We start from the raw sequence: 111704 nt of genomic DNA on the forward strand, positions 1-111704 counted from the left end.
TCAGTATCACGTGGTTCTCAACCGCTTGGGAGACAGGAGGATGCCAGGTTTTTACCTGACCAAATATGATTACTTGCTCAATAAAGGGCCAACAAACGAATATTAGCAAACTTGCCTTCAAAAGTGCAGAAGTGCGATAGGATGTGCAACTTGAAATAAATATCAATTCACGGTGACAGGACGCATGAGAGCAACTCTAAGAGCATTCCAAAGGGCGCGCAAATTTCCCATGCTAATGCTAATGATTGATATTGTAATGCATTGTGGATTCGCCTTTCGTTCCCAAGAGTGTCCCTCCTCTCTTACCGTACAGAGTGTGCAGGTCTACCGAAGCATACTAGTTATTAGCGCTAGTTATTTACAAACACGTCCATATTTTACAGATACATGTATGACAAGCCATTACACATAGCATTTTTTGTTCTGTGCTAGGGACAGGGGCAATGCGGGGAAAGGGACAGAAATGAGGCTACATTCAAATATTGCGAGCAGTTTGAACACTTGTACCTTTAAGATAGTGAACTTCAAAGCAATGTCGTGTGGTTGTTTAAAATACACGACGTGTTATTCTTTTGTGTGTGTTTGTTTGTTTGTTTATTTTGACAGTAAGCTTTAACCGGGAGTGGCATTAAACAGCTTGAAGTCTCTTTTTTGGAAGATGAGGTGAGCAGAGTTGAGTTCGCAGTCACCCTTCTGCACGCAAATCTCAAAACTTTCGCTTGCAAGTCAACGCGAAAACAAATCAGAGGAATGACGCAAAAAAAAACCTCGCAAGTTGGGAGTAGTGAATTCGCATTGATTTATTTTCCAATCTCTCCACTGTGTAAGTCAGCACTGACAACATCAGCATGTGTGCGCGCGCGCGCGCATTTTGTCTCGGCGGGAAAGAGGGCAGCACAAGTCGGGTAAACACATTGCCCTTTATTCAAGCAACAGACTTGACGATATTGTCTTCACCTTCTCATTTTGCGCAACAGTCTGTCGAGACCAGTTTAAGGCTTTTTGATTCTGGCGTTGCATTTGAGGTACACGTCCTTCTGAGCTTTTTTTTGCCGAGTCATAATCGCCCTCGGACGTCTTGCTTGGGCTGTTCCAGGTGCCGAATGAGCTCTCGATTGATGACTGCCTCACCCAAGTAACATAACTTGAAATGAACTTCAATGTAAAGTCGACTTCCTCCGCACAAAAAGAGGAAAGAACCTCTGGTGAAATGAAAAGACATGCCTCAACCCCCACGTAACAAAATGACCTGCGGACATGGCAGGTCTGCAGGCAAAAGTCGTCTTGACGTTATTATTCAACAAAATATGGATACAGAACAAGCACTGACAGCTATAAAGTCCTCACTGTTTCATTTACATGGGAAATCTAACCTGTTGGCTTTTCTCCGTCATGTGGACATTGCCCTTTAATAATGTGCTTCTTTTTACGCAGTTTAACACTTTATTCTAGAAATGTTCGAGCTCACCCCAACAAACAATGACACGGGAATGTTTCGTATGAAACGCTCGAGTCTTGTCACAAACACGTTTTCGACTACTTGTTGACATTTGACAGAGACGATTTCTTTCACGTGAATGACAGCTTTGGAAAATCGAACGATCGCTACTCGTGCGGTATTTCAAAAGTGTCTCGCCATTGCGTTCGGTGATGTTTCCCCATCTCGCTGCCAGCGGACACCCGGGCCGTGTGCTTTGCTTTCACGCCGTCCTCACCTGAGAAATGCACAAACCGGAAGATGCACCACCGCCGAGCACAATCGTAGCACTTTGCATTAGCAAATGCACTTCTTACGGTCGTCGTGTCCTGAAACGCACTATAACCTTTAGAGATGACCGTCTCTCAACTGTTCAATGTTTCCGTATTTTTTTTTATACATCTCGCTCTCATTGAAACAGGAAAAGCGCTGGTCCCGGATCCAACCCCTGTTGTGACTTTTGCCGTTTTTCCAAAAGTACCGATCAAGAAATGGGCAGCCTCAATCTAACAAAGAGTTTGCCGCGAGGATATGCCGAGTGAGAAAAATGAACGGATGGATGGATATGTTAAACGAAGCAAGCCGGCGTGGGCGAGCTGACCGTGAACAATGGAACTGCTTTACGTCCCATACAGCTAGACCCCGAAATGGATGGGGACGGGAGACCGAAGGGAGACTCGATGAGTGAAATGCAAAGGCAAAGGGGAGTTTGGAGTCTTGCTTCCGATACAATTCAATAACTTAGTCGGGTGTGTGATTGAATCAAGAAGGGGAGGGTGAGGGCTCTGGCTAGAAAGAGCGAAGGGCACTTCCTATCGACACGACATATAACAAAAGGGGATTCAACCGGGCTCAGTTGTTCCTCCTCGGTACTGAAACATTGAACAGTTGGACAAGTGCATTCAAAAGTTGAAAGAGGGTCGAACGGCCTTTTCAAATCCACCTTAATCAGGGATAGGCCGATTTTTGGCGTCGATATTCGGCATTTTGACGCTTAATAAATCCATTTAAAACTGAGTATACTTCAGGGATATATTTCTTTTTATTTGACTTTAAAACACTTACTGCTAAGCCTGGGAGCTCCCTGTGCTTTTTGTTCGGATTTTGAAACCAAGATGTCTATTGTCTTATACACACACAAAAAGTAACATGTTGGAGTTGGTAGTATTCAAAATTGGGACACCGACATTTTCCCCTTGACTGCGAGTGAATATCGGCTCCAAATATCGCTCACTGGCCTCCTTGACGACTAATAATTGACATCGGTCTAGCTCTAACCTTAATATATGCGCCAAACAGCGACCACCGTAGAGCACTCGGCATGAGCAAATGCACTTCAAGTTGGAGATGAACAGACTCTGCCCGTGTCATCCCATCACACCGTGGTCTCATACTCCATCACTTCTTTGGGCGTGCCCAGGCAGCGGTACTGAATCCGTGGCGCAACCGGAGCGGCGCTTTCCAGCACCAGGATGGTTTTACGCAGCCTCCGATCGATGTAGTGAGCGTCCCAGGCGGGGTAACTCTTCCTGGGCAGGTCTATTCGGACGACAAGCCCCTCTGTCCCGGGCGGAGGGCGGGGAACCGCTGCCCGAGCTCCCCGAGCCGGTCGCACCTGGAACACATCTCCGTCCGTCCCGGACCCCCGCTCTCCGTCTTTAGTTCTCTGCAAGGTCCTGGGCGGGCCGCTCGCCACGTCAGGGGGCGGGCCGGGGGTCGGGGACGCCGGCACCTCCGCGGCCGCCCGCTTCTCCGTCACGTAGCCCCAGCCCGGTGCGGGACCGTCGGGGTGCAGGAGGCAGTAATAAACAAACATGAAGAAGGTGCCCAGCGCGTAGCTGCTGGCCACCACGCACACCATGACAACGGCGTAAAAGTCGGAGTCACGAGGGCCGCGGTACGTGTACCAGGCGGCGGTGAGGGCCACGTTCTCAACGAACACCGTCAGGCTGTAGGTGAGCATCCTGTAGCGAGTGCGGCCCTCCTTCACGTTGAACCAGCAGAACACGTACACGATGCCCACCATCATGTTGTAGATGATCTCCTCCCACTTGGACATGCAGAAGTCCGTCTCGCCTTGAATGATCCAAAAGGTCATGATGCACCAGTGGGCCACGATGAAGATGCTGAAGTACAGCTGGAACACCGAGGCGAAGAGGGCGAAGGCCAGCGCGCGCGCCCCGATGGTGAAGAGATGCCACAGGATCTGAACCGTGACTGCCTTGTAGCTCATGGGGAGCTTGTCATCTCTGGAGTCCCTCAACACCTTCTGGTAGGAGGCCACCATCCAGGCGAGGGACATCAGCGAGGCGGACGCCGAAAGCCCTGAGGGAGACACGGCACGGCACGGGACGTAAGAATGGACTCGCGAGGACCACACTCTCGAGGAGGAGGAAAAAAGCGCGCAAAATGGGAAGCGCACGCTCTTAGGTCCGGCGGGAGCATCCATGCTGAAGTGAACACACAAACACGTGTCCGGCTATAGATACGGTGGTACCTCGAAGCTCAAACCCACCAAAACTTGTCCAATTTGGAGTCGGCCGAAAACTTGGCTCCGATGTTCCGATAGCCCTCGCATCAAGTGGAAGAAACTGATGACAGGGGACCCCCGTTCGCCACTTATTAGAGATTGTATCCCCACCTATTCAATCATTTTGGGTCTTAAACCAACTTTTAAAGTCCCTGTAAAGTGTAGGTCAGAGGCGTCAAACACATTTTTGTCAGGGGGCCGCATCGTAGTTATGACTTCCCTCAATGAAAGATTAGCGCATATGTTCGAATTACATACAGTATACGCAACACATAGATGAATAACCAGTTTGGAAATCAGAAGCCGATAAAAACATGTTTCTCAACTATTACATTTCTTTTCAAAGGGGGATTGGTCACAAAAAAATGCTTGCAAATATTTCAGTGCTATTACACCAGAACACAATGAGCAATTGTGATTTGCTTTCGCGGGTCACATAAAACGATGTGGCGGGCCGGATCTGGCCCCCGGGACGCCAGTTTGACACCTGCGGTGTAAGCACTCTTGTCATTTGGAGTATTGTTAACAAGCTGCCAGTTTATAATGGTGAAAAATCAAACGGTTGTTTCGGCTCTCAAACAGCAGCCTGCTGCTATCACGTATACATCCGCTGTTGTGTGCGTGCCGGGTTGGAACATTCTGGAAACCTCCTTTGGATCATTTCAGCTGTAACGCAACAAACGGGTGGGGCTAAAAGTCTGATATCGGCTGTAGAAGGTTCAAAGGGAACCGTCAATTTCGATTGACGATTAAAAGGAGGAAAAATGTTAGCCGCGGCCAGCAAAGACAATACACAAATAAGAAGAAGAAGAAGAAGAAGAATCGCATCATTACCAATTGACCACGACTACATCATTTGAATTCACATGAATTAGATTTGAATCTACGTGAGCTTTTGCCTTTTTGGATCTTTTTTGCGCCCTTAGCATGAGCCGAAATTGCCTAACGGCTGGACTGACACTTGCAGGGCAAATGTGACTTCGAACATCATTTGTACAATAAAGAAATGTCTCCAAATGAATGATTGCAAGGACATTTTGCTTTGACATTCAAAGAAACTTTGAGGTACCACTCCACCACCAAACACAGAGCACAGGCGCGAGAGGTTATGTTAATGATGAACCTTGGTTAGGTTAGTCGGTTAGAGGGTTAGTTCGTCAGGATCACGCAAAGACTACTTCACTGATTTCCGTGACACTTTGAGGCGGGCGGCCACACAGAAGCCATTTAATCTCAGCGCAGATCTGGATAAAGGTGCAGATCGAGGGATTTCTTTTCACTTTTTGTCCCGTGTGCACAACTATTGTCCAGTTTATGTTGCGAAGGGATTTGGTGAAAATACATTCTTGTTGTGATGGGGGAAAAAAAAAATGCTATTTGGAACAGTTTTTCTCCCAAAAGGAAAAGAACAAACAAAGTAGACATACTGTATGTGTACAGAAAATGATGTGGCGGGCCAGACCTGGTCCCCAGGCCTCGAGTTTAACACCGTGGCCTATTCTCTTCATTTTGTAGCGTTTTGCTCGACGACACTGCTTCCAGTACATGTACAGCGGATATTAAAAAGTCTACACACCCCTATTCAAATGCCACGTTTTTGTGATATAAAAACAAAATGAGGCCAGGATAAATCATTTTGAAACTTTTCAGGCTTCTGCTGAAAAGCAAAGAAAAAAAAACGTCACGCAGAAACTGGTAGAACAGCTGAACTCTTTTAAATTTGGGGTTAATCAGAGGAACTTTAATTGGTGGCAATGAGGATTGGTTCATTTTGAACAGAGCCACATCTTCTGTTATAAGAGGGTGTGCACACTTGTGCAACCACATTATTACTTGCCCTAAATCGACTTTCTTTCAAATGAGTTGTAGCGGTAATAGGTCACATTCATGGTGGGAAAAGTTTCCAAAGAATCTACCTTGGTTTCTTTCATTTTCTATATCACACACGCACAAAAAGCATTCGAACAAGGGTGTGTGGACTTTCACTGTACGTCCAATCAGATTTCAGCCGCCAATCTAATATGCCCGTGCAGGGCCTTGAAAATCAGTAGTGCGACTTGATGTAACTTCGATGAATTCAGCAATGGAAGAGTTTCTTGAACCGATCTGATTTCAAGTCAATAATGACATCGGCATCTTCTCCTCCTCTGATTAGTTTGTCCGGGGCAAAAAGGGTAACAGTTTGACGAGCAAAACCTTCATTTCAGAATCAGCATCTTGGGCGATTGTGATGCCATGTGTTCCTGTTTTTGTCGTGTTCTTAGATAGATGGCAGTTGCCTTTGTGTTTCGGATGGATTGTTTCTAAAAAAGACTCGATGGAAACGAACCCTAACGGGCGAGTAGCGAACGCACGGCCAGCCACCGCAATCCCATCCGCGGTTCGGTCCTACTGACGGCGTTCGGCGCACTCGCGAACGCAGATAGTCGCGCGGAGGCCCTCACCCTGAAGAGGAAGCACGTGACCGGCGACGGCCATGATGGAGAGCTGCAGCACCAGCTGGGGAGCGCTCTTCAGGAAGGACTCGAGCAGGCGCAGGATGCTGATGTCGGCGCTCTCGAACATCACGCGCCAGTAGTAGCGCCGCCGCTCCGGCTCCCCGCGCCAGCGGCTCTGCACGCCTAAATACAACGCTCGGACGTACCTGGGGACATATCGTTCACGTGACGTCATTTGTTAGGATTGCCGAAAGTGAGGTTGAAACCATTTCCGGCGTTTTGATGGCGGACTCCGCCGGGATTTGGAACGGAGCAGCTGCGGGCTTTTCATTTTAGCACACACACACACACACACACACACACACACACACACACACGCGCGCGCGCGAGAGGGGGGGAGCGCGTTGAGCTTTCGTGCGCTTCAGTCAAACGGCTGCAAACACAGCAAGGGGAAAACACTGCCGTTGTGCCTCGGGAGACGGCTTTAATTCGTTCGACGGCCACGCTCGTAAGTCAAAAACTCTCATATCTCAAATCATCTTTCCCCACTGAAATGAATGGAAATGCTATTCATCCATTTTTGCAATGTATTCTGCATAAGAAAATGACCATTGTCATATTGTGGTCATCATCCTGATTTGATGCTTCAATTGAGTGGACATTGTGCTACGTGGGGGCTCCGTTCTCCAGTCGTACAGACAAATGACGAGGAGTCACCACTTCTCTCAGTGACTGCAATAAAACTAGTTCTTTATCGCCGAGGATAAAGAATACGCTGTATGTCTGCCAGCATTGTGATGTTGTTGCTTCACACACTGTTGCGAGGCTAACAACAACCACAACGATCGATGCTAATCGTTAGCATGTTTATGGCGTTTTCGATTGTGTGTTACCATTAAGCTAGAGGGGGCATTTCAAATGCAGAGTTGTTTAGTTGCTTGAAATACAGTATTCAAGTTGTAATTCTCTTTTGTTTGATGTTTAGTTTGACGGTAAACTTCAGGAAAGATTTTGAAGCCAATTTTTTTTTTCTCCAAAGAATTGTTCATGATATAACATACTGCTGCTTGTTCTGAAGTGAGTTGTGTTGAGTTTGCTGCCAGCGTCAAAGCCCCCCAAAAACACGAAAATGGCCGAACGACGGCTCGGCCGTGGAAAAGCTCACGAGTCGGGTCGCTCGTATCTCAAGTTATCCCTGTAGAGAGCGAACGCTAGGCGAGCGTACGGCTCAGCGCAAATCCCTTGTCGACCCGGAGCCCCGCCCCCCCCTCGCTTTGATGCCGACCTTCTGGAACAAAAGCGCCATGCGGGAGACGCACATGCCTTACGCAAACGGGCTTTCTCTTCTTTCTCGAGTGGAGGTCACATGTGACGTCTATTCGAGCAGGTCAAGCAAAGAAAGCGTCACCTTCGCGCCGTGAGTGTCTGCGTGCGAAGCAAGATAAGCGACTTCTCGCCTCGGGAGGGCCCGATATCAGCAAAGTCTGTGAACCGCAAGGGAGTTAGCGTGACCCTCTGCCGTTGTGCTTCCTGCACCTCGGCAGGATGAAATGTGTAAACGATACAGAAACACCAGCACAAAGTGGCGAGCGCCGGCAATGACGCACGTACTCGTTCTCGAGCCCACTTGACACCTCGAGTCTGGCACGGTTGGCAAGTGTCAAGATCGCTACACGACACCCTACTTTGACACGGTTGTTGTGTCAAGCAATGACTGGAATGTTCCTTGACACTTTTTCATGATAAACGCCAATACGGCGGTGCCTTGAGACACGGCTATAATTCAACCCTTGAGCATGCTCCTAACTCAAATCGCTTGCATCTTAAATCGTTCCCCCCCCCCCCCCCATTGAAATGCATGGCAATGTTCATCCATTCGAGCCACCCCAAAAAATGGCCGTTTTTTTAAATGGAAAACAAAAATGGCGCTTTGTAAAACATACAGTTATGGCAATTCAATAGAATTAAAAGGCACATTCTCTCCTTGAATGCACATTGCGTTGCTCATTCTGGTGTGCACGCCTTGGCCACCTGGGGGCACTACAGGACAGACACTCAGCTCAGTACTACTGGTCGTTCTTCGAAGAGGATCAAGAACACATACCTGCGAGTATTGTGTTGTAAATCTACGTGTTTGTGTTCGGTTATATCTTTTGCTTCACGGGTAACAACAATGCCACATAGATGCTATAGCCGAGGGTCTTTCCCATTATACTGTATGTTAGCATTAAGCTAGCGGAGGCTCTGTGGTTGTATTAAACAAAATGTATTTCTCTTTGTCTTATGTTTAGTTTGAATGAGCTTCTGCTGAGAGTTCGGAGTTCTACTAATTCTATCTGCCGAACTGCCGCTCGTTGTGAAATGAGTTCAGTCAGCTGCCGTCATAAATCACTGTAAATACGATGCGGTAAATAACCCACAAGCACTGGTAATGTGATGGTCTGCCTTCGATTCCCAGCAATTATTGCCAGTTCCAAGTCTGTATAAAAAAAAAAAAAAAAAAGGTAAGGTAAGTAGCATGAGTAAAAACAAATCAACAAATACAGAACACGTGCCAGTGACTTGCTGCGGTGACCCCCGGTGGGACAAGTCCAAAGTCGCAACTGCAAATAATCTGCCAAATCAGAAAATGTGCAGTTACCCACCGTTGGATAACAGGCGCAATGCACACGTTGTGACCAGTGCATTCAGGATAAGCGCAACCTTGCGAGTTCTCAGTCCAAAATGAGGCTTGGAAAGGTGCAAAGTGGAGCCGTTGTTTTCTGCTCTCAACCGCTGCGGACGTGTCCGCCAAATGCGTTGAAACCGCTCCTCGCTTAACTGCTAACTAGCCGTCAATTAAACACCACTTCTACCAGCCGAAAAATCCACGCCGCTTCGTCTAGCATCCTTCTTTTTCCGACGCAATTCTACACGTTTGAGCCGCGACAGTATACGGTATATCCGCTTCAAACCTCCGGCGGCCGTGACGAGGCGCTCGACAGCGGCCGCCCCTGGTCCACACGCGAGGTCTGTTTTTTTTTCTTTTCCGTCTTTATCTGCACAGGGTGCACGCACTCATGGCTGACAACAAGGCGCTCTAAAGCGGCCGCACCAGCGGACTATCTGAAGGGAAGATGCGTTTTCGTGGTGTCGGCATAGCTAGCTATCCCGAGTTCTCGAGCGCCTTATTGTCGAGCGTCACGAAGCGAGCGAGGGAGTCTAAAGTGACATCACAGTCATAGCGTGGCGAGGACAGGGGCTTTGCGCCAGCATTTGCCACCGTGTGAAAAAGCCGTGCGATCACCCGGTGCCATCCGGTATATTCCACCCACCAGCTAGCTTTTTTAGCAGCTCAAACATGTAGTTATATGTATTCTATGTGTTATACAACCTAGCATCCATTTTGACAGGTTCTAAAAGCCTTTGTACTTGTATTTGAGTGACAATGGAAAGGGGCGTGGTTTCAATGCATTCAGCGGGGACTCCCACGGCATTTGAGAGAGGAGACAACGGCTTGATTGTGCGCCATTTTCGAGCCTCCATTTCTATAGCGGATACCTTGTTTTGATGATTCAAATTGGGCAATGCTGTTAACGACGCGTGTCAAATGTATTTCCATTTTACAGGGAAATTTAGGGTGCTGTTTTTCTCCAACTTTTGAATTTTTTTTTAACGTGATTGTCGTTTGCTTTTTCTTTCTATTGTGGGGGGGAAATATCCATTAAAATACAAAAATCGGACTTTTTGGAGAAAAACGAAAATCCCGGGTTGTCATTCCTGAGTGAACGGCTCAGGGAGAAACAGGAAGGAAATCCTCTTAATGGGCACGCACACATGCCGGACAATAAACGGAGCCCACGCGACCGCTTTCACGGCATTAGCGCTAATTCAGCTTTTTGTGTTGCTGGACACACACACACACACACGCGCGCGCGCAAGAGGAAGTCGGGGATCAATATCGGGCCGTCTACGCATGCAGACGAAGACGCAAGAGCGTGAGGAAGAGAATCACGTGAAGCGCTTCTGGTCAGCCCGAGCAATTGATTTGCACCCTTTTTCACCATCCTAAGAAGGTGCAGCCGGGCCGGGTTGTCTGACAGCCCGCCGACCGCCGACCGCCGCCTTCCGTAGCCCGGCGGCATCTCGTTCGGGCCTGTCAGAAGTGATCGGGGCGCCCGCGGTCGGAGTACTCCCTCTGCTATCTGACCCGCAGACCTACGAGCATCTTTTGTTCTGGTTTCGCAGCGTGCCGGGAGACTCGGCGAGTTGCACTGAGCGACGCGACCCGTCGCGGCCGGCCACTAACCCTCACACGCGTTGCCAACTCACTGCAATGGAAAAGTCACTGCCTTATTGGGAAACAAAGTTTCAGTTGCTCATTTTCCCTTCAGTTTTGTCTTCAGCAAGTGAAACGCATGCTCATTCGGGTTCGGGTCAGGCCATTGACTTGGACTTGGCCACGGCATCAAATTCCATTTCTTTGTTTGCTTTGACGGTACGCTTGGGGTCATATATGCCAAATTTGACCGACGAGTGTGCAGACATTTTGTGCAGGAACAGAAAGTGTAAAAAGCCGTTTGAGCGCTTCCTTTCTTGATAGCCGCCTTAAGCGACACTTTTATCGTCACGAGGAGAACGCATTGGTGTCAAGTGCCCCTTTTGGCCAACCCCAGTATTTCTTTTCATAAAGACGTTTGAGCATTTATCCGATATCCCTGATCTCCGTCTTAATAAGGACAGTTATAAGTACTACTAAGGAAAGAAAATTGTACACTTCAGTAGTGGACCTCGTACTAGTAGCATGCAGAAAATAACCAGTGAAGAATTTGGCCTCATTTCTGGTGAACGAGCATTTATTTCACAGCCTCGCTATGCATGTAGGCCGACTAGTACGCCTCTACTCCTATTAGTGCCAGTTCTTGGATATCCCCGATATCCGGCTCCGGGCCCATGTACTAATACACTCTTTGTATTCAACAGTAACACAATTCGGTAGAATAACCGAGTCGTCGTGTTTTTGATCGAATTAATCCTCAAGCGGCGCTACGAGCGGAACGACGACATACAACCAGTAAAACATGCACGTAACATGTATGAGATTTCTCCACACGAGTAGGATAACTTGGGCATACTAGTAGGACAACTCCATGTTACAAACTATCGCAATAGGCAATAGGTAGGATTCTACTAATCTAACCCTTCATCACCGCTAACGCGCAGAGGTCAACTCGTGCACTTTTGCCGTCCCGGTAACGTGGTTGTCCTTCTACTAGTGCGCTGAACTGTCTTACTCGAGAGTACTAGTACACGATGGACCTTGAAGCTAGATGAGGACTAAACGGGTTAGGGGTTAGGGTCGGGGCGTGCAGTTCTTACCTCCACACTTGCGCCAGCTGGAGGGTGTGGACAGCGGCCTGCAAGAGCCACACGACCGCTCTGCAGCATCCCCGGGCTCGACCCCCGGTGGGCGGCGCCGGCAGCATCCCGGCCCCGGCGGTACGGCCGGCGCCCCGCTCCAAGCCGTCCTTGGCGTCCGAATCGAATCGCTCCCCGCCGCCGCCGCCGCCGCCACAGCTCTCCGGGGCGTCGGAGAAATCGTAGGCGAACCATCGGAAGCTCAACACCTGCACCACCGCCGAGGGGGCCACCACAAAGACCAGAGTCAGTGCGAAGCACCAATACTCCCTCCGGAGGTAGTAGTCGGCGGCCAGCCACAGGTCCGAGGCCCCGTCCGAGAAGAAGACCAGAAGGGCGCCCAGCGTCCAGCAGCAGTCCGCCGGGGAGTATCGCTGCGCGGGCCGCTGCTCCGGCTCGGACGGGATTCGGCTTCGCGGCGAGGCGGCTGCACCGTCGGATTTCGCAGCCATGTTTGTCGAGGGGGGTTAGGGATGGAGGAAAGGACGGGGAGGGGGGAGGAGGAGAGGAGGACCAGGAAGGGAAGAAAGATGAGCAGCCGTCGCTCATCGATCAGCTGCGAATGATGGGAGACATTTCGTGGCTACTCGCTCGCTTGGGGCGCTTAGGGGTTAGAATAGCGCGAAAGACGCCCGCACGGCGAATTGGAGCACGTGGAACCATTTACGCTGCTGCCTTGAGATACGATCGTCATCCGTTCCGTGACCACGCTTGTAACGCCAAACGTCTGTCTGCATGTCAAATCACCTTTCCCCGTTGAAATGATCGGAAAAGCCATCGATAAGTTCCAGTCTCACACACACACACACACAAAAAAACGTTTTCATGAGAAGAAAAAGAGCGCCTCCAACTCCCGGAGACCAATTCCTCGTGTGGTTTTTTTTGGGGGGGGGGGGGACATACTTGGCAAATAAAGAGGATTCTGATTCTGATTCTACAATATTATAGTCCATCAAATCCTAACCCCGAAATCGACTTTAATAAAAGCACGAAACAATGCGTATTGTGCCGCTCATTCTGGTGTGCGCACGGAAAAGATTCCGCGCTCCATCCATCCATCGCAGGTGACAAACTCCGAGAACCGGCCCATCGCACAAAACGAGTCCAACGTCTCGACTTCATGTTCAATAGGTTCGTTCTTGTCATGCACATTTTCGTCACTTTTAACGGATATTGCAAACATCTCCCCGTGAATGAATCTCATAAAAATGAAATCAATCCTACTTTGCGGGTTTTCACCTTTCCCCATTAACTGCGAAAAACGAGAAGTATTCGTTGACTTGCATATCAATGTAAGTGGTATCCCATTCTAAATCCATAGGGTTTAATCTGATGTTGGTCAACATTTTGCAGCTGTAACGGCTTCAACTCTTGTGGGAAGGCCTTCGACAAGGTTTAGGAGTGAGCTTTTTTTTTGTCTGATTGGGACTAGAAGGCTTGCCTCACTGTCCACTCAAAATCAACCCAAAGGTGTTCTATCGGGTTGAGGGGAGGACTCTGTCCAGGCCAGTCAAGTTCATCCGTGTCTTTAGGGACCTTGCTTTGTGCACCGCTGCACAGACATGTTGGAACAGGAAGGGATAATCCCCAAACGGTTGGACTGTCCAAAATCTCCTTTCCTTTCTCTGGCACTCAGGAGATCATATTTTGTGGGAACAGTTTCTCCTGTTACAACATGACTGTGCACCAGTGCACAAATCAAGGTTCATAAAGACACGGAGAGTTTGATGTGGATGAACTTGACTGGCCTCCACAAGCCTGACCTCAACCCTTTAGAACAATTTTGGATGAATTAGCGTGTAGAATGAGAGCCAGGCCTTCTCATCCAACAGCACTGTGTCACCTCACAAGTGTGCTTCTGGAAAAGTGGTCATTAATCCCCATCAACACACTTCTAAACCTCGTGGTAAGCCTTTCCAGAAGACTTAAGATGTTACAATTGCAGAGGGTTTAAACCCGAAGGATTAAGAATGTGACGTCACTAAAATTCATCATCTGAGTCACGGTAGGTGTTTTTGGGCCACGAGTTTGCGCCCGCAAGTCAAAACAATGAAAACAAACGCAAGTGGGAGTCACTCGTATCTCAAGGCACCACCGCGCTGTATTATTACAGGAGTTTGAGAGAACAGAGTGGGCCACTTCTAACCCACGGGCCGTACTTTGCCCACTTGCTGCTTTCAAACCATTCATCATCAATGATTCATTCCGTCTGTGGCATTCGGCACGATTAGATCTTGAATTTATACACCTAATTGACACGAGTGTCAAATGTAAATACTTGGCGACAATGACGACGTGTTCTCCCGCATGTAGCGTTCATGTCCCGTGGGTGGAATTGAGCACTTTTCAAGTTACGATGAGCCACCTTTTAAAGCAAAGAATATTCGGACAAACCTTTGCTGACATCGTTCTTTGTTTTGCTCTATTTGAAATGTCCACCCGGCCATCCATCCATTTTCTGTCGCGCTTCTCCTCACGCGGGTCGCGGGCGTGTTGGAGCCGGCGGGGTACACCCCGAATGCACTCACATTCACACCTACGGGCAATTTAGAGTCTTCAATGAACCTCGCACGCATGTTTTTGGGATGTGGGAGGAAAGCGGAGTGCCCGGAGAAGAGCCACGCAGGCGCGGGGAGAACATGCAAAGTCCACACAGGCGGGGGGCCGGGATTTGAACCCCGGTCCCCCCGGAACCGTGAGGCAGGTGGGCCAACCGGTCCCCGACCGTGCCACCTGAAATGTGCCACCGTGCTATGTTAAATACATTGACCACGCAGTAACAAACAAGTCATTTTTAATCATCAGGACAGAAAATAGTTCAAACATACTCAATTTGTATCATTTCATAAAAGCTGGAAAAGCCATCTGACAAGAGACACAAGAAGCAATATTGGAGGTGGTCTAGTAAAATCACAAAGGCACCCTCTATAAAACAGTTACGTCCTCAACTTTATGCCAAAACATGACTTGAATATATTAGAAGGCTTTCGGCTCATTATAAAACCAAGTCACTTAGGAAATAGGTTAGCAAAGTAGGAGAGTAAGTCGAGAGCAAGGACGCGTCGTCGTCGTCACTGTTAGTGCACAAATGTAAGGCCAACGTTTAACTACATTGAGTTTTGACAGTACACTTTAAATCCCAAACATGGTTCTCTTTCGATCACTAAAAGTAACTATGATGATGCGGTGAAACAACTTTTTTTTTTGTTTTGTTTTTTGGAGAGCAGGATTTCCAAACATGGCGACTCCCGCCATGTTTCAGCTTTCAGAGAGGACTCGGAATGTTGGCAGGGTCCACGAACAGACAGGTCTTCATGCCATGAAAGAAAACAATAAACAAAGAAGGATTCATTTAGCCATTTGGGAGTCACACGAGAAAGCTTCAAATGCAAAAACAGATTATGTTCTGTGGGATGGCTGCTCCAAAAAGTTGGGCTCAGAAGTTGAAAAATGTGTATCCCGTGTCCCATTCTTGAAAAAAACGAGTGATCAGGCAAAAAATATATATTTTGCTCTTAATGGGATTCAAATTAAACGGAGCACTTGAGATAAGCGTTAAATGTGTTCTGTGACCACACTCGTAACTCAAAACATCTTTCCTATTGAAATGAAAACATTCCAGCCTCCTCTCCAAACATTTTTTTTTTACTATTCTATTGTGCTGTAGAAAAATACAAATACATCGTGATCAAAGCAAATGTAAACATTTGTAAAGTTACTGGCAACTTTTGGGGGGACATTGCGCATGTGCGCATAACACTTAGATTTTTGCATAGTTTCCCAATTTTAACGTTTAAGATCATCAAACAAATGTAAACATCAGAAAAATAACCCAAGTGAACTTAAAATGCTGTTTTTTTTTGTTTTTTTTTTAACGCTTTTTATTGATGAAGGGAAAACAACTTCTCAAAGTTACCTGGGCTCGCGTGAAAAAGTAATTACCCCACTTGTGAAATCATGAATTAGTGGTGGTTAATCCCAATTGTTGCTGGATGACCTGCAGACCCGTTCAATAAAGAAATCACTTCAACAGAATCGGTTTATCTATAAAAGCTGCAACAAAATGACACCATCCCTAGAAATTCCAAAACAGTCGAGAAGTCAAGTAATTGAAAAGGGTTCCAAAAGCCATTTCCCAAGCTTGAGGATTCCAGCGAGCCATTTTACTCACGTGGAGAAAAAAACATGGAACAGTGGTGAACATTCCCTGGAGTGGCCAGTCTCCAAAGAGAACAGCAATGATGCATCCAGGAGGACTTGGAAAGAACTGCTGGCCTCCCTTGCTTCAGTTAAAGTCCGTGTGCAGGACACAACAATAAGGAAGAGAGACGGGGCAAAAATGGCAAGAACCACGGCCGAGAAAAAAAGAACAAAGGCTCTTCCTCATTTTGGGGAAGAAGAAAAAAAACAAAACAAAAAACACATCTGAATGATTCCCAAAACTTTCGGGAGAATATCATACAGACCGACGAGATGAAAGTTTCGTTTTTGGGGAAGGTGTGTCTCGTTACAGCTAGCGTAAATGTAGCATAGCATTTCAGAAAAAGAACGTGATTGACGGAACCACGCTCTTGAACAAAAACAATGTTCGGCCGTCAGTTTGTGACCTCAGGCTGAGGCGCGCTTCAGGAGTGGGCCGAAATATCTCCACGGAGATGTCAAAGACTTCTGTTGTTGCTGCTGAGGAGGAGGATGGCCCAACCAGTTCTTCGCTTTATTTTTGCCCCACACGGGGCCAGATAACTTTGAATAGTAACTTTCATAACTTTGAATATTTCCATTGATTTGATGACCATCTTAAACATTGAAACTATGCAAAAATAAGAATTTGAGGAGAAGGGGACCAATACTTTTTCATGGCACTGACCAGTGACCACTGTGCACGAGAGACTTCTAGTGCTCACTGCTGCTCAGCGCTTGCTTGGAATAGGGGTTCTATCAAAAGGCCACTCACCTGGCCCGGAGCCCGGAGCCCGGAGCCCGGATTTGTGTGCGTGTGTGCGTGTGTCTGTGTGGCGGTTCTTAGAGAAGTGTGCAGCCCTTCTTCTTTTTTGGCTTCCTTTCCATCGGTGCTTTTCTGTTGATTTGTCGCACCAGGTCATAGAAAATCTGCAAGCATACAAAGTTCATCTCTTGGGCCACTAGCACAACGCTTCTGCACGGCAGGCAAACTTACTTCATTCACATTGATCTTTGACTTCGCCGACGTCTCTAAAAAGGCGACATTACTCCACTGACGGGCCAAGTTCCGACCCTGCTCCTTGCCCACCACACGCTCGTCCTCCAGGTCACACTTATTTCCCACCAGGATCATGGGGACCTGCTTAACCAATGGCAAAGTTGCCTTTAGTGTCATTCGGGATTTCAAAAGTCAAACCGATATAATTAGCGATCCACAGACACACACGACCATTCATTCGTCAAACACTGCCAGCACGCGCTCAATCCTCTCACTGTATCCACGCACAGTGAGAGGCAGCGGACATTTGCAAGCCAGCGCAAATGCGCCTATCCGCGCTCCCAAAATACAGCGTCAACTCACGCGGGGCTTATCGGCCTTACGAGTCATGTACATATTTTCTGATGTGAAAACAAAAACGCAGAAAACATGGTTTTGAGTCAAGACGCGCTACTTGCGGAGGCGGGCCTTACGTGCAATTAGGGCCGAGCGCAAAATCCATTTCCATTGAGCGGCTTCCGTCTTTGCCGATGCGCGCCGCCTGCACTAAAGACATGGCCGCGGACAGCATTGCCAGGTTAGAGGCTTTCACCCGGACATGAATAGTCCATCCATTTTGTGCAACGTTACAGAAATATGCAAGATTGGTAAATTGTTGAACATTTCAAATGTTCATCTGTAAAGGCTGAGCTTTACATATTCTGTAGGTTTTTTTTTGAAGAAGGAAGCACAGTTGATCAAAGTAATCATTTGAAAGCGTGTTTGGTATCAGGAGAAATCAAGCAAATCCCGCAAGGGGAAATACCGGCTTTGATTAGGAAGGTCATTGTTATTTGCTTTTCATCGAAGCATGGGGGGGGGGGATAACTCTTCCAATTGGTAATCCACAAAGATTGTATTTTAAGGCCACATTTACAATATGCTGAACATTTTTTACACTGAGCAGTCATATCTTTGTGACGAATATGAAGAAAGAGCGCTGAAGTGCTTTTACAAACACCAAACTTGAATGGAAAACAACTGGAACTGTGGCGGTGGACGGACTGCTTTGAATCCATCGGAAAAGGGGTCACGATGTGAACGTACAGCGGTACCTTGACTTGCCACGGAGTTTTGTGACCTACAATTGCGCGTCAGCGAACCTCACAAAATCAGCTGGAGCGGTTACCCCGTGGTGCAAGTTACAGAATGTGTTGGCTTTCGTGCCGACATTGCGGGCTTTTTTGTCCAACCACGGGTCCGAAGAAAGCGAGTGCTGACGAGATGAAGAGAATTATGTTCATTCAATTAAATCTTGAAATCACAGAAAAACCGGAGCGAGGGGGTGCGGCACGAGTATACGATAACGAAAGAGGAGGAGTCAATAGAGGCCAGAAGCTGTCGACTGTGAATGAAAAGATGGACAAGATGTTGAAAGTGAAGCCTGGAGAAAAAGGCAAAAAACTATTTCTTAATATTCTATTTTACAATGTTATTACTATGAATGCACGAGATCCATTTTTTTTTTTTCAGACCGAGGACAAGAACTTACACGAGTACTCGGCAATACCAAGTACTGATACCTGATAAATGCCATTAGGTCTTGCAATTGTGATCAAAATGGCTTTGATTTGTATCAAATATCAAAACAAACTTTTCTTGAAGATGGCCAAAGGTTCACTCAAATATAACCCTTTATAGTGAATTGCACCTTAACATCCAACTGCATGTGATTCTAACAGTCTTTCTGTACATTTACAGTTAACTTAAATACAGCCTGTAACAAGGCCTTTTAGTGCTGGGAGGACAACTGAAGTGATAGAACACCATCACTTACTCCGCCTTGTAATCTGGACCGTAATTCCAAAAAAGAAGAAGAAAAAGAAGAAAAAGGGTGTCTTTTCTGAAGTGTGTTCTGTAATTGCTATCGGTATCCAACTTATGGCAGTGCGAGATTGAATGCGCCATTTGCAGCAGAAGCCGACACGTGAGTGGATTTTGATTCCCGCAAACAAATGATCCCATTCCCTCCTAATCAGTGTTTAAAAAAAAAAAAAAAAAAAAAAAAAGCCCCCTCCCATTTCCACAGAGATCACTCCCATTCCCAAACTAAAATTGTACAGAATTGTTATTTATATAGCACTTTTCATACATAAAAAAACCCCCAAAACAGCAGCAGGAAACATACAAAATCCCACCCCTCCCATCACCACACAGAAATGCAAAACACACCCATACAAGTCTGGGTTTATTTTACACTAGCGCTGCACGGCTGCCATGGCTGCCAGTATCGCTGTCGTAGTATTGGACCAATTTTATGAGTCTGAGAATGCACACAGACGTACAGTTATCTGACAGTGACTGACACTGGTATCTGTACATCTCGAGTTATTACTCTTTGTTTTTATACAGTCCAATACTATCCAGTGCAAATTTTCTGCAATGGACTCGTTCAAAACTGAATTGTTGACATATTTGCAGATTCACAGAGCCATAAGTATTCCGAGCCTTTGCTCAGTATTTAGTAGAAGCAGCCTTTTGAGCTCATACAGCCATGAGTCAAAGAGTGAAACATTTCAGGGGCTTTGAAAACTTTCCGTACCTACTGTAGGTCAGTGGCCAATCATTGAAGAGGTCATCGTTGTTTTAACTTTTGTCTAAAATGCTCGAGAATCCTTTTGAAGCCACTCAGTATACAGGACAAAAGTATATACAATAAATGACAAGTCACATCAATTGTAAAGCATTGTATGTTGTGGACGAGCTAGTTTAGCCTGCTAACCTTTTATATAGTCGTACTGCGCCACTGGAGGCAGCATTGATACATATTAAGTACAAACGGAGGCATCAAACTCACATCCTCCGTGTCCTTCACTCGCAGGATTTGCTCCCGGAGGTCCTGCAGATCATTAAACGTCGACTGTGCCGTGATGGAGTAGACCAGAGCGAAACCCTGGCCGTTCTTCATGTAAAGGTCCCTCATGGCCGTGAACTGCTCCTGCAGAGCACGACGACCACAAACGCACATCAGCCCGCTTGCTTGATTTGACCTGGTGAGCGTGCACCTTCTGGCTGCACTTACTGTTCCAGCCGTGTCCAAGATCTCGAGCATGCATTGCTGCCCGTCCACTTCCACTTGCTGCGGGACAAAAAAAAGCAAAGTCTTCGGTAAACGGAGACGAAATTTTGTTTCGGCAATCCTTTTAGAAGTCGACACGTGCATGGACGTTTTAAAAGCCGTATAGCGGAGAGCTGACAAAACATCTAACTTGATCACATTCTGAAGCATTCTTTTCTCAGTATAAGGACATACTGTTTCTGTCAGGTGGAATCTTTACATCTCCAAAATCACTACTTTTCAGGGGGGATAAAAACAAAACGCGGCGGCCGACTGGTTAGAGCTTCAGCCTCACAGTTGTGAGGACCCGGGTTCGATCCCCGGCCCCGTCCGTGTGGAGTTTGCACGTTCTCCCCGTCGTGCCTGCGTGGGTTTTCTCCGGGCACTCCGGTTTCCCCCCACATCCCAAAAACACGCATTCATTGGGGACTCTAAATTGCCCGTAAGCGTGAATGTGAGTGCGAATGCTTGTTGGTTTGTTTGTTTATGTGCACCCTGCGATCGGCTGGCAACCCGTTCAGGGTGTACCCCGCCCCCTGCCCGATGATAGCTGGGGTAGGCTATCATCCCGCGTGAGGAGAAGCGCGACAGAAAACGGATGGATAAAAACAAAACGCCATCTTGCTTGAGATTCAAAAGTCTAAACCAAAAAAAAAAGATGAGCTGAATAGAGTGTAGTAGTGAAAGGCTTCCTTCTGCAACAGCTATAACGGCTATCAATTTGTAACAAAACAGAACTACTAAAATGCATATAACCTACCTATTTTTACTTCAAAATAATAAAATAAATAAATCAAAACAGATCTTCATTCTTGAGGCGACAATGCCACCAGGCTCTCGCAAAGACTGCTTAAGTTTAGCTCAAGCTATTTTCAACACTTCAATTGGTTAATAATTCAACAAGTAAATAAATACAAGACCAGGACTGACCCATAGTTTTGTAAAAAATATACAAAATGGACTACGTTTGGACATATACAAGGTTTCCGCCCGACAACAACGATATAAGACAAAGTTAAAAAAAAAAAAGTTTGACTCAAAGAGACAAAAGACATTTTGAATGACAAGCCCCAAAAGCTGATATTGGCCTTGACTTGGACAGCAATCTTACAAATGATATATAACAAGTAATACTTGTTTAAGACATTACAGTACATCCTGAGCTTACCTTTCTGTAGGAGTCCTCTATTGTCGGGTCGTACTTTTCCACAAAAATTCCTTGCACAAACTGGACTGTCTAAAGTGGATGAATAAAGGTAGGTCATGATTGCATGATTACGAAAACATGTCAAACTCCGCATCACAGTCCAAGAAGTACTCGGTCCTGCCTTATCGATGTGGTGTCCCTTTTGACTCAAGGTTATAGAAATAGCACCACACTGGCCACTTCCGACTAACTAGGAATGAGGAATGGGAGCAAATGTGGTGGCTTTTTCTTAAATGTTGTTGTCGTGACAGGGAAGTGAAGACTAATGACGTTTAACATTTGGTTTTTGTTTTTGTTAAACAAAAGGAGAACCACCACAGAACTCAGCAAAGTGCAAAAAACAAAACAATCGGCTCTTCTCCTCGCCATCTTTCATAGGCCGCCACTTTTACCTCAACTGCCAGTACTCCATGTTAACATGGATATTTGAATACAACAGCTGTCAATGGCAGTGATTAAAAGTGACATTTAATGTTCATTTATTCATTTTGTTAGTCATTTACATTTATGTCTCATTGTTTCATGCATGGCGGCACGGTGGCCGACGGACGGGTTAGAGCGTCAGCCTCACATGTTGTCCCCGTGCCTGCGTGGCTTTTCTCCGGGCACTCCGCTTCCATCCCAAAAACATATATGAGTTGGAGACTCTAAATTGCCCGTAGGCATGACTGTGAGTGCCAATGTTTGTTTGTTTGTTTGTTTATGTGCACCCTGCGATTGGCTGGCAACCCGTTCCGGTATTTCTTCATGCAGAAATACATTTATTCATGGAAGTCTTTGCAATTGTCAAAATAAAAATATGGTTATTTCAAACTCAAACTCAAACTCAGGTGAGGGACGACTGCACCTCAGCGAACCCGACTGTCAAACTCCTGAAGTTTGCAGATGACACCACTGTCATCGGCCTCATCGAGGACGGTGACGAGTCTGCATATCGACAGGAAGCGGAGCGGCCGGAGCTGCGGTGCGGCCGACGCAACCTGGAGCTGAACACGCTCGAGACTGTAGAGATGATCGTGGACTTCAGGAGGCATCCTTCGCCACAGCTGCCCCTCACGCTGTCCAGCTGCCTTGTGTCAACCGTCGAGACCTTCAAGTTCCTGGGAATTACAATCTCCCAGGACCTGAAGTGGGCGACCGACATCAACTCCGTCCTCAAAAAGGCCCAGCAGAGGATGTACTTCCTGCGGCTTCTGAGAAAGCATGGCCTGCCACCGGAGCTGCTGAGACAGTTCTACGCAGCGGTCATCGAATCGGTCCTGTGTTCTTCCATCACAGTCTGGTTCGGTGCTGCTACAAAAAAGGACAAACTCCGACTGCAACGGACAATCAAAACTGCTGAAAGGATTGTCGGTACCCCCCTACCCACCCTTGAGGACTTGCACGCTGCCAGAACTAAGACAAGGGCGTGGAAAATCCTCTCTGACCCTCCACAACCCGGTCACCAGCTCTTCCAGCTCCTTCCCTCAGGTAGGCGCTACCGATCAATGCAAACTAGAACTAGTAGACATTCCAACAGCTTCTTCCCTCTTGCAATCAACTTCTTGAACAGCTAACTTACAATTCCATTACAACAAGCTGGCAATTTTTGGACTTGAGTTCGTTGTCACATTTCTGTATTATGTATTACTCGTGCACTCAGTGTCGTTGTCTCGCCGTGCTGCACTATTTGCATATAGTGGCCACTCATGCCAGAGTAGCATCTGCTCCATTTGCACAACCATTGTCCCAGATTATCGCAGTACTCGTCACTTTAAACCGCATCCACTCCTTGAAGTCTCAGTGCCCTTTGCACAATGGTCATTGCACCGGACTATTGCGATATTAGCCATTCGAACTGAGGACTCTGCATCTTTTTGCACAATTGTTGTTTGTTGTTGTTTTTTGTCAATGTCTTTATGTCTCCAAAGTGTTCTGTAAATGGACTGTCTGTTGTACTGGAGCGGCTCCAACTACCGGAGACAAATTCCTTGTGTGTTTTGGACATACTTGGCAAATAAAGATGATTCTGATTCTGGGGAAAACCCATACATATTTTATTTGTGCACAAAATGCATCACGTACCACAAAATAACCGTTCAAAGAAGGAAACCAACAAAACATGAATTTCACACCAAAAACAAAATTCAACGAAAATGAATGTGAATTTTGTTGTTGCCTTTCACCTTGGCATACCATTTTCCCAACAAAGTCCTTTTCTTTGTTTTTATGTCTCCAATCCTCTAAAAGCAGGGGTGCCCAAACTTTTTGGCTCAGGGGCCACATCGACGTAAAGAAATTGTCATACGGGCCGGCGCTCATTTTACATGCTACCGACGAGGGGAATGCTTTTTTACATTTATTTGTATTTTACTTTGTTTTACTATGCTGTCTGCTGCTCGGTAGATCTGATAACCGCCTGACGTGGACAAATGAAGGTTAGCATAAAAATGAATGAAATGCAAAATCAAGTATTTGTATGGAATTTGACTCTAACTCAAACTTTATTCATCAGAATCAACAAACAACATGTTTGCATTAATGTGAAGGGTGATCTCGACTGCAGTAAAAGGGGGCAGGTCTGGCTCAAACGCGGTGGTTTGAAGATGTCCCGCAGGTGGGAGTCGGGTCTTATTCATGTTCATGACTGAGAATGTCGAGCCAAACAAGCTCAACATTTTAGGGAGTTGTTGGTACCGGCGGCGACACTGCGTGTCACACTGCAGCTCAATGAGCTCCAACTGCAGGTGGGCTGGAACGTCACGGAGATCCACGGAAACGGGAGAAGAAAAAAGCGTGATCTCCTTTGGAAACTCCTCAGTCAGAGATGAGATGTTTGCGGCATACCTCCTCATTTGCGCACTAATATTGTGCGCTGGAAAACGCGTCATTCTTTCTTGCAGAGATTGGAAATGTGTGGTATCGGGCAGCTTGGCCCGAAAGGCTTTCATATGGGAATACAGTTGGCTTATCAGTGCATTTTGGCCCCTGAAGGCTCGTGTTCAGGGCGTTCAGATGTCTGGTTATGTCAACTCAAAATCCAAAATCGGACAGCCGAACAGGATCGCCTAGTTCTGGCATCGGTTGTCCCTTTTTTGCCAAGAATTGTCTGTCCAATTTCCTCTTTGAGTGAGTAGAAACGCTGCAGTGCAGACCCCCGACTGAGCCACCTTACATCGGTGTGATACACAACATCTCCGTATTCAGCGTAGAAATGGTGGCACAGGGCTTTGGAGCGAATGTCATTAATAGCCTTCATCACCGGTTTCATAACGTGATCATATTTCAGATGTTTGCCACATCGAATACAATGGAGTTTTATAGCTTTACCTCCTTCTTCGCTTACTTTGTTACACACTAGGTTTCGCCAACCATGGCAGGTGCGCCATCCGTAATAATCCCCGTGATTTGATTCCACTGTAATTTGATGTCATCGGCGGCGGATCAAACAGAAACAAATCAATCTTTGCCCTCTTGCTTGGTCCTCAAGGCTCTGGAGGTCAAGTAGCTCTTCACGCACGTTCATTTCACTGTCCACTCCTCTCAAAGAAAATCAGTAACTGATTTTAAAAAATACAAATACAAAATCAATTCAAACTCCACTCCTTTTGCGTCCAACTGTCTCTTAATATCCGAAGAAACTTCTTGGATCCTTGGTGACACCGTGCTACGAGCCAGGCAAACATTTTTCTCAGGACAAATGTTCTCCACCATTTTCATCACACAGTCTTTAATAAATTCACCTTCAGTAAAAGGTTTGCAGTGCTTGGCAATCAGCGTTGCCACCTCATAGCTCGCCTTTGGTGCATTTTCATTCGACTCATTGGCTCTTGTGAAAAAGTGTTGCTGTGCCGTTAAACCAGCTTCCAGTTGCTTCAATTTTTCACTGCGTTCGTTCCCAGGTAGCTTGTTATAATTAGCATGTTTCGTCCGGTAGTGCCTTTTTATATTGAACTCCTTGAACACGGCCACAGTCTCTTGGCAAATTAGGCAGATGCAGTTGTTTCTAAATTCAGTGAAAAAATATTCAGATTTCCATTTGTCCTGGAAACGGCGGCCCTCGCTATCAACTTTCCTTTTCTTACTTCCGGTTGCCATTTTAGAAATGGGCAAAAAAAAAACAGATCATGCGCAAAACGGCCCCGCAACAGTTCGGCCACAAGTTTACTGCCACCCTGTGGTGAAATATAAAATTGCGCGTGTATTTTGTACTGCCAGGCCACATATTATTGATTTCATGACAGAGGCTTCGGGCCAGTGGAAATATGAACACGGGCCGGATTTGGCCCGGGAGCCGGACTTTGGGCATTGGTCTGCTCTAAAAGCATTGCTCGCTAAGATACATCCGGTGCTAGCTTGTGCTTACTGCAACACTAAGCTAGTAGGGGCAGTATGTCCATGCTTGTTGTTAACTTGTTAGTAGACATTTTTGATTGATCACCTTTTGTCATGTTTGACATACAATACTGTATAGCTTTATATTGTGTTCAAAGTATTCAAACCTTTTGCTGGAATAGAGACTTTAGTCAAAGCTGGAAACAATTATTTATGTTTCCATTTTTTTTAATATAGGAAAGTTAGGTTCTATTGACAAATTTTGCAATTTACAAACCCCCTTCAAGAACCAATTGAGTTTGTAAATCAAAATTCACTATATAATAGAAATAGAGGAAATAATATCATGATTAGGATGGGAATCCTAATCATTATATATATATATATATATATATATATATATATATATTATTATAACAAGAATCTGTGGGAACCAGTCCCAAAGTGAATGATACCTTGGAATCGTGAGCTGGATTTTCTAGCGATTCAATTCTACTTGAATTGATGACATCATTAAGCGTTTTCGTTAGCGTTCGTATCACATGGATTGGCTGGCATTCGCACAACTACTCGTCTCAAGTGGTATTAATACCGATGCTACATCACACTAACTACTCTGAAAAAGGGTGCCTGATTGCTACCAAGAACAGCTGTACACACACGACTAAAAAAACAACACTAATTTAACTATAAATGACACCACTTTAACTATTAAAGCCTGTCTGTACAAAGTAACAAAAAGATCAATTTTAACGCAGTCAAAAAACTGATACAGTAATTTTAACTACAGGAATGCATTCTGGGAAAGAGCGCAAGCAAATTTTCCGGGTGTTACGTTAAAATACACAGTGCCAGAAACTGCGAGCGGAAGTTTCCCTTGGTCTCTTAGGGCAGGCAGTATGGTGCGATGCATGCATGGAGCTACACATTTATATTTCCATTTTCCATACGGCTTATCCTCACTGGGGTCACGGGCGTGCTGGCGCCTATCTCAGCTAACTGTGGGCGAGAGGCGGGGTGCACCCTGAAGTGGTCGCCACCCAATTGCAGGACACACAAAACACATTGACACCTACGGGCAATTTAGAGTCTTCAATTACCTTTTTAAAAAAGAGTGGAAGAAGAAGGTCTAGATAGAACTTTTACAGATTAGGAAGAATATATGCCTGTGAGTATTGTTACAGTACCTGTCTTTGTATGTTACTACGGCATTTGTGTGTGAATATTTGTTATTTGAAGGTAAATCCTACCCATAAATGCTCATTTCTGCTAGCCCGTCCATAGGGTTTTCCATTGAGTGTTAGCATTAAGATAGTGATCTAAACAAAGATGCGTCTTGTATTTAAATATACAATGCGTTTTCGTTTTGTTGTCCATTTAGTTTTACAGGAAACTATTATTGTATTCATTTATTTTTCAAACTACAAATTTGAGAATCAATAAGGAATCAAATCGTTAAGCATTATCCAAAATGGAATCAGAATCGTAAAAATCTATTAGATGATAATAGGAAGAATATATAACTAGAAAAGGATTATTTCACATTGACTCTAGTTTGAAAATGCAACTAAAATGCCACGATGCTTTGATGATTGGTTTCTCTTTTGACTGATTAATTACATTGGAGAGCTTTCAGTAAGATTATTCCAAAAGATTCCTAGGGCTCTCCAATTCCTTGTTCTTGTATAAACATTTGTTCAAAAACAAGTCACAGTTTAGTTAAGTAGTCAAATAAGATAAATGTGGCACCATAAGTCCCTCACCAGTGCAGATTTTCCCACGCCTCCTGAACCCAGCACCACTAGCTTGTACTCGCGCATGGTGGGTAACTTCAGGAGACACCACGAGGGTCTGTGAAAGGACAGAGAGTCGGTCAGAGGGTGCATGCATCATGTTCAGATGCAGGAAACAAACTTCAGGTTCACACAAAGCAAATCAATCCCAATCAAACTAAAACTGTTTTAATGGCAGTTCCCCAGAAAGGGGCCGTTCTTTTGCAGCTGCAAAAGACATTTCCCCAAAAGCAGCATCTGGCCAAAGCAAACGGTCCCGTCCGTCAGTGGAGCATGTGCGGCGATGAACATGACCGCTTGCATCTGCTGCTTTTAATCTCCTTCTTGGACAACAAAATGAATTCTTTCACACCCATTGCCATGGGACTTGCGTCATCATGGTCAATAGGGTGTTGCCTCTTAAAAAGAAAACGTTGGAAAGAAGTCAATGGAAACTTCAGAATAGCTTCTCCAAATGAACAAGGTCTGGTTGAAAAGTGTGACACTGTGGGGTAAACGGCAACATAGCAGTACGAAAGCAAGAGTCATTACAAGAACGTTACAAAATGGACGGCACAGTCAACTTGACAATGGAAAGACAACAACCTTTTTTTTTTTTTTTTTTTCCTAACAGTGACAACAATAATCATCTGCTACAAAACTCAAGAGTATGAGGGGAAAGCTGTTGCCGCGACTTTTGGCTGTCCCATCAGAGGTCACCAGAGAGAGTCACCCGCATGACGTGTTTTGGGCACAGTTTTTTTGCCGCATGCCCTTCCCAACCCATGTTTTTATCTGGGCTTGGGACCAATGGCCGGCCGTTGGGGCACTGACCTTAAATTGACCACGAGCTGTCTACGTGAAAGGCAGCAGCATGGGAATTTTTGGCTCCCAAGTTGCTCCTCATTTTAATTGTATCAATTGATTTTTGAGCAAATCATGTGTAAAACCAAGAACTAATTTAAAGGCTACATTATATCGAATATGCATAGGCCTGTAGCGATACATTTTTCAAAAGGCGGCACGGTGCACGACTGGTTAGCACATCTGCGTGGGTTTTCTCCGGGCACTCACCGCGGTTTCCTCCCACATCCCAAAAGCATGCACGGTAGGTTGATTGAAGACGAATTGGCTTGAATTGACCACGAGCTGTCTACATGAAAGGCAGCAGCACGGGAATTGTTGCTCTTTTTAGGCTCCCAAGTTGCTCCTCATTAAAAAAAAAAAAAAAAATGTTTTGCATCAATTGATTTTTTCCCCCCCAAATAATGTGTATAACGAATAGCTAATTTAAACTCTACATTATATCGAATATGAATAGGTCTGTAGTGACAATTCTTTAAAGACGACTGGTTAGCACACCTGCCTCACAGTTCTGAGGACCAGGGTTCAAATCCAGCCCCCCGCTTTGTGTCCGCGTGGGTTTTCTCTGGGTACTCCGGTTTCCTTCCACATCCCAAAAACATGCACGGTAGGTTGATTGAAGACTCTAATTGCCCGTAGGTGTGAATGTGACCAGTTCAGGGTGTATCCTGCCTCTCACCCGAAGATAGCTGGGATAGGCTCCAGCACACCCGCGACCCTAAGCGGTCGGTGCACAAAGTGGATGGATGGATATTTTCCAAAAACTATCACAATCGACGATAACATCTTTTTTTTGTATGCCTCTGAAATCATGAAAAATCAGGCAGGCCCGCCCTTATTATTTTTAGACCGTATGCCGATCTGATCGGTATCGGCTTTCATGTCATTATTCGCCGATCCGATCGATCTACACAAGACATTTAACTCCGCGTCTTCGTGGCGTATGAATCCAAAAGCTGGTTTATTTTTAGCCTTGTGGCGCAGTACTGTCACTATCTGCCGGCCAAGCAAGTTTTTTCACGTCATCGGTGTGGGACTATTTTGCAGTGTCTCAGACGAACAACACGCAAGTTATTTGCAGTCTGTGCACAACTGAAGTACATCGCGGGGAACGTCATCTAAATACAAATTTGATCGGGCAAAACGACCCAAACTCTGGACAACACCAGTCCATATAGCCGGGACAGTGAGAAAGTTAAAGTTAGCATGTCAATAACAGTATTTGTTAAAGTCATTTGATTACAGTAAGTTAGCACCCATTATTTCTGTCATGTTGTAATCTTGATTTGAACTAAACTTATGTCAGTGGCCAATCCTTGAATGCCCCCTAGAGGTCATTGTTTTAACTTTTGTCTAAAATGCTAGAGAATAAATCTGAAGATGACAGTATACAGTACACAAATATATACTCAAAATGAACAAGTCATACAGTACACAAGTAGATCCATGTCGATATGCCTCGAGTTGGCGACCGATTACCGTAATGCCTAGTATGAGCAAAATGAGGGGCGGCTGGTTTGACTGCTACTTTCCGAGCGGAGGCTGGCTAGACCGCAGTCGAAAATGGCACCGACGAAGAGACACGCTTACGAAACACAGTTTCAACTGCAAGCTATCAGTCACGTGGAGGAGCATGGGAATCGAGCAGCCGCGAGAGAACTCAAGATCAACGAATCCACGGTTCGCAAGTGGAGGAAGCAGGAAAACGAGCTTCGCCGAGTCAAGAAGACAAAGGCGAGGTGGCCCGAGTTGGAAGACCAACTCGAGCAATGGATTAATGAGCAAAGAACAGCCGGGAGAAGAGTCTCTCCAGTCACCATTCGACTGAGTGCAATAACTCGCAGCTTGACGAACGATCTCCAACCGCTGGACATCGGTGTTAACAGGGCGTTCAAAGTGAAGTTGCGAGCGGCGTGGGAGCCATGGAGTATAGTTATATTACCTGTCTACATGTTGCTCCACCATTTGTCTTCAAATAGCCATTGCCTAAAGTGTTGTAACACCACCGCATAATTGCCATTTCAGTGTTGCCCACATATACATTTTGTGGCGGGCAGCCACAAATACATTTCGAATCGAGATCTGACTATGTGAAAAAAAAAGGAGCGTGATTTTTTTTTTTGCCATATTGCACAGCCCTCCTTGCACTCCTTGTTCGAGCTTTCGCATCATTTCTGAGGAGCGGCACGCAACGAGACCGACTCGGACAATGACGAGAGGGAACCTAGCGTGTTTGATGGAGAACATGAGGACTTTGATGGATTTGTGGATGAGAATTGATCAAAAAATAACGTGAGTACATTGTTCAATACTTCAATAAAAGTACAACCGAACTCAGTTTTGCTCCCGCTGCCTTTAAAAAAAAAAATGTTTCAGCGTGCATGCATGCTACCGTATGTTTTAAGCTAGCGTATGTTTTACCATGCATGCGCCCAATAATACAGTGTGCCTTATGTATGTGTTAAATACAGAAATAGACTCCGTAACCGAGACTGCGCCTTTTAATACGGTGCACCTTATGGTCGTGAAAATACGGTAGTTAACTTTACCGTGTTTGTGTTCATTGGGGACTAACACCTACAACAACTCGGAGCGGTGCTGACGTTTTAAACAACTTCGCGGCGGTGTAGTTAGCCGTTTAGCTCCTTAGCTCGAAGGCTAGCTTGTTAACTCACAAGCTACCTCAGAGGCTCGCAGGCTAGCGAACACAATAAACAGTTCACTTTCCCTCAGTGTGTCTGTCGTGAATCCACGAGCTGCACATGGAGCAATGCTGTCCAACGCTATTGGACGGAGCTACCAGTGGCAAGAGCGTACCGCTCCAAAAGTGTTCCGCCCACTAGCAGCTAATGACACAGCCGTCCAACTCTGTCGGCTCACTGTGTGATCGGCACGCAGACTCACCGCAACAATGACAATTTATCGAGTGCGGAAAAACTATCACGTCCATTTTATTCATCGACCAATAAGTTGATATCAAAATTATTGTGACAGGCCTATCGTGTACCTAACAAGACAATTGTCCCAATAATTTGAAACTTCCTGTGACAACATGCTAGAAAGTTTTGTTTCCAAGTCCAAGTCATGGTATCTGCAAAGGTTGAATCAAGGCAACTGGAATGTTCTTATTTGTTGTGTTTTTTCTTGGCTTCCGAAAACGTTCAAATGAGTATAAGGCAACTCCGCAATTAAGCTAACAATAGTACATGGGTTTCTCGAGGGACAGCGATTGTTGGTTGGTGTATAAGATTACATTGATTTATTTCTGCCTCATAGTTTGACTTTATTCTAGTAAGATTACAAATGTATCCTTTATATCCCCCCCCTCTCACAATTTGAATATTAATTCATTTCAGTGTGTCTCGAATCCTCTATTCTACGGGAAATAACCAGGCGGTAGGATATTAAAGACTGGAGGGTCACAAACTAATGTCACACCTTTAAATCAAGGAGCAATATTATATAATTATTCTTTACAGTACAAATGTCAGTGAGAGAGAGAGAGAGAGAGAGAGATGCACACTTTAAACTCATTTCAGAGCCTCTTTGAACATATAATTCTGGGTCTTTGGGACCTTTGTCAAAAGTGGAGACAAACAACACAAAAAGGACTCTGTCACGCACTCAGGCAGCATTTGCAATTGTAAGAGTGACGTTCGATGCGCCACCAGAGGCCCACACGGACAACTACACGTGCAGCGAGCGCCACAATAGGCCATTGTAATGACTCTACTCGGGGAGGGGGGGGGGGGTGCACCATTACATGAGCTGAGAGTCCAAAAGAATGCTTTGGATTTAAAACGCAAACTAAACATGTTCATGCTGACTGCTCAGATAATCAGCCATGAGATTGCATACATGTTTTTTCAAGTACAATATCAAGTGCTTCCTGAACACTCCCTTGTGCTTTCTATCAAACAGCGTAAATGTCATTCGCTCCGCGCATCGTGTATTTCAGGTACTGTATATTTGTTTTTGCTTTGTCTGTAAATTAGCCCTCAGCATGATTCCCAAGAAAGTGAAAAATGCAAGTTTGATTGTCCACTGAGCTTTGTCCTCAGCCCGGGCCCGCTGCCACTATTACGCTGTTTTAAGTTAGACAACTGGACGGTTATCGCTTCATGTTTTCGTGTTTTCGTTCAGCTTCGGGTCACTGTGATGATGGACACATTTGTCTGCTTTACTGTGACACCTCACCCTCTCTCACTTTCACCCCCCTTGTAGCAGGTGCTCTTGCTTCCTGTGCTGCAGACATACAACACTGCTACTACCTTTGTTGTTCCCTATCCTGGTAGTAAGTGCCTGTACTTTCAGTTACAATTCATTTTGTAGTATAGCTTTAATTCATTCCATGACCACTCATATCTCAAATTTCATTTCCCCATTGAAATGAATGGATGGATGTGCCATGAATCTGTTCCAGCTCTGAATGGTGTATGCGTCTTGGCCACCTGGGGGCAGTATAACACATGCATCCATTTTCCAAGCCGCTTCTCCTCACGCGGGTCGCGGGCGTGCTGGAGCCTATCCCAGCTATCTTCGGGCAGGAGGCGGGGTACACCCTCAACTGGTTGCCAGCCAATCGCAGGGCACACATAAACAAACAACCATTCGCACTCACATTCACACCGAGGGGCCATTTCGAGTCTCAGTCACCTCGTGCTTGCTCATGTAGGACTCCTTCCGTTTCCCTCTTACGGTGGTCCTCCATATGTAAAGTGCCTTCAGATAAGCTGTACTGTAAAGTGGTGTGCTACGAATACATGCGAAATGAATTGAAAGCCCGTGCGGCGTGAACAAAGTAACATACTGTGTAGACAGCAGCTGCAGATGTCAAGTCCCTCTACATCTGGGAGATCCTTTTGCGCACAGCACAGAGGTCAGTGGCAGGTGCTGAGGGTCAGCAGGGGCCACAAAGCTTGAGATCAGCAGCGCCTCTTCATCAGAAAAGGGAACATTTGTTAAAACTCAGCAATAATGAAAGGAGGGTTGTACAAGCCGCTGCTTTAAATAGTGTAAGAATCAACACACAGTTGAGAACCACCAGTCAAAATCATTTCTAACAGAGTCAAGTCTATTGGCCAACATCATGAAAGTAGAGAAACTCATGTACAACTAAAGGAGCGCAGTAGTAACAAACAAAATAGAAATGGGGTGTGGTGCTGGAATGAAGACGGCAAACTGTTCCTGCCTCGCTGTTCTCGAAAAGGGTGTGGCTATTAGTTTCCCCAAATTGGACCGCCACACGAAAGGCAAGCATGACAAAAACAAAAAAGAGACGTTCAAACACCATCGCGGGTGAACTCGAGAAGTTATTAGCGACGAATGAAGAGCAGCGACACGGGACATTGCTACTCGCTACTGTGCACAAGGAAATGGAGAAATAAGCGCGGCGCGTTGCCTAAAGTGGGATTCGCCGACAAGTAACACAATTGATCTCATTTTTCACTCCAAATCGACAGGACCGGAGATCACTGTGCGGTAAGCTTCCAGTAAGTAAGCAACAAGCTGTACTTTCTATGACATTCGTGTGGCGTCAATGTGAATGCGACAGCAAACACAACACGGAAGCACTTGCCGAACACTATTTGCATCGTCGTTAATCATTAGCTTGGCGTTAGCAATCCCTCGAGGCTGAATGCTAAGACACTTCACCCACGAGAAGAAGCTCCCCTGCGACGGACGAGCCACGGCCCGTTTGTTTCTGTCCTACAGGAGACTTCAACTCCGTCGAACACCAGATGCGTGTCAAGCGAACCGCCGATTGTACACGGAAGCTTCGCATAAACACTCACCGTGTTCCGCTGCTAGGGTTTGTGTGCCCGAAATCACACTCCGCGAGTGTGCGGAAGGGTCGGGAAGGCGGCCGTTGATTGGCCCAAGATCAGCCAATGACAACGCTCCATGCTCAGGCATTTGTTGAAAGCACTGTTTTTGTACAGTAAACGTCCGCTATATCGCGGTGCAGTTCTCGCGGTCCTGGTATTTCGCGGTTCTTTTTTAAACTGTTATGTAACTGTTACTCTATTCTTTATACTGTTTGTACAATATGTTTTGGTCCATCCATTAAATATATTATGCGACATTTAAGGCATGTAATACAAATATGCCTAGGGTGTATTTAAATAGTCCGCAGGGGTGTCAAACTCATTTTTGTCACGGGCCACATTGCAGTCCGCCTTCGGGTGGGGGGCCGCGTCCTGACTGTTATTTGTGCCTATGCACCAAACAGCAGTTCAGAGTACACGCCCTTTTTGGGGTGCTGGAGAGCGCTCCCGCTGGGAACTCCGTCGTTTTGCTGGGGGACTTCCATGCTGGGCAATGACAGTGAGACCCGGAAGGGCGTGATTGGGAGGAACGGCCCCACCGATCAGAACCGGAGTGGCGTTCTGTTATTAGACTTCTGTGCTCACCATGGATTGTCCATCACGAACACCATGTTCAAGCAAGCATAAGGGTGCCCACAGGCGCACTTGGCACCAGGACACCCTAGGTCGCAGTTCGATGATCGACTTTGTGGTCGCGTCATCGGACTCGCGGCCGCACGTCTTGGACAGAGAGGGGCGGAGCTGTCAACCGATCACCGCCCGGTGGTGAGTTGGCTCCGATGGTGGGGGAAGATGCCGGTCCGACGTGGCAGGCCCAAACGTATTGTGAGGGTCTGCTGGGAACGTCTGGCGGAATCCCCTGTCAGAAGGCGTTTCAACTCCCACCTCCGGCAGAAGTTCACCCACGTCTCGGGGGACATTGAGTCCGAGTGGACCATGTTCCGCGCCTCTATTGCCCAGGCGGCCAACCGGAGCTGTGGCCGTAAGGTAGTCGGTGCCCGTTGTGGCGGCAATCCCCGAACCCGTTGGCGGACACCAGCGGTGAGGGATGCCGTCAAGCCGCAGAAGTAGTCCTATCGGGCCTTTTTGGACTGCGGGACTCCTGAGGCAGCTGATGGGTACCGGCTGGCCAAGCGGAATGCGGCTTTGGTGGTCGCTGAGGCAAAAACCCGGGCATGGGATGAGTTCGGTGAGGCCATGGAGAACGACTTCAAGGAAATTCTGGTCGACCATCCGGCGTCTCAGGAGGGGGAAGCGGTGCACCATCAACACTTAGAGTGGGGATGGGGCGCTGCTGACCTCGACTCGGGACGTCGTGAATCGGTGGGGAGAATACTTCGAAGACCACCTCAATTCCACCGCCTTCCCATGAGGAAGCAGAGTCTGTGGTATCTGAGGCGGGCTCGTCTCTGGGGTTGAGGTCACCGAGGTGGTTAAAAAGCCTAAAGCCCGGAGTTCCTAAAGGCTCTGGATGTTGTAGGGCTGATGGTCCCCGTTTTTCAGAAGGGGGACCGGAGGGGGTGTGTTCCAACCACAGGGGGCTCACACTCCTCAGCCTCCCTGTTAAGCTCTATTCAGGGGTGCCGGAGAGGAGGAGGGTCCGTCGGGAAGTCGAATCTCAGATTCAGGAGGAGCAGTGTGGTTTTCGTGGAACAGTGGACCAGCTCTTCACCCTCGGCAGGGTCCTCGAGGGTGCATGGGAGTTCGCCCAACGAGTCTAAATGTGTTTTGTGGCCTTGGAGAAGGCGTTCGACCGTGTCCCTCGGGGAGTCCTGTGGGGGGTGCTTCGGGAACCACCTGATGCGGGTTGTGAACGCTTACAAACGGTTGGTGTTATGCAATGTATAACTTTTCTGGATATGCAAAGATTCAAATAAACGATTTCCAACTGAAATAGTAACATTTCGTTTTTAAAAGCAAAAATGATGCGCTCCTCTACCTTCTGCTCGGTGTCGAGGTCCAATTTGTGAACATGAATTGATTCTGAAGCATCTTCTTCTTCTTCTTCTCCTTCTTAAAAAGTATCTTCATCATCTTATTCCAAATGACTCTTGTTTTGCTTCTGGAATTCGGCTGCTGTTCAGTGCAGGGTCGGATCAATTCTCATGTGATACAGGGCTGCCCCAAAAATCTTGGAAGATCCAAAACTATTTGCCTTATCAGCTTCATCAGAAAGCTGTGACCAAGCGGTGATTCAAAATGACTCGACTATATTTACAAACTATAATAGCTTGATTGATTGATTTTAGTGTGCTTAATAAATGAAAGTCAAAGAATTTTCAAAGTGTCATTCTTGCATTCTTGGATTTTTCTCAAAAGAAAATGTTTCGACACGCCTGGTGTAGATTTTCGGTCATTTAGGTCATGGTAATCCCCAAAGGTTGAATCAAGGCAACTGGACTGTTCTGCGGGTATCCAAACTTGACCTTTGTCAAGTTTGTCAATCGGCCAAGAGAAGAGGAGCCACTACACTCGAGGCTGAAGACAGAAACAGGAGGCAGGAGGCAGGAGGCAGGATGCACCCACGTGGCTGGCTTGTCAGGAAAACTCCTTTTCTCCAAACATAGCGTACCAATGCATTTCAAAGCCTCAGACAAAAGCTGCTCAACCCCAAGGACGCAATCCGGAGAAGCAAACTCAGCAACATTGTCTATCTACGCAGCGTCGTGCAGTGAGGAGGGCAACGACCTCGACATCGGAGAGACTTAAGGAGCCGCTGCACAGGTGCATGGCCCGGCATTGGTCCAGAATCGGTGGCTCATTTGTATGGTGACAAGAACCGACATTCCTTTGAGGACCACAATGTTCAAATTCATGATAGGGAGGACCGCTGGTTTGAAAGAGCTGTCAAGGAAACTATCGACGCATCTCAACCTAAAAAAAAAAGGAGCCGGTTTGAGCTATCACATATTGTTTGCCCCTTAACGATGTTGTGACATCGCACTCCAACGATTGCCTCATTCAACGGGAAGAGTGGCCATAACAAGCTGTTTTGCCTCAAGACAAGTGAATGACTGATGTGTATGCAGGACAGTCGTTTCACTAACCACATCGGGCAACAACAAAAACACCCGATTGAGGCGTATTAGGGAGGCTCCCCGCCCCAAAATGTAGAATTGAAGAAGCCTTTTGGACGAACAAGAACAGTACAGTTGCCTTGACTTAACCGTAGCGGACACATCTAAGTTCACACTTTTCATTATTTTGGCTTCTTTGATATTTTTTTTATGTCTGGAGGAATGATATTGTGCGCTATTGGGGGCGAGGTATGGTTCAAAAAAGTGGAGAGAAAAAAAAAACAAATCATCATAGATTTTATATTAAAGTCGTCACATGCCACCCACTTATGAGAGACAAAGAAACAGTTGCTCATTTATTTCACATTGTTCAGTGTTTTATCGCTTGTATTTATTTATTTTCATATTTGCAAATAAATGAACTATATGATTCTATTTGTATTTGGAAAATGAGAGTTATTTCGACACCAGTTTCTAGAATAAAACAAAAATGGTCATTCTACTAAAACATAAACCGATAAATACGCAGTTTTCCTTTTTCTAAAGAAATCATGATTTTGTCTCACTCTCACGAATGTCCTTACTCAGTGTGCAATATTTAATAGAGAAAACGGCAACAGGTGGATAACAGTTCAACTGGACCCTTTGCTATGTGCGTGAGAATGGATGGACCTTCTGCTTGCTAGGGGAAGACCAGGAAAATGTTACTACTATGCGTCACCGGCATGGATAAATTAGGGAAATAATAACGTTCGGAGCAATGAAGTTGGATATTTTCCTGCAGTCCACCGGATGATCTCTCTCAACACACTGGTTGGCAATCACTGATCAAGTGTATACTCCACGTTCCGATTGTCCGTTTTTATTTCGGCCCTCACGCCCAAATTACTTGATGAAAGGTTTCTACCACTGTGAGTTTATGCCCCTCAAGCAGTCTAGAAATAGAGATATACTGCCTACTGGTGGTTGAGTGTGATATTTGCATTCATCTGTCATGTCCAGGTTCCTAATTCCAAACAAAATTTGCCGTTCTGTAAACTTTGGTTCATTGTTCTGCTCAAGGCTGAGTGAGTATCGCCCTCTACTGCGTTCTTAAAAGATCTTGTGGCATAATCACTCTTCAGCACGGACAGCATTTTGATGCAAGTACAGTGTTGTTGCCCTGCAAAAAAAATCACATCTTGATTTTGCCGCACCATCGACACATCATTTAGCAATGTTATAAGAAAAACAGACTTATCCATAGAACAAAATGAATTTATTCCACAATATAAACTATGCCAAGTCCACACTGAGTATCCTATACCAAGTTACAGGCTGCCATTTGTCTTTTCTTTCAACCTGCTACTGCAGCTCCCACCCATCCACCTCTGTACATCATCAACAACTCACCGGATATCCATTTGTCAATTTGGACAGAAATTATTGCTCAGATAAATAAAACTATTCTACAAAAATGGCAATAATTATATTAAAATACATGTACCAAACACTGGATTAAAAAGGGATGGGTGGGGGATAAAACCTGGACTCCAATGTCATTCAATGTTGCTATGCATGCAATGAATATTATTAACCCCTGATCAACCATTTAACCTTCACTGGTTGTGTTTGAAGTAAGACTCCTTTTGTGCCCAAGTAATGGCACCCCATGCAGTACACGTCACATCCTGCTGGTTTTTTTTGCTTTTCATTTTGACTGCCACAAACAATTCATAAGAAGAAGAAGAAGAAAATATATATAATAAGCATGTAAAAATGCACAACACCCTCTCCCCCCCCCCCCCCCCCCAAAAAAAAAAAACAAAAAAAAAAACCCCAAACAAAACTAAACAGTTCTGGACAACAGGCGAAAGAGAAGATAGCACCATTATTACAAAAGGGTTGGACAAATTGGGGTGAGGGCGAGATTGGTGGCACCCCAACAAGTGTCATTCAAGAGGGCGTGGGGTGGGGCGGGACGTCCCGGGACATCTCTTCATTTCATCAGTGCACATCGGACACAAATGTAGTCCTCCTCCTCCGCCATTTCAGCTGTGACACCGACGCACACTTGATGGAACCACTGGTTGCAGCTGCCATCGCACTGGACCCAGTCCACCTTCAAGAACGCAAAGGGACAGCAACATATGATTTCGTACAAGCTCAATACCTGATGAACATGTATGAGAGAGCCAGTTAATCATCACTAGTAACTGGGTCAAATACTGTTCCCAGATTTCGTCTACCTTTGTTTACGTAGGTGAGTACTTTGTATATTGCTTGCCTTTTTTCACAAGCGTCATAGTAACTGTCGAAATTAACAATAAAAAAAAATTTAATACAGTGGTGCCTCGACATAGGAGTTGAATTCACTCCATGACCACGTTTGTAACTCAAAACCCTTGTAAGTCAAATCCTCTTTCTCCACTGAAAGGAATGTGAATGTAAACGCCATTAATCTGTCCCATCTTCCCCAACAACAACAAAAACACAATTTGTTTTTGAAGAAAGAAAAAGAGCACTCTATAATCTACTGTACTTTAGAAAAACAGAGTAATAACATCATTAAATTGAATGTAAAGAATTCAACGATTTGTGTCTCATCATTTAACGCTGCAATCTAAATGATTGTGCTGCTCCTCCCGGCAGCATAATACTGTACAGTCATGCAGATACAAAAGAAGAATAGACTTACTACTGTAAGTGACGCTGTCATACGATTCCTTTTTCATACAAAATAAATATATGCTTGTGAGTATCGTTCCATTACTTGTCTCCACCATTTGCGTTCAAATATCCGTCGCTTCTAACTGCGACTATCGATGCTAACTGTCGGCATGTCAAACTGTCGCTCGGGCGTTTTGCAGACTTGTTTTTCTTCTTCTTACAAGACAGAATGATTTGGCCCTTTTCAATAAAGCGCGAATGCGTGATTCTCCTCGGTGTGGCTGCGAGTGACAAACTGCTGCCCGCTTGCCGTGACGTGACGTGACGTGACGTGACGTCACCGCCACTTGTATCTCAAGTTTGAGCTTGCAAATTCAAAGACCAAAAAAATCTCAAAATACTCGTCGGTCGGGTCACTTGCATCTCAAAGCACCACCGTATTTGTATTGCGATGATTATGATGAGGATTTTTGGATGCATTGCTTGATTCGGAGTCATTATTCTCACCTCCTCTCCCTCGGGGAGCTGACACCCGTCTGCGGGACACACGGCCATGTCCTCATCAGACGCGTCCGACTGCGAGCTATCAGAACGTGGCGAGGACAAGTTTGAGGCCGGTCTGTGCTGCAATTCCTTTTGATTCGTCTTCTGTCTTTTGTGAGAGTGCTTTGTGTCCCTTTCCGTGCGCTCCCCGCTTTGGAAAGGTTCCCTCTCCAAAGGCCTTTTGGCTTTCTTCTCTGGCGCCATCAGAGCTTCCCTCATTGGAGTATTCTGAAAAAGAACACAAGCATTTCATTATTTTGTCCCTTGCTTTTTTTTTTAATTGAACACGAAAAGGCTTTTTAGCCGTCACGTCGCCCCTCCGAGACACGTTACAGTACACACACACAACGGTTCCCCATATATTGCGCCACGGTTGAAAGACGAATGAACATGAGGTTGTTGAAGTGACTTGCGGTGTTCCTCTAAACAATCTTATAATATGGTCGGTAGGTCGTGGTCTTGAATATTGTGGCGCCTAACAAGCCAAAATATTTGTACTAATGCTCATGAGCAAATGAATGGATAAATGTCAAAGCCATTTTTCACTTGTGTATTTTTGGACTTTTGAAAAATCCGTTTAGTTTGAATATTTTTTCCTTTTTCCTTCCCCCCCCCCCCCCCCCCCCCCCCGTGTCAGATTAAACATAAAACAACCAATCGCTTTTTTGTGGTTTTCCGATTTTTGACTGCCGGAAAAGGAACGACACGCGGATTCGGATTTGATACTGACCTGGTTGACTTTTTTTCCCCGAGCGTGAAACCGTACACGCTCATCGTAGTCTGCGGAATCGTCCCGTGCCGGAGACGTGCACGCGTTTCCATGCTGGCTCGTGACTCTGTCCAATAAAACGTGGTACAGGGTCTGGACTTCTGGCAGCGTCACCTGCAGGAGGAGACCTTCCACCATCAGTTCCTCCAGGTCCCGATTCAACCCTGTCAGACAAATACACACGGCGTCAAGCGACAAGAAGGTTTCCTTTCCTTTCGGTAGAGCCGATCTGCCCTCGACGGAAGGACCGACCCTGCAGCGGAATGCATCTCTGCTCTGTATAGAAGACGGTCTGAGCATGATTGGTCTTGTTCCACTCTGGAGTCAAACAAGGTGCCTGCCAGAAAACATCCAAATCACTAACCCCGATCGCCAAAAAGGAGACCAACGGCAATGAAAAAGTCACACAAGGATACAACGAGTGACCTGAGCGTTGCTGCAAGGCTCCGAGGAGTCGGACGCACACGGAGTCAGAGTGGGGGGTGTTTCTGTGGCGCTTTCCCCTTCTGTCAAATGACAAGACTGGAGAATCTGCTGTGCGCGACGCTGCCAATTGAGGGTTCTCTCGACCAGGTGGTGCAGCGCGTCCCCCTCCGGAAGTCGCACTCTGATGCGCCTCAGGGACGCTAGCAGAGGTTGCACTTTGTTCAGCGGAGGTCTTCTGGAGCGTCGACACCGGGGACACAGCCACGGCGGCCTATCGCCGACGTCCGATCGGTCCCTGACGCACACGCTGTGGAAGGCGTCCCTGCAGAGTTCGCACTGCAGCATCGCTCCCATGAGTGCCTTCTGGCAGACGCATACCTTCAGATCTGTGCAGTCGGCAGCGGGGAGGAGCTTCGACTCATTTGCGACTCTCAGACGACAGAAGGCCTCCATCTCGCTGACCCGCAGAGCCTCCAGCGTTGCATTCTGTAAAAGCGAGACCAATCAGACTTTTGGTTTGACCGGTCAATTTAGCGCTACACAATTGTGCTTTATGAAGAAATAGAGTATTGACTACTGCAAAGGGCTACCTACCGGTTTGACCTTAAGTTCTCCGTTGTTAAGAATTAACAAGAGGGTCAGGACCAAGTCATTGATTTGTCTCGAGCGCCCAAATTGAGACGGGTCAAGTTGCGAGTCCCAAACTCCGACACTCCCGAGTCCTTTTACCAACAAAATTCGCTCTCTCGAATTCAAATGTCTATATTATATCCTGATTTGATATATTTCATAGATTTTCAAATGCAAATATATTGATCAAAACAAATTTGAGAAATGCATGAAAGCCGATTAAGAAAACGTGGGGCCTCATCAAACTATTTGAATCCTCAGAGCCGATGGAGCCGTACGTTTTCAGTTATTCTGTGGAAATGCGAGGCTATGACTTACTTTTTCCTCACTTTCCTTCTGTAAGCGACATGAAACCGACCGCTCACAAATAACAATTGCACCCAGTCGTGCTGCAATTAGTAATCCAGTCTTCCACTGACAATTCTGCAATGATGAATACACCAGAAAATCAGATCACTAGGGTCGCGGGCGTGCCGGAGCCTATCCCGGCTGACTCTGGGCGTGCGGCGGGCTACACCCTGAACTGGTCGCCAGCCAATGGCAGGGCACAAAAAAAAACAACCAACCATTGGCACTCGCATTCACAACTCAATTAACCAAAGCAGTGAATTGCACATTTGGCTCCGGAAAGAGAAAGCTACAAAGTTTTGCTCTTTTGAAGCCAATGGGTTCGAGTCCGAGAGAGGAAAGTCCCGAGTCGTCGCTGGTCTCGTCCGAGTCTTTGAACGTATTGTCACAAGTTCAGTCGAAATGACTCGAGTCCACAGCTATGTGAAGACACTCATCATGTTCAGGATTTCTCCCCCCCCCCCCAAAAAAAAAAAAAAAAAAAAAAAAAAACAATACTCAAATAAATGATTTAAAAAGTAGGACACTTTCAAGTGTTGACATTCCTCGCATGTCCCATCACTTTTTAGAACAGGTCATGTGATACTTGGGGGCATGTCGGTGACCCCGTCGGACCTCGCCGACTTGACGTGAGGCTTTTTTTTTTTTGTTTTTTTCAATCATCTGTTAGAGCAGAGGCCACACCTTTTCTGATTGTGGGCCTATTCCAAAGGATTTTACTTGATCCATTTGTGAATACGGGTGTGTGTAAAAGGAGCCAAATCCGCCACCGATGGCGTCGCTCAGTTGGCAAGCACTTACAATCGAGGCCGAATCCTTGGCCTCGGAAAGTGCTTTCTCCACATCGCTGACAGTGTTGAGCCTCAGAGTTTGCTTCTTGTTATTTTTGAGCGATTCCTTTCCTTTCTTGGCCATCCGCTTGGGAGAACCTTCATTTCCCACCTCGCATCTCGGACACAAGGTCTGCGATGAACAACACGACAGTGAGCCCCCCCCCCGTGCTTTTCAGAGCCATACATGCTTGGGGACAAGGGGGGGTGTGGGCTTTACCTTAAGTAGGGTATAGGCGGTGTCCTTCTGAAGGAAAATAGAAGCAGCAGACCGTTTCCAGTCTTGTACTTCCGCCATTAAATACTCCAGTCTGTCTAAGGGCTCCAGGTGGACTTGAATGGATTGCCCTCGTAGCACCATATCCGATAAGTCGTCCGCCATTAAAACGCAGTCGGTAGCCTGCAAAACACCAAGGTCGTGGGTTACACGGCCGCACGGCAATTCGCACGCGGCAAACGTGCCGACCGCGTCCTGACCTGAAGCTCCTCGGCTTCTCGAAGCCACTCGAGAGCTTTTCTGATGGTGTCTTTGAGGAGGAGGCAGTTCGGGAGGTGAGAAGAGATGCCAGACGCTTCCTCGGCAGCTGCGCTCAGGGTCTCAATGGAGAGAGGTGGTCTGATGGGTAAAATCGTACACAATGACACACCGTTAAGTCATACAACCGGGACGATCGCGGGAATTATGAGCAATTATGACAGTCGCTGCGTTGTCTTCAATTGACACAGGAAATGAATTGCTTTTTTTTTTTGGACAGGTTGAAAATTGCTGTCGTTTCCAAAAAAAATAGGACTAGTTCCATGAAATCGGTTTTTCCTCATGAATGCTTAGAAATCCTAACAGGATGAAAGTCAAAATTCTCAGCTAAGCACGGCAACTACGCATGTAGAAAGGAACACCAATTTGGAAAAATGTTTCAGCTCTAAGTTAAGATGGAGAGATGCACATTCCTAACAGCCATGCTATTAAAAGCAACTGGAGACATTAAATGCTGAACAGCACCAGTGGAATGAGGGGGGAACTAAACGTGATGCTCACTTTTTGTTGATCTGGTTGAATATTCTAGCCACAGCTTTTTGCACTTAGCTGGAATTAAAATGAAGCAAAATCAGGAGCACTGAGACGTAATACGAAATCACTTCACTTAATGCAATCAGTGCAAAGACCCAGGCAGAAAGTGACAACAAAATATCGCAAGTACATTCTTGGACTGAAGCTCCCGGACGGTTTTGCACCCTTTTGAAAAGACGTCAACACCGTAATGCATCACTTGATCGGCCGCCTTCACCTCGTTTTGAGAAGACCGCTCGCCTTGTCCTCCCAGTGCTCGGACACGGTCAGAAGCTCCTGAAGGTGTGCCATCGCTTTCTCCACGGACGGGTGCGGCGCCAGGCCTACGCCCTGGTCGATGAGCCTGCGCATGGTTTCCAAAGTCAGGGTCGCAGGGCGGATGCCGGCTTGCTCCACCCCCTCCAGCCAGCGGGCCTGTTCTAGCCGCTCCCTTAAGCGCGGCAGCTCGGGCAGGTCCACATCAAACTCGAAGCTGACATCTAAAAGGCTCTGGATCTCAGCCACGCCGGGAGCCTCGTCGGCTAGGACCTTCTCGCTGTGCTGCTGGAAGTCTTCGACGCGGTTCAAGAGTTCCTTCAAAGAGACGTCAAAATGTACCGAGCGACGCCCTGAGCGCAAACTGCTGCCGTAGGAGTCGGAAGCCTGAGCCTACCTTCAACAAGGGGGCTTGAGTGAGGCTGCAAGAGAGGTTATACAGCTGCCTCACAAAGGAACTCAGCTCCTCCACGGTCAAATGGCTTCGAGATTTCCCGACGCCGCATCGATACCTTCGGAACAGGTCCGATCAATCGTTACTACGCGTGATAGGATTAGTCCTAACGTTTGATATACGGTCTGAGCAGGATACCTCGTCTGCCTTTTCCCGTTCAACAGCTGCTGCGCCACTGAGGAGCACTTCTCCGCATCTCGGGTGACGAGACGCAGCCGACGCAGCAGGTCGTTTTCAGGGAAGTGTTCAGACTCTGATTCGGCAAGAAGAGAGCGAAAAACCGGCAAGCCTACGGAGAGAAGACCGACCTACTATTCAATAACCTTCACACGTACAATGATCCATGTCGTCGTCGTCGTCGTCGTCGTCGCCGCTGCTGCTCATCGTCATTGGTACCCGTGACTTGGACTGGCTGAAGGCCTTTTGTTGTTGGCTTACCTTTCTTCTTTTCCAGTTTAGCCTCCAGAGTCTCTGACGCGCGAGAGGCCCACGCATCATACTGTTCGGCACGCTGCTTCGAAGCATTCATCATGGGTAACAGCTCCTCCAGTGTGTACCTGTAACTATCATTGAATTGGACATTGAATTGGACATTTGAATCCTTTACTTCCAAGCTGAGTTGTGAGAGTACAGTAGTCCCTCATTTCGGCGCTTCTGGAACATATCTATCCCCCACGATAGACGCAAAGTAGCAACTGTAGATGTTTGAAATCTTTATGCATCGTACCAAGACAAAATAAGAACGTGAGGTGCAGGTATTACTTTTGACCTCTTGGGGTCGCCACCGTAGACTCTGTGGCTTTAAGGGCGGGGCCCGGCCTATTGAGTGACGTGGACGTCAGCGAACGAGAGTGTGGCCGCCTCAGGCTGTTCGGTGGCTAAAAGTTAGTCAGTCCGGTTGTTGAGCGAGGAGTGCCTCCGGGCGTCTGTTCAGCCGTGCCTTCGATAAAGCGTCAAACCATGACCTCCTGTGGAGGAATTCTAATTCATCCTAACTCGTGACGGTGGGCGCCATTGAATTTGCTAACTGTTGACGTTAACATAGCTATGCAGTGGTGGAAGCCAGTCTGCTTTGCACTCTTACTTCTTTTTGAACAAATAAATCCCCAATTTAGGACATTGTCTGTCTTTTACACACTATTTTCCCTCGCATTTATTGCTGTGTGAGTCTGCGGTAAAAAAAAAATGATCCCAACCAAATCCCGCGATATAAAGTTAGATATGCAAGACTTAAATATCCGCTACAGAGCGAGACCGTAAAAAGTGCATCGCAATACGGCGAGCGACAACTGAAATAACGCTTCTCTGAAACAGCCTGACCAGTGGGACTCACTTCAGTGTGTAGTTGGTGACTGGGCAGGAGCACAGGTCGCTAATGTGATGCAGACAGACCAACACTGCTGGGCTACAGGGACAGGTGATGGCAGACAGGTAACAGGTGGTCCGGCACTTGGCACACTGTCGCTCGTCGTCTTGGAGATGGTCGTATTTTGCCCGGTGCCACTGGACTAACCCCTTTAAAGGTGAGGGCCAAACCAGCGGTGAGTGGTTCTGCGCGAAGGACATCACTGACAGCGCTAACTTATTACTACTTCACCATTTTGGAAACTTTTTCCCTTAGCTCCTGCTCTTCCAGGATCATGATGGCCATGTCTTTGTGGACTGCAGAAGCCAAGACCACATCAAGGGTCTCTGCTTTTGCCGCCATGTTGCAGACCATCTCGTCGTGAGAGAAGACATTGTAGCGGTGTAGCATGCGATAGTGATTGACACATTGCCTCCCCAGAGACATCTGGAGGAACAGAAAGAGAAGCGGGAGGTTGTCATTGTTGGTCAGTGGCACGCCTTCCACGTAAAATCAATTGCCAAATGAATGTGGAGACATTGTATTTACAAAAGCATCTCATTGGACTTAAACCATCGATGGGCAACTGGTGGCCCACACCCACAATCAGAGTGGCCCCTAGATGAATTTTGGGGAAAAAACTAAACGCTTCCTCTACAATACATGTTTTAAGTTGTAATGATAGCCTTCACCGCTATATGGCGGACATCGTTTTGTCGCTCTTCCACCAGTTCTTCTCCGCTAGAGAATAAGTCAGCCACGATTGATTTTGTGGGAGAATTTATCACGTCATTATCAGGAAGAGCACGCAATTGCGTGTATCAGTTCATGCTTAGCAGTCGACGGAACTGACCGAGATGTTTCAGTACGCAGCACGCAGAAAAATGACAGTGGGTGGTTATTTTTTGTTTGCTTCAAACCCGTTTTCGTTGAAGAGTGGATGTTTTATACATGCATTTGAGCAAGAAATAGATTAAGATACTATGATGTACATTAGTTCAAGTAAAACAAAATAGCTTTTTTTTTTTTTTTTTTTTGCAGTCTGTGGCCCCCTGGAAGCGCTGACAAAAAATGGCGGCCCCCACCATCATTTAAGTTGCCCATCCTTTACTTAGATGCTGCCACAGAGGCTCTCGCTAACATTTACAAGTCAATGCAGGGTATGCCAAGTCACTAGACACTCGTTTTGTTCTTTTTTTGTTTGAGAGAATACGCCGACAGACGTGAGGCCATTCAAATATGACATCTTAGGTTTTGCAGTTTTTGTAAGTACAGTACAATAGATGCTTCCTTCCTTTATATTCCCATTTGACATTGTACCAGTGTTGCAAAATTGCCACCTGGCAAGACACTTTGCTGTCCGTGACTGCAGTTCAGTGCCAGTTTGAGACACTTTCTGGCTGCCCTGCTCCAACACGTTTCTTGAAGACAGAATGTGTTCTTGACAACCCTAACGCAGTGGAAGGCCAGTCACTACCACCACTGATGAAAACACCAAACTCCTAAAGCAGCAGACGTTCACGCAAAGCCAGTGACCGTCGACACGGAGGGCTGCACTGGAACTCGGCATCAACAAAAGCTGGAATTTGCTGTAGAGAGTGATTCAGCTTTACCCGTACTAACTTAAGGTTGTTCAAAGGCGTCAAGCGCAAGATTAAGATGCTGAACAACCTGAAGTCAGTAGCGGTAATGCTTTAGCATCACTTTGCGAAGAATCTGCTGAATCTCAACTCAACTCAACTTTGAGCTTTTGTTGATGGTGATTTCCAGTGCAACTCTCCCGATATGCTCCCTGGCTTTGCCCGAAAGTCCTTCTTTTGGGAGTTTGATGTTTCCATCGGCGGTGGCGGTAGTAGCAGGCCTTCTGCCGCATAGTTTGTCCAGAACGGATCCATCTTTCAGAAACCGTTCATGGATAGGCAGAGTAGATTGGACGTGGCAATTTTTGCACCGCTGTTCCAATGTCAATTAACAAGCCATGCTTCCAAAAAAACTGCAAAGCCTCAGCTGTCAAATGCTTATGCCCTCATGTCTGTCCCAATGCTACCTGAAATGAAATAGAAAAAGGAAGTGTATAGTGACTTCTAGTGAAAACCACAGCTGCATAAGGATGAATAAACCAAAGTCCTGCTTACCCAGTCAACAGTGCAAAAGTTGACTGCCTCTGCAAAGTTGAAGCCTTGATTGAAGCCACTGTGGTAGGCTCTGGGAAACGTGACGACAAACTCACCAGCACACTGGTTTGTTCTGTAAATCTGAAGAAAAACCCCAAAATGAGGTTGAATTTGATTTGACTTTTATTTGGGTTGCGTTGCGTTGCGCCCGGATAAAACATACCGGAACACCGTGGGACATTAGGGTATTGGGGTTCATGATGGTGACCAGCTGGTGCAAGAGGTCAGGCTGAGATTCAAACAGCTCTGGGGCCAATTTCTTCATCACCTCCTCGAGCTGCTCCGCAGCAAATCCGGGAGCGCCGTACCATGTTTTGGGTTCCCCCCTTGGAGTGGGGGAAAAAATGAACATCAACAATATCATCGAGTTCTCTTTATTCTTGTCACCGAAAGATCCAAAGGGTCAGTGAGCATCACTCCTTTTATATACCAGTGCAGGTAGTTGATGGAGTAGCTCCAGTGGTCCTCGATGTGCCAACAGAAAGAGGAGAAGCACATGCCAACATAAAGCCACGGCAACGTCATTCCGCAGATGTCCGCCGTCACGTGTGTGAGGACGGATGGATTCATCATAGCCATGTTGTTTAGGTTCCACCCGCACTTGAGGTATTTCTGCATAGGCGGTAACAGATGCAGACCGGTCGGCATGGAATTCGGCATACCTTGTTTTCACACGTCTCACGGAGAGGCGACACAGTTAACCGACAACTCATTCTGATCATCGATTCATTCTATAGAGACCTCGTTTCACTTCAAATTGGCCACATTTCAGTCCCTCAACGGTAAACATTCTCACATTTCTGTAGTCCTCCATGAAAGCAGACCGATTATCCTTGTGTTCCATCAAAATAAGACATTTGGAGAACAATGATCACATTTGTTGTTACGGACTGAATCATAATCAATTTGTGTGTGTGTGCGGGCATTTTCTGTCACGTCAATTTGAAATGTCCTGTTTTTTTTTAATACAAGGGATGTAAACTATATATATATTTTTTTTTCTCCCCCAATTGGAATCATCGATTCATTGAAAAAACAATCGACAGATGAATTGGTCGTTAAAAGAATCACTTGTTCCAAGCCCATCTTAGCGTGTTTTGGATGATGCGCACGACACAACCAGTTTACCTCATCAGCAGGAGTGACCTTCAGTTTCCCATTAGGAATGGGGAATCCGCTCCCAAACTCCTTTGATGCAATATCTGCTCCATACTCAACAGTAACATCCTCCTCGATGGCTCCCACCAAGCGCCAAAACTCTTTTTCCACGAGCTCTGTAGGTACCATCTGGAAGATGCATGAACAGGAGCAATCAGAATGCTGGTAGAAAACCATGTTGATTTTTGTAAAACCCATGTTCTACTTACATGAACTGGCATGTTAAAATAATCGGATTTGAACGCATCTGCCATTTGCCCAAAACCACGCAGGGAGTAGTCTCGGTAAGCCTGCTCAAACCCAAAGGCTTCATGAGGCTTGCTACATTCCTAAAAGAAGGAGAATGGGTTCAGTTGATATATTGGCTATTATTGTTTATAGTGTTGTTCATGAACTACTTCATATTTTGGGTGAACGCGAACTGAAAGTTCATTTCTGCCTGATGAACGTTATTGACAACGCGCTCATTCTGCCGACCGAGAACGGTTTTCCAACGAGCGTTCATCTCCGTTCGGGAGTGCCAAAACACACACGGCTGAACACACGACACACACACACACACACGAGCCTTCCTACGTCAGGGTCAAATTTGGTCAGTCAGTGCAGCCGCCATTCATGTTTACATGCAGCCGCGAGAGCGTGCGGCGTGTGTTCAGGGACACTGCGTAACTGTGAGCGAATGTCTTCTTTGGTACATAATTCCAAAAATGCATCACTAGGAAAATTATTGTTTGCACGAGAATGCTTGCGTACAGTGTTTCAACTATTACTAGAGCTGCCACTTTCCGTACCGCGCTGGAGCCTATGCCGGTTATCTTCGGACAAAAGGCGGGGCACACCCGGAACTGGTCGCCAGCCAATCGCGGGGCACATATGAGCAAACAACCATTCGCACTCACATTCACACCTATGGGGAATTTAGAGTCTTCAATTAACGTAGCATGAATGTTTTTGAGATGTAGGAGGAAACTGGAGTAACTGGAGAAAACCCACGCAGGCACGGGGAGAACGTGCAAACTCCACACAGGTGAGGCCGGATTTGAACCCGGGACCTCAGAACCGCGAGCCGGATGTGCTCAACAGTCGCCCGCCGTGCCGCCCCCGTCAGCAACAAATTGGGAATCAAAATGTGCAATTATGAACTAGGAAGTGAACTGAACTTTGAAGTACTGTAGTTCGCGTAGAAAATGAACTTTCCCAACACTGATTGTTTACATCGGCGATCTTCACCTGCGCCAGACACTTGGGGCACCTCCAGTCTCCCCTGGGGACGTCAGTAAGAGGGGGGATGAGGCAGAAGGTATGGTAGCTGTCGTCACAACCGTCACATAGCAACAGGCGGTCTTCATCTCCCCCGCTGCCACAAACCAGACACACGACCAGGTCCACCTAGAGAATCAAGCAAAGGTTCCAATGCAATCCCCATCCGCAGCAGTCGTAAGTTTTGCCCCTGACCATTTATTAGGGTTTCTATCGGTTCATAAAAAAAATGATCTTTCAGATGTCTCAATGTAACATTCCTAAACGGCGCAATGGACATTGAGTGATTGGATATATACGTCTCGTATGGACGTGGGATGCTGAACATAACCTACAGTACGTTGTACTGTATCACTATTATTAAACCATAAAAAAGATAGATTCATAGTCAAGGAAGCACCAGGTTGCTACAGACATAGGACGTGGGCGAGCACGGTACATACCACGCAAATACCATACCATTTTTGCCACAAACTTCGCCATTTCATCCACAGCTACATTATAAATTCTAAATATAGTGAAGTATTGTTGTAAAGCACAACATTTGATACTTTACATAATGCACTTGTATGGCTCGGGGAGGCGCAGCGGCCTTTCCGTTTCTCGCTACTTAAAACCCAGAAATGTGTTTTGGGCACGAACGAAAGCTTTGCACTTCGATTGGCTAGTTGCCGCACCGTGCAGCTACGATGAAAGCCAGTGGCTCACCAAAACAGTTGACAAACCCAGCACACCGCACGAGAGTTCAGTCGCTCGGTGTGCAGCGGCCTTTAAATGCAGTCCACGTTGATCTAGATCGATGATCAAAAAAGGGATTGCTTCACGTTCTTACATTCTTCTGAACGTTTCCAATGAATCACATTCAAAGTCCTTTTCTTGTTGGATAAAAAGAACGTTTGTGCATTCAACTGAAAGAACACTCCTCCACTGGATTTGCATTGAGTGAGTGTTTGTACTTACTGGATTTGGAGGAACATGTGGGATGTATTTCTTGTAGCGTTGCTTGAATTTGTCCTCCTCAATTACTGGTTCCTTGATTTCCACTGGCTCCTGTTTTACTTGAATGGGAATCTCTTTCTCTGTAACACGGCCAAGAGTGACACATCATTTTATCATGATCCAAAATGAACCACTGAAGCAGATGCACTAGCGTGGAGGCATACCTGCTTCTGGCTTGGCGACGAACGAGCCCATCCTCCTTCTCAAGTTCGGACGATTCTCGCCTGGCTCGCCCGGTTCAGTCTTCACGCAGACCGACTACAAGAAAAAGGTAAATAGTCTCTTTTCAAACAAATGTCAGTGATACAGTGGATATAAAACCTCTCCCCCCCCCCCCCGGTCAATTGCCAGGTTTTTGATATATATATATATGTATGTATGTAGTCGGCTTTACACGATCAGGATTTTTGGGGCCGATCGGCGAGTTTAAAAAACCAATTACCGATTCGATCACAAGATGGAACAATGTGTCTATTTCAATGACTTGTTCATTTACTGTATATACCCGTGTACTGTATACTGAGTATCTTCAAAAGTATTCTCTAGTCCAGTGATTCCCAACCAGTGTGCCATGAGCAATCTTCACGTGTGCCATGGGAAATGACCAAATTTTACTTCATTGCTCAAAACATTCTACTTACAATAAATAATGTATCTTTGTTCATCTGTTTATGCCAGTGAGGCATAGTGACAGACAAAACAAATGAATGCTCTTCTACTAGCTGGCAGGAAGTACATACAGTCATTCATGTATCCATTTTTGTCTGTTGGTGAGTCGTGAGATTTTTCAATTGTAAAATATGTGCCTCGGCTCCATAAAGGTTGGAAATCAGTGCTCTCGTCACGTCGTGTATTCGAATCAGTCAGGTCAAACCAACAACACAACATGACAGAAATAATGGGTGCTAACTTACTGTCATTAAATGACTTGATTGTAATTACATTAGCGGAACGCTGGACGACTGGTTAGCACATCTGCCTCACAGTTCTGAGGACCCGGGTTCAATCCCCGGCCCCGCCTGTGTGGAGTTTGCATGTTCTCCCCGTGCCCGCGTGGCTTTTCTCCGGGCACTCCGCTTTCCTCCCACATCCCAGAAACATGCTTGAAGACCCTAAATTGCCCTTAGGTGCGAATGTGTGCGCGAATGGTTGTTTGTTTATATGTGCCCTGCGATTGGCTGGCGACCAGTTCAGGGTGTACCCCGCCTCTCGCCCGAAGATCTCCAGCGCGCCCTTGTGAGGATAAAGCGGTACGGAAAATGGATGGATGGAAATTCAATTACGCCACACGCCGAAACTTTATAGAGCATGATTCGACAGAACGCCGGTACAACCGTTGATAATGCAATCCATTGTTGTTGTTGTAGTCGCCATAGTAACGAGTGTATCCGGTCGCATTTGAGTTGACAAGATAAAGCCCAGTGATCGTAAAAGACGGGATGATCGGATTACAAGATTTTACTGCAGTAGTCTGACATAGTGCAATTGTGAAAGATCAAATTTGGCTTGTAGTCTGATCCAGGCATTGCGTGTTGTCCGTCCGTCCCACACCGCCGACATGTTTTTTTTTTTTTTTTTTTTAAATAGCTAACTATTGGAGGTCAAATATTGACAGTACTACGTCAAAAGACACGCGACAAGGCTAAAAATAAACTAGCTTTTGGATTCAAATATACTGTGCACGATGCTGACGCGGAGTAAATGTCTTTTGCGGAACCAATCAATGACGTCATTGATCGGATCGGCGAATTAGGACATTAAATGCTAATTATCGGCCGATACCAACCAAGCCTACCAGATCGGTGTGAAGTCTATGAGACCAAGATAAATCGTGCTAACACTAACTGCTATTTTGAACTGTTTATAATTCCCTCCATGTTGTCTAAAGGGTTAGCTGAAGAAAAAAAGCCCCAAAGCATGAGGCTGCTGCCATCAACATACAGTTGAAACCAGAAGTTTACAGACACGACATAAAAAGATGCATCGTAATGTTGAGTGAACAGCCCCTACCTCATACTTCATGCGTTTTCCTCTGCGAGCGCTGGGGCAAGCATCAGTCGTCTGGCGGGGTGTCCTCTGAAGTGGCTCCTCCGGTTTGGGCTCCTTGTCGTCGACCTGAGCCACACTTTCTGCACTCTCCTCTGGGTGGACTGCCTTTTGAACACACTGAAGCAAACAACGTGTAGGTTAAAACTATCGTTCAGTGCTTCATGAACTGATGAACTTGAAATAACTTGGCGGGGGGTTTCATAGAATGCAGTTTTTATTGAGGCTAAGGTGCAGTAAATGCAAGAGTTGTAGTCAGAAGTTTACATGATACTACTTATTATGGCATTGATTTCCGTCTTCGAATGATTTACTTTAACAGTTCTTTTTCGAGCGTAAATTCTTTTACACTGCACTGTATATCTTCAATCATATTTTTAAAGGCAAAAAAATAAATAAATGAACCATTCAAATAAATCATTACGAGCCCGATATTAATAGAAAATCCATGGCCATGATAAATCTATGCAAACCGCAACTCTAGAATTTGTATTATTGTTCGTCATTTTTGCAAATAGTAAGTTATTGACAAACTGTGGGATACACAGCAACAGCGCAAATAAAGTGTAAGTACAGCCGTCAAAAGAGAGAAAGGTCAAACGTAGGATGTGGTTAGCATGCAACAGAAACAAAGAAGCAAGGCAACATGCCAACCCAGATGGGAGATGAGGCAGCAGCGTCAAGGTGAGGAAATTGGGCAGATGCATTTGAATACAACAGCGATTCCCGACCGGGGTGTCATTGGATCATCAGGGGCACAGCGGAAAATGATCCAATTGAACTTCGTTTGTCACAAAAGGAGAAGTCCTAATTACAAATCAATCTTTGCTCGTGGAGCTATGCCAATTGAGAAAAACAAATCCTCTCTATTTCACTCGTCATACTTTTGGTGATATTTTCATTTGACAGTGTGCCATTAGATTTGTCTCATGTAAAATGGGTGCCTCGGCGCAATAAAGGGTGTGAAACGCAACATATTATAGACATGAATATACATGTTTTTTCCTGCCACAAAAATATTGCTACCATGATAGATATACAATAATGAGTCAAGATCAATTGTATGAGTGCAAGAAGTAAAATCGCATGACTTGACAAACATGCAGGTTGTTAATTGTAAGATGCCTTGTTTAATGGGACAGCCACATACCTTTTCAAGCTCAGGATCAACCTCCAAACACATCAGTTTGGAAGCTGCCTCTGGTGTCTGAGGCAAGAGAGAGCTGATGTCATTCAACAATTTACAGCAACCTCTACATCCAATGAGGAGCTCTCTTGCAATAAACTCAAAGAAACTTGAAGAAGAAAATAAATGAGCATTTTATGATTAGGCGCCTTTAAAATGGGTCAAAGACGTGAAACCCAATTACTCACTGAAGCGTACACAAAAGACTTCAAACCAAACAGGTTGCTGGTGTGCCACAGATGCATACACTTCTAATAGGCAAAAACAATGTCGTCACATTAACGCAGGGTGTGGACTCACCAGCAGGTTTGCGCCACTTTGAAAGAGATTGTAGGGGTAGAGGGTTTTTTCATAATGTCCTCGAAGGTGTGAGCCAACCGCTTTACCAGGGGCGAAGCCCATCTGCATTGCAATCTTGGTCCATCTTCTGTCCCGACAGACAACGTCAAATCCGCCTTCCTCCGCTACCAACTGTTTCGGGAACAACGACAATGATGGGACGGTCGGTGAGGGAATTCAAACAGTTATATTTGCCCGGGTTTCTATTCTCGATTGAACATGTACCAGTAATTCAAAACAAGAACAAGGTATTTCCAAAAAGCAGGCAACAGAAAATTCCATCCTTTGACACAATGTACATGTTCAATAGGAGTAGGAAGAGGTGAAAAATGTACCCTAACTTTTAGTACAGGTTTGACAATTGGAAGTTACTCATACACAATGTACTCTATTATATAGGTATAAAAAAAAAAACGCTGTGCCTGTAGGATAACCACAGCAGTCAAGCTAACACAGCCAACTGCTTCATCATCATCAGTTTTGTCATATTTTATATTTATTTATTTATTTATTTGGAGTGGGACTAACACATTCCTTGCAATTCATTAATTAGTTTTTTTTTTTTAAATGATTGCATCGTCTTCCAAACAAAGCAGAAACTTTTTCTGGTATACCTATTACACTGACGAACATATCAGAGCTTGGCTACCAAAATTGAGGAATTGGATGAAACAGCGTTGCTAGCACTGATGGGAGCCAAATTGTATTTTTACATTCAATTGAAAAAACTAAAACTATCCGACGGAAGGCTTGATAACTGTGGTTTTGCGCAAATAGGAGTTTTCATACCACCAAAGCAAAACATGTGATCCAACTTTTCATTTGCCAGGCAGAAACCATTTAAAGACAATACTGTTCTTTATATAAAAAAAAAAAAAAAAAAAAAAAAAAAAAAGACATTTTAACTTTAAGTCTGTTTAATTTTGGCCAGGGATATTTTCTATAAATGTTTCTATTGTTTTGTGTTGAAATGCAATTAAATGCATTTTTCCAGCATGAACAACATTCCTGTCTGTGTCAATGATTTGATTCAGTCGTCCACTATATCCATTTCAATTAAACCATGCTGACTTTTTAGGACAAATATTGTTATACGATTAAAATGCGATTGAGATGAATTAATTACAAAGCCTCCAATTAATTTGTAATCACTCTCGTTTGAAACCCTTTTTTTTAAACACTGTAAGCGAACTACACATTTTCAGGTCATTATTATAGTCATTCCACAAACTCATCTAACGGAGACACATCTGTTTTACATTTGTTCTTTTCTTGGATTTTTGAAATACATCGGTTCCCCTCAAATTGTAACAACTCTCATTTCAAACAGCTTCTGAATAATGCAGCAAAGTACATTGTTGGGCATTTTGTAGCTTACCCGAGTTATTTGGAATTCAACTAAGTCATTCAAATGTTTGTGTATTGAAGGTGATGAGGAGTGCCTCGGTTCTATGGCACCAACCTTGTTTAGCTGGTATAAATCCAAAATCTTCCTCTCCACGTGGGGAATCTTCAGGGAACATCCCTGCAAATCCCAGAATTTGGCAATCTGGTCCAAAAAGTTGAGCTTGACTCTGGTCTGGGCCTGGAAGGCGATAGAAAATCATTTGAAACAATTTCAACATGGACATTAACATTGGGAGAAATGAATAGCTAGCTGTCCGCAAAGGCTGTCATTTACCCAGAAAAGTGTGTTAAGTCTTTTGTTTTGTTAAGATATACACAGTCCATGTATTTCCCTTCTCTCGATTTGGTTTCTTTTGAGTAAAACTCATCACACCGTGTTATGATCCCAGTCGCCAAACAAGATGATGACTACTTTGGTTTCATGTCCGCGCACACACACAGCAATCGCATAGGAGCGGGAGTGTTAAAAAAAAAGCAAAAAACACCACCAATGTTCATGAAGATTCTGACAGCAAATATCTTGCCAAACAACACTCACCTCCAATTCATTGAGCCTCTGGATCCGAGGAACAAAGTGAAGTCTGTCAACATCGCAAGCAAATGGAGGCTGCCAACCCTAACAGCAACAGAACAATATCACATGAGCCTTTGTCTGGGAGTAGGAGGCCAATCAATTGGCAATTTTGTATTTCTCTGATACTCTGCCGCTGCAGATTGTTGACTTTCTTTTCGAAATTCTTCCATCCGGACAACAACACATGTTCAAAAAGATGGATATCCCATTTGACACAGAAGGCAATTGACATTCTGATCTTGAGTTTGTTCAACGGCAAAACGCGATGGGTTTCTTTACACAGCTGAGCGTCGACGACAAGAACGATTGCTCACAAAAGGGGAGGCCCAAGTTTTTGTTACAAGTCAGAAGCATACATCCCCCACTGGCACACACAAAATGGCCAGATGGAAGACTCAAGTCAGTCACTAGGCCAGCTTACCACAAAGCCAACATGGAGGACAACACCCGAGAAGATTGCTTTCCGAGTTGTTCATGGACAGTTGCTCGTCTTCCAAGCAATCCTAATTCAATACAATCGCACCGTCTCGGTTGTGTAACGTTCCATTTTCAGAGGCCCAACTGTTTTACTAGTTTATTAATGAGTTCATGTGATTTCCGTAACTTGTCGCACTTGTGCTGTCTGTCATCAGAACCCTTTGCCAAGTCAATCACCAACAACGACCTGAACAATATACCTACTGTATTTAGTCTCTAAGCTGCCAATTGATTGGCAAGGGTTGTTGTACGATGTGCTGACCACAATGCGATTCCCTTCAGCACACGAAGACATTAGGGCACAAATGGTGTTTTCTTCTAACTTTGCCCTCGACTGCACTCGTCTCTCTTCCGTGTAGACCCACAGTCTATGACAACGCGCACCTAGCGCAACATCATGACACCTTCTGCTGGTTAGCATTAGCCTCTTAGCTCGGCGACTCAGTTGGCCGGAGCGCCGAGGCTTTGTTGACACAAGGCGACCGACGACCGACGACGACGGCGACGGCGACGACGAAGCCCCACTCAGGACACGCTTGTGGAACCCGTCGAGTGTCCCGAGTGGGCAAAAGCAGGCTGCTCGTGACGCCGACGGTGCCGAGAAAGTGGCAGCTTGCCGTGGCTGCACAAAGAATGAACCTAGCCGTTCATCCGCCATGTTGACGAGTCCCTTTAAATCCCTCGCCGCTTCCTTCATCACGACCGAACGAGCATCCGCGTCGAAAGGGGCGTTTAAACCTCCGTAATAGCGCTCACCTGGGGCGGCCGGACCTTACAAATGCCCGTTTTCTCGGCGATGGGACGGATCTTATTGATGAAGGCGTACGGGTCTGCAAATTCTTCCCAGCTGGGCTCGAAAACCGGGCACTCCGGCGGCGGCTTGAACTCGTCCGGCCGAGGCTGGATCATCGTTTCGCACAGGACCGGACCGGACGGGTCACGGCGAAGGTGAAAGGGGACTCCGCGGGGGTGGGAGGATTCTTTTATTCCGTTATTGACCGTCAGGCCCGGTGGCAGCCAGTCGACATCAACACGAGATGAGGCAGCTGACACACGCGCGCACACGCACGCGCACGCACGCACATCCACGCACTGTGGAGAGAATGTTCCAAGGCAGTGAGCACGTCCGCTCAAAAAACTAGACACCAACTATTTGCTCCGAATGTCATCATCGTTTGACCGCTTGAAATGACCCGCATTGACCATTGTTGCTAATCTTAACTCACTGTGTCTGTGTCGTTGGGACATAGCAGTGTTTTTTTTTTATAGCTATTCAAATGTAAATAATTAATTGAACCCCCCCAAAATACTCATGAATCTGATGGTATCTTTTCCACACATTGTTCACTAATGTATTTGATGAGGAGGCCTATATACAGGTATATGGGTCTCATATACCTGTATACAGGCCTCCTCATCAAATTGGTTACAATTGTGTTGCTGTTACATACTGATTAAAAAGACATTGGAATTCCTTATTGTGATTATGTGATTTTTTTTTTTTAAACTGCACGTTCATGCAATCGACCGTGTTTACTTGTAATCCCGTTTGTGGGCTCATAACAAAAAAACATTATGACTTGGGGCTTATTCTCACTCTACTGTGACATAACCAAGTGTGGAAAAAGCAAACTTTCAGAATGGTGCCGTTTAATCAACATAAATGTGTTAAATATTTATGGATTGCTTTCTATTTACACTTTGGCGGATGAATATGTTCAGGTGATGCCGGATCTATATATATATATATATTTTTTTATTTTTATTTTTTTTTAAATAGACACCGCTATTGAAGGATCGAGCTGGCACGTTTCGTAACGTCAAACTCTCGATCTAGTCCTATAGTTAATAATAATAACAAGGATATTTAAAGGAGGAATAAAAGTGCCATCAAATGCAGTAGTATATATAAAAAACTGCTGCCACGTTAAATTTCAAAAGTTGTGTTAAAGTCCAAAATGGTCCAGGACTCAATAGTCTATATATGTCATTTCTGCACCCAATTATTTTTTATTCTTATTTACATTTTTCTAAACCCTAGTCAAAGGACGCTCCGACTGCCTTATTTGCAATATACAGTTGGGCTCATAAATTGACATACCCTGGCAGAATTTGGAAGATGTGTGCCATTCGTTAATGACCCTGTAAAGTGAATGCAGAGATTAGTTTCTAAATAAACGACACATTTGAAAATTCCCCATTTGAGTTTTCCTGATTTCTGGCCATGGCTAAAAACGGGGCCCAGTGATGCACCTCAGCCCTGGCGGGAGTTGCCCCTCCACCACCATATAAGAACTTGAGTGACTTCGCGCGCAATTGCAACTGGCATTCAGCGAGATAGCTATGCCTACGCCCTGAAAATACAGCTTCCCATCGGATAGTCCACTGAGAGAGATGCTAGAATTTAGGAATGCGTGGAACGATTGTAATTCATATTTCACATGTTTACTGAGGCACCGTAGAGCCAACATTACATCACAATACTATACAAAGTTGGTTTGGTAAAATACGGGACCTTTAAACAAAACATAGGAATACCCGTTCAGTCATCAATCATATTTTCTAAAAATTGCCAATATTTGACCAATTCCGTCAGGGTATGTAACCTTATGAGCACAACTGTAAGTACAGTGGGTACGAAAAGTATTCAGAACCCCTTCAATTTTTTCATTCTGTTATATTGCAGCCATTTGCTAAAATCATTTAAGTTCATTTTTTTCCTCATTAATGTACACACAGCGCCCCGTATGGACAGAAAAAAAGCGGATTTTTTTTGCCGATTTATTCAAAAAGAAAAACTGAAATATCACACAGCCAGAAGTATTCCGAGCCTTTGCTGTGACACTCCTATATTTGAACTCGGGTGCTGTCCCTTTCTTCTGATCATCCTTGAGACGGTTCTCCACCTTCATTGTTGTCCAGCCGTGTTTCATGATACTGATTGGACTTCATTAATAAAGCCACATAATTGTCTATAATTGTCTACCTTACAGCTCACAATGCATGTCAGCGCAAATGAGAATCATGAGGTCAAAGGAACTGCCTGTAGAGCTCAGAGACAGAATTGTGGCAAGGCACAGATCTGGCCAAGGTTACCAAAAAAATCTGCTGCACTTAAGGTTCCTAAGAGCACAGTGGCCTCCACAATCCTTAAAGGGAAGACGTTTGGGGTGACCAGAACCCTTCCTAGAGCTGGCCGTCCGACCAAACTGTACAATTGGGGGACGAGAGCCTTAGCGAGAGAGCTAAAGAAGAACCCAAAGATCACTGCGGCTGAGTTCCGGAGATGCAGTCGGGAGATGGGAGAAAGTTCTAGAAAGTCAACCATCACTGCAGCCCTCCAGCAGTCAGGGCTTTATGGCAGAGTGGCCTGACGGAAGGAAGCCTCTCCTCAGTGCAAGACACATGAAAGCCTGCATGGAGTTTGCTAAAAAGATGGTGAGAAATAAGAGTTTCTGGTCTTATGAGACCAAGATAGAACTTTTTGGGCTTAATTCTAAGCGGTATGTGTGGAGAAAACCAGGCATTGTTCATCACCTGTCCGATACAGTGAAGCACGGTGGTGGCAGCATCATGCCGTGGGGGTGTTTTTCAGCTGCAGGGACCGGACGACCGGTTTCAATCGAAGGAAAGATGAACGCGGTCAAGTACAGGGATATCCTGGACGAAGACCTTCTCCAGAGTGCTCAGGACCTCAGACTGGGCCGGAGGTTCACCTTCCACCAAGACAACGACCCTAAGCACACAGCTAAAATACCGAAGGAGTGGCTTCAGAACAACTCTGTGACTGTTCTTGAATGGCCCAGCCAGAGCCCTGACTTAAACCCAATTGAGCATCTCTGGAGAGAAGTGACTATGGCTGTCCACCAACATTCACCATCCAACCTGACAGAACCGGAGAGGATCTGCAAGGAGGAATGGCAGAGGATCCCCAAATCCAGATGTGAAAAACTTGCTGCACCATTCCCAGAAAGACCCATGGCTGTATTAGCGCAAAAGGGTCTGAATACTTATGGCTGTGTGATATTTCAGTTTTAATAAATCTGCAAAAATGTCAACAATTCAGTTTTTTGTAAAACTGAATTTAAAGGATTTTAGCAAATGGCTGCACTCTATTATAGGAGTGAAAAAAGTTACTTTTCCGTAGCCACTGTATATGGCAAGGTAAAAGGCTCAACATGACCAAAGTACAGCCCCTGGAAAAGAGGAAAAACTTTCTTACAAACCATGAAAGCCAGGTATAAACATCATTTTTACCTCAGTCGAGGTTTAAACAAGTTGAAAATTCTTGATGCTCATCATCGTTTTCAGAATATGGACCGGTGTGGCCAAACTCCTCGTAATCATTTTCCAGACATGGCAGGTCCTCTTTGGCCTCAGCAAACTCTCCCTCGCCCACACGCCGCTGTACGGAAGCCTGCTTGGCATACATCAGGTCAAACGTTTGGCCAAGATGAGACCAGGCCTCACCGACGGCTGTGGTGTTGCTCAGCATGGACACGGCCTGCTGCGCTTTGGCTACGTCTCCTCCGGGAACCGCAGTTGGAGGCTGATGATCGATGCCAACCTGTTCAAACCAAAACGAGTAAGAATTTATTTGAGTTAAAGGCACCTCCCTGGGCTCTCAAGGACACTGTACAAACATAACAACAGAGAAAACAAGCAGTACAAAAATGCAAAAAGTAACAGTCAGTTAAAATTGCAAATGATATGAAAAACAGTGAGCTAAAATAAATGGCTGATCTTCAACAGAACAAGCATGTTTGGACTCTAGATGTAAAGAGGTTGGAGGAATTTGTATTGTGGAGGTCAGGTGGTCGTGAGTTGGAATGACGTGGGGCAGACCGGCTGAAGACGCTGTTCCCCACGGTGGACAGACGAGCAGGGGGAGGACAAGGATCTGAGAGAGCGGGAGGGTATGTCAGGATGAAGAAGGTCAGGGCGGGAATATTAAGGGCCTTGAATGTGAGGATCAGTATTTTGGACATTGGACAATCAGTGGAGCTGCTACTGGATTGGAGTCATGTGGTAGATGGTGGGGCTTCTAGTGACGATATGGGTCTTCTGTCATTTGTGGGAGAAACCAGTAGTGGTACAGGCTTCTGCCTTTTCATGCAGGCGGTGTGGGTTCGATTGCTGGTCAGGACCCCAATACTTAGCCACTGCCAGTCACAAGTCCAGATAAAACAAAATGGGTGGGTTGCATTGGGTAGGGCATCTGGCAAAAATCAAATCAAATCAAATCAAATCAAGAAATAAATACAAATACTGTAGGGACTCCTGACTGCATAAGCAGAACAGCAGCAGTATGGGGGGGGGGGGGGTGAGGAGTGGACACGGACGCTTTATGTGACTCTCACTTCATCTGGAAAGAACAATTTGACTTGAGAGAAACAACTTTCAACCTCATTTGACAAACGGGCGTTTCTAAGTATTGTATTGCATCATATCATACCACAGCATAGTTAGTGTACGTTAAAGATGATCTCTTTGAACCATATCACTCTGCATCACAACGTGTCATGGTCTACCACGCGTTGTTGCTTAATCTCATATTGTGCCAGTGGTATTTGGTACCTGGGCCTTCAGTGGGCACATACCTAACTCAATCCCACTATCTCATCACAATTATATAAATCATCCATCAAGTATACAAAAACGCAATATACCAGCATGTCACTGTGTCATGTCGATCATCTGGAGCAGTTCACAATCAAGATATGTCTAATAGCATGACCCCAAAAAATAAACAAACAAACAATACAGTACATCATACTCACTACAATATGCTGATGTAATAATGTGCGCCGATCGCTACGGATGTATTTTGCTCGTCAATCTTTGTTTGTTCTGACTAACCAGAGAGAAAAATGCAGATATTATTGTGGGCCCGGTAGCAAATTTCAAATGTGACTGGTTAAAGCAGCGAATATAGTTGAAGTCACTACACTGGCCAGCACTCCTGATTGCGAAGGCCTTGGAGACATTAGACTGACATGGCATTTGCATCAGACAGGCTGACATCTGATGAGACAAAATATCGAATATCCACATACGCAGACTGGAGACAATGCCGCTAATAGAAACACTACGCAAATTAAGAGAATTCAGTGTTGGGAATATATATAGTGATACAATTTCATTTATAGATTTATATTGTAATTGTTGATCAGTGCTTTTGATAGGGTTTAGGCCGGAAGCATCACATCTCATATGTGGGGTGTCAAAGCGTGTTCTGGCGATGGCGCACCCCTCACCGACCACTGTGGGCTTCAGGTCGACATAGAGCGCTCTTGGAACGTGACGCCCAGAACTCGCGGTATTGAAGAAGATGTGGACGGGATCTTCACGAAAGTTTGGTGCTGCAGGTTCCATCAGGGTTGATGTCACGCTCGAGGCAGAAGAGCTCCCAGCAGGAATTTCCCGGCCCACATTAATGGAGATGCGCTCACGCTGTGAAAGGACGTGACAGATGCTGTTATGATTCTATAGTATGTCCCCAAAAAGATTTTTGCAAGAAGAGTCATGTTGGAGGGTATTAATACGCTTAACCACAGAACTCGTTGGAATTGACCTCAATAACAACTGCGACAAGTCCAGCAACAAATGGGTGAGTAGCAACACAATTGACTTCAAGTCCTTGAAGTACGGGAAGGGGTTTGTAACAATGTGTAATCCACTGATAGCAGGATGGGGAAACTTACACTTTGTTGTCGTAGCAAAACGGCAAACGTGCCAAGACGGGAGATTCCGGGGAGAACCACGAGGCGGGAAGGTCACGGGCAGGGCAGACATGGTCAGCAGCAAAAAAATCAATCCATGGAAAAGTGCTGGAGCATCTGGCCAGAGCGTGTAGCGATACAATCTGGCAATAACGGAATGATCGATCCAATGACAGCAGTCTTACACAAGGTAGGTGGGTGTGACAAACTGGCAGAGGGGGGGGGGGGGGGGGGGGGGGGGGGGGGCGTCTGACGACCTGTGACAGTATTTAAAAAAATAATTAACTTCAGTGGTAACAACAGGCTTTAAGGATGAGCAGGGGGGGAAAGGTGTGTATTTTGAAAAAAAGCCCCTTCAAATATTTCCATGAAGTTAAATACCTCTACCTTCTTTCTTCAGCTCAAGTAGCAAGTGAAGATTTACCTTGACATTGTTGTTGTCTCTGAATTGGTAGCACAAATATCCGAAAAACAAATCTAATCCAAATTTGGGGGTTTTCTTCCTGTCAGTGAGTGAGCCAGTTGAGGTTATGAAGTTTGGACCATTCAGTATAATGCTGCAACACAATTTTGTCATTGAATAATCCCCCCAAATCTCCCACTGCCATTGTCAATTGGCTCATTGTAATTTGAATCCCTTGCTATGACTCAAAATGAATTCCTTTCTAATTACACAATGTCACTGCACAATACCAAATGTCGGATTTGTTTTTATTGTATCGCTGGACTCCTTTTCCCATTTTAGGTTAGAATGTCCAAACGCATGACAGGCTTTTACTGGCAGTTTACTCTTGTGTCTCCCACAAATATTTCCAGCAGTCATGTTTCAATATTTGCACATTTGTGTTCATTAAACGGATGTAATCAGCCGTTTTCTGCAGTATAGACTGTAGATTTACAAAGTGATTTTCCTGCCGTGGTCTCCAAATCCTTTTTTTTGCTCACCATCTTTCTGCAAGAGCAGCAGCCAAGTCATTAGTCAAAAAGGCTCCGGGCTGGTGCTTTCTTTCCTCCATAGAGCATGAAGATGCATGTCCTTCAGGGCTCAACCTCGCAAATGAGCACGACCTTGTGATCTTTGTGGGTTTCGTCTCTCCTGGCTCGCAGTGGACGGAGGTGGGGAGGAAGGCAGGCCTCTCGCCATCTGCTTTCTGAAAGTCTTTTTCGACATAGTAGCACTGAATAGCAAAAAGGTTCACGCTTCCAGGTGGTTGACAATGACTGATAGGTGGAACGTTGAAATAAAGGACTGTGTGAAAGTCTCGGGCCATTATTAGAGTGCGTAATATTGCAAGAAAATAGCACTGCACGCCAGTTGGGTCAGTTCCTGATCTATTTGCATTGTCACTGTACTGAAATGCAAATCCAATTCTGATAGCAGTGAATATTTTCAAACAAATTCACTTGTCTATCAAACACTCATTGGCAAATGCCCACCCTGTCTTCGCTCTCCGCTCACCATGCTTACCACCACCCAGCCGTATTAGTAACCTCTTTGTTCACAAAGTCCACACGACCTTTGGTTGATCTCTTCAATTTTGTGCCCCAAACAACAAATACAAACCCCAATTCCAATGAAGTTGGGACATTGAGGAAAATGCACATAAAAGCAGCATAAGATACTTGCATCCATCAAATCCACACTCAATTGGCCGAGGACAGGCGTGGGACGCACTGGCAAGTCGACGAAGCGGTGGGCCCGATGTGAATGCGGAGACCCCCTACAGACCATGGAACACGTCATAACAAGTTGCCCCAAACATCGGGCACCAAATGGCGAGCTAAGCCTTGTTAACCTGGACGATGAAACTCTGGACTGGCTTGCTCCCAACAACTGAGCTGAAAGTCTAAAAAAAGACAAACGCAAGAACAAGGTAGGTGCGGTGATTATTTTGTCGCAGAACGCAATATTGCCTGGGTCTTGAAAGATCAGTCACGATGCTCTAAAGCAGCTGGCAATATGGGGATCTGCGCTTGAAAACGGCTACCGGTGATTGATTGATTAATTGATCTCTTTGGAAGCGATGAAAGGATAGCATTTTATGTGGGAGACAAGTGGCGCGCGAGGCCCCCTCCTTCGTTTCAATCGTGACACAGATGGCCTCCCTCCCTCCCTCAGTCCTCTTTCAACAATTCGAATATATTTGGGAGTCGCTGCCAAGTGTGTCCGCACCACTGAACGAGCCTTCATACAGTTATGACCAAATGTTTCACGTTGCTTGTGACTATGAGCAACAGTGTTGAAGTAACATATTCAAATGAAATGCTTGAGAGGGAAACAAATGGCGTGCCTCAAATGGACGTCACTCAAAAAAGAAAAGACAAATCGGCTGACTTTATGAGCAACAGTGTTGAAGTAACATTCAAATTGAAATGCTTGCGAGGGAAACAAATGGCGTGCCTGAAAGGGACGTCAAAAACCCAAAAACGACAACTTCAATGGAACAGATTGAGCGATCTTGTAAAACTATCCTAAATTTGTATGAAGTCGTTTTATTTCGGGGATCCGAGTCTACAAGCAATCCTTACAAAGAGAATTACAAAGCGGTGCGCTCGTAGGCTGGCAAATGGCCCATTAAACTGAGAGGCAACATGAATGTTCACAATGCGATGCAAGACGAAGTCATAAGGCGTTTAGCGGCATCTCTTTTCTGATGATGTGTACAAATATATTGCACTTTGAAGATCAAAATAATCTCACAGATTAACAACAGTAACAAGCGCCACTAAGGAGAGCCATGCAGACGGCGGCGGGATACTCGGAGGTTCATCTCGGCCGAGTTCTACCTGTGAAATGGCGAAGGATTTAACGTCCAGCGAACGAGAGCTTTCTTCTTGGAAGTTCCCTTGGTTAGGCTGCCGAACAACTAAAACAAACAAACAAAGTCTGTTCTAGTGGCATTGTATCCAAGTCTAGCTGCCTGCTTTGCATCGATGCCGCTCGCCCGCTTGCGGTTCACGCAGCTCTCAAGAAAAGATCACTTTTCTCGTAGAACGCAGACTCCTGCGTCGCATCGCTGCGTCACCATGGAGGTAACCACCTCCCAGGAGTCCATCACTGGATCGTAACATTCAATACTGCTGAGAAGAGAGTTCCCGTCATATCTGCGAAGACAAACGGGGAGGAACGGAGTTTCAACAAATACAATTAAGAGACGGGAAATGGAACATGACAGCAAAGGCACAACTACAACTGACGTGTCCGAGTTGTGGTCCAAATCGGTTAACATTTCTTATTGGCCGAGACTGCATTGTGATACCACAAATAAAGACAAATTAGAGGAGAAAATGCTACTTTCAAACTAGTTTTATTAGTTTGAAAAAATGACTCGATTCAGACACATCCAATGTTACTCGAGAATATGCATAAGAATCAATTGCATTTAATCTTCAAGAACCGTGAGTTTCTATTTCGGTACAATATATATATATATATATATATATATATTTTGTTAAATACATTTTACCTTAATCATTAAGTACCTTAATTTCTCGTGTATAATACGCACCCCCAAAGATGACCTCAAAATTCTGGAAAACCCTTCTACCTATGTAATGTATTTTTACAATGCATGAAATTACGGTACATTTATTTTTTTATTTCCCAATACATTGGTGCCATGAGATACAGATTTGATTTGTTTCGTGAAAACACTCTCAACATAAAACACTGCCATTGCGTTTTGGAATGTGTTTTTTAATAAGGAAAAATAACACTCTATAACATTGTACTTTATAAAAACAGAGTAATTGAATAATTAAAGAGACTATAAAGAATGAAACCCTTTCTGTTCCAGTTTTTGCTTCTATTCCATGGTCTTGTGTAATGCCTTTTCCACCTGTGGGCAGTATAATACAGACATACATGGAGACAGAGGAGACTCACAACTCCTCAGCAGTAATCGTCATCTTCCTTTCCAGAGAACAAAGAATATACAGCATGCCTATAAGTTTTGTTATATTGTCTGTCTGCATGTGTCGCCCCATTGTTCGTCTTCAAATATCCGTTGCCTGAAGGGTTATAACAACGGCCACATTGATGCTATTCATTAGCATGTGTCCCACTAGTTTGTGTTAGCATTGGCATTAATCTAGCCGACTAAAAGGCTAATAAGTAAGCTATGTAGTTGTTTTAAATGCACAACATGTAATTCTCTTTGCGTTATATTGAGTTTGACAGTAAACTTCAACTGGGAGTGGCATTAAAGCCTTTTTTGATGAATTGTTCACTATCTGCCAAACTGCTACTTGTAAAGTGAGTGGAGTTGATTCCACGGCCACCGTACGGTGCTTTTATCTCAAAATTTTGCTGACAAGTCAAATCAGCCAAATAGTGGCGCATATCTAGAAAAATATGTAAGTCAGTTCACCTGTATCTTAATCAGCAATGTAGGTCAATTTGTGAACAGTGAACTGAAAATATGTGAAGAATTACTGTGATCATGATCCAAGGCTTAATGGAGGGTTTGTTTTATGAAGGAAAAGGTTGCTGCGAAAAACCAGGACACTCCTTACCCGGCGATGGCATACAGTCGTCCTCTGAGGACAGTTGCTCCTACGTAGCATCGAGGCGTGGTCATGCTGGCCACAGTGGTCCAAAAGTCTGTTCTGATGTTATAAAGCTCAACAGAGTCCAGGTGTGAAACCCCATCAAAACCTCCGACCACGTAAATGTGGTCATTGAGTAAAGCCACGCCTGCCCCTGAAAAAGCAGGACGTTAATGGTCTTCACCTAAACCAGCTTGACACGTTATTTCCTGGAAAACTGACCTGAGCGCTTCGTGGCCATAGGGGTCACACTCGTCCAGTGGCCTGTGTGGGGGTCATACCGCTCCACAGAATTCAGTATGTTGAGTCCATCATAGCCTCCTTAAGGAAATATGAAGAAAAATGGTGAGTGACAGCCCTCGTGTGGAAATCAACTGACTGAAATGTGGGTCCATACCAAGACAGTATATCAGTCCACTGGCCACCACCAGACCAGCACCTTCTCGGGCTGTCTGCATATCTCCCAGCATGCTCCATTGGTCAATGTTTGGGTCATATCGCTCCATGCTGGTGTGGCGCCGGCTCCCATCAAAGCCGCCGGCAACATAGATCATGTCTGCGCCAAGGAGAAAACAAAAATTGAGCTGAGCTGGAACTCTATTTCTATTAATCAATCAATCGAAAGTAACGGACTGATGTCCCAACCCAATAAAATATGTGCTCATCCCTGAAAGAACACCTCACCTCCAAGCGTTGTGGCTCCAGCAAGGCCACGGCGCACATTCATAGTGGCGACGGTGTACCAAACCCCATCCTCGTCCGCCGTGTAGTCCAGACACTCCACTGAGCTGAGCCTTGACCGTCCGTCATAACCTCCAATCACATAGACACGATCGTGGAGAGACACTGTGGCAACGTAACGTCGTTTCCTCGCAATGTTCTGTGAAAAGCATTTGCTAATTAGTCAAACGTTCAGCACATGCATTACACGCAGCAAAGACTTGAGACACGAGCACTGTATGGTGGCAGTGAACTGAACTCAACTCAATTCACAACAAGCAGCAGTTTGGCCGATGGTGACAAATTCTTCAAAAAATATGTATCAAGCCGTTTATAGTCACTCCAAATTGATGTTTACTGGCAAACTGAAAATAAAAAGAAGAGTGAATTACACGTTGTGTATTTAAAACAACCTTATAGCCTCCACTAGCTTAATGCTAACACATAATGGGGATACACTCTTCCTCCGCAGAGTGTCCGGGCTCTCCCTTAGAGATATGGTGAGAAGCTCGGTCATCCGGGAGGATCTCAGAGCCGTTGCTCCTTCACATCGAGAGGAGCTAGATGAGGTGGCTGGGGCATCTGATTCGGACGCCTCCCTGGTGAGGTGTTCCGGGCACATCCCACCGGGAGGAGACCCCGGGGACGACCCAGGACACGCTGGCGAGACTGCATCCTTCGGCCGGCCTGGGAACGCCTCGGGTTCCCCCCCGGAAGAGATGGATGAAGTGGCTGGGGAGAGGGAAGTCTGGGCGTCCCTGCTAAAGCTACTGTCCCCGCGACCCGACCTCGGATAAGCGGTAGAAGGTTGTGTCCTCTCTCCGCTGCTCTTCTCTCTCTCTCTCTCTCTCTACACGAACGACTCCACCTCAACGCACCCGGCTGTCAAACTCCTGAAGTTTGCAGATAACACCACAGTCATCAGCCTCATCAATGACGGTGACGAGTCTGCATATCGACAGGAAGTGGAGCGGCTGGACTTGTGGTGTGGCCAACACAACCTGGAGCTGAACACGCTCAAGAATGTAGAGATGATTGTGGACTTCAGGAGGCATCCTTCGCCACAGCTGGCCCTCACGCTGTCCAGCTGCCTTGTGTCAACCGTTGAGACCTTCAAGTTCCTGGGAATGACAGTCTCTCAGGACCTGAAGTGGGCGATATACATCAACTCCGTCCTCAAAAAGGCCCAGCGGAGGATGTACTTCCTGCGGCTTCTGTGAAAGCACGGCCTGCCACAGGAGCTGTTGAGGAAGTTCTACACAGCTGTCATTGAATCAGTCCTGTGTTCTTCCATCACAGTCTGGTTTGGTGCTGCTACAAAAAAAGACAAACTTCGACTGCAAAGGACAAACAAAACTGCTGAAAAGATTGTCAGTACCCCCTACCCACCCTTGAGGACTTGCACGCTGCCAGAACTAAGACAAGAGCATGCATCATCCTCTTGGACCCTCCACATCCTGGTCACCAGCGCGTCCGGCTCCTTCCCTCAGGTAGGCGCTATCGAACAACGCAAACTAAAACCATCAGACATTTCAACAGCTTCTTCCCTCTTGCCATCAACTTCTTAAACAGCTCATTTACAATCCCATTGCAACATGCTGCCAATTTTGTGTCTTGAGTTTGTGGGGCCAATGATACACGACTCGTGCACTCACTGTCGTCGTCTCGCCACGCTGCACTATTTGCATATCTGTTGTTGACCAATACTGGCCACTCATGCCAGAGTAGCATCTGCCCCATTTGCACACTGATTGAGGAGTATCTGCAACATTTGCACAATCGACATTGTCCCAGATTATCGCCCTACTCGTCACTTTAAACCGCGTACATTCCTTGAAGTCTCGGCGCCCTTTGCACAATGGTCATTGCACCGGACTATTGCTATATTAGTCATTCAAACTGCTCTAATTGCTCGAGGACTCTGCATCTTTATGCACAATTGTCAAAAAAATAAGAGAAATAATTGTACCGGCATTACCAGATTAGTAGCAACCTTTTATTGCTCAGTGACTGTCTTTATGTCTCAAAAGTCTGTTGTCGTACTAGAGCGGCAACAACTACCGGAGACAAATTCCTTGTGTTGTTTGACATACTTGGCAAAATAAAGATGATTCAAATAAGGAATGCACATTTGAACACAAATGGTGCAGCAACACATGTAGACATATATTATACCTATTCTCACAGGCATATATTCTTTATTCTTTGCGAAGAATAATATGAATGTGACTTACTGACGAATGAAGTGTTCATGTACTGTATATCCGAATGTATGTATTATAGTGGCCAAGGTGCACACAGAAGGAGCAGGACAATGTCCACTGAATGAAGCAAAATGTGTGACACAAACTGTTTATTCTTTACATTCTCTACATTTACAGTGTAGTCACACATTAAGAACACTGTACATAGTTTAGCACTTGACTGTAGCCATTATCTTGTGTTGGAGGTCCTTTAAATGAATAGTGAAAAAGTATTTGCATCCTTCTCAAATTCGTAGTTTTTTTTTTGCATAGTTTGCCCATTTGTTTTTAAGATCACCAAACAAATGTTGTAAACAAAGTTTTTGACAGTTTTTAAATGGTGATTTTATTTATTAAGGTAAAAAATCTATTCAAAGCTACATGCAGCTAAAGCAACTTTTACGAGGCCACTATATATATATATATATATATATATATATATATACACGCCGCCAGGGACTCAAATAGTGCCAGACGTGTCCCCCTGCTTAAGCCAGTACATGTCCAGGCCCGTCTGAAGTTTGCTAGAGAGCATTTGGATGATCCAGAAGAGGATTGGGGGAATGCCATATGGTGATATGAAACCAAAATAGAACATTTTGGTTCAAAAACTCAACTTGTCGTGTTTGGAGGAGAAAGAATGCTGAGTTGCATCCAGAGAACACCATACCTACTGTTAAGCATGGGGGTGGAAACATGGGGCTGTTTTTTGCAAAGGGACCAGGACGACTGATCCGTGTAAAGGAAAGAATGAATGGGGCCATGTGCTGTGAGATTTTGAGTGAAAACCTCCTTCCATCAGCAAGGGCATTGAAGATGAAACGTGGCTGGGTCTTTCAGCATGACAATGATCCCAAACAGACTGCCCGGGCAACCAAGGAGTAGCTTCGTAAGAAGCATTTCAAGGTCCTGGAGTGGCCTAGCCAGTCTCCAGATCTCAACCCCACGAGAAAATCTTTGGAGGGATTTTAAAGTCTGTATTGCCCAGCGACAGCCTCAAAACATCACTGCTCTCGAGGAGATCTGCATGGAGGAATGGGCCAAAATACCAGCAACAGTGTGTGAAAACCTTGTGAAGACTTACAGAAAGAGTTTGACCTCTGTCATTGCCAACAAAGGCTAGATAACAAAGTATTGAGATGAACTTTTGTTACGGACCAAATACTCATTTTCCACCATAATTTGCTAATAAATTCTTTAAAAATCAGACAATGCGATCGTGTGGATTTTTTCCCTCCTCATTTTGTATCTCATAGGTGAGGTATACCTATGATGAAAAGCCTCTCTCATCTTTTTATGTGGGAGAACAATTCGGGGCTGAGCACACACACACGCACACGGTAATCGACTGGTTAGCACATCTGCCTCACAGTTGTGGGGACCCGGGGTCAAATCCCGCCTTGCCTGTGTGGATTTTGCATGTTCTCCTGGTGCCTGTGTGGGTTTTCTTCGGGGACTCCGGTTTTCTCCCACATCCCAAAACATGCATGGTAGGTTAAGTGAAGACTCTAAATTGATTCTTGGTCTGAATGTGATTGTGAATGGTTGTTTGTTTATATGTGCCCTGCGATTGGCTGGCGACCAGTTCAGGGTGCCCCCCGCCTCTCGCCCAAAGATAGCTGGAGATTTATAAAACATAAATCATATCACGCAAAAAACATTGGCGAATCTCGATTTGAAATGATGGCTCAACAATAATGACCTGTTAACAGAATGCCTCCCTGATTAACACTACTCATCAATGATTCAACTTGTCTGTAATGCTAATCACCCACCAAAACTGCATGACAATTGCAAAATGTTTTATTTTAACATTTGTGTAGGAACTGTACTTTAAACAACACATTTACATGAAAAAATATAAACTGTACATGAAATTCACATTTTATATAACAGAAGTAGTATTATTAGGATTTCCCTATTGTGCGTACCGCATAAAAACGCTTTTATACACGAGAGAAAAAACAAAAACCCCGCTGAAATTTCTTTTTGTTTCTGAACAATACAACAAGACAAGAGGCACTTTGGGTTCCAACCCATCACTTGAGAAACACTGTTCTGAAGCACGTGGCCGAACTTTAGTACTCAAGGGCCACGTTAGGTTTTAGAAACAGGTCATTCGTAGAGGAGGTGAAAACAAGTGAAAATGTATTTTTTTTTAATAATACAACAATGATAAATCATTTTTAAAATATTTGATTTTTAACAAATTTAACTGACCAATAAAATAATAAAATAAAAACGTTACATTCATTTATTTGACCAATATTAGCTATGTTGTACACACTAAATCAATTAACCAGTCATTTAATGATATAAATAAATAAAATGAATACACATACATTTTACTTCATACATCCTAGGGCAAATATAAAACCTAAAGCTATATTAATGCAACAAATATTAGAAGACGCTTCATGTAACTGGTAATGTAAATGCTCTGTGGGTAGAGTTAAAGAATGTGGTCGGTGGGCAGAGGTGAGTAGCCAAAAAATGAAATCATTTCACACACCACACTGAAACACGCTCATACACACAACTGAAATTCTTTCGTAGACCAGACTGAAATCCTTGCTCAAACCATATTGAAACTGAAATCACAAGCACAACCCCCCCCCCCCCCCCCCCCCCCCCCCCAAAAAAAAAAATCAGTAGTCTATATGGGGGGGGGGGGGGGGGGGGGGGAACAACAGTATCACTTATGAGAGCATTTGAGTTGTGTGTATGAGAACATTTCAGATTTCAGAAAGTGTAGGCTGTAGTCCTGAATTATGTCCAAAACGGACCCTCAGACTTCGCCCACCCCCTGGTCTTAAGACTGGTTGGAAATTGTGACAGAAGAAAGGTGACATCTGTATACCCCTGAGGTATCTTTGGGTCATATCGAGCAAGTAAATTAAACTACCAAAGATTTTGCTTCAGTTTAAAACTCACCGGGAGGAAGGTCCACTCCTGAGTTTTCGGATCATATTTCTCCACTATGTCGATTGGTGATTGCTGGCTGCCAAAGCCGCCAATCACCAAAAGGACTTCTTTGGCACCTAAAAGGCAGAAATTAGAAAGATTTACACAGTGTGGATGCTGAAGTGCAGCTAAAAAAGACACCTGCCTAATCTCGCTTGTGTGCGTGGGCCTTGCATCTCGCTCCTCAGCTCTGGTCTCAGGTGGAACTTCTTAGCTTCATCGACAAGGTCGCGACAGGGCAGACTGCAACGTATCAGGGGCTGAAACGCGCCAGAATGTACGTGACTAAGGCTAAATTTACAGTGCAGGTCAATTCCGTTTTTGCGTCAGATTTTTTTTATCTCAATTTTTTAGCAGTACAATTCCGATTTTTTCAAATCCGACCCAGGCCTCTTCCGTACGTTGATATAATGTAAATTGGACATGTATTCGATGCGAGTCCAGTTTGGACGCTCAGGTTGCCTATACGTCATCAAAAGGCGAAAACTGTCACACATACATGTGCAAAAAGCAACGGTGGCTGAAGAAGCAGAACACAATCGAAACAGACACAGGCGAAAAGAAGATACTTTAGAACTGATAAATATTGAGGGGGGTGGGGTTGGGGCGGTGTCACTTCAAGCACAAAATCTTTTAAATTGCCACAATGGGTTCGAGGGATGAGCCATATTTACTTCCGTAAACACTGTGCATTGCGTTTTGTGCGCATGCGTGCCACTTCATGGATGCATTCTGTCCACAAGAGAAGTCATATTTGTTTTCATAACGTGAACGACCTAAAAGGCTCAGATTTAACAAAAAAAACAAACAATTGGGCATCATGCCTTGCAGTGTGAATGTAGCCTATGACAGCCACACAACAGAAGAACCTGTGGCGTGTCCCACCTCGGCATCAATGACGTCTGTGATGTAGCGGGGGGTCAGCAACGGCATTCGGACAAACGCCAACATGTCTGGCAAACAGGGCTCTCTCTCTTTTCGGTTGTGTTTGACCCAGTTCAGCACAGCTTCGAATACAGGCTCTTCTGAGTCCACCTGCAGACAAAGCACAGTCAGAGCAACAAAGTCAAATTAAATGTACGTACGTGAATTTGACTTTAAGCTTGGTTGGGAATAAGGATTTAAGACAGAATTAAGTGATTTCTTGGTTGAACAGGTCTGGAGGCTTGGGTGTGTTCAGTGAAAATGAACTAATTTTCACCCTAAAAATGTGATTGGCCATAGTTAATTCACAGATGGACAGCTATTTTTTTCCTTAATGAATAAAATCACCTTTTCGAAACTGCATTGTATGTTTACTTGGGATATGTTTGTCTAATATTGTCTAATTTTCCCCCTAAAAATGTGATTGGCCATAGTTAATTCACAGATGGACAGCTATTTTTTTCCTTAATGAATAAAATCACCTTTTCGAAACTGCATTGTATGTTTACTTGGGATATGTTTGTCTAATATTTACATTGGTTTGATTATCTTAATCAAAGTGGGGAAAATGCAAAAAAAAATAAGAGAAGGGGGCAAATACTGTACATACAGTGGCTATAAAAAAAAGTCTACTAGGTTTTTTTTGTTTTTTTTTTTAAATCAAAAATGAGAAGATACATCATTAAATGTGACCCGAGTTGTACAGATTATTGGTCACATTAATGGTGGAATTTTCTTCTTTTTTTTTTTTCATGATTTACATTGGTCTGATGTTTTTATATCACAAAAAACCTGGCATTTGAACAAGGGTGTGTTGACTTTTTATATCCACTGTACATGTTAGCAGTAGTATAAACACATTTGGGCTCTTAAAAATAAAAGAAACACCGCTCTATGTTCTTCAACTGTTCTGCCCAAAAACTATTGACACAGCAACGCTTGGCAACTTGAAAATATTTGTTTCCCCGTAAAGTCAGAGATATACTGCTTACTGCTAACGCTCCTATGTTTCCCCAAGAACAATCATTTATTTTGGTTCACAGACGTCCTCCACAGACCGGTTACAATGTTTCCAGGCAACATGCAGCCTCCTCCTACATGATGTGTAAGACCATAAGCCTCTCGTCAGCCAGTTTTCTTACCTGGATTTCATCACATTTGATCAGCTTTTCCACTTCTGTCTGGCTCAGCAGCATGAACTCCTCATGCTGAACCACCTCGGAGAAATGCTTTTGGGAAAAGAGCTCGGCAGCTTGCATCAAGTCGAGGCAATTGTGCGTTTCGGCAAAGTCACGGATGCCCAGACAGTTCGATGGATCGAGTTGGCTCTCCAAAAAATCACAACAGGCTCGTTTCACTCCTGAGGAAAACAAAGATATAGCTGCAGACACACCTATCTTGGAAATGTACACACATACACAATGAGAATCAGTCCAACTGAAACACCAACCTTTCAGCTGAAGCAAGCATGCTGCAGGGAGCAGTTCTTGCACATTCTCCACTGTAACTAGCACCGTCTCTGTGTAGACAAAGTCCAACAAGATCTCCATAGTTGATGCAGTCAGACCCTGGATGTCCACAAAGGATTTTCCCTTTTCTGCAAGCTAACACACATTTCGGGATGAGCAAAATAACAGTCAATTGCATTTGGAATGCGTACATTTGATGCATTTACAAGGCATCTCCAGGCCAAATTAGAAAACCTTGAAAAGACTTTCAAAACAAGTGTCATTTTTTGAAACCTAATTAAGGCTTTCCGTGAAAAAAAATCTTTATTACTTCCTCGTAAAGTCTCTTATTTTAAAGGAGACATATTTTGTCAAACCAACGTCACTCGCCGAGATCTCAGTCTACCTCTCCACTCCCAGACCAGCCCTGTCAACATCACAAACACGTGCTCTCTCACAAGTGGCAACCAATCACAAGAAAGGGGGCAGTCTGAGCCAAATATGGACAAAGAGGATACAAAACTGGGTTCAACAGAAGCAGCTGTCAGAGGGGCCTTTTCTGAACACTCTTGACAAAACTAAAGTGTTTTTTCAAATGCAATTGACACTTTACTACGTCCACGTTAGAGAGTCACTCTACGGAGGTCCAAATAGCCAAAATACGGGACCTTTAAGCCGTGTCACAACACATTGGATTTTGTTATCATCTTTGATATCCTTTTGTCAGGCTCGTAAGGTAATTTGGGTCGGAATTGCCCAGAATGCCTTTTATCAAGCTATTCTACTTGGTCTTTTCTACCTGACATTTGAGGCAGCCAGACTTCTTTTAATAAGCTCAATTGCTCTGATTGGATCATTCATTCATCTTCCGTTCCGCTTATCCTCACCAGGGTCGTGGGCGTGCTGGAGCCTATCCCAGCAATCTTCGGGCGAGAGGCGGGGTACACCCTCAACTGGTCGCTAGCCAATCGCAGGGCACATAGAAACAAACAACCACTGGCGCGCACATTCTCGCCAAAGGGCAATTTAGAGTCTTCAATCAACCTACCATGCACGTTTTGGGGATGTGGGAGGAAACCTGCGAGGAAACCGCAGTGCCCGAAGAAAACCAACGCAGGCACGGGGAGAACATGCAAACTCCACACAGGCGGGGCCGGGACTTGAACCCCGGTCCTCAGAACTGTGAGGCAGATGTGCTAACCAGTCGCTCGCTGTGTTGCCTGATTGGCTCACTGTTAATCTAATTTAAATATATATTAAAACATATTAAAACAGCTTTGTTCTGATTGGTCCTTGGTGATATCATGAGTCTAGTGCAGGGGTGGGCAAACCTTTTGGCTCAGGGGCCACATTGACTTTTAAAATTTGACAGGCGGGACAAGCCAGGACCAGATGCTTACAGATAAAAAATAAACAAAAGGCATTGTAGTGTTAATACTTAGATTTACTTTTAATGGGAACAGTGTTGTTTTGTTGATCCCCTTTTTTGCCAGTGCATCAAAGGCTGGTGTCAGTTTTGTTGTGGCAATTCTCAGAACTCATCTGAGGTGTTCCATCACTCAGCTGGGATCTTGAGGATGTTTTGTTGGTGTTCATCACACTAAAAGTAGAGCCAAACACCATACGTAGAGCATCCTCTGTGCCATCTTCCGGATTTGGGGAAATTTGTCTGCGCTTGATGAAGCATAAAACTCAGTAAATGCTCCTCGGCTGAAAACTAAAACTTCTCTTTTAAGACAATATCACATTGGAGTTCCATCTGCAGCTCCTGTGGCGCTTTTTCAGGGTCTTGTGTGACTGAATTTGGATGGCAGTTAGTCAGATGAAGGTGCAAGCTTGATTTTTTAAACGGCTGAGCCGTAGCCATCAGTTCCTGCGTCGATTGGCTGTTAGCATAATCAGCATGCTTGGTAGAAAAGTGACGGCTGATGTTATATTCCTCTAAAACCGCAATGGTTTCTTAACAAATTAGACATACAGCATTTGACCTGACTTCAGTGAAAAAGTATTTCGTGGTCCATTCTATATTAAACACTTGGCACTCACTGTCGACTTTTCTTTTCTTTTCTTTGGCCCACTCATGGTTGAAGAAGGGTTCAGAGCAGTAGCAGAGTAAAAACAGAACAGCCAAAGTCAATGTATCACTGTACCTACTGTGCTACCTGGTGGAACCACTGGGCATTACAGGACAACCTGGTGGAAGCCCTGGGCATTACAGCACAACCTGGTGGAACCAGTCTGCATTACAGGACAAGGTCAAATGAATGTAGTCATGATTTTGATATGATTTGGGCGATCCTGTACCAATCTTTGGTGGGCTGGATTGAAATGATCCACGAGCCCGATGTGGCCCAGAGGCCGTAGTTTGCCCACCTCTGGTCTGTGGCCCGCGGGCTGAAGTTTGCCCACCTCTGGTTTAGTGGCGGCCAAGCAGGAAGCGTTCATAGCGACGTTGTGTCCTTTGATGTCTTACTATCATTGTGAAGCACAATTCACCAAACATTGGCTAGTTGGCCCACTAACAGGGAACGTGATCTGAAAAGGGACGTGGGTGAAAAGAAAAAGAGAGTGGGCTATTGTGAGGTTTGAGCTCTTCCTCCGCTTACATTGACTTGTCCATCAAGTTCATCGCTGGCGCACATTGTGCCGATAGTGGCAGCAGGCTTCACTATTTCATCCACGGTTACATCATAAATTATGAATATAGTGTAGTGTTGGACTATGGCCTGTATGCACGCTCACTACAAAAGACCTCATTGTTGGAAAAAAACAAAAAAAAAGCATGTCAAAGCTTGTTTAAAGTTAGCTGAACATTTGGACAAGTCAGTTCAATACTGTGAGAGTATAATCTAATGGAGGCGAAATGGCACTACACGTCACCCTAAAAACACCATACCACCAGTGAAGTTCGGAGGTGGGAACATGATGGTGTGGGGTTGCTTTTCAGCAAATGGCACTGGTAAACTTCACAAGGATGAATGGGCAAAATGTGCCGAGACATTCTTGACAAAAATCTGCCGCCCTCTACGGGGATGATGAAAATAAAACGAGGGTGGACACTTCAGCAGGATAATGATCCAAAACATACCGCCAAGGAAACTCTCGATCGGTTTCGAAGAAAACAAAAATAAAGCTGCTAACGGCCCAGCCAATCACCTGAAAGGAATCCAATTGAAAATCTATGGAAAGAACTGAAACTCAACGTCCGTAAAAGAAGCCCACGGAACCTTCAAGATTTGAAGACTGCTTGTGTGGAGGAATGGGCCAAAATCACACGAGAGCAATGCATGGGAATAGTTTCTCCATACAAGAGGCGTCTTGAAGCTGTCAAAGAAAAGGCTTTTGTACAAAGTATTAACTAAATAGTTGCCGGGTTAAATTCCTTTTCCCTGTGTCATTTCACACAACTTAATTTCTGATGTTATTTGTTCTCCTTTCTTTGTATGTATGGATTACTTGGGTTGTTCCCAACATCTGGTGAAATGTTCATGTCAACTTTGGAAATATAGTTCATGATAAAAATGGTGATGTGTTAAATACTTATTTCAGCCGCTGTATACTAAGTCAATGTTAGAGAGTCTAAATAGCCAAAATATAGGACCTTTACCCCATGTCACAGACTCATTTTGCCCTGTGTTATGCATAAAACAGTAGAACAAAATTTGATTTTGATGGAACAGGACCTTAAACAAAAAACACAAACAAGCTTTGTTATGGACCCCATACCTCACTGGTGAACATGGCACAAAAATAGTCGCTGCAGGCCGCTAAGACAATCCGGTGAGCTGGAAAATCCGTATTTTCTACCCTTAGAGTTATATCACAGAGTGTGTTGCTCTTGCGGAGGGAATTCATGGCATTAAGGATTGATTTGGCGTGGGAATTGGTCATGATGTCCTTGGGGGCCATGCTGCCTTGAGGGTCACGCAGAGCTCTCAAACCGCTCCAGGAATCTAAATGACATAAGAGTACAAAATTGAGGGGAGTCTTTAGGAAAATGACAGTCACACAAACGATATATACAACACCTACACTATAACAGTGATTCCCAACCAGTGTGACACGAGAGATTACTGGGAAATGATTATACTTGATTATAGGCTCCAGCAGACCCTAGTGAGGATAAGCAGTACAGAAAATGGATGGATGGATGGATGGTTGGGAAATTATTTATTTACTACAAATAATTTACCTTTGTGCAACAATGTATGCCAGCGATGTACAGAACATGTGGCTGAACAATTAAATGGCAGGAGGTACATAATTAAGCTGTGTATCCACTATTTGTGACATTTGTTTTTGCTGGCATGTTTTGAGAGTTTCTCGTATGTAAAATAAGTACCTGGGTTCAATCAAGGTTGGGAAAGACTGCTCTACAGAACATACATACAGTATGTTCACTTTGCACCATTTTGGACACAGTTCTGCTCATAAATTTACATACGTGGCAGAATTTGTCAAACATTGGTCATTTGGGGAAAATATGACTGATGACTGCATGGGCAAAACCTCATTATTTTCTTTTTTGCTAGTTTTTTTTTTTTTTTTTTTTTTTTTTAACTGATTATGTTATTCTGAAATACCTTACAGTTGAATTTGAATCCCATTAAAATGGAATAACTGTTCAGCCTGCCCTGATAATACGTGTTTTCTTCAAAGAATGATACACATCTCACAAATTCTGCTAGGGTGTGTACATTTACGAGCACAACTGTATGTGCGTACGTGCGGTGCACTTAGCATATGAGCAAACAAGCGATGTGTGTAATAGAGGGTTGTCGTGTTCCATTACTGATGCAACTTTGCTGAATAAATACGCAGTATCAAGAGTTTTTTTTTTTTAAAGGTATGCATTTCTTTTTGCATTACAGGAATTAGTTGCTGATCACCTAATATCGGCATTGCTAAATAAACTGTGGATTTCCTTAGGAAAAAAAAAATTGTCTTTGCATTGTAACACGGATCATGCAACTTACCGTTAAAAGATTTGAATACCTTTTCCACCACTGGGAGGCAATAACTATAGCTACACATCAGCTAGCAGTGGGAGCCGAAGGCTAACACCAACGCGACAAAACAGCTAAAGAAAACCAGCCATAGAAAGTCAGTAGGTAGCCAAAAGAAGACAACACAAAAACAGACACACGTCAGGAGCTGGTCAAAAATGGACACATAGTACCTGTCAATGTGTTAAAGCTGCTTCAAAGCGTCAAGCTAAGTTGTTTTGCTAGCTCGCTTTAGCATCAAAGTCCCTTGTTTCAGTTGTTGCTGTAAGACAGTCTGGAGAAAACTTCTGAACAACAGTCAGTCCATGTTGGAATATCGCAATATGCCATCCTCATATATCCAAAACATGGAAATCTCATGATTGAATTCTCAGCAGAGTCTAGCTGCAGTGTTCTGTAGTTGCAGTGAGACTCCACTGGCTGGCTGCATGGGTGGGTTTTTTTTTTCTTTTTTTTCTTTTTCTTTATTTAAAAATACGTCCGACATAGCAGTAGTGCAATGTACATGTACTGTAATGGGTAGACATTACATAAACATCAAATAAAAGGAACAAATAAACAAAACCAAAATAGAAACATGCCAGGGGTCACGAGTAAAAATTGACACTGAAATGGGAACACAATCTCAAGGTTTTGATAGCTTTGTTTTTAGCAGCAGGTATTGAAATGAAATGCAGTTGCAGTTCTTTCATAAAAATTGGGGGGAAAAGGTTTTTCCTTCGCAAACTTAAATTTGTGAATATAAATAAAGAAAGATACTGAGATTAATTAGAGATTAGATTTTTCAATTGAGCTGTCACTCTTAACAAAGCTAAAAAGTGTATTTTGCAAAGTAACGTCAAATTTACAGAAGATATCCAAGATAAATCTGCAGAAATCTTGCCACAGTTTACGCAGGGGAACGTGTACATTTCCAGAACCAAAACAGATGGATAACAGTCTCAGTATGGGAGTCACAGAAGAAAAATTAAATGGATTTAATTTTAACAAAGGATCTGACAGGGAGGAATAACATCGATTAATAACTTTGAATGAAACTTCTGTCACCTACTGACTGACGTAGACACCACGATGTGCGTGCGCGCGCGCACACAAGGCGGGAAGCACTTGTAACGAGAGGCATTCCGTGCGCGCTCCCGATAGTGTGTACACACACTAGCTGCCGTAGAAATGTGACTGAAAAGTGACTGTTCCCTCTTTTTCAGTGTTATATTCATTGCAGCATTGACGAGTCCGCTTTATATGCAGGTGGGCGGTGGCGACATTTCAATGTTTGTATTCGTGCGTATTCGTCGTTTGCTGGCAAAAACGGCAGCTAGCTGGTAGCTACACCGCGTAGGAGGCGCCTGCCTGCCTGCGGCTCATTTCCGCTAACAGCGGCAGCAGCAGCAGGCCGTTTTGTAATCGAAGTCATAAATGCTGCTCGGCTGAGAACTAATCCACAGCGGCGGCGTTCTTTGTCCGAAATTTTGGGATACTTTTAGGGGCCAAAAAACATCTCGATCAAAGCGAGGTGAGGTAGTTCACGGCGGGGGAAGGAACGAGCGACAGCTGGACTGTCAGCAATGGAAGCCGAGTTTCGGGAAATCGATGACAACAGGATTTGGAGCGCCATTTACCAGGTGGGTAAAAAGGAGTTTTTCGGTCTCAAAATGTCACTTATAGGACCAATTATAATGGATGTGTAGGAAGTGATGTCCCTATTAGGTTTCGTGTGCTTCACGGTGTTCGGGAAGTCACTATGCACTTTATATTTTACATAATTATGTACCTCCTTTTTTATATATGGTAGAAGTTAACCACGGCTTCTCTTTCGGCGAATAATCCACTTTTGAGTCGTTCCACTATTTTATCGCATTTTTTAAAATGTATTTTTCCTAGACTGAGTACCACCAGTACAAGTACTTAGAAACCGAGTACCGCCTTGACAGACCGATTACGTCTTGCAATTGCGATGAAAGTGTTTTATTTGAATTGAATATTGTTGAAAAACGCGAACTTTGCTTGAACAGTGAACACGTTTCAATAAAAATGTAAACGTGCCGTCAGTCTCAACAGCAGGGGGCACTGTGTTAGAGACGAAGAACAACATAGTCTGGTGGATATAAACAAGTAGGAATACGGATGCCGTGTTACTTCTGCGTGTTAACTACAAAATAAAGTGAGTAAAAAGAAATACAAGACTGCGACTTGAGGATACATAAGTTATAAAATAAAACTATGGCAAGGTAACCGTAGTGATACTTAATCACACAAGGGATTATGGGGAAAAAAAAGAATCATGATAATATAAAATGATATATATTATAAGATTGATATTGAAATCACGATTTATGAACATGGTGATTCATTGCTTTCAAAACTTGGTATTATTCAACTACAATTACTGAACTTTAAATATAATTTAAAAGAACAATCAGAAAATAAATGAGTAACAGGTAAAATAATAATACTACATTAAAATAAAGGGAATGAAAAAACAGTAAATAAAAATAAACACCTGCTGTTCCTGCATGTTGCACCTTAGCCTCTTAGGGGCAGTGTGGTGGAGACATGGACATACACTTACATTAAGATTAAAACGAGTTGGAGAAAGTCGCAATTGAACTTCATTAATATAATTCGTTTTTGCTCCAGATTGGGAAGAATACTTGCCTGTGAGTATTTTTATATTACCTGGCTGTATGTGTTACTACAGCCTCCGTGTCCGAATATTTGTTATTTGAAGGTAAATCCCACCCGTTACTTTGAATGCTATTTTTTCAGCCCATCAAAGGTTTTCAATTGAGTGCTAGCATTAAGATGGCAATGTTTATAAAATGAACTACAGTACGTCTTGTATTTAAATATACAACCTGCATGGGTTTTCTCCGGGTACTCCGGTTTCCTTCCACATCCCTAAAATTGCCTGTAGGTGTGAACGGTTGTTTGTTTATATGTGCCCTGCGATTGGCTGGCGACCAGTTAAGGGTTTACCCTGCCTCTCGCCCGAAGATAGCTGGGATAGACTCCAGCATGCCTGCGACCATAGTGAGGATAAGCGGTACAGAAAATGGATGGATGGGTGGGTTTAGTTTTACAGTAAACTCCAACTGGGGTGTCACTAAACAGCTTAAAAGTCCTGTATTTTGGCTAATTAGACCTGCATAGAGTGACTCTCTAACATGAACTTAGTATAACGGTGTCAATTTCATTTAAAAAAACACCTTGGTTTTTCCAGAAAAGGCCCCACTGACAGCTACTTCTGTTTGACCCAGTTTTGTATCCGCTTTGTCCATATTTGGCTAAGACCACCCCCTTTTGGTTGCCTCCGTGTAGAAAACCCTTGTGAGAGCACGTTTGTTATGTTGACAGCACTGGCTCGGGAGTGGAAAGGGAAGGCGGAGTTAAGACATTGATAAGCTCAAGAAATTCGAAAGACCTGATTTCAGAAAAACATCTAGACCTTAGGAATGCGTGGACGATTTGAATTCATATTTGATGTTTACTGAGGCACCGTAGAGACAGTATCCATCCATTGTATGTACTGCTTTATCCTCACAAGGGTCGCGGGCGTGCTGGAGCCTATCCCAGCTATCTTCGGGCGAGAGGCAGGGTACATCCTGAAGTGGTCGCCAGCGAATTGCAGGGCACATATAAACAACCAACCATTCACACCTACGGGCAATTTAGGCAGGCACAGGGAGAACACGTAAACTCCACACAGGCGGGGTCGGGATTTGAACCCTGGTCCTCAGAACTGTGAGGCAGATGTGCTAACCAGTCGAGCGCCGTGCCAATATTACATCCCAAATACGAGAAAAAGTTGGTTTGGCAAAATATGTCCTCTTTAGAGCCTGCTCAGGGAGGGCAGAATAACATGCATCACCCGCTTTCTTCAAGCAGCACAGGCAGATTCAAGGTGCTTTCCCAACGCAGGAACTTGCATACACACACTACACCATTGGGCACATCATTGTTTTATTCGATTGTTTTTTTAAACATTTGATTCATTGTGTGGCGGGAGCTCGGTTGCCTTAACTGGAGCGGAGCCTTTGGGAGCAGGTGATGGGGCTTACAAACCTCCTTGCTTGCCGGGTGGCGGCGGCCTGAGCGAAGGAATTTGTCCATTTTGCTAAGCATAATTTGCAATCGCCTAAAAGATTTGTCATCCATGTCCTTAAAGTATCCATGCGTAGTATCGGAGCATTCGTACTCGTACCGAGTACTGTACATGTGTACACTATTGGCACGTATGAGCCACACCTCATGATACTGTATGTATCTATGGCATAACATGTAGGTAACAGTGACTAAAAGCATCTCAGAGAGACCATTGTGACCAGCATGTCAAGGTCAAGGTTCCCTTGTCTTCCAGGAGATTCGTCAGCAGTCGTGTGAACTGCCCTGCAAGTTGGCCAAACTACCAGAAAACAAGAGTCGCAACCGCTATCGGGATGTTAGCCCATGTAAGTAGCCTCCCGGTGGTGCCCAGGCCAATTGAACTGTGGCAATGTGTTACTTCTCACAAAAAGTTAGGGTTATTGGGTTTTCTGGTGAAATTTCAGGATGAAATATTTCACAAGGAAATTAATTTGACCTTCTTTTCACATGAATGTCCAACTATTCAACGCAATAGTTGAACACAAAGATACTATTTTGTTGTATGAATGGCAACAGGCGGATGCACGGGTTAATTGTACTTTCTGCCACTTAGTGGAAGAGCATTTATTTGTTCTGCATGTCACAGGCATATCTGGATGAATAATTCTAGATTATTTGTAGTAAAAAAAAAAATACTGCGATCTTTTCAGACCAATTAAGTGAGTCAGAAAAATACTGAGATTAATTAATCGAGAGACGCTTCAACACGCAACAAGACAATGACCCGAAACACACTGCCAACACCACTAAGGACTTCATCAGGGGGAAAAAGTGGAAGGTCTTAGACTGGTCAAGTCAATCACCGGACCTTAACCCTATAGAGCTTGCATTTGACCTCCTGAAGAGCAGACTGAAGGGAGAAACCCCCAGAAACAAACAAGAACTGAAAGAGGCTGCAGTAAAGGCCTGGAAAAGCATTTCAAATGAAGAATGGAACAGTCTGTTGAAGTCAATGCGTCGCAGGCTTGATGCACTTACTCCAAGTATGGGGTTATGCCACTAAATAAACATCACTTTAAGTTCATTTAATAGTGTCTGTTCCAATTCTTTTGCTCACTTAAAAAGTGGGTGGCTTCAAACAAAAGGTGTTCTGTCCTGAGTTGAGGAACACATCAAGATGTTAATACCATGAAATGAAAGCTGGAATTCTGGAATTTTGTCTCTTTTTCTCTGAAACCCAAATGTATTCAGTATAAAAAACCAAAAGAATTGACCTTGCCGTTCCAATACTTTTGGAGGGGACTGTATTTCATCACATTGCAGTGCACACTTGCTCTGAATGTCCATTATTCATCAGTATTTGCCATCTACTGAAGTTGTTACAGTAGTGCATTATGTACTGATTTGAGTTTGAAACAACTATTAAAGCTTTTCTCTAGGGCTGCACAATTATGGCCAAAATAATCACGATTACTTTGATCAGTGTTTTAATCGGGATTATTCCTCATGTTGGGTCATTATTTTTATTGCACCACTACAAACAATATGTAACAGTTTTCAGTTCAGAATGAATCTTTAAATAAGAATATATGATAGATGGTAATTAAAAAAAATAAATGTACCCCCCAAAAAACCCTCTACTTTAGAGCAAGGGCCAACTGAATAAAGGTGCTATTACAAAGTGCAATCATTTATTGCAGCTTAATGGAAGCAAATGTAGTTAATGTATAGAAGGCAATATAATATTAGGCTGCAAGCACCGACTTTTCATTTCTTTTCAAATCTCCGTCATCAATATAATGAATTGTCAAGGATGGTACGTCTTCGTTGTTCTGCTGGACAACTGGTCAGTCATACACGGTCGCAAACTGCAAAGAACTCAGTAGTTGGGATTTCCTTCCTTCTCTATCCCACAGCTCGTGACCATAGGTGAGGGTAGGAACGTAGATCGACCGGTACGTTGAGAGTTTTGTCTTTTGGCTTAGCTCCTTGTTTACCATAACGGACCGCTGCAGATGCTGCGCCGATCCACCTGCCGGTCTCCCGTTCCATTCTTCCCTCACTCGTGAACCCCAGACCCTAAGATACTTGAACTCCTCCACTTGGGGCAGGAGCTCGTGTCTCAGATTTGCTGATTTGAATCCCAGCATCTTCACACTGTGCTGCGAACCACTCCAGTGAGAGTTGGAGGTCATGGCTTAATGAAGCCAGCAGAACCACATCATCTGCAAAAAGTAGAGATGCAATACTGAGGCCACCAAACCGGACCCCCTCTAAGCCCTCGGCCGCACCTAGAAATTACGTCCATAAAAGTTGCGAACAGAATCGGTGACAAACGGCAGCCTTGGCGGAGTCCAAGCCTCACTGGAAAGGAGTCCGGCTTACTGCCTGCAATGCGGACCAAACTCTGACACCGGTCGTACGGGGACCAAACACCCCGTATCAGTGGGTTCGGTACCCCATACTCCCGAAGCTCCCCCACAGGACCCCCCGAGGGACACGGTCGAACGCCTTCTCCAAGTCCACAAAACACATGAACTCCCATGTACCCTCGAGGACCCTACCGAGGGTGTAGAGCTGGTCCGCTGTTCCACGGCCAGGACCAAAACTACACCGAATTTGAGATTTGACTTCCCGACGGACCCGCCTCTCGATCGTGGCAGCCAAAATTGTGATGACGATTCAAATGTGATTCATTGTCGAGCCCTGGGTTTATCAGTCTTTTTCTCCCCAGTTGACCACAGTAGAATATGCCTGCAACAGAGTGCCAACGACTACATTAATGCCAGCCTAATAACAGTTGAAGAGGCGCAGAGGAACTATATCCTTACTCAGGTAAACATCTTTCTGGAATAATCCTGCATCTTTATGCTACTAACTGTTTGTATATAATGGAAGAAGACAAATGTACTTACTAGATGTAAGTAATTCAAGCCCTCTTTGATTTTTTTTTTTAATTAGTGTCTTTGCAAAGACCGAGTTTTGCTACCATCCTTTATAGCTGTATCAATAATCCCAAAATTACTTCTGACCCATGGTTCCATACAAGGTTAGATTTTTGTTTTTGTATACGTTAATATAATAATGCAATATTTGTATCAATAAATTAATATAATGTACTGTTACTATAAATTAAACATGAATATGTTACTTATGGCGGCACGGCGAACGACTGGTTAGCACATCCGCTTCACAGTTCTCCCCGGCCCCCCGCCTGTGTGGAGTTTGCATGTTCTCCCCGTCCGTGCCTGCGTGGGTTTTCTCCGGCTACTCCGCTTTCCTCCCACATCCCAAAAACTTGATTGAAGACTCTAAATTGCCCGTAGGTGTGAATGTGAGGATGAATGGTTGTTTATGTGTGCCTTGCGATTGGCTGGCGACCAGTTCCGGGCGCGAGGCGAGGTACACCCTAAGATAGCTGGGATAGGCTCCAGCACACCTGCGACCCTAGTGAAAATAAGCGGTAAAGAAAATGGATGGATATGTTACTTATATTTATAATATGATATGTATACCACACACACAATTTGTTTATACGTTTGTTAAAGGAGACTGACTGTGTTTTATTTTGTGCCCGACGTAAATATATTTCACACGTTGGACGTGATTTGGCAACTTCCCAATTTTGGGTGAAGCACTTACGGCAAATAGTCTGGCTCTTGGCGTCTGCACAATTTTCATCTGTTCTCGAGCGGCTATCCCAAATGCTCCCATAATGCTGACATAAATGAGCCTGGAAGGTCTTTCATTTTTGTTTTTGTAGTACCATCCAAATCCACCTTGTTTAGCCTTAGCATTTGCGCTAGCCACAGTTTTGCTCACTCTGGTCAAATGACCATGACTTGCAGTTGGAGGAGGCTTGCTGAAGACATTGCTTCATTCTAGGCTTCCGTTTTTTTAAATAACCTTAATATGATGATGGTGATGATAGTGAATTTAAAGTTTGATAGCGCTGTGACCTCATATGGCTGTATTTGGATCGGAGGCACAAACTTTACGAGTTGGACGTGTTGGGGTTCTGGCATTTCAAAGGCGACAAAGATTTCTTAAAGCAGTGGTTGTCAAACATTTTACACCATGTACCACCTAAAATGAAAGTACAGTAATGTAATAGGGCCAAGTGTTCATCAAAAACAACAAATAGGTTTTATTCCTGAAATGTATATTATTGTTGTGAACATTACCACTGTGCTTAATTCGAGGAAAATACAATATACTACTTAAAAGATTAATTTCACATGAAAATTGAATGAAAACTGTACTTGAATATATATATATATATATATATTGTAAATGGACTTAACAGTTAAATACAACTGAACTGTACTTCTAAAAATGTACTGTACTGAAAAGTACAACAACAAAAAAATGTACATCAAAAATATTCAAACAGGTTTCATGCATCGCTACATGCTTCATTCTGTTTATTTCAATTGAATGTTTTAAATGTTGTGAGTTTTATTGAATTCAGTGATTCGTTCGCATACTACTAGCCAACAAGTGGTACTTGTACCACACTTTGCAAATTATTGATATACTTATTTCAATACAGCCCTACCCTCCGCGAATTGGACTTTTTTTAGATGTGCATTTCTAGGTCTTGAAAAATCACAGCTAACTCTTGTCAAATGGAGAAGTGTTACAGAAAATGGGTGGATGGATTTGTTTTTCATTCTAATACTGTTGCGATTCATTATAAAGCCTCTCTTTCATTTGAATTTACACAAACCCAGTTCCAAAAGTTCCCCTCATTTGATTCTTTTGTTACGGGTTTGGAACATGTTTGCATGATGACACATGACGCCCAACCTTTTTTTTAGTGCGTCTGCAGGAACTCTTGAAGGTGAAGATGTTGAAGGGGGTGCTTCAAAAGTTTGGGAAAGGCTGTGCTCTAACTCTGTCACTCTTGTTTTAGGGACCTTTACCCAACACGTGTGGCCACTTCTGGGAGATGGTGTGGGAGCAGCAGAGCTACGGTGTGGTGATGCTGAACAGAGTGATTGAGAAAGGATCTGTAAGCAGCAGCTTCCATTACTTCTGTTCCTTCCTCACTCCCGATTTTTTCCCCCAAAAGTCATTTGACCCATGGTCGATCGTAGGTCAAGTGTGCGCAGTATTGGCCGCACAGAGAAGAGAGGGATGCCGTCTTTGAGGATACCAACTTCAAGCTCACCTTTGTTTCCGAAGACATCAAATCCTATTACACGGTCCGTCATCTCGAGCTGGCAAATCTTTCTGTAAGTTCTGCGCGACCAGATGTTATTGGAAGTGGGATGTTTGTCCATTTATTGAAATGGATTTATTTGACAAACTTTATGTGACATTTCCCCTCTGCAGACACTAGAGACACGTGAAATTTTACATTTTCACTACACCACCTGGCCTGACTTTGGTGTGCCAGAGTCTCCAGCTTCCTTCCTTAATTTCTTGTTCAAAGTGCGGGAGGCGGGTTGTATGAATTCCAACCCGGGGCCAGTGGTGGTGCACTGCAGTGCTGGCATCGGACGCTCTGGAACCTTTTGCCTGGTGGACACCTGCCTTTTACTGGTTTGTACAGAGCTAATACAAATCCAGACATTCGTGTTTTAACTGAACAACGCAAAACCTTCATTGGATTTGAAAGAAGTACAGCGGCGCAGTAACATATGAGCGAGCCGAGCCGACTGAGCAGCCATTCGAGATGAAAGCCATCTTTTGGCCAATATTTTCTTGCCTTGACTTGCAAGTGACCATTTGAGATCAGAGTGCTGTAAGGTGGCAGCAAAGTCAACTCACTCCAGGATGAGAAGCGCTTTATCAGCGAGTGAAGAATTCTTCGCAAAAAAGAGTCTTCAATCTGTTTAGTGGCACTCCCAGTGAAACGAAGCATAAAACAAAGAGAATTACAACAACTTGGCCCCCGCTAGATTCATGCTAACACATCATAGAAAATCCCGTAGACGGAGTTATGATTAGCGTCTATAGTCGCGGTGTTTTAACCCTTGAAGTGACACTTATTTAAAAACAAACAGTTGAGCAACACATGTAGACAGACAATATTCACAGGCGTGTTCTTTCTCCTCTGTGAAAAGCGACCGTTATCGTGCCTTACCGAGTCGCTGAGCGTAGTCACTCTTCTTCGTTTGTCCGTAGGACTGTATTACGCTGCCCCCCAGTGGCCAACGCGGTACACCAGAAGCACCAGCACAAAGTATTGACTTGAAGCATGAAATCGTGATTCACATACTCATTATTAATTATTGACGTTCTACTCGATTGTTATTACTCTGTATTTATAACGTACAATATGATAGCGTGTCATTTTCCTTCATAAAGAAACACTGCTTTTTTGGCGAGACAAAATGGCCCTTCCAAACTTTTATGTCAAGGAACTACTGTATTATGAATAATTTCTCTTCTATTAGTAGTTACTTTGAATTTTGTGACTTAATTATGTTTTTTCCCCGTAGATGTCTCTCCGCAAGGACCCGTCGTCAGTGCGTATCCGTGACGTTCTACTGGAGATGCGACGTCATCGCATGGGTTTGATTCAGACTGCAGATCAACTTCGCTTCTCCTACCTTGCTGTTATTGAAGGTGCTAAATACCTTCAGGGAGATTTGTCACTGCAGGCAAGTGCTTTTACAGCGTTTTGGAGGAACACGCAGGCATCTTCATTTGGTGAGTATTGCAAATATTCACTTGTATTTTGTGTCTCCTACTAGGAATCATGGAGGGAGTTCTCCAATGGGGAAGATGATCCCCCTGAATTCACCCCTCCGCCTCCCCTCCCCCCTCCAAGAGACCCTCAAAATGGCAAAGTTGAGCCAGTGTTTTTTCCCAAGAATGAGGAGATTGTCCGGCCAGTTGAAATCCACAGTCTGGGGTAATCATTCTGCTTGAATCGAAGTGACTGATAATAGGAATTGTTCTTGGGGGGGACTGGGCAACGGTAAACATCCCATTTCTATCAAGCCAAACTCAATATTTAGTATATCGGTTGCTTAGAAATGCCCGAAACAACGTCATTGATACTGTAAACAGGAAGCGGGTAGGATCACGCGTTGTAACGTGAGTCAGGAGGAAAGTTTTAGGAGTTTTTAGTTCTTTTTTTAAGGAACTTAACAAAATGCCTGCAGACCTGCTCACAGGTCTGTGAACATAGTAGCCCCTTTCCAATGATGCCAGTAACGCGTTACTTAGTGACTCGAATAATATGTCTACTTCTTTCGGTAACAAGTCATCTGTGTTACTATTTCCAAACTGATAAGACAAAAGTTATTTATCCTAGTCATCTGTGCGTTACTACTGTGGCGAGGATGAGCCTCCTAAGAAGAGTCGAGGCACTTCAGAATACTTTGCGCAATCGACAGAGAGTCACTGTCGCAACTAACCCCCACAGTAAGTCAAGTTTATTTGTATGGACCTGAATCACAAAAGAGGCTCTCAAAGGGGGGGCTTCACAGGCCCAGTTGGCAAAGATAGATGACATCCCCTAATCTAGCCCCCCAAAAATCAAAACTCCCGTTTGTGGGGGGAAAAAGGAAAGGGAGCGCAGATTCCCCCGTTTAGTAACACAATGGAAATGAGCGGAAGGTGACTGACTACCTCAAGCACACGCTGCAGTCTCAGAGTGAAACAAAAAGAAAATAAACCAGCACCACAAATACAACCAGACAAGACAGGTAAATTACACACACATTCTTATACAACAGTAGCCATGTCATTTTCTGTGTAGCAAAGAATATCCGTAAGTCGGCTCATGTGCTATTGTCTCCACTGATGTAGGCACCAGTCTCTTGGATAATGGGCCTTAGGCAGCTGCTGAATGTCACTCACAAAGTAACTTTAATCTCATTTATTGACTTTTAAAATCAAGTTCTTTTTTGTCACCCTGACGCTTCTAAAAATGTCTGGTAGAAGAGATCAGCTCCGCTACCAATTGTTATGTAACGCAGAGGGTCAAAATCACTTTAAAAATCCAACATTGTCGTTCTCAAGTGGCCACTAAGAAGATAGAAACTCATCTAATCTCATGCAGGTCCTCTCAAGACTCACAGCTGCGAAGAAGAACCACGGTTGCCTCCCAGCCGCCTCCTGATGACAGCACTCAGCTCGATGATCACGTGGGAGTCCAAGGTCCGAGCCAGCTGCAGCACGACACGGAGCAGCGTCGAGCGGCGGACGCCATTCAGCAGTTTGTGGAAACCTCTGCGGAGCCTGACAATTGGTCTCCCTTCCTCGCCAACGTGTGCCTGTGCACGGCGCTGGTGCTCAGCGCTTACGTCTGCTATCGAGTCTTTTACCACTGATGTCTGCTCTCCTTTCCCTCCACTAACTGTCCGGGCCAAATGTTCTTTTAGCCTTTTCAAGGTATCGCGTCCCCGAGTCGTACGTCAACTTAAACAAACAAAGCGTTTTAGAAATCGCGAGATAAGAGGCTATATTTATGGGACCGTGCACATATTTCTTACAGCGTGGTGCTTGTGAATATGCAGAGTGAGTTTGAAAGCTTCTCGATCATCATAAAATGAAACGGAAACAAATGATGCCAACACAGGCGTCCTCTCCCACCATTTATACAGACAGCTGCAGTGCAGTGAAAAAGTATTGGCAGGTTTTTGCATGTTTTCCCCACCTGAATGTTTAAGATCATCAAACAAATGTAAATGTCAGATACATTGAACCCAAGTGAACTTCAAATGTTGTTTTTAAATGGTGAGGGAAAAAGATGTCAAAGAATGACCTGGCTCTATTTGAAAAAGTAAACCCTAAGAACTGGTTGGGCCATCCTCAGCAGCGGCAACCACTGAAATCAAGCGTTTTCGTTCACTGGCCATGAGTCTTTCACATCTCTGTGGAGCTACTTTGGCCCACAGAATTGTTTGAATTTGAGCATGAACGGCCTTTTTAAGGTCACGCCGCTGCATTTCAATCGGATTCAAGTGTGGCCACTCCAAAACCTTCATTTCGGTTGACCCGCTGGTGTGTTCCGGATCGTTATCCTGCTGCAGAACCAAAGTGTGTTTCAGTTTGAGGTCACAAACTGACGGCTGAACATTCTCTGACAGAGTTGTTGTGTTCAAGACCAGAATTCATGGTTCCATCAATCACAGCAAGTTGTCCAGGTCCTAAAGGAGCAAAGTAGCCTAAAACCATCACTCTAGCGCCACCATGTTTGACTGTTGACATGACTGTTGATATTCTTTTTCTGAAATGCCGTGCTACATTTACGCTAGCTGTAACAAGGCACACACCTTCCAAAAAGCTCGACTTTATTAATCATGAAATCATTCAGATGTTTTTTTTTTTTTGCAAAAGTAAGACGTGACTTTGTTCTTTTTGCTCAGCAGTGGTTTTCTGCCACGGATGCCATTTTTGCCCAGGCTCTTCCATATTGTTGTCACGAACACAATACTTAACTTTGAGTGAGGCAAGGGAGCCCTGCAATTCTTTTGTAGTTGTCCTGAGTTCGCTGGAATCCTAAAGCTTTACAAATGGCTTTGGAACGCTTTCCAGACTGATATATGTCAATATTCTGGAATTTCTTTGGATCGGGTTATTTTGCTGCAGCTTTTTGCGATCTTTTGTCTGACTTGATTTTGTCAGGACAGATTCAGTGGTTTCTTGACTGACCGGGTCTGGAGGTCATCAGGCTCAGGTGTGATCGCTGAAAATTAACCCAAAATTGTGATTAGCCACGGGGGGTAATTACAGGGCCAGGTAACTTTGAATAGTTATTTTTCCTAAATAAATGAAATTACCGTTTAAAAACAGCATTTTAAGGTCACTTGGGTTATACTTGTCTGATATTTACATTTGTTCGGTGATATTAAACAAAGTGGAGAAACTGCATAAATACAAGAATTTGAGAAGGGGGCCAATACTTTTTCACGGTACTGTATTTCTCTCTCTCTCTCTCTCTCTCTATATATATATGTATATTGGAACAACAAATAATGCAATATTTGAGCTACAAAATTCATACATCAACTATTGTAGAAAATAATTATCTTTACATGACTGAGTAATAACTCCACTGACTGACCGCTCCACTTTGTGACGCTTCAAACTAGGGCTGCAGCTCGGAGTTATTTTAATAATAGATTCATCTGTAAAAAAAAAAAAAAAAATTCGATTAATCGATGAATCGGATTGTTTTTTTTTTTTTATAAAAACATTTTTGAAATTTCCATCCCTTTGAAATAATTTCAAATTGACAGTGTAGAAAATGCACGAAGAAACGGATTGGTATTCAGTTACTGGTTTTGTCCGTAACACATCAGAAAACGGACAAAATGTTGATCATTTTCCAAATTTAAAACTAAAGGTTTGATTTTGATTTAACACAAAGATAATCAGTCTTCGGGTATGGATTTGGACAAGTTTAAGTTAAAAAAAAGTCTCTAAAGGATGAATTGATTCTGAAAATTGGTCTTGATTAATTTGATAATCGATTAGTTGTTGATTAATCCTAATTGTCACACCTGTACTTCAAACGTGCCGTACGCTGCACGTGCTGTTGTACTAAAAGTAGCCTGCTGGGCAATACATTAGGGTCCTATACATCTAGCCACGCTAATCTACAAAGGATGAGAAGAAGCTAGAACTAGAAGACGGAAATGAAAATGATGAGGTTTGACAAAGGTCAACACTTATGGGTGGTGAGTAAAGGGTATATCAGCTGTTGTCTGAGGTTAACTGGGTTTGGATGTCATCTGCGTAGCAATTGTATCATTTCAATTACGTAGGGATTTTCTATTGCCTCACCTTATGTATGAAGGAGTGTTTATCAGGCGACACTGGAAAAAAAAGACGACCGTATTTTCACGACCATAAGGCGCACTTAAAAGTCTTCAATTTTCTCCAAAACGGACGGCGGCGCGCCTCATGTGTGACTTTGATGAGCGCTCCGCTCGGCCGGGCTAAGGTATCCGCTTTGACTGTTGTCCGAGCTTTCGCGAAAAGCCGGCATCATTGCTGAACTGCCCCCCGGCAACGAGACTGACTCTGACAATGTTTGTGGATGAGGATTGATCCGAAAATAACTACATAAGTACATTGTTAAATACTTCAATAAAGTACAACCCAACTCAGTTTTAAACACATTGTTTTAGCGTGCATGCATGCATGCATGCTAGCGTGCGCCTTATGTATGTTCAATACAGAAATAGACCCCGTAACCGAGACTGCGCCCTGCGGTCGTGAAAATACGGTGCGTGAATAAAGTCGTTTGGGGACAAATATGACTTTATTCTCTCTTCCTTTTCGTGTGGCCCTCCCTCTTTTGTACTCCTGATCAAAACCCAGTCCACTGCGACGTCTCAGTGGCAACATCCTCCTTTTGAGGTGACGTCGGAAGAGCCCTCGGAGGATCTTGAAGGCAGAAACGTGCTTTATAAATGCAGCCCATTCACCACAACAGGTCCCGTCACAAGTCTTGCCCTTATTTCGCTTTTCTTCATCTGCATAAACCGCGCGATCAGAATCAAGTGACACATTGCTCGAAAACAAGCCAGACGGGACGGAGTTGCGGCCGTAAGATGGAGCGAGTGAAGGTGGGAGGGCAGCGCCACTGTGCCCACGAGATGAGAGAGCTGAATTCTGGGGTCACTGATCTGTCCATGTCCTCTCCCCGTTAGTGGCCCATGACTGGCTGTTGCAGTGTGCAGGTACAGCTCAATCAATTCGAATGTAGGAGAAAAGCCCTTTTGATTTCAGAGGGCAAATTCCTGCCTAATTTCTACATTCAAAATCATTTTCATGGTTTCGTCATTGTTTGTTACGCAATATTCAAGTTTCTCGAGATGGTGACTTTTGGGTTTTGGTTTGCCGTAAGCTATAATCATCCAAATTATACATCAATATTTCACTCTGTGTGTAGTGCATCTCTGAGTTTCACTTTTTGAATTGACCAATCGAACTAAACCAAGGTTTTGACCCTATTTATTGAGATGTACCTGTACGTGCGAGTGTGTAGTTATTGAGCCTTCTACTCACGATTGAGTGACATCATCTGAAGAAATATGACTGTACCCTTTATACTAGACCGTGTCAAGTGAATTCCAAGATTTGTTTCTAAATGATACATTTGAAGATAATGGCTGAAAACGTGCAGACTGGTACTAATTGAGAGGGGGAAAAAAGCTCAATAAATAACTAGCGGCCTTGATTCAACCTTTGCGGATTACCGTGACGTCTTCCAGTCTACGCAGGAAAAACCATTTTTGCTGCAATTGTAATTGTATCAGTAAGTTAAAAAAAGACTATTTAGGCTATTTGCAAAGAAACTATTTACAACGAGATAAGCAAAAAGACTTTCCTCCACTTTCTGCTCCTTATCAACATCCTATTAATAATGTTGAAAAATGTCATCTTGAAGTGAAATGTTTTCGGTCTGAATGTGGAGTTCAACACGATGCCGTCCAGATCTATTCTAGTGGAGGCCCATCCCCAAATGTTCTTTATCACTCTTTAACAGAAAGCTGTGATGTAGAACAATATAGAATTGCTTGCTAGATTGTTCTTACCAGGTTGAATAAATTAAAGGTCAAGAAAGTGGCCCTTGAATCCTGGGATTTTTCTGTATTCGGCCCTCGGAAGAAGACGTTTTGTCCGTGTCGTATCGGCGGTACTGGTGTTTGATTGAGAGTTGAGCGGGGCATGTTTTCGGCGCACTCAGCGGAGCCCGCATAATCCTTCCCATTAAATCCCCGTTTTATATACTTGGCCAATTTTGTAATCATAAAAACATTTCAGGGTTGTTAGCAACATTTGTCTGTTGTGTGTCAAATTGGTGACATTTTCACTTTACGGGGACTTGAAAGGAAAACTAATGTGAACCATGGTTCTTTATTCCTGCTGCATATTCCCTCAACAATGCAAATATTTCTATTGGAGGGCAAAGTATTCGTTTTATCGTGTAACTTTGGTCAAGTAATTGGCTGGCGACCAGTCCAGGATATACCTCGCCTCTCGCTCAAAGCGAGCTGGGATCGACTCCGGCTCACCTGTGACCCGAATGAGGGCAAGAGCTATAAAAAAAAAAAAAAAATGGATGTATGAGTGCGGCTGTCGCAGTGGGGGCAGAGCCCACTATTAGCCAGCAATACAAACACATCCTATTCTGTCGCCAGGGATGAAGAACAACACCAGCACAGGGAGAGAAACAAATACACTGTAGTAGTAGTAAGACTGCATCGCCCCGAGCTGGAATGATTATGTTGACTTTTAGCACGCTGCGTTTGCGAATCAACTGGTGTGTTCGAAAGTGACATTAGTGATGCTGCTAGCATTCAACAAAAGGAGTCAGACAAATGTATACTTGTCCGATGAATGGATAAACTCTTACTCTTTCTCTCTCTCTCTCTCTCTCTCTCTCTCTATATATATATATATTCCAAATCAGGTTTTATTGTGCTGACTTAGTTTTGGTTGTGCTTGATCAAGGGATTCAACCTCAGCACCTCAAGTTCTCCAGTTTCCTATGATGAGCTTAAAATGTGTATTTTTTTATTTACATTTGTTTGCCTTTTCAAATAAAGAAATATACTACATAATGTGTTTCCTTTATGCATCTATGTCATCTTTCACAAAAGAAATACTTTTTCGTGAAAACAATTTGAATGAAAAGGTGCAAAGTAATTTTACTGCCTCTTTTTACATTTGGATGTCCCTTGTCGCATCTCTAAATAAATTGACCATTATCATCTCAATGGTTTCTAGCTTTTGTTGCAGACCACTATATAACCATTTCATAATGTATACCGACATGTATTGTTTTACCACAATACTTAACTACTGTATATTTATCATTTATAATGTTCCTGTGGATGAAATACCGAAGCTTGCAGTCTTTGTCACCAAAATGTACATGAGCAATGTACAGCCCCAATTCCAATGAAGTCGGGACGGAATACAATGATTTGCAAATGATGTTCCACCCATGTTTCATTCAATACACTACAAAGACAAGATATTGAACGCTCAAACTGATCAACTTGATTGTTTTGAGCAAATAATCATGAACTTAGAATTTGATGGCTGCAACACGTTCCAAATAAGCTGGGACAGGCTCACGTTTACCGCTGTGTGACATCACCGTTGAACTACTACCCGCATTCGATAAATGTTTGGGAACTGAGGACACTCATTGTTGAAGCTTTGTAGGTGGAATTCTTTCCCATTCTTGCTTGATGTATAGCTCAGCCGTTCAACAGTCCGGGGTCTCCGTTGTCATATTTTACGCTTCATAATGCGCCGCACATTTTCAATGGGAGACAGGTCTGGACTGCAGGCAGGCCAGTCCAGTACCCGCACTCTTTTACTACGAAACCACCAGCAGAATGTGGTTTGGCATTGTCTTGCTGAAATAAGCAGGAAAAACCCGTTGCTTGGATGGCAGCATTTGTTTCCCCAAAACCTGTATGTATCTTTCAGTATTAATGGTGCCTTCACAGATGTGTAAGTTACCCATGCCATTGGCACTAACACAGCCCCATACCATCACAGATGCTGGCTTTTGAAATTTGCATCTATGACAGGCAGGATGGTTCTTTTCCTCTTTGGCCCGGAGGACACGACGTCCACAATTTCCAAAAACAATTTGAAATGTGGACTCGTCGGACCACAGAACGCTTTTCCACTTTGCATCAGTCCGTCTTAGATGAGCTCGGGCCAGAGAAGCCGGCGGCGTTTCTGGGTGTTGTTGATGAATGGCTTTTGCTTTGCATAGTAGACTTTCAAGTTGCACTTACGGATGTAGCGCCAAACTGTATTTACTGACATTGGTTTTCTGACGTGTTCCTGAGCCCATGTGGTGATATCCTTTACACATTGATGTCATTGATGAAAAGTGGAAAAGTGTTCTGTGGTCCGACGAGTCCACATTTCAAATTGTTTTTGGTAATTGTGGACGTCGTGTCCTCCGGGCCAAAGAGGAAAAGAACCATCCGGACTGTTATGGAAGCAAACTTCAAAAGCCAGCATCTGTGATGGTATGGGGCTGTGTTAGTGCCAATGGCATGGGTAACTTACACATCTGTGAAGGCACCATCAATGCTGAAAGGTACATACAGGTTTTGGAGAAACATATGCTGCCATCCAAGCAACGTCTTTTCCATGCTAATTTCAGCAAGACAATGCCAAACCACATCGACGGACAGTCATGTCCACTTGTTGCACTTTTGCACACTTTTGCAACCTGTTATGCTTCATGAACCGTCAGCCCGTGTACGTGTTTCCGGCGTCGGTCGGGCTCACTTTGGGCCGGCCGTGACCTTGCGTCGGGCCCTGTTGGCGGTCGGGGCCCCCGTGCTCTCCGGGTATGGGCGTGCCGGGCGGGGGTGGGTGGATCGACCCCACCCTATCTCTATTTTGAGATATTTTGACCTACTCTTCCTTGGAGAATTGGTTTTATTCAGCAATAATGTAGGGTTTTCAAGCATGAATGGCTTTTTTAAGGTTATGCCACAGAATTTGAATCCAATTCAAGTTCGGACTTCGACCAGGCCATTCCAAAACCTTCCTGATGTTTTTTTTTTTTTTTAAAGTAATTGAGACGTCGACCTGCTGGTGTGTTTTGGATTGTTGCCCTGTCGCAGAACCCGAGTGCACTACAGCTTGAGGTCACGAACTGACAGCCGAACCTTCGTCGGGATTTTCTGGTAAAGAGCAAAATTCATGGTTTCATCCAGCGAAACAGCCCCAGCCCATCACACTTCCACCACCATGTTTGGCTGTTGGAACAAAGTTCTTTTTCTAAAAGGGGCCAGAGGTCATGAGACACACATCTTCAAAAAAGTTCAACTTTCGTTTCATCAGTTCACAGAATGTTCTCCCAACAGTCAAGGGACTTTGCCATTTTTGCCCAGTCTCTTCCTGACTTTTGGGTCATGACACTGAACTTAACTCCGGCTTAAGAGAGGCCTGCAGTTCTTTAGATGTTGTCCTGGGTTCCTTTGGGACCTCCCGGATGAGTTCTCACTGTGCTCTTAGGGTGATTTTTTTTTTTTTTAGGCGAGCCACTGTTTCATGTTTTTCCCATTTCTGGATAACGGCTCTCACCGTGGTTCGCTGGAGTCTTAAACGTTTAGAAATGGCTTTGTTACCCTTTACAGACGGATGGATGTCACTTACTTTATTTCTTATCTGCTCTTGAATTTCTTTGGATCGTGGCGTTTTGTTGCAGTTTTTGGCCCTCTTCATTCTGTCACACAGGTTAGTTATATTTAGGTCATTTCTGTAGTCCTCCACGAAAGCAGAATATTTACTGCTGAGAGGCTGAAATTTGAAGGAATTGGACACTTTTAAATGAAACAATGTCCCTAAACAATCCATCCATCCATCCACTTTCTGTCGCGCTTCTCCTCACGCGTGCCGGAGCCCATCCCAGCTGTCATCGGGCAGGAGGCGGGGCACGCCCCGAACCGGTCGCCGGCCGATCGCAGAGCGCACATAAACAAACCAACAACCATTCGCAGTCACATTCACTTCCTACGGGCAATTTTAGAGTCTCCAATGAATGCATGTTTTGTTTTGGGGTTGTGGGAGGAAAGCGGAGTGGCCGGAGAAAAGCCACGCAGGCGCGCGGACGGGGAGAACATGCAAACTCCACACGGGCGGGAGCCGGGGATTGAACCCCGGTCCTCACGACTGTGAGGCCGACGCTCTAACCCATTTTCAAAATAGTTGTTGATTAATTTGGTAATCGATTAATTGTTGCACCTCTCGTTACGGCTCTATTGCTTCGACCGCTTTGGCCTGGAAGTGAAGTTTTGACGCAGCTAAATGTTGACTTAGCAGCTGAATATGTTCAATATTTGGCACCGAATGTTGACTTTTTTAAGCTGAACTACTACTCCCACAATCATTGCAATCCGTGATATAAAAATACACACTAGGCATGTTTTATAGCACTTACGTATGGCACTTATTTTTTAAAAATCACACTTTTAAAACAATGCAAACACATATAGCACATCTTGAGAGAGCAAGAGCAGTTGTTAACCCCTAAAATCAAAACAACTGTAATAAGGCTTACAAACAACCCCAAAACGAAAGTGTGATACAGCGTGACTGCGAGGGTGAACTGCGATATTGCTGTCCACTAAATATCGGGATGGTAAAAAAAGAATGCAGCCATCCCATTTCATCGCGCGCTCCCTAACGATCGCAAGGTGGCGTCGTTGACCTCTGCACTCGTTGGCACTTTGCGTTTTGTTTCCAACGCGATACGGTCGTGAAGTGTCTTCTGCTGGCGCGGCACACACAAACACAGTCACTACTAACCCATCTGGCCAATGGGATTCAACGTTGTTTCAGGTTAACCTGCCTCTTGCAGGGTGCAGGAGATTTGGCAATGTACAACTTCCTGTTTGGGAAATAAGAGGCAGACGCTGGTACGCGCTGTACAGGAATGCAAGTCAAGCACGGTGAGTCATCGGCCTCTCCGCCACCCCTGTGCTGACGTCAAGCGTGCAAGATTGGACAGGCTGAACTTATTTGCAGTAGGAAAACTACAATCAAGGTGTGACCGGGGACCGGAAGTCCACTGAAAGCCGCGACGTGCTTGTCACCGTGTTCAACCTTTCCGTACAATTGGACTTTTGTGACTTCTGTGATCAAACAAGGAGTGCGTGACGCAAATGACACTTTGATTGTCTTTTGACACACAAAAATCTGAAGTATCCAAAGTGCGCTGAGGGTTACAAATGGGAACAATGCTGACTTGACAGTTCCCTTTGAGCAAAGGGGGGGGGGGGGGGGACGTCTCCCCATTCCCGTTCCCATTCCCCGCCCCGCCCTGTTGACCCCCGCGCACTCCGTACATCCCGAGCTGTTTAGTTATTAACCTGGAAGTTCCCAATAGCCGGCCAACTGTGAGGGTGGGACGGGCCGCTGCGAAGCCCTCAGTTGTTTTTTGTAGGAAGCCGGGATCAGGAAATTCCTGTATGCAACAGGAGCCTTTCCAAGTGTGACTGTGCAAAGTGTGAGTCACTACGCGCGCACACTTCGGTGGAAGCGCAAGTCTGCCAGGAAGTGTGAGCCCACTGTCATGTGCGGCATGTGTCTTCATGCCCCGTGCCGCTTATTTCAACATTTCCAAAAGACAAAAGCAGCAGTGTTGACGACCTTCGTCTCTCTGCTTTGTGTATTGGACTTCACCACGAACAGGGTGCGACAGGAAACTTCCGGGACTGTCGGCGCTGAGATATATTTCAAATATTTCGAGTAGATACAATTAGCAGTTTCAAAAAGAAACTTCAAAAGCGGCTTAATGCCGCTCTCAGTCGAAGTCGACTGGCAAACGAAACATCAAACAACCGCACAGCTTAGCCTTCTTAAGGCTAATGCTAACATATGCAATGATTAGCATCTGCGTAGCGCACTTAGAACCCTGAAAGCAACTGACTTTTGAACACAAACGGTGCAACAACACACATAGACAATAGAACAGTACTCACAGTCGTACACTATTCGTTAACCTCTGTGAAGAATGAATATATGAATCCCACGTGAATTCTAGACAGGACACATCTCCCTACAAAACTATTGGCTGCTGCATCTAGGCAGGAAAGAATATTGGACACACACCACAATGAGCACATTTTTTTTTTTTTTGCATAGGCTGGAATGCATTTCCATTCATTTGGATCAATGGAGAATTGTTTTTTGGGGAGATACGAGTGTTTTGAGTTACAAGCATGGTCTATGGTCCCAATCAGTCCTGTGTTCTTCCATCGCAGTCCGGTTTGGTGCTGCTTCAAACTCCGACTGCAACGGACAATCAAAACCGCTGAAAGGATTGTCGGTACCCCCCCCCCCCCCCCCCCCCCCCCCCCCGACCCACCCTTGAGGACTTGCACGCTGCCAGAACGAAGACAAGAGCGTGCAAAACCCTCTCGGACCCTCCGCGTCCCGGTCACCGGCTCTTCCGGCTCCTCCTTCCCTCGGGTGGGCGCTACCGATCAATGCAAACGAGAACTAGCAGACATTCCGGCAGCTTCTTCCCTCTTGCGATCGCCTTCTTAAACAGCTCCCCTACAATTCCATTGCAACATGCTGCCAATGTTTTTCTGTCTTGAGTTGGTTGTCACATTTCTGTGGGGCCAATGATACACGACTCGTGCACTCACTGTCGTCGTCTCGCCACGCTGCACTAATTGCATATCTGTTGTTGACCGATACTGGCCACTCATGCCCCATTTGCACACTGACTGAGGAGTATCCGCAACATTTGCACAATCGACATTGTCCCAGACTATCGCGCTACTCGTCACTTTAAACCGCATCCGCCACTCCTTGAAGTCTCGGCCCTCTTTGCACCGGACTATTGCTATACGAGTCATTGGAACTGCTCTAAGTGCTCGAGGACTCTGCATCTTTTTGCACAATTGTCACAAAAAAAAAAAAATAATACAGTTGCACCGGCATTAGCAGATAACTAGCAACCCTTTATTGCTCAGTGACTGTTTTTTTTTTTTTTGGTCAATGTCTTTCTGTCTCCAAAGCGTTCTCTGTCAATCGACCGTCTGTTGTCGTACTCGAGCGGCTCCGAGACTACCGGAGACAAATTCCTTGTGTGTTTTTTGGACTTACTTGGCAAATCAAGATGATTCTGATTCTGATTCTGATTCTGATTCTGATTCTGATTCTGATTCTGATCCTGATCTATGTCCCCTTGATGACCCCTCTGAGCTTGGCAAAGAGGAATAATCGCACGGAGCCAGGTCATGTGAGAAGGCAGGCGACTCGAGCACGGCAATGTTCTTCTCAGCCAGGAAGTGTCGGATGCTTCCCGAAGTGTGAGCAGGTGCATTGTCCTGCCGCAACTTTCGCTTTGTCTCGTGCGCTGAACCAAGGACGTCTTTGCGACACGCTGCTTGCACTCGCTAACTGAGTTTGTCGTTTTGGTTTGAAAAACAGCGGTGCCTCCAGATACGTGCTTTTTCTTCAGTCCGTGACCACGCTCGTAACTCAAAACACTCCTATCTCAAATTCCCCACTGGAAAGAATGATCTGTTCCAGCCTTCCCCCTAAAAAACAGCAACAAAATGTGTAATATGAGAATCTGTAATACAGAAAGTCCCCGATTTACGAACGCTTTACGTCGCAAGAACGGAACCCGAATTTCCGCGTAAGTCGGATTTCACCGTTCAAGTCGAAATTTACGTCGAAATACTTCCGTTACGGGTATCGTCCCACGCGATTGGTGTGCGGGCGTGTGCGTCGATGTGTGAGTGAGTCGGGACTGCGAAGGAGGAAGGAGTGCGCGCAAGTGCAAGTGTAGTGACGGCGACCGGGCCAGAGTCGCGATTAGCGCAGGACCCGTCGACGTCGAATGTGCAGAGGAGCTCATCAAGTCTTTCAAGAGGCAAATCGGTGCTCCGTGCCTTCATTGTCGCCGACGCCCGGCTCGGCTGTGCCACGACAGAAGGGAGTTCGCCCCCAGGAGGAGAACCTCGGCGTAGCGGGAAAGGTTAACGCTTCGTATAAAGAAACGAAAATAGGAAAAAAAAAGATGCTGTACTTCCCATTACTGCTGACAGTGTGAAAAAAGCCAAAGATACTCCCGGTGCACGATGCACTAGCTGAAGGGACAAAATGGCGGACGTGGCACGGGCGTGGGCACGGGCGTGGGCACGGGCGTAACGTCGTAGGTCGAGGACTTCCTGTATTATATATAATATTGCATTTTAGAAATACATAGTAATAATGAATATAACATTTGAAGAATTCAACAGTTTGGGCATCATCATTCATTTATTCCGGTGCCTTCTGGTGTGTGCAAATTGGCCACTGGGTGGCAGTCTAATACAGTCATACAGACAAATTAAGAAGAGTTGTTCTTAACTTCTGTAAGTAACTCAGTATCCTCTGCTCTTGCTAGCAGAGGGTAGCGAATATACGATTGTGAGTACAGTAGTTGTATATTGTCGGGCTACATGTGTTGTTGCAGCATTTGTGTTCAAATCTCTGTTGCTTAAAGCTTTCGAACAATGCCACAGATGCTACTCGTGAGCCCATCTATGGCATTTCGCATGATATGTTAGCATGAAGCTGTTCGAGTAATTGCAAAGCTATGTGGTTGTTTTAGGAACACATGTCATTCTTCGTTTTATGTTTAGTTTGATATGAAACTCTTGTTTTGGGGGGGAAGATTTGTTTGTTCACTATCTGCCAAAGTGCTCCTTGTTGTGAAGTTGAGTTCTCAAAAATGTCAGCCGGACGAGAGCTGCTATTTGGAAAAACTCCCAAGTTCTCTTATCTTTTGTGACACCGGCGGCGCTGGAACCTTTCTGAAATATTGTCTCTGACGTGATCGCACTTCCCAAGTCATTCTGAAAAGTTAGAAAAAGAAGCGATGCTTGTACTTTGTGTGCGCGTTCAACTCAAGTTCAACTGTTAAATGATTCCTTGAGCAATAAAGGCCAATCAATTCTTAATTGATTCTACATTCCCAAGGATAAAACTTCAACTTATAGCAGCACTCCATTTGGAGGAGCCGTGTCGTTTACGGCGCCAACGCTACCTTCGATAAATTCTAGGCCGTTCCCGTTGACTACTTTGCGTGTTATTTACGTGAGAGAGAGACTTCTGTCACACGACTCGGTTTCACCAATCCAAGTTTTCAAAGAGACCCACTTTTGCGAAAGCTGGTAAACACGCCGGTGAAAAGAAGGGCCAAGTCATCTCCGCCCGGCGAGTTTATTGTGCTGTCTCGTGAATGTGAACAAAGAAAGTTGATTGCAGACAATTTCTTGGGGGAGAAATTGCCTTCATTGATGTTATTTTGTAAACATTAAATGTGTTATTGTTTCAGTTAAAGTGATATTGTTGGGCAATATAGTTGCCGTTCGTGCTTTGATTTAATAAATACACACACACACAAATGTATATATATATATAAATATTTGTATACACACACACACATATATATATATATAACGAGTTAACGCGTATGATTAATCACCCAAAAATGATCGCATTCATCATGTATTGACGCTGATTAATCACACAATTGATTTTGACGCACATGCCACGGAAGCACATCTGAAATCTGCTATTAGCTCAGCGATCAGGTAAGTGCTCACGCCAGTGCAAAGATAAGCCAAAAGCACAACAAGTTAGAAATCCCATCTCGATGCCAAAGACGTTTCTGAGGCAGCCGCTAGCAGCAACGCTACTGTACCCGTGGCAACGTTGTCAGGAAAAAAACCCAGGGTAAATTACAAAACGGACAGACACATCAGGTAGGCTGCAAAATATTACGGATAGGGCCACAGGTGACCCATCGTATAAACTACCTTCGATTACAATAAGGATAAACAAAATCTATTGCACAAATGAGACCACCAAGGTAAAACCGCTGGCTATTGTAATCGCAATGATCGATTAACGGGGTAACTGCTGCTCATCTAATCGATGACAAATGTTCATGGATGTCTTTAGTACATGACCTATGATTGTTCATCAGCAATATCACTGCAGAATTGGTAGTTCTTATTAGGCTGTTACAAAATCCAGCCATCCGTTTTCTCTCTCTCTCTCTCTCTCTCTCTCTATATATATAGACACATGTCAGTTTGAGTTAGCTGAAATGAGCTTGGAGAATGAATGAAATTCTGGTTTTGGGCTTCAGTGCAGGACTTTGTTTTTCCACATAGCTAGCAGGAGAAGCATGTTGTTTGTTTTGTTCCTCATTCACAGCTCACTTGCGTGTGTCAAGACGTCCGCAAGTAAGCAGTTCCTGTTCACCTCTGCTCGCCTGCGGCGCGGACCGACTACTAGGCACAGATATCGGTGCGACAATCTGTGGCTACGTTGCCGCAGATTGCACGCATGCATGTAGGTCAACGCATCAATACCAAGAGTTTGAAGCTGGTGCTTCCCCCACGGTCCGCTTCGAGGTTCCCGCATCCTTCCTGTTGCAGATTGCAGCAAGGAGCGATGACGCTGGCGGGGGCCTCATGTAAACAAAACCCATGTCACCTCTGCGTTCTTTTGGCTTGGCGGTGAGGTATTTCGGATCATAACAAACAGATGCGAGCAGAATCACGTATTCATCTGCGGATTTTTTGAGAGATGCATGCACGCATTGATGCAGTTAACATGAACATGGTCACGGAGCCGAGTGTGTGTGTGTGTGTGTGTGTGTGTGTGTGTATGGGTGTGTGTCTGTGTGTGGGAGGGAATGTCGTCATCATCATGGAGACACCCTTCTTGTTTTGGAAGCTGTCCGAAGATGTACATCACTTATTCCACTCAATAGCAAGCTGTCGGCTATGATTGGGCTATAAAGGTTATAAAGGGAGGTAGGTAATGTCACAGTGGTGCCTCGAGATACAAGTTCAATTTGTTCTTTGCTACGCTCATAACTCAAAGCACACCTCTTAAATCTTAAATCTTTCCCCATTGAAATGAATGGAAATGCCATGAATCTGTTCAAACCAAACCATTTTTAAAATGTGTTTTTAACAGTGGCGGGTGGTGAGTTTTGGACCTGGGCCTTCAGTGACCTAGTCCACCTCTTAATAACAAAAACACTACATAACTATGTGTGGCATTAAAGGAGAGACACAGGCATTTTGCATATTTGAGGATCAACGCCATTATTACTCAAGCAAGAAACACAAGTACCGTCTTCCAATATATCGGCTCTAAACAACTCCGAACCTCTATAAAGCTTGTCGTGTATACACGACAATATAGCACTTCTAGCAACTATGTTGGTTGGTTGATCTAGCCTCACAATGTAGAGTTTTTCTTGAAAATGAATTTTTAGCCATGTCCGACATTGTCCTCCCCAGTAAATGAGGTGCGCATATGCACCTCAACCAATCAGAGGGGTAAACATAGCAGACTATTTAGCTGAACCAATCAGAGGATGGAAAATTGCCGGTCACTCAGCCTTCGCGAAGGCACAGAGTGCTGTTATTTCAACGGCGTGTGTGTGTGTGTGTGTGTGTTTGACGCTAAAACCTGAAGGCCTTAGGAAGATTCATTTACATGGCAACATATAGAAGCTGAAACCCGATTGGACTAAAACATCGACATATACTGTACAAGTCTAGAAGCTGGGCAGCCAAGACACACTAGCTATGAATGAAGATACTGTCAATAGACTGTTGGGAATGAATTCATACGATTAGGCCAGTGCTTCTGATAGTGTTGGAGCTATCAGGGAAGGCCTAGAAGGCCCTCACTGTATGCCGCTGTTTTTTTTTTGTAATGGGGAAAATAGCACCCGATAATATTTGACTTTATACAAATATATTGTCAAAACATACTTCAATTGAATGTACAGTAATTATACGAATGAATGAATGAAACGATTCGCACATCATTTGTATTCCATTGCCACCAGGCGTTGTTTTTTGCTGGCCGTTGTTGTGGTACAAGTCTAGCGATGCTAGCGGTACGCTACACGAGCTAGCGGGAGGAGCTAGCTAGCTAGCTAGCTAGCTTCAGTAGCAATGCAGAGTAACGATCCAAGAAGGAATGAGTTCAGAGTAAAACCTATTCAAAATAGTCAACTGGAGACCGGGATGCGTTGGAAAGTAAGTGGTAATTTGCCAAATAGCCTAGAGAGGGGAAAAGTCGATCGCTACGCGCCGTCCTTGGCCTGGAAGTCAACCAGGAGAGAAATGATGTCCCGCAAGGATGACATGATTCTCAGGTGAGCAGTGAAAATTTCACGTCCTATGTATACATTGGTAACATTTGACATTACATATCACATTGGAATGGAACTACTGTTGTGGCGGGTTGAAGTAATTCCCCTACGGAACTAAGGGCCAATTCATGTGTTCCACAGGTAGTTTTTTTTTTTTTTCCTATTGCCTTCCATGTTTTATTTCAAAGATGTTGTGTTACTTGACATTTTTGTAAATATATTTCAATTTCTTTGTTTGGAACTTGAGGGTGTGCTCTGTGAAGTGGCAGTATAGTAAATGAAGACGTCGAATTGGATGCCGTCAACGGATGGGATGTGATATACGGTGGCGCC

The 111704-nt window shown here is 44.7% G+C and overlaps 5 protein-coding genes across 17 annotated transcripts; 1 reads left to right on the forward strand and 4 right to left on the reverse strand.

The window, feature by feature from the left end:
• Window positions 1-785: 785 nt before the first annotated feature.
• Window positions 786-14465, reverse strand: LOC133477699 (XK-related protein 7-like). Its single transcript, XM_061772756.1, has 3 exons — window positions 11804-14465; window positions 6452-6651; window positions 786-3802 (listed from the first exon to the last, which is right to left on the reverse strand). The coding sequence occupies exons 1-3, from the start codon at window positions 12292-12294 to the stop codon at window positions 2853-2855; spliced, it is 1641 nt and encodes a 546-aa protein (XP_061628740.1). The 5' UTR covers window positions 12295-14465; the 3' UTR covers window positions 786-2852.
• A 154-nt stretch (window positions 14466-14619) lies between these two features.
• Window positions 14620-34196, reverse strand: rap1aa (RAP1A, member of RAS oncogene family a). Of its 5 annotated transcripts, none has more exons than XR_009788462.1 (9): window positions 34071-34195; window positions 33086-33212; window positions 27403-27490; window positions 21287-21355; window positions 20083-20139; window positions 19858-19998; window positions 17019-17162; window positions 16797-16951; window positions 14620-15152 (listed from the first exon to the last, which is right to left on the reverse strand). XR_009788462.1 is itself a non-coding variant. In XM_061772767.1 (9 exons), the coding sequence occupies exons 3-9, from the start codon at window positions 27457-27459 to the stop codon at window positions 15108-15110; spliced, it is 636 nt and encodes a 211-aa protein (XP_061628751.1). In that variant the 5' UTR covers window positions 27460-27490; window positions 33086-33212; window positions 34071-34195; the 3' UTR covers window positions 14620-15107. The 5 variants fall into 5 exon arrangements, 4 of the variants coding, with proteins under 4 accessions (XP_061628751.1, XP_061628760.1, XP_061628768.1 ...); XM_061772767.1 differs by having other exon boundaries at window positions 16797-16919; XM_061772776.1 differs by having other exon boundaries at window positions 16797-16919; window positions 33935-34074.
• A 4167-nt stretch (window positions 34197-38363) lies between these two features.
• On the reverse strand, window positions 38364-64922 carry kdm5bb (lysine demethylase 5Bb). 5 transcript variants are annotated; one of them, XM_061772707.1, is made up of 31 exons: window positions 64763-64922; window positions 64316-64511; window positions 62316-62625; window positions 58815-59150; window positions 57546-57623; window positions 57063-57185; window positions 55562-55732; window positions 55226-55282; window positions 54040-54195; window positions 52194-52287; window positions 51991-52109; window positions 51001-51159; window positions 49980-50099; window positions 49741-49899; window positions 49043-49224; window positions 48776-48938; window positions 48574-48693; window positions 46691-46885; window positions 46427-46608; window positions 45532-45656; window positions 45232-45382; window positions 45037-45151; window positions 44602-44957; window positions 43793-43931; window positions 43536-43715; window positions 43287-43448; window positions 41508-41993; window positions 41334-41418; window positions 41043-41245; window positions 40277-40540; window positions 38364-39221 (listed from the first exon to the last, which is right to left on the reverse strand). In XM_061772707.1, exons 4-31 carry the CDS (start codon window positions 58965-58967, stop codon window positions 39099-39101), a joined length of 4620 nt encoding a protein of 1539 aa, XP_061628691.1. In that variant the 5' UTR covers window positions 58968-59150; window positions 62316-62625; window positions 64316-64511; window positions 64763-64922; the 3' UTR covers window positions 38364-39098. The 5 variants fall into 5 exon arrangements, with proteins under 5 accessions (XP_061628691.1, XP_061628700.1, XP_061628720.1 ...); XM_061772716.1 differs by lacking the exons at window positions 62316-62625; window positions 64316-64511; window positions 64763-64922 and having other exon boundaries at window positions 45532-45650; window positions 58815-59379; XM_061772736.1 differs by lacking the exons at window positions 57546-57623; window positions 62316-62625; window positions 64316-64511; window positions 64763-64922 and having other exon boundaries at window positions 58815-59379.
• Window positions 64923-67095: 2173 nt separating this feature from the next.
• Window positions 67096-83850, reverse strand: klhl12 (kelch-like family member 12). 4 transcript variants are annotated; one of them, XM_061772825.1, is made up of 13 exons: window positions 83685-83821; window positions 81354-81580; window positions 79076-80162; window positions 77630-77783; window positions 77322-77539; window positions 76141-76290; window positions 75401-75515; window positions 75226-75332; window positions 70013-70208; window positions 69726-69884; window positions 69551-69649; window positions 69296-69482; window positions 67096-67885 (listed from the first exon to the last, which is right to left on the reverse strand). In XM_061772825.1, the coding sequence occupies exons 4-13, from the start codon at window positions 77727-77729 to the stop codon at window positions 67759-67761; spliced, it is 1458 nt and encodes a 485-aa protein (XP_061628809.1). In that variant the 5' UTR covers window positions 77730-77783; window positions 79076-80162; window positions 81354-81580; window positions 83685-83821; the 3' UTR covers window positions 67096-67758. The 4 variants fall into 4 exon arrangements, with proteins under 4 accessions (XP_061628809.1, XP_061628789.1, XP_061628800.1 ...); XM_061772805.1 differs by lacking the exon at window positions 79076-80162 and having other exon boundaries at window positions 83685-83850; XM_061772816.1 differs by lacking the exons at window positions 79076-80162; window positions 83685-83821 and adding an exon at window positions 82807-83085.
• Window positions 83851-84114: 264 nt separating this feature from the next.
• On the forward strand, window positions 84115-100410 carry ptpn1 (protein tyrosine phosphatase non-receptor type 1). Of its 2 annotated transcripts, XM_061772838.1 has the most exons (9): window positions 84115-84255; window positions 86991-87081; window positions 89451-89551; window positions 91632-91730; window positions 91816-91953; window positions 92054-92263; window positions 93166-93327; window positions 93421-93581; window positions 94737-100410. In XM_061772838.1, exons 1-9 carry the CDS (start codon window positions 84199-84201, stop codon window positions 95005-95007), a joined length of 1290 nt encoding a protein of 429 aa, XP_061628822.1. In that variant the 5' UTR covers window positions 84115-84198; the 3' UTR covers window positions 95008-100410. The 2 variants fall into 2 exon arrangements, with proteins under 2 accessions (XP_061628822.1, XP_061628830.1); XM_061772846.1 differs by lacking the exon at window positions 89451-89551 and having other exon boundaries at window positions 84121-84255.
• Window positions 100411-111704: the final 11294 nt, after the last annotated feature.

This window comes from Phyllopteryx taeniolatus, chromosome 1 (assembly GCF_024500385.1).
Source record: "Phyllopteryx taeniolatus isolate TA_2022b chromosome 1, UOR_Ptae_1.2, whole genome shotgun sequence".
NCBI lineage: Eukaryota > Metazoa > Chordata > Actinopteri > Syngnathiformes > Syngnathidae > Phyllopteryx > Phyllopteryx taeniolatus.

Bases quoted from the DNA above. Each gene is read 5' to 3' on its own strand.
- LOC133477699 (XM_061772756.1), bottom strand. From the start codon at position 12,294: ATGGCTGCGAAATCCGACGGTGCAGCCGCCTCGCCGCGAAGCCGAATC. The intron at 6,652-11,803 runs GTAAGAACTGCA...ATATGTCCCCAG, and splicing joins CAGCTGGCGCAAGTGTGGAG to GTACGTCCGAGCGTTGTATT. The intron at 3,803-6,451 runs GTGAGGGCCTCC...TGTCTCCCTCAG, and splicing joins TCACGTGCTTCCTCTTCAGG to GGCTTTCGGCGTCCGCCTCG.
- rap1aa (XM_061772767.1), bottom strand. From the start codon at position 27,459: ATGCGCGAGTACAAGCTAGTGGTGCTGGGTTCAGGAGGCGTGGGAAAA. The intron at 21,356-27,402 runs GTGAGGGACTTA...CATCCACTTTAG, and splicing joins GCGTGGGAAAATCTGCACTG to ACAGTCCAGTTTGTGCAAGG. The intron at 20,140-21,286 runs GTAAGCTCAGGA...TTTGTCCCGCAG, and splicing joins TAGAGGACTCCTACAGAAAG to CAAGTGGAAGTGGACGGGCA.
- kdm5bb (XM_061772707.1), bottom strand. From the start codon at position 58,967: ATGATCCAGCCTCGGCCGGACGAGTTCAAGCCGCCGCCGGAGTGCCCG. The intron at 41,419-41,507 runs GTCACTCGTTGT...GTTTTCTGGCAG, and splicing joins AGCCTTGCAGCAACGCTCAG to GCACCTTGTTTGACTCCAGA. The intron at 41,246-41,333 runs GTCGGTCCTTCC...TTTGTCTGACAG, and splicing joins GAGATGCATTCCGCTGCAGG to GGTTGAATCGGGACCTGGAG.
- klhl12 (XM_061772805.1), bottom strand. From the start codon at position 83,850: ATGAATATAACACTGAAAAAGAGGGAACAGTCACTTTTCAGTCACATT. The intron at 70,209-75,225 runs GTGAGTTTTAAA...TGCTTTTCACAG, and splicing joins AGGAGTGGACCTTCCTCCCG to AACATTGCGAGGAAACGACG. The intron at 69,650-69,725 runs GTATGGACCCAC...TATTTCCTTAAG, and splicing joins TGGACTGATATACTGTCTTG to GAGGCTATGATGGACTCAAC.
- ptpn1 (XM_061772838.1), top strand. From the start codon at position 84,199: ATGGAAGCCGAGTTTCGGGAAATCGATGACAACAGGATTTGGAGCGCC. The intron at 89,552-91,631 runs GTAAACATCTTT...CTCTTGTTTTAG, and splicing joins GGAACTATATCCTTACTCAG to GGACCTTTACCCAACACGTG. The intron at 93,328-93,420 runs GCAAGTGCTTTT...GTCTCCTACTAG, and splicing joins AGGGAGATTTGTCACTGCAG to GAATCATGGAGGGAGTTCTC.